The sequence below is a fragment of the Typopeltis vanoorti genome, chromosome 4 (assembly GCF_054136105.1).
Source record: "Typopeltis vanoorti isolate ZY-2024b chromosome 4, IOZ_Tvanoo_1.0, whole genome shotgun sequence".
In the NCBI taxonomy this organism is placed as follows: Eukaryota; Metazoa; Arthropoda; class Arachnida; order Uropygi; family Thelyphonidae; genus Typopeltis; species Typopeltis vanoorti.
The window spans coordinates 112,818,134-112,962,312 of record NC_143552.1 but is presented as its reverse complement, the minus strand read 5'-3'; the positions used below and the strand labels follow the sequence as shown (position 1 = coordinate 112,962,312).

The window sequence follows — 144,179 nt, the reverse complement described above, 5'->3', positions numbered from 1 at the left end:
TTGTTCCTGAGGCCAACCACAGTGAACGGTCAGTATTATTTAGGAACAGTGCAATGTCTGTGCATCCGCATGCAACGTGTCAGGAAAGAACTGTTCCACAACAACAATTAATTTCTGTTGCACGCCAATGTGCCCGCACACTGTTTGTGATGCAGTTTCTGGCCTCGAAGTCGATCTGTGTGACTGAACATCTCCCCCCCCCCCCGCCTTTTTTCTCTTCTCAAAGATGCAGTGTACCTTGAAAGGGGAGTGCTTCAGCGACATTTAGGACATCCAACGCAGTGTGACCCAGACCCTGAAGGAGGTTGCTTTCAGGACTTCTATCCTGCCTTCGAACACCTGTACGACAGATGTAAGTGTTTTGTGGAGTTGTAGGGAAATTATTTTGAATCTGTATAATTGACAAGTCCAAATAAAGTTATTTGTTTTGATATAATAATTGTTGTCTCATTACTTAACGGACATACTGCATATATCCTATTCAGCGGAAAAATGAACATGAATACATCGAATTTCCATCTTCAAAAATAAATAAATTAATTAAATGAATAATTGCTAAATGGAATCACTTACCTACCGCGGAACTAACTCTATCCATGAAAGTCAAAAAGAAAAAAAAAAAAAAAAGAAGAAGTGAAATCCCTCTTGCCATACTTTACTTCGAATTCAGGCATAATTTCAGTGTTCCGAAGACATTTCTTATCGATGGGATACAAACACATCATATTATTCTTGTAAATGTGCAAAACAGATTTTGAAGAATTAGAAAAATACCAAGAACGAGTATTAAATTAAGCATTCAAAAAATATATCAATTAATTCAATTCCCAATCCACGTTATGACAAACGGCTGAAATATTTTCATGTACTTCAGCCATTATTGCCATTCCCAACAGCTTGAACGATTTTCTAGTTGATCACGCATTGCTGCCAGAGATATTCAATTTAGCACAGTTAAAAAAAAAAGAAAAATCAATTGATACGAGGATCAGTAAAAAGAATTTCCTTCGTATTTTTTTTCTCATTATACTAAAAGCAAAAGAAAGTGGACAAAAGCAGAAAGGATTCTTTTAAATAATAAATACGAGGGTGGTCTGAAAAGTTCTCGGCCTAACAATGAAAAAACGAATTTATAATTTCAAAATTATTTTTATTTTTCAACATAATATCCCTTAAGACTAATACATTTATTCCAGCGATGCTCCATTATATCGTCCATTTAGTGGTTTTCAGTTAATTCTGCAAAATACACCTCTATATTATAAACAAAATATCCCAAAACACCGATGCAATGCCCTTTCCTGCTGATGAAACCGACTTTGTCTTCTTTGGCACTGAACAACCGGTGGACGGAAGGCGAAAAACAGTGGACGGAAGACGAAAAACAGTGGACGGAAGGCGAAAAACAGTGGACGGAAGGCGAAAAACAGTGGACGGAAGACGAAAAGAAATCTTTTCACCAAAAGATTTCTTTGAAATCCAAAAGAATTTCAAAAGAAATCCAAAACTTTTCAATTTCATTTGAAATTTGGATTTCAAAAGATTTGCAAATGAAATAGCTTTGCGCAAGATGGGTGCCGCGCAGATCAAAAACGCACCCGCATGAAAATCTGTAAACAGTGTTTTAACAAGAATAAAACTGATTTTGTGCGTTGATTTATTACTATGGATGAGACTTGAATTCATCATTACACACCATAGTAATAAATCGACGCACAAAATCAGTTTTATTCTTGTTAAAACGCTCCAAGCACTGTTCAGATTTTCATGCGAGTGCGTGTTTGATCTGCTGTGAGCAAGCACGGCACCCATCTTGCACAAGCGTTTTCATTTGCAATTCTTCATGCAAAATATATCCTACACGTTCTTTTAAAATGCCTATAGTCTCTGCAATTTTACGCACTTTGACTTGCCGGTCATCCAATACCATATCGTGCACTTGATCAATGATTTCTGGTGTTGTTACACTTTTTGGACGTCCTTCACGTGGATCATCTTCAAGGCTGGTACGGCCACGGTTAAACTCAACAGCCCATTTCTTAATTGTCGAAAACGAAGGAGAAGAGTGCCCACAAACGTTTATGAACTTCGAATAAATTTCTTTTGGCGTTAAACCTTCTTTTACAAAGAATTTTATAACCGCACGATACTCAATTTTATCCATTTCAAGAGATACAGACAACACTTTTGCTTCAGACAGCTGTATAAAACAAACTACTTGATAGAATGACTTGCAATTTCACATGAATGGTTATGACAGATGTACCAACTTCGAAAAAAAAATCGTGCCGATAGTGTTGCCATCTATGGTCGACGCCGAGAACGTTTCTGACCACCCTCGTACAAATGTTATATTCAGACAATAAAAATTGTCAGGTAAAGGAAGAATTAGCTTTACAATTCAACATTAAACATGAGGATAATCTCTTCTTCTTCTTCTTCTTCGTCTTCAGGAGCAGGCCATTTTAAGTAGAATTATGTGGGCAAACCGATTTATCTGTGCCTCCATTCCCACAAGAAGCTCTACTTAAAAAAAAAAAAAAAAGTGGAAGAATTATGTGTGCGAAAGTTTCTGTGGTTCAGTAGTTCGAGAGATAGATTCCGGTATTGAGACCACATATTTATTAAATACGAACACGATACGTGAAAACCGACAAGTTTCGTAAGTCGTATGCCTTACGAAACTTGTCGGTTTCGTAAGTCATACGACTTACGTTCATTCTATCAAGTCATACGACTTACGAAACTTGTCTGTAGAAACATCTAATGGACTATAAATTTAATCTTTGTTAGTTTTTCCCCTGATGATGTCATCAGGGGGAAAAACTAACAAAGGTTAAATTCATAGTCCATTAGATGTTTCTAACTGTAACATTGAAAAAATTGCAACATTCGTTACTGAATATTTGTTGGAACATTGCTATTTGTTGTAACGTTCTGTGCTTCACGTGTGTTATGTCCGAGATCTGAGGAAGTTAGATTTTTTATGAATGCCGACCACACTTGGTGTAATATCAAACCTTGGTTTTTGTTGCACTGTGTAGGAATTCTAAGCATTTTTGCCGCTTCATTGAATTTTCTTGTGAAACAGTTTTTATCAATATATGACATGATCGTTTTTTCCCAAAGTACATTTTGGCCAATGGAATTTGTGTGGAAAGCTAGGCCTGATTTGTGTTCTCTTCTTTTTTCTACGTCTTTTTTATGTTCTGCCATACGGATTTTTTCTGACCTCCCCGCCTGCCCTACGTAATAAATGCCACAAGAACAATAGATTTGATAGCCCCCCCCCTGGTTTATACACCAATATACACCTTTTTATACACCAATGCCCCTGATGACGTAAGTCATACGACTTACGAAACTTGTCGTGTTTTCACGTATCCTGTTCGTATTTAATAAACATGTAGTCTCAATACCGGAATCTATCTCTCGAAGTGGAAGAATTTTTGCAGTAATTAGAGAAAGCATTTGGCATAAAGAAAAAGTCGGTCCTTGTTGGACATCCAAATAGCAGAGTAGGAAATGAATGGAAGACATGAATAAACGTGTTGGGAAGATTTCGAGAAAAACAGCAGATTCATCCAGAAAAAGCACGGGATAAAGTTGAAGCATAGAATGAAAACATTTGACATGGAGAGAAAAAAATGTCGAAATTTCCAAGCCACTAAATCAGTATATGATCTGAGACAGCACAGAGTAAAATTGTACTCTAAAAATCAAGAACGAACATCGAAGATAACTGTCACGAAGGTGGCAAAATGTCTTAGAGGCTATTGAACAGGCTAAGAAATGGAGAAAAAGAGCACTGTTAAAGGAAGCAGAGAAGGTGATATGAAAACTGAAGGTAAAGATATGCAAGATGTCAGTAGTAATTACTTTGAAAAATTACGAAATGAAACAAGAAGCGACAACCGTTTTCGAAAAACATTCAAGAGAAATGGCCACTGAATTAGAAACTTATTTATTTCGTAGAAATCAGTGGTTTCCGTATAAGCATGCGACTGTCAACACCAATCCTCTTCAATTCCCTATGCATAGCTCGGTGAGATATGGATCGGGAAAAAGCCTTCAGGAGGCCTGGAAAGTTCTGATAAACACCTAGATTAAAAATGATATTAAAGCAATTGATATAACCACAAGAAAGAACATACTTAGTAGCAATGTTATGAAGGTAACTTATGCTCATATATATATATCCTCGTACGCTATTTCTTGTGGTTATATCAGTTGCTTTAATATCATGTAGATGTTTATCAGAATTTTCCAGCCGCCCGCCTCCCTCTTAGTTGAGAAATCATGGGAATATAACAAGGATCTGTAGTTAAGCTTTATAGATCTGGAAAAAAAAAAGGCAGCCATCTGACTAGACAACAAGAGAAATATTGTTTAAAAAGGCACTATATGGCGTAAACGGGTCATTATAAACAGCAATACAGATGTGACTTGCAAGTCAGCTCAAGGAAGATGGTATGATGTAAAATCAGATGTAAGAAAACAGTGCACACTGACTTCATTGTTATTCATCATCTATATGAAACACACTATGAAGAAAAATTGCATTAAACCTAATACCAAAATCGAATATATTAATATCAGCTGTTACTTCATGCAGATAATGTTATGGTCTTAAATAAAGTACATGTCAGCAGGATTTCTCAAGTAAATGGAATAACTGCTGTAACAAATGTAGCTTGTAAAGCAGCAAAAAGATTATAATGTTCAGGTTCATGGAAAGCATCAGCTGCATCGTGAAGTGATATCTATAAAGCAAGTAAAATACTTCAGCCATTTAATCAGAATTTTTTTAGTGAAGAAGGCAAATTGAATGTGAAAACAGACAATAGAATTAACAAAGCTAATATGATAAGGAGTCATCTGAATAACTGAATAAATTTATATGGAATACGAGAGAAGATAAATTAGTCAAAACAATAAAGTAACTGTACACAAAACTGTTCACACCAATTTTACCTTATGGATCTGAGGACTGGGTTAGAAGCAAAACTGTTGGTCAAAAATAAAGATTACGGATATCAGAGCTCTGTAAAAAATTAGGAGACTGAACAGAATAAGTGGTAGAATTATATTAAAAATGAAGCTATTAGGAGGAAATTGATATTGATAGCATTCAGAAATGAGTGAACAGAGCTAATCTCAAGTGGTATGGTCACTTAAATAGAATGAGAAAGGAAGGGTTAGTAAAACCGGTGTTTGATGCTCAGATGTCAGAAAAAAGACCCAGAGGACAATCAAGATCTAGGTGGACTGACAGTTAGAAATGACTTAGAACAGTGTTTCTTAAAACTAAGTTCTGCACAATCCTAAGGTTCTGGGAAACTTGTATTTGATGTAGTTTCTCGAAAAAAAAAAGAAAGAAAAAAAGAAACTTTGGTGGATGAGAAAAATGCAAAGTTTTTTAAAGCCTACTTATTTCTAGAAGTTATGTTACTTTATTATTTCATTTCTTTATATTTTTCAAATATAAAGAAATGGAAATTTGTTCTATTGGATTTTTGCGCTATGCTACTGGCTAGGAATTGATAGACTCAACACTAGAATTTCTATAAAGCGGAGCTATTGCTTGTAATTTATCCTTAATGTCTAACTTTAAACTTTCAGACACAGTTCATTCAACATCATTTATGACCATCCCTATTATTTCACAATCGACCATTCTACTCTGCTAGGTGGCACCCATACCAATATCGTAGACTGTTTGCAGAGTGATGCTGTTCAGGTATTTTAAGCGTGAAAGAATATTGGATACAACAACAACAACAGCAAGTACCCTCGTCTCGATGATGCTTGTAGAGAATACGGGTAATCTTGTCCAGTGTAAGCCCATAGAAAATATAAGGGAAAAAAAAATGAATCGGCTGATCATGGAATTTAACCAGGGGGAAAATCCTTGTGTCTCCAAGACCATATTTCATTGTACCCTCCTCTGTGTAGGACTTTGAAGCATTCACCCAGCTTATGCCTAATGACTGTCTACAATTTGCATTGGAGATGCATTATTTCACCATTGATAACTGAAAAAAAAAAAAATCTGGATGAATGTTTCCAGCCATGCCATGTGGACAGTAGATGGAGGGTTGGACAGAAATCTGTGGGAGGATAGACAAAAATCTGGTGGATCACGATTCCTGGCATGGACAAGCAGAATCAAGTACACTTCTTCATGACTATCTTTCCAGATGGCACAGGCATGTTTCCGTAGGAAAATGCACCATGCATGCTTTGCCCATATTAGCTGAGCATGGTTCGCCGAACACAATAGTGATTTCCATCTGCTACCATCTTGCAGATCTATGGGAAGCAATCCCGATGCCATGATGCAGCATACCTGTGCAGATCTTCTAAAGCAGGTGTCAAAAACTAGGGGCCCACGAAGGCTTCGTATCGGGCCCACGACTGTAATGATTTCTTTTCTAAAAATCAATGTTTCTAACATCCTGCAGGGATTAAAACAGAAAAAAATTCAAACTTCTAAATGTTTTATGACAGCTTTAAACAAAAGTAAAACTCATTACTACTATTCTTTGTACCATGTTTCTATCATCAAATGTTGGCAACACTGAATGGAAGTTACTTGTCACGTAGCCATTTTAAGCCACGTGATACAATGTCAATAAGTTACAGGTTACCATTGTAATATGGTAGTGAATAAAAGTTAATAAAAAGTTACCTCAATAACATATATTTTTTGCCCATAACAACGTCTGAATTTAAAGTAAAAATAAAAAAATAAAAATAGACCAAGAAGTCAGAACTTTTCAAAAAAATGGGAGAAGGCATATTTCTTTGTGGAAGTAAAAATATTCCAACATGTTTGTTAATAGACAAAGTGTCGCCGTAGTGAAAGAATATAACCTAAAACGCCATTATGAAACAAACCATAAGGAGTGTGATATATATACAAAAAAGATGCGTGATGACAAACTTAAAGATTTAAAAAATGAACTGAAGTTTCAACAGAGGATATTTTCTAATGTTATCACAACAAGTGATGCTGCTGTTAAATGTAGTTACGTCATAAGTGAGAAAATTACCTCAGGCTTCGAAACCTTTTACTGATGGAGAATTTATTTAAAATTGTATTTTAAGTGCAGTCGAAATCATATGTCCGAAAAAAAAAAGCAAGTATTTCAAAATATAAGCCTATCAGGAAATACAGTTGCGGAGCGTGTTGAAGATATAGCAGAGAACTTCCAAAATATATTACGTGAAAAAAGAAAGAATTTTGTAGCGTTTTCCATTGCAGTTGACGAATGTACAGACATTCCCAGTTAGCAATATTTATTCGTGGCGTTGATGACGATATGAATGTGACTGAAGAACTATTGGATATATAGTGCCTATGTCAGGAACTGACATATTTGTGTACTGAGAAAAGTCTTGAAAATGCTCAAGCGGACTGGTCAAAATTAAAAAGTGTGACTACAGATGGGGCTCCTGCTATGGTTGTGTTAACGTCAGATTTGTTACAAAACTTCAAATGAAAAAGGAAATGTCGTGGTTGTGCAAGGTCAACTTAAATCGTTTCATTGCATAATACACCAGGAGTCACTTACTGCTAAAAAACTAAAGATGGAACACGTCATGAGTGTAGTGATTAAAACAGTAAACTGGATACGCTCTCACACCTTGAATCATCGACAATTCAATGCTTTGTTGGATTCACAATACAGCTGTTTGCTATTTTATACAGAGGCTATGTGGCGTCGTTTTTAAAAGATTTTTTGAAATCTCTTAAAAGAAATTGGCATGTTTATTTCATCCAAAGGAAAGTTGATTCCTCAGTTCACCGATGAATATTAGTGCAAAGACTTGGCATTTTTAGTTGACATAACAAGCCACTTAAACACTTTGAATACTGCTTTGCAAGGACGTGAAAAGTTGATATGTCATATGTATGATTCAATTAAGTCATTTCTGGCAAAACTCTATCTTTGGAAACCCAGTTGGCAAAGAATAATTTAGCTCACTTTCCTACGCTTAAATCGATTTCTCGAAATAATGATACTGAAATGAATTTGAAAAAAGATTTTCTGATTTCAAGCAGGTTTGAAAATGAATTATTATTATTCAGTTCACCTTTTTAAATTAATATTGAAAATGTTGACGAAGAATTGCAAATGGAAGTAATTGAACTCCAGTGCAATACTGAATTAAAAAATAAATATAACGAAGTTGGCATACCACATTTTTATAAATATCTCGGCAGTAAATATCCCAAATATAAAATTTATTGTGCATAAATGTTGTCAAATCTTTGGAGTCACCTATGTATGTGAGCAATTATTTTCAATTATGGAACTTAATAAGTCAAAGTTCCGCTCACAGATAAAAGATTCTAGATTAAATGCAATACTTCATGTGGCAACACGAAACAAAAAAAAAAAAAAAGCAAATATTGACATGTTAGTACAGAGGAAAAGATGCCAGGTTTCAGGATCAAAATCAAATTAAAAAAAGGACTCGTAGATAAACCTCTTTATTTTTGTAAGTCAAAATTATGTATTTAAATAATTTTCTTAAAGTATGAATAAAATGTAATTGAACTTATATTTTCTAAACTTGTTATATATTTAAAATTTAAAAATAAAAATGGTTATAAATTTAAAATTTAAATGGTGCTGTAACTGTTTACGTAAGTCGTCAAGGCCCGGCAACTAAAGGGCCTTTGTTAGAGCCTTTTTTTTTTAGTTTATGTTTTGGTTTACAAAATAATATTGAATACGGCCCGCGTCTGATATACCGTACAGTACATCTAACTGACTGGCCATTTGCTGCGTTTGAGTTTGATACCCCTGTTCTAAAGGATTAGAATTCTTTTGATGTAATAAAACAACTCAGAATAAAAGGAAATCAGTGATAAGGCTAAGACAGACAGAAAAGAGCCCATTGGATAGTACCAACCTTGTGATGGATGTTGAATTAAGGGATATCTTTAAAAAAAAAAAAAAGTTGGTCCAAAATACAAATTAATTCAAGAAAAAAGGTCTCTACCCAAAAGCAGAAAAGATATCTGAGGCGACAGCAATACCCAACTTTTGATTTGTGTCACTTTGAATAACTCATTAAAAATAAATAAATAAGTCATATGTAAGCTGAGTGCAGACACAGGCAGGATTTGATAAATATCGAGAAATACGCTTAAGTTTGTCAAATCCACAAAGAGAGATACTAGATGTTGCATGCTTGAAATGCTAGTTCAGAGAAAAGTTGTTTGGATAAAGATGAAGCAATAATCTATGGGACCAATGTAGTATGTAAATAATTGTATGAGCGTTCTTCTGGTTGGTGTGCTTGTGTTTGCAGGATGAATCACAAAATAGTCACATTTAATGATGTGGGTGGGAATGGAATTATAAAAAAATAAAATAAAGATAACAGTTTACAGAATATTAAAAGCTGTAAATTTTAGGTACAATCAACTTATAAATCACTTAATATTTATATCAACTGATTGCCACATGTTACTTTTCAGTATTACAAAAGTCACATCACTAATTCCTGATATGTACCCTTCGCAGGATGATAGAGATTACTATGGTGGCAATATATAAAAAGCTTACATTATTACTAACTTTCATCTACAATTTTCTCCCAGAGATTAAGCTATTAATCTCTCAATGACTCAATATTGTAATCATAAGATATATCAGTCTTCTAAGGCACTTCTAACTGCAGCAATCCACCTGCACTTTGGTCTTCCTGTTTTTTTCCCTACCAGCGAACCAGTATTTTGCTAACCTTTCCTTTCTCCATTGTTTAAGTGACCATGACACTTAAAGATTAGTTTTGCTTACAAACAATGCTAGGTTTCTTCCTAATATCTTCAATTTTAATATGATTCCGTCATTGACACTATCTGTTCACTCCCATGATTTTTTCTTGGAACTCAATTTGTGGTCTCTAGTCATCAAGTTTTATTTCTCACGTGGCTCACAGATCTCTAACTTAAAATGGAACACTGTCTTACATGCAACTAGTTTGGTGTCCCGACTAATTTCTCTCTCGTTCCGTATAATTTTATTCAGTTGACTCCTTATATTGGTGTTGCTAATTCATTGCCTGTTTCTATATTTAGTTTGCTATCGTCACCAATAAGCTTAAATATTTTACTAGTTTTATAGGTCTCCAATTCATGATGCACTTATTTTCAATATTCCTGAATATTTTCATTGTCTTTTTATTGCTGATTTTCATGCAAATTTGTTACTGCAGTTATTCAATTTAGTTAAGAATCTGCACTGCTGCTTACAAACTTCACAACATGCTTTTCTTAGTGAATCAATGATTGTGAGTCTGCCACTTGTTAATTATTTTCAAACCCTCAGTTTTTCTTATTACACACATTTTTTAAAATATTTTTTTAAAAGTAAAGTCTGCAATGAAGAGTCCACATAAGATTTAAGAGTATAACATCATCAAGCAATGAGCTGAAATAAGCACCTCTAATTTTTGATATCATTTCTTTCATAATGTGATCCAGATTTTTCTTATGTTGCTCCCACACATGAAAGGTTAACTGCAAACCTATAATACATTTTTTACTGTAGTGGACTAAGATTTTTTTTTTTCTATTTTTATCAATTTTACATGTATTTTGTATTTTATTTGTTACACAGTCCAGAAATCCTACTCTAGAGGCCAAACATGGAAATTTTTCAAGCCACCAATAAGCAGAGTTGTGGTCTCACACCATGCAACAAAATTTTTCTCCCACCTATAATGATAAATGATAGTGGAGATAGTGTGCACACTTTCCTCGTCTTCCTGTACCTCAATCAATTCTAACTGCTAACTTATTAGATTATGTATTGCTTGATACATAATATCCCATTTACATCATATAATTGGAATGTTCTGAACAGCATTTTCCATCACCTCATGATGTGCTTTTTCTACTTATATAAAACTTAAGTATTGTTGTTTTATTCCTATGGTTTCTCAATTATTTGTCTTGGAGAAATTTGATTATGAGAGCCCATATTTTGCTCGAACAAGCTTTTTCTTGTACAAGTTGACCTTCCACAATTTTTTAGCCTCATCTCAAACATGCTTGAATAAATCTCATCTTGAACACACTGTAGAAAAATTCCTCTTTAATTCTTACATTATTTTCCTTTTTATAGATGGAATTTGATTTATGCACTGCAGCCACTCTACAGCTTATTCCTTCATATTTGAGCATTTCACAATAGATATTGTGAAGGGACAAAGGGATCACTGCATTTCATGTATACTAATGCCAGGAGTATTAGGAACAAGAAGGAAGAATTTTTGGCCTTGATTGGCTCTTCCTGGCCACAGGTTATTGGCATTAGTGAAACATGGCTGACGAAAGATGATATAGTTAGTGGGATAGAATGTGTAGGTTATAGTGTGTTTAGGAGGGACAGAGAGAATAAAATGGGGGAGGAGTGTTATTGATGATAGCTGATGAACTGCAGCCAAGGAGAATTGAAGTTGTATTCCAGGATAGTGAAAGGAGCTCATTTGAGGCTATTTGGTGTGAGGTTCAGGCTGGCAGAATAAAATATACAGTTGGGTGCTGCTATAGACCAGGTGATGGAATAGATGGTGGAGATAGTATGCATAAAAAATTGATGAAATGAGTAGAAGGAGGGTAATTATTATGGGGGATTTCAACTATGGTAACATTGATTGGAAGGAGGAGAGGACACATGTGAGGAAGGAAATGGATTTTATTCAATTATTAAGGGATAACTATCTGAGACAGCATGTAATTGAAAATACTAGGGGTGTGAGAGTGCTTGACCTGGTAATAGCATCTCACAATTTGACTGTAATGAATATGACCATGTTCCCACCTATTGGTGAGAGTGATCATACGGTCTTGACTTGGGAGGTGGCTAAAGGTGTGGAATTTTTGATTAAGACAGGGTATATGTGGAATTACCGTGCTGGCAAGTATGACAAGCTTAGGAGATTGCTTGGATCAGTGCCATGGCATGTACAACTGCAAGGGCTAGACGTCGATAGAGCATGGGAAGTGGTCAAGGAGCATTTACAGGAGATTATGGCTGATTGTATACCTAGGGTCCAAATAGTAAAACAAGTAGGGGTTAAATGGATGAATAACACCATTAAGCTTGAGCTGCAAAGAAAGAAACAACTGTGGAGGGAATTTAAAGAAAGGGGTGACCTGTAGGCACACGAATGGTATAAAGTGCAGGCCAGAAGGGTAACGAGTGTGGTAAAAACAGCAAAAGCCGATTATGAAAGGAAACTAGCTATGCAAGTAAAAGAGAATCCCAAACATTTCTTTCAATATGCTGCAAGCAAGAAAAAAACTGTACATGGCAAAATGATTTTAAGGAATGACGATGGTAAGGAGGTCACTGAACCAGTCGATATAGTGGAGTTACTGAGCGCGCACTTTGCAAAAGTACATCATTCGGGTGGTGACATTGAAAAAATAAAGGAGCCATTAGTTTATACGGGAATTGTGATGAATGAAGTGGAGGTGAATAGTCTATTACAGAACCTTAATGTGAATACATCTGTGGGATTGGATGGTATGGCACGGGTCTTGCATGAAGCGGCTAAGGAATTATCAGTGCCCTTGACCACGTTGTTTAATCTGAGCCTCGGGTCTGGTTTAGTCCCGAAGGCGTGGAAAAATAGTTTCACTGCATAAAGGAGGATCCAAGACTATGGTTGCAAATTACCGACCGATCAGCAAATCAGGAGTTGTTGTCAAGGTCTTGGAGAAAGTAGTCAAGAGAAAAATACAGGAATGGATTGATGAAAATGAGATACTGTACAGGGGACAGCATGGCTTTGTAAAAGGTAGATCATGCCTGAGTAATTTGCTCAAGTTTTATAACAAGGTGATGGCTGAACTGGATAAGGGAAATGGGTTTACAGTGATACTGCTGGACCTGGCAAAGGCGTTTGACAGGATACCACATGGAATTCTAATCCGTAAACTACAACATATGGGAATGGATATAGGATTGATGAGATGGATATGTGGGTGGTTGATGGAGAGATATCAAAGAGTGGTTTATTAAGGAGTTGAGTCCAAAAGACGGCCTGTGACTAGTGGGGTGCTGCAGGGTTCTGTTCTTGGACCACTGCTGTTTAATCTGTTCATTAACGATATAGGGAAGGATCTAAGTGGAATAATTCATTTGTTCGCTGATGATGCAAAGTTGGGGAGGGCGATAGTGAATGCAGAAGATGTCAAAGTCTTGCAGGATGACTTAGATAGATTGGAGTTCTGGGCTAAGGAGAATGGATGTCAATTTAATGTGACAAAATGTAAGGTAATGCATTTTGGGGTGAAAAGATTAGCAGCAGTATACCACATGAGTGGAACTGTACTCCAAGAGATTGATGAGGCCAGGGACTTGGGAGTGTTGGTGGATAGGGAGATGAAGTTTAGGGGGCACATTGCGAAAGTAGCTAAATCAGCTCATCAACTCACTTGGTTGTTGAAAAATACCTTAACGAGCAGAGACAAGCAAGTTATTGTACCTCTGTACCAAGCCTTGATAAGACCTCACTTGACTACTGTGCCCAGATTTGGTCACCTCGGTTCCTTCTTGATGGGGAGGAGGTGGAGAGGATCCAGAGGCGAGTGACTAAGATGATAGCAGGTATATGGAATGAACCATATGAGAACAGGTTGAAGATTTGTGGGTTGCAGAAACTAGTTGATAGGCGGAAAAGGGGAGATATGATTGAGACATTCAAATTGCTAAAAGGATTCTATAAGATTAATTCAGAGGATATTTTTGAGATCAGGACTGGTGGTGGGAGAACTAGGGGACACCTATGGAAGCTGGGCAAGAGTGTGGTTAGCAGTGGTGTTAGAGCTGGGTTCTTTACTTTTAGAGTGGTAAATGAGTGGAATAAGCTGCCAGAGTCTGTTGTGGGTGCTATGACAGTGAGCGAGTTCAAGGCAAGGTATGATAGATACTGTGAGAATGTCGTATAGTTGTGTGGACATGATTTTAGGGCCTCCCTCGATGAGTCTAAGGACTCCCTGGAGTAGCCCGAAAATAATAATAATAATAATAATAATAATACTATTTACCCCATCTGCTTTTCCACATTTCAGGTTTTTGATGGCTATTGTTACAAGTAGTGATGATATACTCCTAATTGCATTCCTCTTCAATATATTTTACTAATGTTCTGTCACGCCTTAAGTTTTCAATTAAATTACTTCAGGTATCTAGAATGTGTTTTTATGTCACCTTTATCATGTGTTTCCTTCTGTAGTATTCATTCCTCCATTTCTAATCTTTTTCAATAGCTTTCAGAACATTTTGCTACCGTAGGATATTTATCTTTTATATTATATTCTTAACAGTCTTTAAATAAATTTTGTTTACCTATTTTTACACACATTTTTCCATTTTTATCTGTATTCTCTCACAGCCCAAGTTGACTTACTTCAGAGAACTTTCAATAAGCGTTCTTCTTTTCTATGAATTCCTCTAACTTCTTCAGTACACCATGCAGTTGCAACTTTTCTAATCCTTATTGACAACTTTACAACTTGCCTCTCTTGCTGAATCTGCCAATCACTATGTTAAATCTTGTTTTGAAAATCAAATCTTTTCTTATTACATTTTTGTTTGAAAGTGAAGTTTGCAATGAAGAGCCCAGATAATAATCACAATTAAGAAATGTATAGAGGGTGTCTTATTATATTTGCAGCCAGCACAATAGAAATCCATATATGAAATGCACAAATATTTATTGAGTCAGAAGACATTGTGGGAGATCCATTATTCACACAATACGTATCATATCTCTCTTTAAACTCGTTCATTGATGAAGCATCCACAACCACCTCTGACAACTCTAGTCCTAACATCCTTGTTAACCACACTCTTACATAATTTTCACTGGTGACTCTTCTTCTCTCTCTATTCCTACCGTGTATTGAAAAAAAAAATCTTCAGTATCAATCCTATAAAACTCATTTAATAACTTATATGCTTCTATCTTGTCAATTCTTCTCCGCCTATTAGCTAGTTTTCTGATGCCCACCGACCATCAATCTATTCTCATAGGGAGCATTCCATATTCCTGCCACAATCTTTGCCACTTGCTTCTGAATCCACCCCACTTCATTCCCCATGGAGTCTGAGTGACCAAATCTGTGTACGGCAGTTCAAATGTGGACTTATTAAATCCTTATACAGAGGAACAATAACCTCTCTATCCCAGCTTGTTAGCTTTTTTCAACAACTACATAATCTGATGTGGTTTTGGTTACCTTCGCAATATGCCCTCTAAAACTTCAACTCCCTGTCCACAATTACACCTAAAAATCCCTGGTCTCAGTTTCTACAGTTGTTCCATCAATATAGTACACAGCTTGGTATCATTTCTCAACGTGCATCACTTGGCCACATTAAACTGGCAGTCTTTGTCCATGCTGTATAGTCTAAGTCTTCCTGCACGATCTCTGCATTACCTTCATTTACCATACTCTTCGCAGTTTGGCACCGTCAACAAATAAACACCTGAATATTGCCTGTCAAATCATTTTCTATATCACATGTATGTATATATACAGTATATACATATAAATGGTATATATATATATATATAAATATAAATTAAACAAATTATAAAATGATATATATATATATATATATTAGACCAGCATGGCACATCACTGGTTACTTTTCTCTTGGACTCAACTCCATAAATCACTATGATATGTCAGCCTCTAATCCAAACCACCAGATTCATATACATTCCCATTTGCTCCAATTTATTCAACAGAATTCTATGTGGAATCTTATCAAATGCTTGTGCCATGTCTAGCAATATCACTGAGTAGCCATTTCTCATATCCAATTCCACTCTTACTAGGTTATAAAAATTAAGCAAAATACCCCTTCATAAAACCATCTTGTACCTTATAGAGCATCATATTCCTATTTACCCAGTCCTGAATTCTGTCTTTCACCAATTTCTCCAATACTTTAATCCCCACTCCTGAGATACTGATTGGCCTATAATTTGCTCCTATCTTGGAGTCTGCTTTATGCAAAAGGATTATTTTCACTCTTTCCACTCCATTGACACCTTCCCACTACTCAGGCTTAAACAGCTTGGTCAGAGGAGTTGATAACTTTTGAACATTTTTGTAATGTATGGGACAATATGCCATCTAATCCCATGGCTGTGTTCCTATTGAGATTCTGCAAATTTTAAGCACCTCTATTGTTCCCTGCAGAATGCTCGCACAGTAATTCAACGATTTGGTTTAGTTCTGTTACCTTCCCACCATCTGCACTTGTCATTCTTCCTTTTACGTGCCACACAGTAAAAGAACTCTTTAAGGTTTCTTCTAGCCTCATCAGCAAGCTTTCTCTCATAATTTGCTTTACAATTCCTTACCAAGGTTATCCTTCTTGCTTTTGCCTCATATTGCTCATGGGAATGCAGATCAACTTTTTCTGTGTTCTCAGCCTAACAGTGTTTTTCTGTGAAAAGTTCTCGGCCTAACAATGAAAAAACGAATTTATAATTTCGAAATTATTTTTATTTTCAACATAATCTCCCTTAACACTAATACATTTATTCCAGCGATGCTCCAGCGCCATCATATCCCATCCCTATAGTAGTTCTCAGTAATATCTGCAAAATACCCCTCTAGAGCTGCAATCACCTCTTGATTCGAAGAAAAACGATGACCAACGAGAAAGAGTTTTAGTTTTGGGAAGAGATAGAAGTCAGAGGGAGCCAAATCTGGGGAATAGGGTGGATGTTCCAACAATTCATAGTGCAGATCCCTTAATTTTCCCATTGTCAAAACACTGTGGGCGGGTGCATTGCACAGATGAAAGATGATTTTTTTCTTCTGCAAACCGAGTCTTTTCTCACGAATTTTATTCGTCTAGGCTGGTTAAAAGATCGGAATATTATTCTTCGGTTATTGTTTTACCCTTTTCAAGATAATTAACAAACAAAAATGCTTTTAGCATCCCAAAAGGCTGATGCCATGACCTTTCCTGCTGATGGAAGCGACTTTGTGTTCTTTGGCGTTGAACAACCGGCTTCTGTCCAGTTTTGACTGCTGTGTAATGGTGAATCCAAGTCTCATCCATAGTAATAAATCGACGCACAAAATCAGTTTTATTATTCTTAAAACGTTCCGAACACTATTTCAGAGATTTTCATGCAAGTGCATTTTTGATTTGCTGTGAGCAAGCGCGCCGCCCATCTCGCACAAAGCTTTTTCATATGCAAGTCTTCATGCAAAACATATCCTACACGTTCTTTTGAGATGCCTATAGTCTCAGCAATTTCACGCATTTTGACTCGTCGGTCATCCATACCATATCGTTGATCACTTGATCAACGATTTCTGGTGGTCTTACACTTTTTGGACGTCCTTCCCGTGGATCATCTTCAAGGCTGGTACGGCCATGTTTAAACTCGGCAGCCCATTTCTTAATTGCCGAAAACGAAGAAGAGTGCCCATAAACTTCTATGAACTTCGAATGAATTTCTTTTGGCGTTAAACCTTCTTTTACAAAGAATTTTATAACCGCATGATACTTAATTTTATCCATTTCTGCACAGCTGTATAAAACAAACTACTTGATAGAATGACTTGCAATTTCACATGGATGCTTATGACAGATGTCCCAACTTAGAAAAAAAAATCTCTTGCAGATAGTATTGCCATCTATGGTCGAGGCCGAGAACTTTTCAGACCACCCCTTGTACATTCAGATATTACTTTCTTCAAACACTCCCTCCCATACAGCACCAATATCTCTGCCCTCCAAATTTACATCTGATGGCTCTGTTGAAACCTGACTGCTCACCTTGTCATAATGCAACGATAATGATGTGGCAGGCATCAGCTATAAACATGCCGTAGGTTTGATTTTAAAGCCTACTTTAAAATATTGTTTTAATAATGGACAAGACCCATGATGAATAGCAAGAGGCCAGTGAGAACATATTGGCCACTTATCCTAGTAGGATGACTGTGTCTTAGGTATACCAAGAACCATGATAATCAGAAACCACTGCATCAACAGTGGGCATATGGCCAGCATCAGATGACCAGTGCAAGAAAGAGAAGGATAATGCCCAACAATTAGTCATATATACTGTGCAGCACAACAGCACTGCAAGAGAGTGCCTGAATGCATCATTGTCCTGAATTGGATATAACAGATGATTACCAAAGGTACCACTTATCTAACAGAAACTAATTATGGCTGTGTAAAGTGAAGGAACATTAACACTGTACAAATGCACATATTTGGACTAACATAATTTTACTATTTTATTACTGCAAATATTTCAACCAGAAACTAACTGGTCATCAGCATAATCACAAGATGAAACTAAAACAGAGAATGTTAATCATATTTACAGAGCTGAGCCTAAAATAAAATGAGAATGAAGCCCAATTTTAACAAAGCAATTTGTTGTAACCTCTCCAAAACAATATCAACAAATCTGTATCTATACATATATTCAGCACATCTAAATTCCCCCAAGTCCAGGAGTACCAAATTAAATGTACACAATTCTTTGTACATTGGTGAAATATATAACATAACAGTTGACACATATATACTGTGCAGCACAACAGCACTGCAAGAGAGTGCCTGAATGCATCATTGTCCTGAATTGGATATAACAGATGATTACCAAAGGTACCACTTATCTAACAGAAACTAATTATGGCTGTGTAAAGTGAAAGAACATTAACACTGTACCATGCACATTATATATATAAGATTATATTAGTTTAATTCCCCCACAGCAAAACAGGCCTTTCTGACCATGCACTGGAGAACTTCCACAAAACTGACTGGAAAGGCACTCATGCACCACACAAAAATCTGGTATGAAACAAAATTTCAAGAAGCATGTGAAAGTCAAAAACAGCCAAACTTAAAAATGGATGAAAATCTAGAAACTTGATAACAGTGTGCATCTTCAGACTACCTAAAGTACTTCAACACTAATCTCTCAAACAAAAACAAAAATTATCAGATAATGGTGACTCAAAGGAATAGTAACTTAAAAAAAAAAAAGGAGAAAAAAACGAAAAAGGAGAACCCCCCCCCCTTTCTTTAATATACACTAAGAAAGGACCAGGTTAAATACCATAGGTCAAAGCAGTAAATAAATGCATTAATATAAAGTATTAAAAGTAAGAACCAGATGTCACCAATAAAAATATTCAGAGGCTGATGTAATTAATTATTAATCTTAATTTGAATTCAAATTAAAACTCAAAAAAATTCAAGAAAGATTGTTACTGTCATTTTGTTATATATATATTTTTTTACAATAGAACAGGCTAGGCAGGTTACGTACTTTTAAAGTTTATGTAGATTGTTATGCAGTGAGTGTACATATATAGATGTATATATTTCTGAAGATAACCTTAATGTAAAGATTAAAAATATTAAAAGGCTACTTTTCAAACTTAAAAACAAAGGGGTGAGTATAAGACTAATATTCAAATAAAAGCCAATTTTCACAGCATTGTGGGTTGTGGAGCTTTGGTGTTGGGACATTGTTATAGCAATATTTGCCATAATGAATGAGTGTGTTAAGCTAGTTCATCATTAAGTACTACTATGACAGTTGACAATAACTCATATGTAAAATGCACCTTCAAGTCTAGGCAAATTAAATTGCCGTGAAAAATTTATTACGAAAAAAGTATGTATCCAAAAATCATTCTCAGTGTAAACTTACGGAAGTTAGGCAGATTTTTTTTTTTTTTTTTTTTGTGATGATAGCAAATTATTATTCTATTCTTATTTCCATATGTATTTACATATTTCCATTACGGGTGCTTAAGGGTCAAAGCAGTATAGCTGAGAGGACACCTCCACATAGCCTTTAAAGGAATGCGGAGAACCGACCAGGACTTCTGACCTAATGTCCAATCCTCACCTTCTCGTGGTGCACCCTGTTGGGTATCTACTTGGATACTGAATGAACGAGGATGGGTTGGCAATTTGGGATATAGCCAACCAAATTGTATTTTTATGTTAAACCAAAATAAAAAATGACGGTACAACATGACAAAATTTCATGCCCGCTGGGGCGTCGCCCGGTTAAACAAGGCCCCTGTTGTTTTCGCCATGGAACCAGGGCGAAGAAAGAAAAGTTAGCTACTGGAACAAATCTGAAAACACACCCCAACTCAACATCACCAGAGTTAAAGATCGATACTATCAACATAAGAAGCCTGAATGGCAAAGAAATGGAGCTAGCTGAAGAATTAGATAAGTACCAGATTGAAATAATAGGGGTGACTGAAACATAAAAGACAAAAACTGGTGAGATCTTTGTGAGCAATAAATACGAAATGTTATATTGAGGCCATGACAATCAAGGAAAAGGAGTAGCCATAGTATACAACACAAAATACGAGGCTAATCTTCTTGAATGGCAGTCAGTCTCAAGTAGAGTAATGTGGGCAAATATGAGAATGGGGAACTGGACAATGAGACTTAGGTAGAAGTGGAGGAATAAGGCTTTAGAAAAAGCAACTGACACAATGAAAAAGGAAAAGTTGGTCTTTGTTGGGGATCTAAATAGCAGAGTAGGAAATGGTTGTGAGACATACAAAAATATTTTTTTTGAGAAAATTTGGAGAAAAGAGCAAAGCTAATAATAATGGCAAATACCTGTTGGATTTCTGCTCAGGACATGGACTGGTTATTACTAACACCATGTTCCAACATAAAAATGTGCACAAATTCACATGGAGAGAAGAGGCAAGGAATAAGAAAAGTCTCATTGACTATGTTATTGTTGATCGTGATGTTTTCTCCCTGGTGCAGGACACCAGAGTGTACAGAGGATTTGAAATTGCAAGTGATCACTATTTAGTCTTGAGCAGGATAAAATTGAATTTCACATTGAAAAGAATAACACGTAAGAAAGTTTTAAAGCAAATAAAAGTTGAGCAGCTCTCAGATGTGAACTGTAGACTAAAATACACAGATTATTGAAGAAAAAATGAAACAGTCTGAGAACAGGAATCAAACCTTGGAGATTCAGTGGCAAGCATTGAAGAAAGCCCTGATTGATTCAGCTAGAGAGGCATGTGGTGAAGTTGTTTGCAAGGATAGAAAAATTATAACTCCATGGTGGACACTGGAAGTTAAAGTGGCACTGAAGGAAAAGAAGAAAGCATATCAAAAGTTCCTGTCAAATAAGTCAGCTTGTGCTCTTAGAGAATATAGAGACAAATGCAAGAATGCTAAACACCGTGTAAAACTAGCTAAACAAAAGTCATGGGAGGACTTTGGCAAGAATATAGAAAATAAATATCAAGAAGGTGGCAAAATATTCTGGAGGTTGTTGAAGAAGCTTACACATTTCAAGCCTTTGATAGCTTTTTCTACTTCAAGCAGTGATGACAGCACAGTGGTAAAAAAACACTGACCAGGCATACAGTCAGGAATACATATCCATACTTGAAGTAGAAAAAGCCATCAAAGGCTTGAAATGTGGAAAGGCAGCAGGAGTAGATGATATTCGACCAGAAATGCTGAATTATGGTGGTATAAGAGTCTTACAGTGGCTGCACTGCATAGTTCAGAAAGCCGGGACAGAGAGATGAATTCCAGATGATTGCAGTAGAGCTCTCATAGTACCCATATATAAAAAGGGAAATAAAACTGAATGTGAGAATTACAGAGGTATTTCCCTACTGAATGTGCCTGGCAAGATCTATGCAAGTATACTTGAGAAACAGTTGAAAAGAATTGTGGAAGAAAAGCTTGGTGAAGAACAAGCTGAATTCAGGTCAAATAGAGGCTGTCAGGATCAGATCTTCACTTTATGACAAATAGTCGAGAAAGCATGGGAATATAACAAAGATCTGTATTTAAGTTTTGTCGATTTGGAAATGGTGTATGACAAGGTGCCAAGAGAGAAGCTATTCAATACGCTACAGTTATATGGTGTCAATGGGGCATTATATCAAGCAATACTTAGTCTTTATTTGAGTTGTAAGTCAGCAGTTAGAATTGAAGTACAGGAAGATGGTTTAATGTTAAATCTGGTGTGAGACAAGGATGTACATTATCCCCTCTGCTATGCATTATCTATATGGATCACATTATGCAGGAAAGTGGTATTAAACCTGATATCAAAATTGGAGATGTTAATATCAGCTCTTTGCTTTATGCAGATGTTATATTTCTAAATAAATCTGCTACACGTCTGTAAGATTCCCTGACTAAATTGAATAACTGTTGTAATAGATATGGTATGAAGGTCACAAATAATAATGCGACAAAGACAATGAAAATAGGCAGAAGCATTGAAAATGTCAACCGTGTTGTGAATGGAGAACCTGTGGAACAAGTAAAACATTTCAGCTACTTAGGCACGATTTTTACTGAAGATGGTAAATTAAATATAGAAATAGACAATAGAATCAGCAAAGCTGGTATGACGGAAATTCAATTGAATAAATTCATATGGAATAAGAGAGAAATTAATCGGAACACTAAATTAGCTGTATACAAGACAGTGTTCAAACCAGTTTTAACTTATGGATCTGAGAGCTGGGTCAGAAGTAAAACACTTGACCAAAGACTAGAGACCGCAGATATGAGAGTCCTGAGAAAGATTATAGGCATGAACAGATGGCATCAATGGCAATATCATATTAAAAACGAGGATATTAGGAAAGAACTTGACATTGTCAGCATCCAGGAATGCGTTAGTAGAGCTAATCTCAGGTGGTATGGTCACTTAAACAGAATGGGCGAAGAAAGATTAGCAAAACAAGTGTTCTCTGCCAGGTTGGCAGCAAAACAACCCAGAGGAAGACCAAGATATAGGTGGATTGATACAGTAGAAAGTGCCTTAGACGATAGAAATATAAGATCTCATAATATTGGAGTCTTGACAAGTAACAGAATGATTTGGAGGAAAATTGTAGATAGGAAAGTTAGTAATGATGTAATTTTTTTCTTGTGGTACTATCATATCCTGTACACCCCTTGATGGTACATGGCAGGAATTTGATATTTTATTTACAAGGGGGTACCCAAAAATAACTGGAATCTGAACTTGGTGCGCATTTTCTAGTTACGGATGATGCCGCTATGCATCTTGATTGTGCAGTTTTCTGCACCAGTTTGGCAAGTGCCGTCATCCTGTGTGAACTGGTTCATTGTACTGGCTGCTTTTTTTTATTTTTTTTTAGTGCTTATGATGGTGGCTCCATATGTTTCCAGCCTGAGTAACTTTTAGAGGTGATAGAAAGAAAACTGTGTCACTTTTCAACATAATCTCTCTTACTTCAACCCACTTCTTACATCTTTGAATTAACATTTCTGTGCCCTTGAAAAAAATAGTCTGTACTTTTGTCTGCAAAATGGCCTAAAATTGCATCTTTCACCACATTCTTCTGCAGATTTTCTTCCTCGAAGGTCTTTTTTCAGTTTGAAGGAGAGGAAGTAGTCACTAGGTGCTAGATCTGGGTTGTCATCACAGTTTGCGGGTGTGAAGCATAATATTCTGTATTGTGGTATCCAGCAATCCCAAAAGATTGCTGCCATGATCTTCTTGGTGGACTGAGTGACCTTGACTTTTCTTTGCAGTGCTTCACCTGGTTTGTGCTACTCCATGGATTTCCTTTTGGAAAGAGGATCATGGTTTTATCCCTGGTCATAATGGATTCCAGCACTTTTCTCCGATTCCCTTGGCAAAGCTCTAAAAACTTGTAGGAACAAGTTGCATAATGCTCCTTCTGAATTGAAGAGAGAAGTTGGGGGGGGAGTCCCACTTTGCACTGACCTTCGTCATGTGAAGCTTCTCACTAATGATGCAAAAGACTGCCTGCTATTGAGCAATTCTTCACAAGAGAGACATTTTCATGTCATCACTTCCACAGGCTGACCAACACTAAGATCGTCTCCATTGCTCTCTTCCTAGGCAAAACTGTTTAGTTCATTTCTTCACAGTGAATATGAAGCTTCCTCATAAACACCATCCAATTGCTGTTTAATAGCACTTTGAGAAAGCCTTTCTTTGGTGAAAAACTTTAATCACAGCACAGTACTCAATTTTTAACATTACAGCCACTTAGTGTGCCACGTGTTAATCAAACGAGTACCTCTAACTGAATGACGTAGGTAAGAGTTGAAACTGGTACACTAATCTCCCCATAGATGGTGCTATTCGTCATGCACAGTGTTTTATAATTGCACGAATTTTGTATGTCAGACTGGGAAACGTTTGGAACTTATCTTGTACAAGCAAGTTTGGCGATTTTGTGTTGGCTGACCACAAAGAACTGAGAGTGTGTGCGAATTTTCTTTTGGGTAAAACTGCTGTTATGCTTCAGCAAGCCTTGAAGGGCACTTAAGATAAAACGCAAGTCTACAAATGGTTTTCCCCGTTTCAAAAATTGGGATGTGTCAGTTGAAGACCAACCATGATCTGACCGACCTTCGACAAGCAGAAATGATGAAAACATTGAAAACGTTTGCCAGGTAATCAATAAGATTGTAGAAAGACTGAGCAAGTTTCTGAAAAGACGAATTTGTCATGAAGTTGATGCCAGCAAATTTTAACAGATTTGCAAATGAAACTTGTATCCACTAAATTTGTGCCTCGTTTGCTCACAGAGCATAAAAAAAGAAAAAGAAAAAACGTGTGAACGTTTGCCACGATTTTAGGGAGCAAGTTCTTAATGACCACAACTCTCTTTCAAAAGTTGTGACCAGGGATGAGTCTTGGTGCTACGGTTATGATCCAGAAACAAAACAAGCTTCAAGCCAATGGAAATATGCAAATTCACAGATACCCAAGAAACCTAGTATACGTCAAGATAACGGGTTTTTTTATTTGTTTTCTTTTTTATGTGAATGGAATTGTGCAGAACTAACAATAAACCAATTTTTATCTCTGTGTGATAGTGCACAATGAACACGGCCAAGTAGCAGAGACTGGTGACTGCACCACGACAATGTCCCCAGCTCACAGAGGCTTGACGAAAAACATGGCAGTTGTTCCCTACCTGCCTGATCTCTCACTATGAGACTTTTTTTTTTTATTCCCATAAATAAAGAAAATCATGGAAGGTCAGCGATGCATTGATGTGGACGAAGTGAAAGAAAAGTCAGAGGCCATAAACAGTTAGTTCCAGAACTGTTTCCAGCAGTAGAAAAAACGTTAGGATAGGACAAGTGCAATGACTCACATGGAGAGTACCTTATGGAGACTGGTATATGGCATTATAAACTTAAATTTTTTTAAAAATAATTCTGGTTAATTTTGGGTACCTCCTCATATATTTATATGAAAAAAATTATATATCAGTCAAAAGACCAAGCTGGCAAAGATACAAGATTATTTTTAAACCAATTTGGAAAATGAGAATGAAAAGATGACAATGGCAAAACTACATGAAAAAATATGGATATCAGCAAAGAAACTGAGGAACAATATTAGAGAAAGTAAGCAGAGCTAATTTATATCATATCATAATAGATGAAAGACAAGTAACACAAAAGTAAAAACATCAGAGAAGATGCTCCAGAATAGCAATAGATGGGGTAACAAGCTTTAGACTGAAATTTAAGAATAGGTTGAATCTGACAAACAGACCACTCTGTTTTTAACTATATTAGGATCAATTTTATTAACTAAATTAACTATTAGGATCAAATGCATTTACACCAGAAAATTATTTTATCATTTCATAGTTCTCTTCTTTCTGCACCTATCGAATAGATGGTTATTTAACTTTCTGCACTTATTGAATAGACAGTTATTTAAAAGAGTACACATCTACAGAAAAAATTTAACAGCTTAACCATAACTTATTTTTAACAGTATTACAACACCAAATGAACTAGATCATAAAAATGTTTATTAACTGGCTAATATTTCATTTCACTGGATTTCAAACCAAAACCTTCAGAGCAAAATGTGTTGCAATTTACACATGACCGAGTAAGTGAAACAATTCAAATGTAATGGAAAAAAAGATTAGTCTTAATTTGGCACCCACTATTGAAAAAAAAGTATTACAATTGTGTAGGAATTGATTCTAGGATCAGTCTCCCAACTTAAGGTGGAAGAATGCTTCATAGCCATTGCTGATTCTAACAGTTTTTCTGACTTGTAACAGCTTCTATGCAGGCATTCGTTTTCTTCCATCTCATTCTGGATGAAGAGATGTTCTAAAGCATGGTCTATCAATCCAGATTGCCCCAATAATGGTTGCAAATGTATTTATGTTCTCCAAGGTAGATGTTAACAAATCTTCTTGCCTGTCCACAATAGGACAAGTCACAGTTGCAGGGAATTTTATACACTTCAGGATATGCTAGATGGGTGGAGTTCATCCTTAGGAGAGTGGATCAGAGTTGCTGATTTGACATGTGGACTAAATGTGATATGAAGGTTATTTATATGGGTACTCCATGGAGTCAAAAGACAAATCATAGGAGAACTACACTATCCATTAACTCAATTCTCATGAAAAGGCTTAGATGCTGGTTATGCATTTTTTACTAAATAATTTAAGGAAATTACGTCAACTAAGGTATACATTAAAATACATTTTAATATACTTCAACATTTCGGCAACGTAACGTTGCCATTTTCAAGAAACTTAAGAACAAGACACGTGCACACAGGCACAACAAACAGTAAGTGAGGAAGAAGCAGGAAGCTATTATTTCTCCTAAAGTCCTGATGGTGCCCCCTAGCAGGCAATGTTGGTATTCTTGGACGATTGGACTGAAGGTCTTCTAATGTAGGTTTCCCAAATTTGAGGCCGTCTCATGCAGCCAAATTTGTTGAGGTTTGGTTTGTTTCTTAGGACTGAAGCTGATTCCATGAAAAGCCTTTCATATTTGTATTTACTACGGTGTATTATCTTGGCTTTCTTCCACTGTATTCTATGGCAGGTATCCAGTGTATGGTCAGCAAGACCAGAGTGGCTGTATTGGTGAAACCGGATGTAGTCCTTGTGTTCTGAAATTCTGATATTTGCTGTCCTGCCTGCTTGGCCAAAGTAGGACAGCTTACAGCTGCAAGGGACCTAGTATACACCAGGTAGGTCTGGGGGGGGTCTTTAGTAGAGCAGATAAGGGATGCCAATTTTTTCCGAGGTGCCTCAGATATGAGGTATGGTGATAGATTTAGAGTAATCCTTGTTGTGAGGGGGAGGGGTTTGTGGTTTACTGGTTTCAATATTTTTTTGGGAAGGGGGGATAGCCATTGGCTGAGAAAGTGTCGAGAATGTGATTTAGTTCTGTGGTTAGGGCATTGTCATTTGAACAGATAAGTTTAGCCCTGTTGTGTAGCGTCTTAATGACTCCATATTGTTGCAAGGAGGGGGTGATAGGATTGTTGGTGAATGTATCTCCCTGTATGGGTGGGTTTTCTATAGACTGAGAAAACCAAGGTTCCATCAGGCTGGCAGGTGACTAATGTGTCTAAGAAAGGAAGGCAGTTGTTTTTTTCCTCTTCCAGAGTGAATTTGATTCTGGGGTGTTGGTTGTTTAAGTGTGTTAGGAAGGAGAGGAGTGCATCGGAGCCATGTGGCCAAATAGTGAACATCATCAACATAGCGAAGCCAAATGGTTGGTTTTTGTGGGGCAGAGTTTAAGGCTTTCTCTTCAAAAGTCTCCATATAAAAGTTGGCCAAGGGTGGGGAGAGAGAGTGGAGAACCCATGGCTGTCCCCTCTATTTGTTTGTAGAATTTTCCTTGCCAAACAAAATAGCCTGAGATCATTGTGAAACTAAAATAGGGCTGTGATATCGGGAGGAAATTTAGCTTGGATTAGCTCTAAGGATTCTTTGAGTGGGCCATCTGTGAATAAGGAGGAGACATCAAAACTGACCATTATGTCAGTGTGTTTGAGTGTAAGGTTTTCTATGCTGGCTTTGAAGTGTGCCGAGTTTTTTTTTATGTGTGAAGGTGTGTTACCAGTATAGTGTGAGAGCTTTGGCCAAATGTTTAGCTAGTTTGTATGTAGGGGAATCAATACCATCCACTATGGGACGTAATGGCACATTATTCTTATGTATTTTTGGGAGTCCATAAATACGGGGGGGGTATGGAGTTAAATGGTTTTAATTTGTTAGTGATTTCCACAGTCCAAGAAGTGACCTTCTTAAGGAGCCTGTGGAGTTTTCTAATTTGTGAGTTGGTGGGATTGTACTCGATAGGGAGGTAAATTCAAGCACGTTTCTCTTTGCAAAAGGCTCTTCGTATTTATAACCATGCCAGCCAAGCCTTGCTCAGAGAACAAATTGCCATGACTCGCCATTTCCTGAATGATGCTAACTTAGCTATACAGGCACTCGAAGATGACCTTTCAAGCACCTTAATCCATGAAATTTGGTCTATTTTATACGACATCTCGTGCACTGCAGCGGAGAAAGAATTTAAAAGAGTACGAGATCGACACATCAAAAAATTTGAAAATTTAAAAAAGAACTTGATCTTGAAACCACAACTTCCTACCAAAACGGTAGTCAACCTTTCCTCATTTAGTGTAAAACCTGAAGCACTCGACGGCCTCGCATGTGGCCACATCTTCGCCATTGCGCCCAGAAGAATACCTGCTAAGGATATTATGATATGAATTGAACGTGGGATAAGACACCTTACAAATCACATCGCCAACAATATTAGACTGGATGTAGCTTGTGTTCTGACCAAAGCTAAACCACCAAAAGCCAACATGCCCAGTAAGGAAATTAAATCTCTACTAGAATTAAAGAAAAACAAGAAAATAGTAATCACCAAAGCTGATAAAGGGAACGCCACAGTATTGCTTAACCAAAAGGATTACACAGGTAAGCTGAAAGCTCTATTGTTAGATTGGGCTACTTACCTGCCTATCGAGTACAATCCCACCAACTCACAAATTAGAAAACTCCACAGGCTCCTTAAGAAGGTCACTTATTGGCCTGTGGAAATCACTAACAAATTAAAACCATTTAACTCCATACCCCACCATATTTATGGACTCCCAAAAATACATAAGGAAAATGTGTCATTACGTCCCATAGTGGATGGCATTGCTTCCCCCACATACAAACTAGCTAAACATTTGGCCAAAACTCTCTCACACTATACTGGCAACACACCTTCACACATAAAAAAACTCAGCCCACTTCAAAGCCAGCATAGAAAACCTTACACTCAAACAACTGACATAATGGTCAGTTTTGATGTCTCCTCCTTATTCACAAATGTCCCACTGAAAGAATCCTTAGAGCTAATCCAAGCTTAAATTTCCTTCCGATATCACAGCCCTATTTCAGTTTCACAATGAACTCAGGCTATTTTGTTTGGCAAGGAATATTCTACAAACAAATAGAGGGGACAGCCATGGGTTCTCCACTCTCCCCACCCTTTGGCCAACTTTTATATGGAGACTTTTGAAGAGAAAGCCTTAAACTCTGCCCACAAAAACCAACCATTTGGCTTCGCTATGTTGATGATGTGTTCGCTATTCGGCCACATGGCTCCAACGCACCCCTCTCCTTCCTAACACTTAAACAACCAACACCCCAAAATCAAATTCACTCTGGAAGAGGAAAAAAAAAACAACTGCCTTCCTTTCTTAGACACACTAGTCACCCGCCAGCCTGATGGAACCTTGGTTTTCTCAGTCTATAGAAAACCCACCCATACAGGCAGATACATTCACCAACAATCCCACCACCCCCTCCTTACAACAATGGAGTCGTTAAGACACTACACAACAGGGCTAAACTTATCTCTACAGAACTAAACCACATTCTCAACACTTTCTCAGCCAATGGCTATCCGCCCCCAAAAATATTGAAACCAGTAAACCACAACCCCCCCCCTTCCCACCCTCACAACAAGGATTACTCTAAATCCATCACCATACCCTATATCTGAGGCACCTCGGAAAAAATTACAAAAATCCTAAAAAAAACATGACTTAACTTCTTGTTACAGACCATAAAAAATTGGCATCCCTTATCTGCTCTACTAAAGACCCCCTCCCCAGACCTACCTGGTATATACCAGGTCCCTTGCAGCTGTAAGCTGTCCTACTTTGGCCAAACAGGCAGGACAGCAAATATCAGAATTTCAGAACACAAGGACTACATCCGGTTTCACCAATACAGCCGCTCTGGTCTTGCTGATCATGCGCTAGATACCTGCCATAGAATACGGTGGAAGAAAGCAAAGATAATACGCTGTAGTAAATCTGTTTGTTGTGCCTGCGTGCATGTGTCTTGTTCTTAAGTTTCTTGAAAATGTCAACGTTACGTTGCTGAAATATTGAAGTATATTAAAATTTATTTTAATGTATACCTTAGTTGATGTAATTTCCTTAAATTATTTAGTAAAAAATATCCATTAACTCAATACCTATCATACATCTTAATCACTGTTAGGGCACTCACAACACCTATGGCAATTCACTCATTCACTACTCTCCAAGTAAAGAATCTAGTTCACACACCCTTACTAACCACACTCTTAGACAACTTCCATGTTACATCAATTTTTTGTTGGCTGAGTGGTTAGCATATCCGCTCTCAAGCAAAGGGGCTGCAGGTTCAAATTCCACCAAGAGCATGGATGTTTGTGATTGCCTTCTGACCAATTACCATATGTACTACTGTGACTTGTGTCCTGATGCAGTATGACCTTTGATGTCTTTGTGCCATAAAAAAAATAAATCAATCCCTTGTTTTCCTCCTATTCCCCCTAGTACTGAAAAATTTCTTTTATGTTGATCTCATAGAATTACTTTAGTAACTTATAAGTTTCTATCATATACCCTTTCCTCTGCCTGTCAGCTAAACTCTGTAACCCACACACCTTTAATCTATCCTCATAGGGAACATTCCACAGCTGTGTCATGAGCTTAGTCGCTCATCTCTGAATCCTCTCCACCACTTCCCAAGTCCACTAGAAACATGATCAAATTCGTGTACAGTAATCAGCATGTGGCAGAATCATAGCCTTATAAAGAGGGATAATAATCGCCCTGCCATTACTTCTCGAATGTTCAACATCCAAGTAATCCTCTGAGCTATTTTGCTAACTCTTACAATATGTCCTCTGAATTTATCTGAATCTACCCACTATCACCACCAGATCTCTAGCCTCAATTTCCCCATAGTCTAGTATCATCAATATGATATTAAGTATGTAACCCTTTCATCCCAAAGTAAATTACCTTACATTTTAGAACATTAAACTGACAACCACTGTTCTTTGCTCACACTGCCAGTTTAAGTTACCCTGCAAAAGGTATCTATATCACCTTTATACCATTTCCCTCCTCAGTTTGCATCATTGGCAAACAACTGAATAACCCCCCCCCCCACCCCACCAAATCTTTTGCAATATCATTAATGTACATATTAAATAGTGGTCCAAGTACAGAGCCTTGGGACAGCCCACTAGTCACCCTTATGTGCCTTGATTCCACTCCATCATACACCACCCTCTGATGTCTATCAGCTATTCCCATGTCCATGCCACCATCCTCATATTCATTCCCATTTGTCCCAACTTATGTAATAATTTTCCATGCAGTATTCTGTGAAATGCCTTTGGAGCATCCAAAGGCTGCATGTAAAATTATTACATAATTTGGATAAAGGAAATAGCTATAATATTTCATATTATATTATAAAGGCAAGTGACTAATGTATCAAGAAAAGGCAAACAGTCAATAGATTCGATTTTTTTTTAAAGTGAATTTGGAGGTGTTGGCTTTAGATAAGTTACAAAAGAATTCAAAATGTCTTGCCCATGGGATTAATCAGTTTTTCCTTGCAGATACAGTCAACACCACTTATAATAAATTACCAAAACAGTTCCAATCATCATAGCCAACTAATGTGCTATGTGAAATTTATTATAGCACACCATCTGCTATAACAACAGATAATTCCTTTGGTTCATACAAGTTGGCTATTACAGTATATGCATGCAAACACACATGCAAGTTTTTTAATGAGATGACAACACTGTGCTAATGTTTTATTCCAAAGAGTGAGTGTACCAATCTATCCAGTATACATCCACTTTAACCATCCAGCCACCATGATAGATGACAACCATCTTAAGCTTTATATCATGTTACTTCAAATGGTATCGCAATGGTACATTTTACATCTCCATTTTGCATGATAGAAAAACATGTCATGACCAGTAAGGCAATTAAACACTTTAAACGCCATTATTCATATGGAATAATAATAATAAAAAAAAAAAATAATATTCTGGTTCTTAAGGATCATTGAATGAAATGATTATATTTCATGCTTAAATATGAAAGAAACCAATGCATTTTGATACTGCTTTCAAAATAATTTAGAAAATATTCTTACTGCTGAAAAAACATCATTTGATTTTTAAATCTAGAAAAGAAGCAGATTTACCATCATTATTCCTAAATATAAAAAAAACCAAACCATTTTATTAAATTCTTCTGAGATGTGAGAATAATTTTTGTTTAATCACAGTATACTATTTATCAGATATAAATTTTCATATCTGTGTATTTCATAAAAAACTTTCAGCAAGAAGAAATGTGAAATTGGGTAATAGCTGAAAAAAAGCCACAGAAAGAAAGATCCCACTTACCTGAGAGGAGAGTTTTCTAGATCTCTTCAACAAATTGCACATATCTAGTAGATTAATACATTTCCCACAAATCATTTTTGTTATTTAAAAATAAAACAAATCACTAAATGTTTTACTATTTTTATTTCATGTGCTTATATATATATAAAAAAAAAAATTCAAAAACATTTACATTAACTTTTAATTATAACATCTTAATACTTCATGTTTTGCAACATAGCTTTTAAAAATATGAGCACAATTTTTATTTTCAATATAACAAGAAAAGCACTTCAGGCAGCTTTTTCAGGACGATTTGTAAAGACTGTACATCATTTTGATATTTTCATATTATCTGTAGGGATACACAGAAATTCAACAGTCCATGATCAACAGGAAATAAAGTACTTAAGGAATGGAACTAAAATGTGGAGTGGAATGCTAGGAATATCACAGTTCTATTCTGTCTTTGAAGCCTTGTCAGCAGCAAACTTGACAGCTAAAGTATAAAACAGAATTATATCAATACAAATGGGCTGATCAAAATTCCATGTAATTTAAAACTATATATAATACATTTTCCAATTATCAAAATTAATGACTAATTAGGAATCAGTTATCAGAGATAGACTTATCTCCTGTATTAAACTTCATACAGTGCACTGGAAAATCTATCCAGTGCACTATATTATGCTACACAAATATGCTGTAGTGTTTTGAACCATATTTATTTTGGTAAAATATCTTCTACATATATAGTAATTCCCAATTATTTGATCCTTTCCTTGAATGGGTTGGTGTCGAGCAAATTCTGATAGTGATATATAAGTACCTTCCATTAACCAATCCTTCAATTATTCAACCAGCAAACTAAGTTCTCAGTATATAATTGAAGGAATGCTGTATATACATTTTTGTGCACTAAATGTTCTCTATGGTAGAGAGAAGGATGTGAAGTTGCCATATAAAACTAGTCAACTATTAACACTCAAAGTAACTGAACTATTTATTCAAATACAGCAAATACTATGTTTTCCACCAAACAGACAGAAACCTAGATTTATATATATCCCTTAATTTCATAATATCAGTGAATAATTCCTCAAACTTTCAGTTAAGGTTACTTATTACTAAAAAAGTGGAAAAGCTATATTTAAGATAAGTTTTTGTTGCTATGAATGAGATCAGTATATTATGTCAGTTAACTGATTGTGTACTTGTTGGTTTGCAGTTTTACAGGATAAAAATCCTACTAGTTTCAATAATACAGGCTAACTCACCATCATTTGAAGACACCTAAAGATTCTGTGTCCTACAAAGGATTCAAGCATAGCATACGTATTTTCAACCAAAGGGCATTACCAATAAAGCCATGGAGTCTTGAACTTTTAAAGTATCAGTTCATTATTATAAATGAAACTGAGATAAAAGACATAAGAAGCATGCTTTTTAACAGATTCAAGTCAGGGCAAATGTCTCTCACTCACCATCACCCTATCTGGCAGAGCAAGAGAAAACAGTCTACCCCAAGGAAATTTCGTGCTTCAATTTCAGCAGACATACTATGTAACATGATGGTTCTTTGGATTTAACAAAATCTACATGGAGGGGGAAACTCATCATCATCAAATTCCTGCCATGTACCCTCAAGGGGTGTACAGGATATGATAGTACTACATGAAAAATTTACATCATTACTAACTTCCTTTCTACAATTTTCCTCCAAAACAGTCTGTTACTCGTCAAGACTCCAACATTATCAGATCTTATATTTCTATCGTCTAAGGCACTTTGTACAGTATCAATCCACCTATACCTTGGTCTTCCTCTAGGTCATTTTCCTGTCAACCTGGCAGAGAACACTTGTTTTGCTAATCTTTCTTCGCCCATTCTATTTAAGTGACCATACCACCTGAGATTAGCTCTGCTAACACATTCCTGGATACTGACAATGTCAAGTTCTTTCCTAATATCCTCGTTTTTAATATGATATTGCCATTATTGCCATCTGTTCACGCCTCTAGTCTTTGGTCAAATATTTTACTTCTGACCCAGCTCTCAGATCCATAAGCTAAAACTGGTTTGAACACTGTCTTGCATACAGCTAATTTAGTGTTCCGACTACATTTGGTAGCTCAGTAAATAACTACTTCCTCTCTCACTGTCTTCCTCAAAGACTACACCCTTCAAGCTGTTCAAGAAGTTGTATCAACAGATTTTTTTTTAGCCTCTTTGCTCACGCTAAGCAGTGATGTTACAACCTTTTGTGTGCGGATGTTAGTGTTATATGTTCTTGTGTGTGTGTGAAGCTAACTGACTTAAACGAAAAACCTTTTAAGAATCAAGTAAAAAAAAAATACTTCAGTTGAAAAAATTTCATAATTATTTGTAAAATTTTCGCCTGTTTCATAAGCATCTTTTCAGTAGAAAAATGGAAAAGCAATTAAATAGCAACAGAAAATTCTAAAAAACAATCTTAGTAAGCTAGTGTAAGATAAAAAAAACTATTTTAAGTAAAAAAAATCTAATTATATATATAATTAAAGTCCACACTGTTAGCCTAGTGGCTGTGCGCTTCGCAACCATATGCCTGGAGAAGGAGTGTCCTAGGTTCGATTCCTGTCGGTGACGTGAGGAACTGAAGGATCTTCCTTAGCCATAGCTAAGTTAGCTGGTCTTGGGCATGGACAGTAGGGTTTTTCTCCCAGTTTATCATGGGGTTTTTCATCCTGCAAAGCAGGCAAACCGGCCTTGAGAACTTGACATTTTGGACATAGGATACATGGGGGTGTAGGGCTGACCACCTTATCCTGTGAACGGTTTGAGGTCCGATGATTAACTAACCCTCAACACCACAAGGTAAAAGGAAGATGAGATGAGATGAGATATATAATTAAAATACTATTCAAAAAGTCCAGACTGTTCAGGTTCATGTTTGAGATACAAGTTATGATCTTTGCAATGAATAAAAAGCAGATCTTCAGATTTGTCTTGAATATGATAAGCCACAAGAACAAGGAATCTTCTAAACACTTGAGAAAACTGAAGAAGCAGCTTGATTTTAGGAGATGCAAGAAAAGGGGATTTTAAAATCATTTGAACAATTTTGTTGCCTTTTATCCTGTCAGAAATATCTCCGATTTACTTACATCTCAACGACAAGCCAGATTCCATGTTATTGTGACTTATACTGTGGACAAACTGAAAGATTTGCTTTTATTCATTATGAAGAACATAATGTCATTAAATATCATGAACTTGAACATGCCATCTTCAACAAGCATAGAGTTCACTGGAATAGGACAAAATTTCTACATAAAAGCCAGTTTCTTATAGATCATCATCATAAAGAAACTTGTAAGATGTTGCTCCATTGTCATAACCTAAATACCGTATATGTCAGCGTATAAGACGACTCTCAAATACTACAGAAAAACCCTCGAAATCATGGGTTGTCTTATACAGTGAGTATAAAAAGGGAAGCTTAATTTCTTGGAATGAACATTTAGGTGGTTAACAATACATCTTTATATAAGAAAATAGGCAATGTTTATAAACAAATCAGATTAATTTTTTGTTACAGAAATTTATTTAAAATATTACAATAGATGCAAGTCTTAAAAAACAAATAATAATTATTAACCTCAATTTTTTATGTTAATTTTCTTCATCATCTGTTGAAAATAGTTCTTCAGAGTCATTGTTTAAATGATCGTCGCATGGATCCCAGTTCGAATCCGGTGAATTGATTTCGTTTTCATCACCATCAGTGTCCACACGACAGATCATCTTCCGTACCATTCATAAGATTAGAGATACCACCCTTTTTAAATGATTTTATTAATCTCTACTTTTACTTTATTCCATGTTTTGATCACAAAATTGCACAACATATCAAGTGATGCAGTGTGCATAGATCTGCCGTTTGTAAATGATTTTTCACTAGTCAACATCCAATTATTCCACTCTTCTCACATGTGATCTTTAAATGGTTTGTTCAAGCAGACGTCTAGTGGTTGCAGTATAGAAGTTAAACCACCCGGTATAACAGCAATTTTTGTGTTATTTTTTTCTAGAAGACTTAGTATTCTCAGTTAAATGACTACGAAACATATCCCATACTAATAAACGAGTTTCTTCATTATAGAGCCTGGTCGCGTATTCCACTCATTATTTATCCATAATTTCACACCATTTTCGTCCATCCATCCTTTTTTGTGAAAATGTACAAAAACACCTGAAGGAAATTTTATCTTAGGTTTAGTTTTACATTTGAAGATGATCATTGGTTTTAACTCTTGGTTCCATCAGCCAAACATGACAACACAACTGTAAACCTTGTTTTTTCATGACCTGTACTTCGAACTAGCACACTCTTACTCCCTTCAGATTCCACCATTTTATTGCTTATCATATCAAAGCTCACAGGAGTTTCATCCATATTTCCAATATTTGACAATAGAAATTTATGTTCTTGTCTCAACCGAATAATAAATTTATGCAAACTGGTAAGTTTGTAGTCGTGTTATTTACTGATACTGAGAGTAACTGCGAAGGAGAGGATCTGATTCAGAATGAATTGATGCAATAAGGCTTGTGCAGTTTCTTTAAATAAATCTTCATATTTAAAATTACCATGGAATAGGCCTGTATATTTGATCAAAGGATTTTATGTTGTGTGTTGATTCTGTGGTGAGCAAACCAGGACTTATGACATTTCTGGTAGTGGATGTAGTATTGGTATCCTTTTCTTGAAGTCTTATCTGTAGATAAAATATGAAAAATGGACTTTGTAAGGGACTTGGACAGTGAAGGTTTATCTTTGGTAGCCGGCAAGAATATAGACATTAAGGAAAAATAAACATACGACTAAGATTATATTTCTTCAGAGTTCATAGTGAATAGTTTAGATAGTTATATTATTGAACGTAGCTATGAGAGTCATAGAAGATCAGATTATAGGAGTGAATTTTTTGAGTTTAATTTAAACCCATTTAATTGCCAGATTAATTTAATCTCCTCCTTGTTGTAAGGAGAAGAGGAACAGACAAAATGAGCTCTGTTGAATAGGGTTCATCTACTTCTCTTTTGGCTAGATGACTGTTATACTGAATATATCTACATGACAGAATGACAAGAAGATGTCTAGGAAAGGATCGTTGCAAAAATATCTCCATGTAGCAGTCCCAACAAGAATGCAGAGAACAAATGGATGAGGATAGATGAAAGGGGATATTCCATGGCTGTGCTCTTCATCATTGTACATTGTTATTCCACCTGAAACAGTCTGAATACATTACAAAATTTATATAATATCAAGAGGAAAGGCTCAAAAAATCACAATACACTAGGCTGTAAGGGCAAGTTTGATTTTAGCTAAAGTCTGCTGACTGAATTTTTGATCAATGACAGATGTCCCGAGGGAGAAAAGTGCAATGCAACAGATAAGAGAATCAATACAATTCACAACTGGCCTTAGGAAGTATCTTTTTAAGAATTTTAGGTTGGTCACAGAAATTAGGTTTTACAAAAATGCATGCCAATTTTTTTTATGTATAGCTGTCACAGCTAATGATCTCATCCAATAATAAATTCATTTGTTTAAAATGATTTTTTGTAGGATCTACTACAGAAGGAATATTTTTGTGGTAGTCAGGGGCATCCACAACTTTACCTGTCTTCCCATCTGCTTTAGAAAGAAATGTTTATTGCATCTGAAGGATGTTAGAACTCCATGGTGGACACAGGAAGTTAAAGAGGCATTGAAGGAAAAGAAGAAAGCATATCAAAAGTTCCTGGCAAATAAGTCAGCTTGTGCTCTTAGAGAATACAGAGACAAATGTAAGAAAGATAAACACTGTGTAAAACTAGCTAAACAAAAGTCATGGAAGGACTTTGGAAAGAATATTGAAAATAAATATCAAGAAAGTGCAAAATATTCTGGAGGTTGTTGAAGAAGCTTAAGAATGGAGGAAAGAGTGCTGTAAAAGGAGTTAGAGATGATAAAGGTGACATGAAAACGGGAGGAAAAGATATCCTTGAAGTATGGAGTAATTACTTTGAAACACTGCTAAATGAAACAAGCAGTGATGACAGCACAGTGGTAAAAAACACTGACCAGGCATACAGTCAGGAATACATATCCATACTTGAAGTAGAAAAAGCCATCCAAAGGCTTGAAATGTGGAAAGGCAGCAGGAGTAGATGATATTCGACCAGAAATGCTGAAGTATGGTGGTATAAGAGTCTTACAGTAGCTGCACTGCATAGTTCAGAAAGCCAGGACAAAGGGACGAATTCCCAATGATTGGAGCAGAGCTCTAATAGTACCCATATATAAAAAGGGAAATAAAACGAAATGTGAGAATTACAGAGGTATTTACCTACTGAGTGTTGTGTTCCTGGCAAGATCTATGCAAGTATACTTGAGAAACGGTTGAGAAGAATTGTGGAAGAAAAGCTTGGTGAAGAACAAGCTGGATTCAGGCCAAATAGAGGCTGTTAGGATCAGATCTTCACTTTACGACAAATAGTCGAGAAAGCATGGAAATATAACAAAGATCTGTATTTAAGTTTTGTCGATTTGGAAAAGGCATATGACAAGGTGCCAAGAGAGAAGCTATTCAATACGCTACAGTTATATGGTAAACTTAAATTGTACATATTTGGTCTGATGTATTAAAATAAAGAACTTTTATTATTAAAAGACCAGAAGATAAATGATAAAATATACAATAAGCCAACAAGTTTCACTAGCCACTGTCTAGCATTTTCAAGGCTGAACTGGTGTGAAAACAAATGCATTAAGTTACATTTGATCATTAGTGTTTGATGGCATGCATGTGTTCGAATGCTTCAGTCAGAAACCGGTACATGACAACGTGTTGTGTAGTTTTTTGCATATTGTAGTTCTGTTGAACTGAGAGAGATGATGACATTTTTCCATGTCTTTAAGAATAATACCTTGATTTCTATTTAAATTACTGCCTGTGCATAGTACCACAGCTGCTTCTTTTAAAGTTCTGTGTCTGTAGTCATTCTCGATGTAAGGCATAGAACTGTTTTTCCAATCTATAACGTGATTTGATGTTGAGAAATGATGAGCTAAACCAGATGTGTTGATTCTATTATGATTGACATCCCCCACATGTTCCTTCTGTCTTATTTCAAAACTTCTAGAAGTCTGACCAATGTAAGAAAGGCCACACGTGCATGGAATTTCATATACTCCAGGACATTTGAAGAAAGATACCTCATCTTTGGGTGATCTTAAGATTTGTCTGATCATGGTAGTTGGTTTAAAAACCACTCTGATGTTATGAGCTTTTAACATTCTCACCAATTTTGTGGAAACTGAATTAATATATGGAATGACAGCTGTGGACACATATTGCAGCACCGTAACATGTTGTTGGTGGTTGTCTTTAAATACTCATTTGTTTAAAATGTTAGAAAGGTATCCATTAAGAGATAGTGTGTTAGCTATTAGTGACAGTTCTTTCTGTACATCTGCTTCTTTTGAAATAGACCTTAAGGCTCTATTACAGAGCATGTGAATGATGCTGTGTTTTTGTGATCTATGATGGTTGGACGAATAATGTAGATATCTACCTGTATCTGTGGGTTTCTTGTAAATGGACAGTTGGATATTGTTATCTTCTCTCCTCACTAGGATGTCAAGAAAAGGAAGTTCTTTGTTCTGGCACGGAACCCCTTTCGAGTCATCAGAATTCAAGGAGAACCGGCCTACCAGTCCGGAACTCGGGAGGCAGGGGCGGAACACCCTTTAGAGTTTTCAAAATTCGAGTCATCATAATTCAAGGAGAACCGGCCTACCAGTCTGGAACTCGTGGGGGGGGGGGCATAGGCATCAGAGCCCCCCTAGTGTGTGTATATATATACACACACACACACCTTATATAGTTTAAGGTGTATATATTAAAGAGATCTCTAAATCTTTTAACAAAATTGTCAGAAAATTTTAAATATACACTTCTTACAAACCTATAAAAACTATGGGTTTCACTTTCATACACAAGATTAAGTGATATTTGCTCTTACAGTCTTTCATATTTTGGGTAAACGGAACATTCTGCTGAATATAAGACACTTTAAACATAAGGATTTTATATGGTTTTTGCTAGCTCACGAGTGCAATCTTGCTGAGTACAGAACGGACACAAGGATACACAAATTCTACATCATATCAACTGCCACACTGAACTTTCTAAAAAAAAGTAAACATCATTATACCATCCAAACCTCAATAGGAATGATGGGTTATATAATTTGAAAGATATAGAAAGTAAATCATTCTGTTAAACGTTTTTTACATTACTATCATTACCTATTCCTCTTCTAGATACTAATAGAAAAGTCATGTACAGGTCAACAAAGGCTCACATAATAACTTGTTGTGCGAGTTAATAGCCAACAGCCTTCATGCTAAAGATTCACAATGAAACCATATCTAAAAAATTTGTGTAAGCTAGTTAATTAGTATTAAATCATCTTTAATTTATGATTAAAAAAAGTTTGTGCCCTACACTTGGTTTAATCCTTTATCCAAGTGTAAGGCACAAACTTTGTTTGCACTGCATATCGACTTCACATCACTTGCATTATGGGAAAAGTCACTACCCAACCGGTTTTAACCTTTAGTGAGGTATCATCATTGTGAGCCAGACCCAGAAGTGATATCAAGGTTGAAGTAATGCAGAAGTCATATTTCCATATATGAAGAGCCAGAAGGTGTCACACCTTATTACTAAAATACCCTGGATTAGAGATAGATGTTCTGGGTAGTGACCCTTTCCATAATGCATAGCATCATACATGTCTAAGGATACGTGATTTGCATTATGGGATACTAAGGCAAATGACATGGTCATTAGCCTCTATATACAAGTTGTCCAAGTCCTAAGGTTACTTCAGACGCAAACTTTGTTTGCTTACACTTGGATAAAGGATTAAACCAAGAATATAATTTCTTGCCATCTTTAATTTAATATAACCAAACAGAAAAACTTCCAACATCTATCTTTAATCCAGAGTATTTTAATAATAAAGTTCGACATGTTTTGGTTACTCATATATGGAAATATGACTTCTGCATTACTTCAACCTTGTTATCACTTCTGAGTCACTTCCACTGATGAGACCCCAAATAAAGGTCGAAACCAGTCTGGGTAGTGACTCTTCCCATAATGCATAGCATCATACATGTTCGTAAGGATGTGCTTTGCATTATGGGATACCAAGGCATGTGATGTGAAGTCATTAGCCTCTACATGAGTTGCCCAGTCCTGAAGTTACTTCAGGCACAAACTTTGCTTACACTTGGATAAAGGATTAAACCAAGAAAATAATTTCTTGGCAGCTTTAATTTATAGTATAACCAAGTGGAAAAACTTCCAACTTAGTATTAAATCAGTTACTCTTTTCTACTGTAGATATGTAAAGTCATCCAAATTAGTGCAGAATAGTAGTTGATTCTGACCACTGAAGTGGTAGCAACTGAAGAAATTGTTACGCCTTTAATATAGGTGACTCTACTCAGGACTTTTCAGCAGTTGGTTACAATGCCAATGACTAATATTTTTCAGGAAATAGCAATGTATAATAAAATATTAATTATAATAACTTCAATACTTTCCTATAGTTCAGCAATATTACATTGCCATCACCAGGGATCACAAAAACAATGATATGTGCATGAAATGAAACTATGCAGGTACTAACACTGGGAAAATGAGGGTGAAGAAAGACAACCAAAGTCAGACCTTAGAGTCCTAAATGACACCCCCATGAGCTACATTGGGTGGTGTTGGTTGTTAGGCTGAAGATCTGAGAATGAGTGCTTCCCAAATTTGGGGCAGTCTCAGCATCCAAATTTGTTGAAGTTTAGAAATTTTTTCAAGGATGAGACAGATTCGAGGAATAGCCTCTCATATTTGTATTTGCTGTGATATAATAGTGGCTTTCTTTCAGTTTATTTATGTGGTGAGTGTCCGAAATATGGTCAGCAAGTCCTGAGCGGCTGTAATGGTGAAACCAGATGTAGCCCTTATGTTCAGAAATTCTGATATTGACTGTCCTGCCTGTTTGGCCATTTAGTAGGACAGGTTCCAACTGCAAGGGAACAAGTAGGTCAAGGGAATGTGGCTGGCCTTTGGTGGAACATATAAAGGATGTCAATTTTTCCATGTGGTTTGTAAGTGGTTGTATTTCCTCAAGATTTTTGTCAATTTTTCAGATGTGCTCCAGATATATAGAATGGTGATAGATCTTGAGAAATCTCTGTTCTGAAGATGATGGGGGAAGGAAGATTGGAGTTACACGGTTTTAATTTTTTTTTTTTGGGGATTGTAGCCATTGGTTAAGAATTGGCTATTTCTTCAACTTCATTTGCCCAGTGTTCATACCTGCATACATATATCATTGGTTTCATGATCCCTGCAATGTAACGCTGCTGAAATATAGGGGAATATTAATTAGTTATTATAATTAACATTAGTTAATTATAACTAACTGATACAATAATAACTAGTAAATGAGTCGAAAAGAAAGTGATACAAGGGCTAGGACGTACCATTTAAGCAACGCACAGTCACGAGAAGTGGATGAGGGCTACTGCATCAACCGTGGTTGCAGTTAAAGAAGCGAGCCCAGCAAGTGGAGAGAATGTTGCGAGTGGGAACATGACTGGAAGGGGAAGAGAGGTGGAAGACATGATGAGGAAGAGGAAGTTAGACATTTTATGCATGCAGGAGACAAGGTGGAAGGAAGAAAAGGCAAAGGAACTAGGAGATGGGTATAAATTGTTCTACTCTGGAACGAGTAAAGAAAGAAGAAATGGTGTCGGAATTGTGGTGTGTGGCAGAATGAAGGGTCGCAGTACTGGAAGTGGGTAGGAGGAACGACAGGATCATGTGAATGAAACTGGGTCTTGGAGAAGAGCAACTGGTCGTCTTATGTGTATATGCCCCACAAGTTGACTGTATACCAGAAGAGAAAGATGAATTCTGGAATGTGCTAGATGAAGAAATGAGGGAACTGGAAGAAAACGAGATGGTGATTGTCAGAGGAGACTTGAACGGACACATAGGGAGACAGAATAGGGACTGTGAAGGGATGCATGATGGCCATGGAGTGGAAATGATGAACCAGGAAGGAGAGAGGATTTTGGACTTTGCAGTACCGTTTGATCTGGCAATTGTGAACTCCTTCTGTAAGAGGGAAGAGCATTTGATAACATTTAAAAGTGGCTACAATAGTTCACAGACTGACTACATTTTGACTAAAAGAAAATACCTTAAGGCAATAATAAATTATAAAGTAATCCCAACAGATCAAGTGGCGATGCAGCAACCTGTTCATGAAAGTTTGCCAACAGGAAAATATACCCGAGGAATGGAGGAAAAGTGCTCTTGTCCCCATCTACAAGGGTAAAGGGGATGCACAAGACTGCAAGAATTACAGAAGAATAAAGTTGATGTCCCACACAATGAAATCCTAGAGAGGGTTCTTGATGGAAGACTGAGGAAGGAGGTGGAAATTGCAAAGGAGCAATTTGGCTTCATGCCTGGTCGATCGGCCATAGATATCTTTGGGGTACGACAGATGATGGAAAAGTTTCGAGAGAAACAATGGGAGCAACATCTGGTATTTATTGATTTGGAGAAAGCGTATGATAGAGTGGCAAGGCAATAAGTCTGGAGGTGTCTGAGGGAGAAGAAGGTACTGGAGAAATATGTCAGGTTGGTGCAGGAGATGTACAGAAAGTTTTCCAGTGACAGTTGGCTTGCATCAAGGGTCTGCATTAACTCTGCGCCTGTTTAATATTGTGAAGGAGGAAGTGAGAGAAGATGTGCCTTGGACTATGTTGTATGCAGAAGCAAGAGAAGACGTGGCAGCCAAACTGGAAAGTTGGAGGAAAGTACTGGAAGAGAGAGAGGTATGGGACTGAGCAGAAGTAAGACCCGAGTATATGTGTTGCAAAGTGGATGGCAGCCAGGAGACAGATCTGGAGCTGGAAGGAAATGTCATCAGGAAGGTTAGTGACTTTAGATACTTTGGTTCAACAATGAAAGGGGATGGTGAGGCTGAGAAGGAAGTGGGATGCAGGTTACAAGCAGGATGTTGATCAATCTAAAAGGCACCCTCTAAAATTTACATGACGGTAGTGAGACCAACTATGACGTATGCTTTTGAAACTGTGGCCCTGAGGAAAAATAACATCAGCAGGATGGAGATAGAGGAGATGAGAATGCTTAAGTGGACGTGCAGTGTGACCAGAAAGGATCATCTGAGAAATGACCATGTAAGGGGAACAGTGAAAGTTATGAACTTAGGATCAAAGATACAGGAGGCAAGGTTAAGATGGTTTGGTCATGTGATGAGGAGGAAGGAAGAGTATGTGGGAAGAAAGGTCATGCAGATGTATGTGCAGGGGAAGAGGAAGCGCAGACGGCCAAAGAAGAGATAAAGGGAGATGGTGGAGGAGGCCTTGAGGATGAAGAACTTGGATGTGGCTACAGCCCAAGACAGGAAGTTGTGGAGGAGACTCACCACAAACAGCGACCCTACTTAAGTGCGAAATACTGCAGAAGAAGTATACGTTATTTCCTGAAAAATATAGTTATGAGTAACAAACATATAAGTATCTACCAGAGCCAATTACTATGACTTGATTTATCTAGGCACAATCAGCCCGGTGAGACTTTTGGCCTCAAGCACATGTGACGCCACTGGGCATGGTCCTCTGCGACTATCTGCCACGTTTCGGTCTCCAACCCGACAACCTGCAGGACCTCCTCCTTCTGATCCACCCATCTCCTTCTTGGTCTCCCTGATCAGGGAGAAGCCTCCCACACTTGTCTCACAGTCCTTTCGGGGCCCATATGATGCAGGTGCCCCAGCCACTGAAGATGTCAGGCTCGCAGCTCCATCAAGATGTCTGCTGATTTGTACAAAGCATGTATGGCAGCATTAGCCTGCCTCCTTCAGCCATGACCCCTCCATAGATACGTCATAGCATCTTGTTCTTGAATACTCTCAGGTGGTAGAACCGTTGCTGTAGTAATTGGCTATAGCAAGGGTTAACTGTAGTATATGATCTGAAATCTGTCTCTTTTCAAAAACGATTTTTTTTTTTTTTGTACCAGAAGTTTTCTGCAATTTGGACCAAATATTTAAATTTACAAAACAATTAAAAATGTAAAATTTTAATATTTTCATAGTTTATGTATAAAGGAAGTGAAAGTTGCGTTAATACACAGCAACCAATATCAGAATGGTTTGAGATAAAGACTGGTGTGAGATAGGGTTTCATGACATCAGGATTATTGTTTGACAGTCATTGACTGGATTATGAGAAAAGTCAGGAGGAATTAAATAGAAAATCTAGATCATGTAGACAAGAGTTTCTGATATCAAAAGACACTGATACACAAGCAAAATTGAAACCATTATATAAAACAGCTGAAAAAGTTGGTTTTGAAATAAATATGAATAAAACCAAAGTTCTTAAACTGAACAGCAAATGCCAGAAAGAAATCGATTAAATACTTGATAGTTAATGTTGATACTGAAAGTGGAAGTAACAAGAATATAATGCAAAGATGACAAAAGCAAATACTGCTATCAGAAAATTGAATATATAGAAATCCAAACATTATAATGAAATCAAAATAAAGATCTTCAATAGCTATGCTAAGGTCATATTATATGGATCACAGACATGGAAATTGACCAAAAAAAAATGAAGCCACATTAAAATAATTTTTAAACAAAGTGCTTGTATAAAATATTAAAATTATATCAGCCCTAATGCACAGATTATAATAAAGAAACTGAGAAAACAATATCACTTATGAAATAAAAAAAGCACAGATGGAAATGGACTGAACATGCACTAAGAATGGACAAGCAAGAGATTCCAAGAGTAGCTTGGACATGGATACTGGAAGGAAACAGGGAGGGCCTAAACTAACTTGGCAGACAATGAAATGAAAGAAAGAATGGCTAGTTGGGAGAGCTGGAGAACAGCAAAATTAGTGGTGCACTAATTTTGTTGTGACTACTATAATGAAAGTAAACTGAGTAGTAGTCAAAATTGTGCATAATTTGATTGATTGGTAAATCATCTCAAATGATCAAATTATATCTCAAAATATATAGCATCTATATATTTTGACATTTCAATGATACATAACATAAAGCAAGCATTGTTTATCATCAGGAATCTGCTTTGTGTTATGGATCATAACATAAGAACATAAATTCTTATGTTCAACATAATCTATGTGTAGAAGAAAATAAACATACAATACAACAAAATCTTTAAATTTCCACAGAATTTAAATGTTTTCATTCTCTCCTACAGAAAATAAATCTAGCATTTTTAATAAAACCTAATATTTTAAGGAATATAAATATCATACCATAGAATAAAAAATAAATGCATTATATCCAGATATTATTATTATTATTATTATTTCCCAAGACCTCATGGAGGTCCTTTTATCATACACACACATCACATAAACACACTCAAACTCCTTGCAGACACCACACTCTCAGGAAAGGCATTCCAATCATTCACAACTCTGCACGAAAAAAACCTACCTCTCACTCCTTATACTTAGCTGGAGACTATTTCACTGAATATACAATGATGTAAAGAGCCTGTGTAGCTCAGTGGATGTGGCGTTTGCACACTACCGCGCTAGGCCGCACGAAGGAAGTCTTGGTTTCGAGTCTAGTCGGCGACTAGAGGAAATTTTTCTAAGCCTTTTTTCGACCGGTTCCCGAGTTAGTCGATTTCTGGCACGGGCAAGTAGGTTTTTCCTCCCGGAAACTCGGGTTTTTCGTCCTGTAAACTCAAGAAAATCGACCGTAGAACCCACATTATTTCAGACATTAAATATATTGTGTTAGGGTTAGAGACCACGAGATGGCGGCACATTTGAGCCGTCTCTCTTCACTGCGTACCGCTTAATTAGTGATAGCCTTGGGCCATCTGTCTCTGATTGGGTACCAGTGGAGATTGAACTGCCCACTCAGTCTCCAAAAGTTAGATAGGGCTAAATGGCCTCGCCTACTCCCGTATATACGGGAATAAAAAGGCGTTAGCTGATTTTTATTTTTATTATATATATATATATATACACATACACACACACACAGACAATATCTTGATAGCGTTTGGTATTTGGGATCTTTACTAACTTTGTTGAATCACCTCACTTTAGTTTTATCTCATCATTTAGTCCCCAAATTACACAAAACAATATTCAACATGATATAAAATAACATTCTACAAATGAGAACAGGTAAACCGAGTATAATGGGCCACAAATAGCTGCAAGTTGAATAACTGCATTAGATGACATCTCTATATTTTAGTTAAAGCAACAGAAATTCTTTCCTAATTTGCTTACATTCAAGCTAATAATAATTCAAAAATGATTGCAAGTTAACTTACCTTGATCCATTGCAGAAGAAGCGATATTTGAAACTTTGTCTAATGCTTTATCTAATGTTGCATCAATATTACTTCGGTTTCTTAAAAATACAGGACGGATGAATTTTGAATATATATGTTGGGAACCATTATTTGTAATTGGAGCAAAACACCATACTAAAAACATACACTAAAAAAAAATAAAAAATAATAAAGCATTAAAACATAAAGCTAAATGGTAAAGAAATTAATCTTACAAAAAATAAATTTCTATATAAAACAAAGTCATTGAATGACCTTGAAAAATCTGGACGATTCTATATTCTCACTGTAAAAGTATATAACCTAATGTAATGCAAGAATAACTTCATCTTCCTTTGTAAGGTCTATTTGGCTTTCATAATCAAACAGTTGACAGAATGTTAATCTATCAGTCAATGACCAAGTTGGATGGAAGTTTATACACAGATGAAAAATTATAATAGAAAAATTATACACAGATTTCATCTGTGTATAATAGTATATACATATATACTATTATACACAGATGAAAAATTATAATCATTGCTGACTTCAATGTCTAAATAGATAACAAAAATTTAGAAATTGAAAAGGTAATTAAGTAATAGGCAGAATAAGTGAAAAGTGATTTGCAATAAAATGTCTGAATAACGAAATACATAAGAAAACCTAGTTCTTCTCAGGAGAGGTACAAATTTTGATGCATAGTCTTGTTCATAATTGTCCATCAGTAGTTACTGACATGAAAACTATTATAGACTATCATTTCCTATTCAAAGCAAACTATAAATTACTATGAATCAAGAACAAAGAAATATACAAAAAAGTTGAAGAAACAATGCAAAAAAGCAGAATACAGATTTCAAATGAAGCAGCAAATGTGAAAGAGCAAGAAATACAAAAGAAAAAAGTATATCATAGCAGCAATAAGTAAATAATTATTTTACTATTATGCTTATCTCACAAGGATAGATCATATAACAAGATTATTATTAATAACCTAACACGTATAAAACCAACAGTAATAACTTTAATGAATTAAAGGTACAAATATTTCGCACTGAAAGTAACAGTACATCCTTAGTGTAGAACAAACAGTTAAAGGAATGGAATACAAAGTACAGAACAGTCGGTGGATCACCAATTAAAATGTTGGGTTGTCCTCGCCTTGTATGCAGGGGCTGGGTCCTGTTGGAAGGTCCACTGCCTACCATAAAACAAGGTATTGCTCAGGGGCTGTACCACTACTCTTGAACAACACCTTGGTTCCAATAAGATTCCAGCATGGTGTCTTTATACACTTTGGCAGAGGCGTTTTGACCCCTTTCTCCCAGAAATGCAACTTGGATACCCACTGATACATCCACCCCACCAAACCATCACTGATGCAGGGTGATGACACTCATTCCACAAGACAGATTGATTATCCTATTATCAGAATGGATTCTCCTTCTGCCATGTGCAGAAGTGGCGTGCCAGAAGATTAATTAATAAAATATAATGAAATAATTCTTTAAAGATAATTATTTCAGTGATGGTTACATAAGATAAGAATCTCCCAAACTTTTAGGAGATAGAGACAGTCATTTTAATTCAAATTCGGCCAATGCAAAAGGGCTTCACAACTTTCTTTAAAAAGGTGTTCATATTTAAACCTGTATCTGTGGAGCAGACAAGCTTTATCCCACTGGATATTATGATTAGTGTAAATGCTATGTTGTGCTAGACCAGACTTATGAGGTTTCATGTATTCAATATAATACTGATGTTCCTTCATTCTTTTTTTCCACAGAATGGCCTGTTTGTCCAAAGTATGATAAATTACATTCACATGGTATCTGGTACACACCAGCCAATTACAGAGGTGCCAGTTTGTCTTTTGTAGATGGCAACAAGTGAGAAATTTTGTTGACAGGAAAAATATGTGGGAATAAGATGATACTTCTTCAAAATTCTACCAATAGGTTCTGAGATGCACAAAATGTAAGGGATTGGAACTTTGCGGTCTGTTGAAGAATCCTGAGGTGGTGGAATATAGGAATCAATTATCTGCTGGATTTGATTAGGTTTGTAACCATTAGATTCTATTAACTTTTTTATAGTGAAAAGTTCTTGTTGTAAGCTTAATGGAGAGGAGCACACTATGTGCTCTATTAATTGAAGATTTGATAATGCCAATTTTATGAGAGGTGTGATGAGCAGACTTTTGTTGAATGTATCTGCCAGTAATGGTAAGTTTTTGATAGACACTTGTAGAAAAAGTACCAGAGGATGTGTGTGTGTGTGTGTGTGTGTGTGTGTGTGTGTGTGTGTGTGTCCAAGAATGGTAAACTACCAGAAGTTTCTTTTTCCATGGTGAACTGAATAAGTGGGTGAAGGCATGGGCAAGTTCCTCTTCAGCATGTGGCCAAATAGCAAAGACATCGACATAACGAAACCAAAGAGAGGGTTGGAGATGAATGGATGAAAACAAAATGTCTTCCAGATGTTTCAAAAAATAGTTTGCCAAAGGTGGAGGCAGAGGGCTACTCATGGCAGTACCTTCAACTCGTTTGTAGATCTTGTTTCTCCAGCTGAAATATCCTGAATGTATAACAAATTCAAAAATCTCTGCAATATCTGGAGGGTAATCATATAGTAAGTTGACAGTGTCAGCTAATGGAATATTGGTAAAAAGGGAAACAATAGTAAACCTGACTAATAAGTCAGTCTTTGATTTGAACATACTTGATTTTTTCAAGAAAATGCGTCTACTTTTTGATGAATGATCTAGAATGTCCAGTAAGGACAGTTATTATTATTGCATTATTATTTTTAAACAAGAACACTATTCTTTTTAACTGTAGGTCCCATACATCACAGGTTAGTCAACCTGTGTTACATATTAATATCATGAATGGGCAAGAAGGAACTTCTTCACAATCAAAGAGCTGTGGATTTTCCTTGAGAAATGCATAAGATAAAATGGTTCCAGAGAGGTATAATGAATGAAGAGAAATTTGTTCTGTGGATTTCAACCAAAGGTGTGTTTAAATAGATTTAAGAATGAGGGAATTACTGGGGCACCAGTTCAGGTGAAAAGTGGCTGCAGAAGTATCTGTTGCATAGTGGATGATGCATGCAGAAGAAACACCTAGATGAAAGTGAACTGGTGAGAGAGAGAGAGAGGGGTTATCAATCATAATCTAGGTATTTTTAGGGAGCTCAGGTACTAACTCAGATGTGAAATAGTATTCAGTGGTGTTGGTCAGATTTTTGATGATTTCTATGAAGTTCTTTGGAGGTAAAATAATGCCTTGAGTGAAAGAAATACTTTTTTTTTTTGTATGCTGAGTAGGCAATAATTGTACATTTATTCCAGGTTAGAGTATTTTAAGAAGATACAATCTCATCTTGTTTAGAGATGACAGTGTTGTTAGAAGACTAAGAAAAAGTTTTTTTTGTGTGTGTGGGGGGGGGAATAAGGGGAGGATTGTTTTGCTAGCAATGAAATTGACAGGGTTATTCAAACTCCATTGATATTCTGGAGGTTGTGATTTGTGCACTGCAAGGTTTGTCAAATGAGGAATGTGATTTGTTATCTGCAAAATATTGGACTGGTAATCATGTGAAGTAACTTAAAATTTTGACTAAGGAAGAGTGGGCAAGAAAGAACTGTGTGCCTTGCAGAATCCCAGCATTAGCTGCATAAAAAGTAAGGAACTTTCCGATATAACGTGCATCCACTCAGAAAAGTGCAACTAGTAGAAGTCAGGAACATACCAAATGATGAGAACTCATTTCAGACCTTCATGCCAAATTTGGTCAAAAGACTTGGCAACTCAAGAGAAATGGCTTGAGGTTTGCCAAACCTTTGCACATTAGTCAAGAGATAGATGATATAAGCAAGCAGATTTCCTGTTGATTGACAGTAACAAAATATTGAAAGTTTATTTTTCACTTGGTTAGACTATAATAAATTTAGTTTAATCCTTTATCCAAGTGTTAGCAAACAAAGTTTACGCCTGAAAATATCTTCAGGACTGGGGTCAGATAGTACAACACCGGGCAACATCACTCCTATCTCAGTGTCCCATAAACATGGGAGATACTGAGATAGGAGTGATGTTAGCTTGGTCCACCTTTGCTATGAGTTGCCCGGTGTTGTACTACCTGACCCCAGTCCTGAAGATATTTTCAGGCGCAAACTTTGTTTGCTAACACTATAAAGGATTAAACTAAATTTATTATAGTAACAAAATACTGGGTCATTTATTAGTTGAGAGTCTGAATTCAAAGCTCAGTAATAAATGGTCCAGTTTTCTGCAAATTAATGACCTAAGGCTCAAGGCAGCAGAGAAGCTGAGCATTGATGGTTTTATTCAAGCAAACCAAGATGAGAGAAATTGGATAGTAATCTGAAGTAAAGTTATATCACAACTCTTAAGAATGGGTTGTATTGGCTAATTCCGAGGCTGCAGTATAAACACCAGTGAAGGAAGAGTTAAAAAAAAAAGAGGCAACAGAACAAAAGTTAACTCTTGAGCACAAATATTTAGAATCAGAAAAATGCTATCAAGACAACAATTTTCTTACCTCCTAGTGTTTAGAATGGTTGGGAGAGGAACATTTGCCAAGAATCAACTGCAGCATGGAAAGGAGTAAATGCTGAAAGTTATGGCTGACAGCTTTTGCAAGAGACCAGAAGGCATGGTTGTTATTTGGGCAGAATACAAGTTTTTTGCTTTTAGCTCTTTCAAAATCACTTTCCAATGCATTTGATTTTTATTCACGTCAGCAATTCCAGACTTTTGTGAGCAATAAATGAAGATGGAGTTTTACTTGAAAGACAGTTGTGGTATGCTTGATTCTTTTCTTCCAGTTAACTGAAGAATATCCTCTAACAATGTATATCTGGATGATTGCTCTTTTCCCTGATTTCTTCCCTTCTAATGTATGCAGACCCATTGAATTAATTCTATACACGTACCAGGAATTTCATCTTCTAAATAATTTTCTTCTATACTTTGTTCTTCCACTTCATGTAAGTTTTTCTTTCTTGCCAATTTAGTCCTAGTAATACTCTCCAAAAGTACATTTCCAATGCTGCAATTCTTTTCCAGTTGTAATGGCCCAAGTCACATAACCATATATGAATTCACCACAAATGTTTTTATATATATTTTTCATTCTTTACTTATCTTACTTGGAATAAATGAGCTCTTTGATATTTCTTCGGCCATAGCAATTCTTCATATTTGCAATTTACATCTTCCATGTTCAACAGTTTTCAACAATTATTTTACTTGCTCAATGTTCTTACCTCTAATCAATCCTTTTACTTTTAAATCTACCACCATTATTTGAATTTTTGCTGCATTTATATAAAATCCATAAACAAATAATTAAATCCTGTTCATTTCCAGTTATACTATCACTACAAACAGTGATAAGTTAATGAAACAATGATAAACTTAACAGAACTAAAGATAGAAATATTAACATTCTTATACAAATAGTGAACATCTTTACTACTTGTACTTGCAATATAAGACAGAAGAGGAATTCAAGTTATTAGAAAGAAAACAGATGAAGAAAAATTAATTTCTTATTGTCTCCACAGAAGAGTAAGAAAGGAATCTGAAAGCTAAAGAAAAGTTACTGGAAAATTTGTAGAAAAGGAGCCTGCTGGATTTCTATTCAGAACTTTGGTTAGTCATTAGTAACACCGTATTGAAATATACAGCTGTCCACGGATTAAAAACAAAAGTTTTACTACATTACCAATGAACAGCAACATAACAAGAAAGTCAAATTGCTTTTAGATGGGAACTGCAAACTTAAATATGATTGAAAAAATAAATAAATCTTAGATATCCATTAGTATCTAAGATATGGAAGCATGTGATGAAGTAGTCTGCAAGGATAGAAAAATAAATACTTCACAAGTGGACTCAAGTTAAAGAGGTTTCCAGAATAAATTTTTCTTTTTCAGTCCCAGGAAAGAAATTATATCCAAAGTTTCTACTAAGTAAATAGACATGAGTTCTTAGAGAATATAAAGACAAATATAAGAAAGCTAAGTTATGTAAGGTATGTTTCTGTTCAAGATCATGGGCTGCAATGTCTGTTTTCCTGGTATTTTGTTGTTTGTTTTTATTTTGGTTTTTCATATTTCTTATTGCTTAAATGTTCTGGGACTGATATATTGCAATCATGCAAGTGTTCCTGTAGTCTTGCCCATAAAGATCTGATCATGGAACCTGTACAGGTGACATAACAGTTGTGTTGGCAAGGAAATTTGATATACTATGCTGTGGTGTTCTAATATTTCCTTGTATGTGTGAAATTTGGTGCTTAAAAATGTATTTACAGGCTTCGTATGTGTCCTGGTTATATGGCACTTTAATGATTTTTTGTGCTGGGAAGTTTGCTTTGATTATTGGACTGTTTTGATGAATTTTTGCTGTTTGGTTGGTGTAATTTATTAGCTGAGTTAGGTAATTTCAGTTTCTAAATATCTGTGTTAACTTCTTTATTTCTGTATTAAGATAATTATATGTAGTCAAAAACTTGTATGCATTTATAAACTATGCTAAAATGCCAGATTTTTTTAAATAGAAAAAGGATGATATGAGTTAAAAGTGGAGGTAGTTACCGATATGTGTGGGTTTGTGGAATATTTTTGTAGCTATTTTGTTGTTGGTTCTAATTAATGTTAGGTTTAGGAAATTTATGGATTTTTCGTGTTCTGTTTCTATAGTGAACTTTAGTCTATTGCTGAAGCTGTTAAGAGTCACTTGTAAAGAGGTAATAGAAACAATTAGGCTAATTGTCCACTAATATTTTGGCCCATAGGGAGTCCAAAAATTTGGATATAGATATCATTGCTGTTGTAGTCTGTGCAGTTAGCCGGTGGCTATGAGCTTCGCAACCATATGACTGGGAAAGGAGTATCCTGGATTCAATTCCTGTTGCTGACGTGAAGAGCTTAGGATCTTTCTCAAACATAGTCAGTTAGACGGTCTTGGGCATGGACCACAGGGTTTTTCATCCTTCAAGCAGGCAAACTGGCCTTGAGAACTCGACGCTTCTACAGACATAGGATACATGGGAGGCTAACCACATTATCTGTGTATGGTTGTGATTAAATGAATAGAAAACCCTCGACACTACAAGGTAAAAAGGAAGAAGAAGAATATCATTGTTAAATTTAAAAACATTTATTGAAGTTATTTATCAGGGTTATGATACTGCTGGGGATTAATTTTGATCAATGTATGAAGTTTTTGGGATGTCCACGTTGGTGTATGGCGAAGTTGCATCCAATGAAGTGATGTCTTCGCGGAATAGAGTTGGGTTTGTTATTTTTTGAAATAGGTCGTCTGTGTGTTTAATCATAGATTTTGATCTGGTTAGTAAAAGTTTGAGTAGTTTACTAAGAATTCTGATAAAAATAACAAGCCCAACTCTATTCCACGAAGATGTCTGTTCAATACAATACCCTGCATCACATACTCCAAATATGTATGGAGTATGTGGTGCAGGATATTGTATTTTTCATTATTTTATCCATCTTATTTTGATTTTTTAATTTGTGTAGTATATTATTTGTTTTTATTAGGTTGGGGGTGAGGTCATTTAGGAGTTTTTGGTATGTGTTTTAATCATTTAAAATTTCTGTTATTTTATTGTGATAATCTGTTTTCGTTTATGATTTATGAAAAAAAAAAAGATATAATGATCACTAAAGCAGATCTTTGTCTGCTTTAGTGATCATTATATCTTTTTCTTCCCCAGTGATATTAAAGCTTTTTGTAGGTTTTGAGTAATGTTACATTGTATTTTTATTTTTCTATTTAAGATATTTTACGAAATATTATTTCTTTGTTGAGGTCTGTTTCCAGTTTACCTTGGATTTCTATAATATTGGCACACATTTTGGGGTATTACAAAGTTTCGACCTTTATTTAGAATGGTAATTTCATCAATTGTAGGGTTATAATTTGATAAATTTATAACTAAATTATTTGATGTAGATTGAATGGTGGTGTTACCAGAAGGGTTGGAAGCTGCACTTTTGTTCTTATGGGGGAGGGGGGTCTGTTAGGGCATTCCATTTTTTGTATGGTGGGTTTCAATTAATTGTGTGTAATCGTTGATTTGGGATTGGATATTTTCTGAAAAAAAAAAGTGCCTATTCATTTGTACTTAATAATACATTTAGTCTGTTTTTTCTTCTGAAATCTCTCATTTAAAAGCCTGTTTTATAAGTGTTCTGGATGTATGATAGCAAATTCTATTATCTCCAACAATTGATCTGTTGCTGCACACTATTGCAAATTTTGGGGCTATGTTATGATTTAGACAATTCTTAAGAAATCTGATGAGTCATTTTTGAGTGATGTATTTTAGTTGTTTTTTTTATTGTATAATTCTTTCGTAAATTAATGCAAGCGCTGAATGCGTGCCATGAGATCATGACAGACTTGCGCTAGTAAGAGTGTAATGTGATCACTGTTAAATCATGTTATATGAGTGGAAAGAATTGGAGAGTTTTGTACTCCTTAAGAAAACAGGCCAAATAGCCATAAATATATCAATTTAGAGAAAGAGTAACATGGAAAATTTTCCAGAAATAATATTCATAATAACATCCTATACTTATTATTTAGTAAGATCTCAACTGTTTTTTTGTCTTTGTTTCAGTAATGCCAGTTATGTACACGTGATACTTTTCCAGATGAAAACCATATTTTCATCAGGGAAAAGGATAACTGGAAAGTGGCATAGCCAGCATGAAATCTCATGTTGTACCATCATATGTATTTCTAAGCAATACATCATATGTACTGCTCGTTCAATACCCAGTAAATAACCACTAATGGTTATTTACTGGGTATTGAATGGGGGAGCACCACGTGAAGGTGAAGATTGTACATTAGTTCAGAAGCCCAATCGGTTCTTCACATTCCTTAAAGGCAATGTAGAAGTCTGTTTCCAGTTATTTGACTGACCATTAAGCAACCCCCAGTCAAGAAATGATGGAAATATAAGAATCTATATGCTTTGTAGAGCAAAAGGCATAAGGCATAAATAGAAAAGTTTTTCAAAATGCAATTATATGATGTACATGGAACAATAAACAAAGAAATATATAGCTTATACTTAAGTGTGATCTGTACATCTCTTGAAGATACATATCAGGACACTAATGACTTAAGTCGCAAGTTACAAATCAAGGATGTACAGAAAGTTTATGTAAAATCAGGTATAAGGCAGGGTTACAATCTACATGCTATAATTTATGTTCTATATGAATCACATTATGAAGGAAAGTGGCATAAAATCTGATATCAAAATCAGATGTTGAAATGTTCTTTGATTTATGCATATTTTACACTAAATCTGACATTTACACAAATTTTCTTTCAAAACTAATTAAAATGAATAACTGTCAAAAAATTGGGCAGTTGATTCAGATTTATAGCCATAATAGCTAAAGCTATGAGATCAGCATGTTACATCTGTAAATTGTGCAAGTTTTTCTGCCTGTTTTGAGAAAAGAAAAACTGGTTTCCAGGAGGGAAAACCTTGCCACTTCCATGTGATTCTGGCTGCTAATGAAAACTGTATGAAATTCAGCAATAGAGATCAAAATACAAAAATACAGCAACAATGGAAATCTAAACTGCATTCTTTCCTAACCTAAGAAAGAAATGAAACATTTCAGTTTTTTAGAGAAGGTAAGAAATTAATATCAAAATAGATAACAGAAGAAGCAAAAGTAGTGGCAGAGTGCCAGATGAAAAATTTATATGGAATAAGAGAAAACACCAAACTAGCAATATATAAAGGTTCAAACCATTTTAACTTAGGACAGATGGATTACAATAAAAACTGCTAGGAAACCAGAGTTTATATATGACATCAATGATAGAACCATATTAAAAATAAAGATACTAAAACATTCTCCTTTAAGATATCCTTCTCAACTTTATGGAATTGAATGAAATTTGGTATTTTGGAGTGCCATTAAAACAGAGGCATTTCAAATGAACATTTTAATGGAAAAAATCAAGCACAATATTATATCCTCGGTACATGTCAAAACCAGTTGAGAGTTCAACTGCTGATAATGAATGGCATAATATTTGTACACAAATGGTGTTATCTTTATGTCCTTTCCTTTCTAAGAACCAAAAGTTCTCAGTGATTTAAAAAAAAAAAAAAAATAACATTCTATATTGAACTCCTTGCAAAAATTTTAGGCCATCTCCATTTTTGTTTCCTTCTGACCATTTGCAGGTAGTGATAAATATGACAATGCTTTGAAGTTATATAGGGTAGCCCATAAGTCATGGAACATTCTGTAGAAACTACTAGTCTTTGTGAAGCCGAAATGGAAGGCATTTGCAAGTGATTTTTTATAATGAAAAAAAAAAAAAAAAAAACGATGTTAAAAAATAATGTTATGCAGCTGCTGCACAAAGAAGGGCTCTTTCTACAGCATGATCCATGATTTATAGGCCACCCTATAAAAAAAAACTCTGCAATGCTTGATGGATGATTGAATTGAAATCTGATTTTCTGGAATGCTACTATAATAGACCAAATTAGTTGAATTTTCATTTAAACTGGCTCATTTTTATTAGCAACACAATTCAAAATGATAGAAGTACTTCCTCTTGGGATAGATGGAAGTTTTTTTTTAATATGAATCACATTCACAAAAGGCTGTAAATGGTCTATTTAGAACTACAGGCAGGGTAAGGTTTAATCAAGTACCGTATATTATCGCTTATAATGCGAAAAATTTATGGTAAAAAATACTACTTAAAGTTAGGGGTTCGCATTATATGTGAATCCTAAAAAATATAACATGTTATTAGACTTGCACACACAATATATACTACCTAATGCCTATGCAACCAAATCTACTTGACCCACTCGCATTCGGCGACTGAGTGCGCATCGTATCTGCGCATGAAGCTACCAACTTACATTACTGGCTTTATGCACAGATATGATGCACGCTCGGTTGCCAAATGATAGAGCACAGTTAAGTATATCGGTTTAACCACAGTTCATTTTTTTCAGCAGGGTTTTTTCTCCCAGAAACTCGGATTTTTCATCCCACATACAGACAAATCGGCCGTTCAGAACACACGCAATTTACAGACAAAAAAATACTAGCTGTGGTGGTGGTGGGCAATAGATGGCATTGATGTAGGTGATTGGTAGTAGAGGTTCTGTGTAGTAGTGGAGAAGGAGAGTTGTACAGTAGGTGTCCTCCCACGATGAGTCTTCGGACTCCTTGGAGGTGTCACAAATAATAATAATAATCATAATAATAACAGTGTTGCTATGAGAGAATTTGGTGTAAAAAAGACAGTCTTGAAAAAATCCCCAAAACGAAACGTGCCCGTTGTGGAGATGTAGCATGCTTTCCAGAACTCGAAGAAGAGCTAAATGAATGGATTTTGACGCAACGACAAGATGGCATTATAGTAACAAGAAATGCAATTCGATTTCAAGCTCTACAACTCAAGAATGGTAAATTCAAGGACACACCAGGTATTTCATCTTTTCTTGCTTCGCCTGGGTGGTTCAACAGATTTATGGAACGCAAGGCATTAACATTATGACACTGAACAAAAATTGCGCAGAAGTAACCAAAGCAGCTCGAAGAAAAAGTGCAGTCCTTCCATAAATTTATCATAAAATTACGGAAGTGTCACGGATATGAACTTTCCCAAATTGGCAATATGGATGAGACGACCATGTACTTTGATATGCCTGGGAATCGAACAGTAAACTCAGTTGGTGAAAAGGATGTCTTCATAAAAACAACGGGACATGAAAAAATGCATTTTACCGTTGTTGCATGCATGGCAGACGGAACCAAAGTAAAGCCGACAGTGATATTTAAAATGAAGAAAATTCCGAAGCATATGAAATTTCCACCAGGTGTAATTGGTTGCGCCAATCGGAAAGGTTGGATGAATGAAGGTGTACAATTGTGGCTGGATCAAGTATGGAACATATGTCCAGGTAGCTTGTTACGTCAACAAAGCATGCTAGTCTGGGATATGTTCTGGGCGCATTTAACGGAGGCAAGCAAAGAGAAAGCACGTGAGCTACGTACAGACCTAGCAGCCATACCGGGTGGTCTAATTTCCGTTTTGCAGCTGCTTGATGTCAGCTTGAATAAGCCGTTTAAAGATCACTTACGTGAAAAATGGAGAGAATGGATGTCATCTGGTTTGGTGAAGATGACAAAGGATGGGAATTTTCAGAAGCCTGAGATCACCCTAGTCACCAGCTGGGTTAAAGAAGCATGGGATTCGATACCAACTGAAATGATTCAACGCTCATTTCTTAAATGTGGAATAAATAATTCAATGAATGGATCTGAAGATCACGTCATATACGAAAGCAAGGATGATGCACAACAAAATGGAGAGCATGAAGACGATGACGACAACTGCTACACTGATGACACAATCCCTACAGATGAATTTATAAATGAAATGTTTGATGACTCAAAAGATGAAGAATTTAAAGGATTTTTACATTTTGTTTTAAAATAAATATTTCTTTCGTTATATCGTATTGTATTATTTATAATGTTATGGAACAAGATTAACAGATCGCATCATACGTGGACATGGCATTTTAGGGCTAGTTTTCAAACAAAATTTCTAGTTCGCATTATACGCGATAATATACATCACATCATCTACATCCTACTCTGATGTGGCATGAAAAAAAGAAAACATGATTTTTTTCATGCCACATCAGTCATCTGCTAAGCAAGGTAGTCTCACCAGGTGACTGAAATCTACCACCTAGACTTTCAAACATGAATGCCATTGCAGGATTTTAATTTAATACATGTAAGTCAAAGGGCCAAACACTTATCTACACATCCAACTTGGCCATTTAGAATCTCTAAAATTTGTCTATTATTATTTATATAGGTACTCCATGGAGCCAAAATACTCTTCCCAGGAGACCTACTCTATCCATAACACAATCATACTTCTCCTTAAACCTATTCACTGTTGAGGTGCTCACAACTATCTCTGGCAATTCATTCCACTTATTCACCACTCTCCAAGTAAAGAAAGTCTGCACATCCTTACTAACTACATTCTTAGAAAACTTGATCCCTTGTTTTCCCCTTACTCCCCATGTATTGAAATATTTGTTTTGTGTCAGTCTTATAGAGCCCCTTTAGTAACTTAAGTTTCTATCACATCACCCTTCCTCTGCCTGTCAGTATCCTCAATCCATTCCCACAGACCTGTTACCAGCTTGGTCACTCGTCTCTGAATCCTCTCCACTTCCCAATTCCCAAGAAATGCAGGTGACCAAATCTGTGCACAGCAGTCAACATGCGACCAAATCATAGCCTTATAAAGAGGGATAAGACATCACATCATCTACATTACTTTCAACAACTTCCTTCAAACTCTCATCCGTATTTTGTGCACTATCATTCACTACTTCTGCTACATTCTCTACAACACTTCCACAATTTGCATTATATCTACCATCAGTCACTTCATTCTTTCGTTTGTGACATGACTCATTTCTTACACTAGCTTACGAAACATTTCCGACAATTATTCTCTCCATCCCCACTCTCAGCAACAAATACATTAAACACATGCTATCTTCGAAATTAAATCCCACATGTTGATATCAGTTAACATTGATGTCTTGGTTGCCATTTTTCTCATAAGTATAAGTGCCATAAAGTAGAACGTTTTTGAAAGAAAATTGCGTAATAATAGTCAAGAATAAACAAAGCAAAATTACATGCTTATAATACATAAGACAAAAATAACTAGGCTCAATTGTTGTCATGGCCAACCATACAAGAATGTTATTAAAAAACTTAATTTTCTTACATTATTCTCCATCCCACAAAGAAGATGCTGTTTTTATGTTTAAAACTAAAATCACTATTGCATTAAATCTTGAATATCGAATGTTGTAATATTCTACCAACTATTCAGACTTACATGCTGGTTTGAACTCATTATGGTGATTTAATGGAATAAATATAGCACATGTATAAATAATTGAACACTTAATTACTCCTGTATTTCATTTCAGTCATTAAGACATTGTCAGGAAAACAATATTAAAATTGCAAAAATACACAAATTTGCACAAACACTGAGTGAAAAAAAGTACTGAAAGCTTAAAGTCTCATGAGGAGCACCCTCTATGGGTGCTGTTGGCTAACCTTAGTTGTGTTACGCAGGAGGCCCAAGAACTAGTTTCTCTTATCTTGGGTAGTTTAAAATAAACATATTTATTAAGATTAGGTTGCTTTTTTAATTCTGCTGCTGATTCTAAAAAAAAAAAAAAATCTTTCATATTTGTATTTTTTTGTGTACCATAGTAGTTTTTTCATTTGATTCTGTGCAATGTATCCAAAGGCATGGTTAGTAAGCCTTGACTAACCATACTTATGGAGACAGATCTCCCAGTTTGACATAATATAAGTTGCAGGAACAAAGAACTTTGTAAACACCTGGAACTGACAGAGAGAAGATAGATGATCCTTGAGAGAGCAAATGAGGGGGTAGTCAGCTTTTTTTTAGATTAGGTTTGAAAGCCAAAGTTCTGGCTATTTTTCTGAGGAGTTCTGGATATAAAGGAACAATGATAGCATTACTATAGTAAGCATGTTGAAAGGGAATGAGAGGAACAATTAATTTGTTGACCTTATAGCCATTGGACAGGAAAGTCTGGCAAATATAGGAGAGTTCAGCAGTAAGATTGGCCTCAGCAGCAGAACAGAGATTGGAAGGCTCTATTAACAAAGGTTTTGATAACATCATATTGTTGAGAAGGCTGGGGGAGGGGAAGGATGATGGGAAAGTTTGTGTATATACCTACCTATGTGGGAGGGTTTTCTGAGAAAGAAAGTGTGCCATTGGGGAGAAGTGCAATTAGAGTAGAGTATCTAGAAAAGGCAGGCTATTATTTTCCTTTTCTATAGTGAACTAGATTCTGGTGTACTGTCTGTTGAGATGGAGGAGGAAGAAGTCTAATGTGTATGAGCCATGTGGCTAAATAGAGAACGCATCATCGATAGCAAGTTTTTCAAAATGGTCCATATAATAATTAGCTACAGAGGAGAGCCCATGGCTTTATCCTCAACCTGTTTATAAATACCATCTTTTCAAGTTAAAGTAGCCATCATGAATGGTAAAATTAAAAAAATGGTATCTAGGAAATAACATTTTAGTAAATTTAAAGTTTCAGAAAGATGGATATTGGTAAAAACAGAGGTGACAAAGCTGATCCTGATATTGTCTAAAACTTTTACAAAGTTTTCCATCATCCCCTTCCCCTCTCAACATATGGTGTTATCAAAACCTTTGTTAATAGAGCCTCCAATCTCTGTTTTACTGAAGCTAATCTCTCCCTTATTTGCCATTTTCCTGTCTAATGGTATAATGCCAAAAAGGTCATTACTATCTTACCATAGTAATGCTATCATTGTTCCTTATATCCAGAGCTTCTCAGAAAAAATAGCCAGAACTTTAAAAAAAGTAAAATCTTTGCAAGGCTTTCCATAATCTAAAGCTGACTACATGCATTTACTCTCCCAAGGATTCTCTATCAGTTGCAAGTGCTTACACAGTTTTGTTCTTGCAACTTATATTATGGTTCAAACTGGGAGATCTGTTAACATCTGACTAGAAGAAAATAAACAATATATTTGTTGCCATAAGTATGGTCAGTCAGGTCTTACTGGCCATGTCTTGGATACTTTGCACAGAATCAAATGAAAAAAATACTGTGCTTCACCACAAAAAAATACAAATTTATGTATTGATTTTTTTTTTTTTTTTTTTTTTTAAGAATCAACAGAAGAATTAAAAAAGCAACCCAATCTTAATAGGTTGTGAACTTCCTAAGATTTCGGAAACTTAAGCCTCCTTCTTGCCCAACACAGCTAAAGCTAGACAACAGAGGGCATCCCTCAAAGGACTTTAGGCTTTCAGTCTAATATCTTTCCCACTTAATGTTTGCAAATTTATGTGAGCAATTTTAATATTGTTTTCCTGATGATGTCTTATGACAAAGATGAAATATAGAAATGATTAAACGTGTTGTTTATTTATTACACGAAACCCCATAATGAGTTGTAATTTAGTAATGTATTGGGTTATTAATGCATGAAGCTTGTAAGCATGTGCAATTTTCACAGGATAATCCAAATAAAGTCATACCCCGAAGTTACGCAGTGGGTGGGACCAACAAAAAGCACATAAGTCGAATTTGCGTAACTCGGGTATAATTTTGCATACAAATATACAAAATATTAGTTAATTGGGACGAAAGGTTTACAAAAACACCTATATTTTTTAAGAAATATAATCATAATTGTAGTTTTTCGTACATAAAAAAAAGAGTTATTTCGATGTCAATGGTTTCATAAAATCTAATAGATTCGTCTGACGGCATAATGTTTTTTTCTTGTCACGCAAAATTTCTTCATAGCAAGCTAATGATTTTTTTATTCCTTACCTTGTGGCTAAAATTCGTTCCTTGATAGAATTTACAAAATCTGTAACCCTTCTTTTATGATTGTTCTTACTGTGAATTCCTGTAGATCAAACTTCTTTGCTAGCTCACAAATTTTCATTCTGCCTTCAAAATCCTTAATAATGTTGAGTTTTGTTTAAAAAGTCAATGTTTTTCTTTTCTTGCTAGCTGTAAAAGAATCGGACTTGCTTTCTTTGGACAACATTATTAATTTTTATGTGATAAAATTTTTATCAAGAACATAACATTAAACAATCGCAAGGTTTGTAGACTATAAAAATTGTGTATGAATGGAGACCGCGTGAAACACATCAGTGCTTGTTCACAGCATGTGCGACACTGGCGAATGTGGCCGGTGCCAGAAAGATATGACTTGTGGTGAGGCGGGACACGGGATTACGTACATATATGAAACTGCGTAACTCCGGATTCGCGTAAGTCAGGATATTACTATTGATATTTTTTGTGGATCTTATTACCCCCCCCCCCCCACAACACACACGAAAAAAGGCTATATAAACATATTGTATATATTTTTGTGCTGCAAGTGAGATAAGGGTTAAATAATCCATTTCCCTGCTCTAGAGATCTAACATGCAGCTGGCTTTATCAAGCCATTTCAACCTCAAATAAGCAAGTTGGTGGAAACATATTAGACAATAAAAAATTTTAAATTCTGATAGCATCTTCATTTCATATGCAGTTCTGCTAAGGATAACCTTAGCATTGCTTGTACTGCCTTCTAAAATTTTTTAGAATTATTTAAATTTTTTTTTTTACAAGATTTTTCATCTTACAACAAGACCCTTTGAAAGGAGGCATGTTGTTGTAATGTTGGCATTATTGTGTGACAACAGCGCTATGATTTTTACAATGTACATCAAAACTCAGCCTTCAGGATGCAGTATAGTATAAATGTATAATTAGTTCTGTATAACTACAGAACATCACTCATCTTCCGTTAACTTTACAAACCACATTGCTTATATGTCTAGATACTTTTCATTTCTAGAGAGTATTCATGATTTTGTATCCTATAAAGTTACTAATTTGTTTCCATGTTTCTGGAAGCAAACAATTTAATGTGTCAGGAAACCTACAAGTTTTTGATCCTGTGAAGTTAAGTTCATACTTGGTATGATACATTCTTTCTCTAGAGGTTCTTTGTACTACCTTTTGATGTACCCTTTGAGCTCTACATAATGCTGAAAACATAAAAAGTTTTATCACGGTGCATGCTGAAGGTTGATTTTATAGCATACATTGATGAAGTACTTAATCTGTCTTAAAACTGTCATAGATAACAGGTTAAAAACCCTATTCTTATTCATGACTAGTCACTGTGAAAACAGGCTTTGCATGGATGGAATAGAAGGCACTAAAATTAAGAAAAGAAAAATAGAAATTTTAAAGGCTAATCATCATCAAATTCCTGCCATGTACCCACAAGGGGTGTACAGGATATGATAGTACTACATGAAAAAAATTACATCATTACTAACTTCCTATCTACAATTTTCCTCCAAATCAGTCTGTTACTTGTCAAGGCTTCAACATTATCAGATCTTATATTTCTATCATCTAAGGCACTTTGTACCGTATCAATCCACCTATATCTTGGTCTTCCTCTGGGTCGTTTTCCTGACAACCTGGCAGAGAACACTTGTTTTGCTAATCTTTCTTCGTCCATTCTGTTTAAGTGACCATACCACCTGAGATTAGCTCTGCTAACACATTCCTGGATGCTGACAATGTCAAGTTCTTTCCTAATATCCTCGTTTTTAATATGATATTGCCATTGATGCCATCTGTTCACGCCTATAATCTTTCTCAGGACTCTCATATCTGCAGTCTCTAGTCTTTGGTCAAGTGTTTTACTTCTGACCCAGCTCTCAGATCCATAAGTTAAAGGCTAATAAAGACAATAATATGCTGTCCTTAATACAGCTGATATGATATGAACAAAATGCACAAATTACAACCAGATTATACCCTCTACTTAACTAAACAGTTCTTACAAAGTTGCAATAAGACCAACAATAACACAAATGCATAGGCTAAAGCAGAGTTGGTGTTACCATTTAGGCAAACTAGGCAACCGCCTAGGGCACAAAACTTCAAGCTATGCTTTATTCATACTTTACTAAAATATCAAAATTAAATAGTGATATATGATTTAGGTATCAATTCTTTTTCCTTATCCCTCACACATCACACTATTTTACTATTTAACTCTTGGTTCTTTTTTGTTCCTTACCTAAATGATTTGAACTTACTGCTATTAAAAATTCAGTTAAGATAAATATTTTAAAACATCAACATTTTAAAATATTAAATTTCGGTATTTTATAACTTTTTTTGTAAATGAATTATAAGAGAATTTTCAAATTAATTAAAAAAGAAAATAAAAAAAGCCCTATTAATTTAACCTGAAAGATAATTTTATTTTGTTTAATGTCAATTAGAAACATTTTAGTTTATGAAATAAGGGGTGCACTTGTAAACTTTGCCTAAAATAACCTGGTTATTTTAGGCAAAATAAAAATAACTAAAGCACAAAATAACCTGGCACCGACAGTGAGCTAAAGAACTGAAGAGGGAATGATGATTTGAGCACTTTTAATCCTGAGAATGTATACACAAGCACACTCCCATGCTATCAAAATGTAAAGATGTTAAGATGCTACATAGGAAGTATTGATCTTTAAAATTTTCATTTTCCTTAATAAGCACCACAAACACTGTGGGAGAAGTTTTTTTAAAACCAAAATTTTCTTATTGAAGAAGACTTTCCTCAAGACAAAGCTGTTCAAATATATATATATATTTTTTTTTTCCTGCTAATTTTACTAAGTGATAAAAATTACCAACAAATTAATAATGAAATCTCCACTCCTCTTCAATAGGCAATCTTTATATACAGCATTTCAATGAATGCTGTATTTGCTCTAGAAAATGAGTTATCTACAATTCACATGGAAAATTTTCACTTTTCCTTTTCGGCCTAATGTAAGTTGGCAACAGTTACAAGAAATCAATCTGATAACTTCAATTAACAATGTAACTGATAAAAAATTATTTTGCATATTCTCTTCACCTGAATTCATGATTATTTATGTTAAAATATACTGTTAGTTCATATCCTAAGAAAAACTAGCAAGTACTTATACCATTATTACAGTTGACTAACCTACAGCAAGCACCATAATTAAACTTATTCACTTCAACAAATTACTGAAAAGTACTTGCAAAATCCCCAGAGACACAATGCTACACTAAAAGAAGTTCACTACAGGAAACTGTCTAGCATAACAAATTAGTGCTGTGTTCATACATGCTCATTATAACAAGAACTGTATTATACTTTGTCCATGGCCCAAATTTTCTGACATTTTATATATCTAAGATTTGGGGTGCTTAAGAGACAAAGCTGTTTAACTGGGAGGAGACCTCCAGCCTTTTAAGGAATGCAGAGGACTGCCTGGGGCTTCTGACCTAATGCCCAATCCTTACCTTCTCGTGGTGCACCCTGTTAGGTATCCCTTACCAGATATAAACAAACAAGTTTGGGCATTTGGGATTTAGCTGACCAAATTGTATTCTTAATTGGCTTAAACCACAATGTAAAATGATGGTAAAACATGACAGAATTTCATGTCAGTTGGGGGCATACCTGGTTAAACAAGGTCTTCCCATTGTTTTCGCAAGGGAACCAGAGTGAACAGCAAAAAAGTCAGCTACTGGTACAAATCCCAGAACATGTTCCAACTCAACATCAAAATTCAGGATTGGTATTATCAACATAAGAAGCATCAATGGAAAGGAAATTAAACTAGCAGAAGAATTGGATAAGTACCAGATTGACATAATAGGCATGACTGAAACAAAAACAGATTAGATCTTTCTAATCGATAAATACAAAATGTTATATTCAGTCAATGCAAATCAGAAAGTAGGTATAGTATTCAACACTAAATATTAGGATAATCTTGAATAGCAGGAAATATCAAGTAGAGTGATGGGGGCAAATATCAGAATGGGGAACAGGACAATGAGACTTATTTGTGCTTATGATCTCACAGAAGGTTCTACCAAGGAAGAAGTGGAGAAATACTTTGAGGGATTAAAGAGGGCAGCTGGCTTGTTAGAAATCTAAACAGCAGAGTAAAACATGATTACTAGACATATAGAAATGTTTTGAAAAAATTTGGAGAAAAGTGCAAAGCTAATAATAATAGTAAATGTCTGCTGGATTTTTGTTCAGGACATGAATTATTACTAACACCATGTTCCAACATAAGTGTGCACAAATTCATGTGGAGAGAAGATTCAAGAAATCAGAAAAGTCTCACCGAGTATGTTATAGTTGATAGCAATGTTTTCTCACTGGTTCAGAACACAAGAGTATACAGAGGATTTGAGATAGGAAGTGATCATTATTTGGTTTTGAGCAGGTTAAAAATTGAATTTCATATTGTAAAGAGTGTGTAAGAAAATTTATAAAATGAATCAAGGTTGAGCAACTTTTAGAAATGAACTGTAGACTCAAATACACAAACATTATTGAAGAAAAAAATAAAAGAATTTGAAAACAAGAACCAAACCTTGGAGATTTAATGGAAAAAGCTGAAGAAAACATTGATTCAGTCAGAAAGGCATGTGGTGAAGTTATCTGTAAAAAAAAAAACTCCATGGTGGACTCAGATTTAAGAAGCAGTCAAGGAAAAGAAGAATACAAAGAATGTTCCTAGCAAGCAAGTCAGCTTGTGCTCTTAGGGAATACAGAGAAAAATGTAAGGTAGCAAAGCACAGTGTAAAACTAGGTAAACAAAAGTCATGGGAAGATATTGGTAAAAACACAGAAAATAAATATCAAGAAGATAGCAAAATATTCTGGAGGATATTGAAAAAGCTTAAAATGGAGGAAAAAGTACTGTAAACAGAATTGGAGATGATAAAGGTGACATGAAAACTGAAGATGAAGATATTCTAGATGTGTGGAGTAATTACTTTGAAAGACTTAAATGAAACAAGCAGTGTCAGCACAATGACAGAAAACTTCCAAAAGGAATGTAATCAGAAATACATATCCATACTTGAAGTAGAAAAAGTCATCAAAAACCTGAGATGCAGAAAGGCAGCTGGAGTAGATGAATTCAGCCAGAAATGCTCACATATGGAGGTAAAGGTTTTAGTGGTTGCATTGCATAATTCAGAAGGCCTGATCAGGGGTCGAATTACAAAGGATTGGAGCAAAGCTCTCATAGTACCCATCTATAAAAAGGGAAATAAAACTGAATGTGAGAATCATAGAGGTATTTCCCTATTAAGTGTTCCTGGTAAGATTTATGCAAGTATACTTGAGAAACGGCTAAAAAAAATTGTGGAAGGGAAGCTTGGTGAAGAACAAGCTGGATTCAGGTCAAACAGAGGTTGTCAGGATCAGATTTTCACTTTGAAACAGTAGAAAAAATCTTGGAAATATAACAAGGATTTGTATTTAAGTTATATGGTGTAAATGGGACATTATATCAAGCAATACATGGTCTATTTAAGCTGTAAGTCAGCAGTTAGAATTGGAGGTACAGGAAGATGCTTTGAAGTAAAATCAGGTGTGCAACAAGGGAGCACATTATCTCCACTTTATTCATTATCTATATGGATCACATTATGAAGGAAAGTGGTATTAAATCTGATATTAAAATTGGTGATGTTAATTTTAGCTCATTACTTTACTTTATGCAGATCTTATACTTTTGAATAAATCCAGCACAAGTCTGCAAGATTCCTTGACTAAATTGAATAACTGCTGTAATAAATTTGGTATGAAAATCATCAATAAAAAGACAAAGAACATGAAAATGAGCAGAAACATTGAAAACATCAACAGTGTCCTGAACCTATAGAACAAGTAAAACATTTCAGCTATTTAGGCATAATATTTAGTTAAGATGGCAAATTAAATATGGAAATAAACAAATTAGTAAGGCTAGGGGTGCTTAAGGGTCAAAGCTGTATAACTGAGAGGAGACCTCCACATAGCCTTTAACGGAATGCGGAGAACCGACCAGGGTTTCTGACCTAATGTCCAATCCTCACCTTCTCGTGGTGCACCCTGTTGGGTATCTACTTGGATACTGAACGAACGAGGATGGGCTGGCAATTTGGGATTTAGCCGACCAAATTGTATTCTTATTGGTTAAACCAAAATAAAAAATGATGGTACAACATGACAGAATTTCATGCCGGCTGGCGCTTCGCCCGGTTAAACAAGGCCCCCGTTGTTTTCGCCAGGGAACCAGGGCGAACAGCGAAAAGTCAGCTACTGGAACAAATCTGAAAACAAACCACAACTCAACATCACCAGAGTTAAAGATCAGTACTATCAACGTAAGCCTGAATGGCAAAGAAATGGAGCTAGCTGAGGAATTAGATAAGTACCAGATCGACATAATAGGGGTGACTGAAACAAAAAAAGACAAAAACTGGTGAGATCTTTCTGAGCAATAAATACAAAATGTTATATTCAGGCAATGACAATCAAGGAAAAGAAGGAGTAGCCATAGTATTCAACACAAAATACGAGGCTAATCTTCTTGAATGGCAGTCAGTCTCAAGTAGAGTAATGTGGGCAAATATGAGAATGGGGAACTGGACAATGAGACTTATTTGTGCCTATGGTCCCACAGAAGGTTCTACTAAAGTAGAAGTGGAGGAGTTTTTTGAGGCTTTAGAAAAAGCAACTGACACAATGAAAAATGAAAAGTTGGTCCTTGTTAGGGATCTAAACAGCAGAGTAGGAAATGATTGTGAGACATACAAAAATATTTTGGGAAAATTTGGAGAAAAGAGCAAAGCTAATAATAATGGCAAATATCTGTTGAATTTCTGCTCAGGACATGGACTGGTTATTACTAACACCATGTTCCAACATAAAAATGTGCACAAATTCACATGGAGAGAAGAGGCTAGGAATAAGAAAAGTCTCATTGACTATGTTATTGTTGATAGTGATGTTTTCTCCCTGGTGCAGGACACCAGAGTGTACAGAGGATTTGAAATTGGAAGTGATCACTATTTAGTCTTCAGCAGGATAAAATTGAATTTCATATTGAAAAGAATAACATGTAAGAAAGTTTTAAAGCGAATAAAAGTTGAGCAGCTCTTAGATGTGAACTGTAGACTAAAATACACAAAGATTATTGAAGAAAAAATGAAAGGGTTTGAGAATAGGAACCAAACTTTAGAGATTCAGTGGCAAACTCTGAAGAAAACATTGATTGATTCTGCCAGAGAGGCATGTGGTGAGGTTGTCTGTAAGGATGAAAAAATCAGAACTCCGTGGTGGACACAGGAAGTTAAAGAGGCAGTGAAGGAAAAGAAGAAAGCATATCAAAAGTTCCTGTCAAATAAGTCATCTTGAGCTCTTAGAGAATATAGAGACAAATGCAAGAATGCTAAACACTGTGTAAAACTAGCTAAACAAAAGTCATGGGAGGACTTTGGCAAGAATATAGAAAATAAATATCAAGAAGGTGGCAAAATATTCTGGAGGTTGTTGAAGAAGCTTCAGAATGGAGGAAAGAGTGCTGTAAAAGGAATTAGAGATGATAAAGGTGACATGAAAACGGGAGAAAAAGATATCCTTGAAGTATGGAGTAATTACTTTGAAAAACTGCTAAATGAAACAAGCAGTGATGACAGCACAGTGGTAAAAAACACTGACCAGGCATGCAGTCAGGAATACATATCCATACTTGAAGTAGAAAAAGCCATCAAAGGCTTGAAATGTGGAAAGGCAGCAGGAGTAGATATTCGACCAGAAATGCTGAAGTATGGTGGTATAAGAGTCTTACAGTGGCTGCACTGCATAGTTCAGAAAGCCGGAACTGAGGGACGAATTCCCGATGATTGGGGTAGAGCTCTCATAGTACCCATATATAAAAAGGGAAATAAAACTGCATGTGAGAATTACAGAGGTATTTCCCTACTGAGTGTTCCTGGCAAGATCTATGCAAGTATACTTGAGAAACGGTTGAGAAGAATTGTGGAAGAAAAGCTTGGTGAAGAACAAGCTGGATTCAGGCCAAATAGAGGCTGTCAGGATCAGATCTTCACTTTACGACAAATAGTCGAGAAAGCATGGGAATATAACAAAGATCTGTATTTAAGTTTTGTCGATTTGGAAAAGGCTTGACAAGGTGCCAAGAGAAGCTATTCAATACGCTGCAGTTATATGGTGTCAATCAGTGGGGCATTATATCAAGCAATACTTAGTCTTTATTTGAGTTGTAAGTCAGCAGTTAGAATTGAAGGAAGTACAGGAAGATGGTTTAATGTTAAATCTGGTGTGAGACAAGGATGTACATTATCCCCTCTGTTATTCATTATCTATATGGATCACATTATGAAGGAAAGTGGTATTAAACATGATATCAAAATTGGAGATGTTAATGTCAGCTCTTTGCTTTATGCAGACGATGTTATACTTCTAAATAAATCCGCTACAAGTCTGCAAGATTCTCTGACTAAATTGAACAGTTGTTGTAATAGATATGGTATGAAAGTCAGCAATAAAAAGACAGACAATGAAAATAGGCAGAATCATTGAAAATGTGAACTGTGTTGTGAATGGAGAACCTGTGGAACAAGTAAAACATTTCAGCTATTTAGGCACGATTTTTACTGAAGATGGTAAATTAAATATAGAAATAGACAATAGAATCAGCAAAGCTGGTATGGTGGGAAGTCAATTGAATAAATTCATATGGAATAAGAGAGAAATTAGTCGGAACACTAAATTAGCTGTATACAAGACAGTGTTCAAACCAGTTTTAACTTATGGATCTGAGAGCTGGGTCAGAAGTAAAACGCTTGACCAAAGACTAGAGACCGCAGATATGAGAGTCCTGAGAAAGATTAGAGGCGTGAACAGATGGCATCAATGGCAATATCATATTAAAAATGAGGATATGAGGAAAGAACTTGACATTGTCAGTAACAGGAATGTGTTAGCAGAGCTAATCTCAGGTGGTATGGTCACTTAAACAGAATGGGCGAGGAAAGATTAGCAAAACAAGTGTTCTCTGCCAGGTTGGCAGCAAAACGACCCAGAGGAAGACGAAGATATAGGTGGATTGATACAGTGCCTTAGACGATAGAAATATAAGATCTGATAATATTGGAGTCTTGACAAGTAACAGAATGATTTGGAGGAAAATTGTAGATAGGAAATTAATAATGATGTAATTTTTTTCATGTAGTACTATCATATCCTGTGCACCCCTTGAGGGTACATGGCAGGAATTTGATGATGAAAGGCTGGTATGGTAGGAAGTCAGTTGAATACTAAATTACACTAAATACAGCTAATTTAGTGTAAACACTAAATTAGTTTGTATATCACCAATTTTAACTTATGGATCCGAGAGCTGGGTTAGAAATAAAACACTTGATCAAAGACTAGAGATCTCTGACATGAGTTCTGTGAAAGATTAGTGGAGTGAACATGGCCTCAATGGTCACTGTTAGTATTCAGGAATGTATTAGTATAACTAATCTTAGGTAGCATGGTCACTTGAACAGAATGGGAGAGAAAAGATTAACAAAACAAGTGTTCTTTGCCAGGTTGGCCGGATAAAGTAGATCGACTGATAGAGTAAAAAGCACCTTAAAAGACAGAAATAAGATCTGATAATACTGGAGTTTTGATAGATAAGATTAATTTGGAGGAAAATTATTGATCAGAAGTTAATAATGATGTAAATTTTTCATGTAGTATTGTAAAATCTCTTGTGGTGAAAAATTGAAATATTGGGGGCCATTAAAATACTTTTAATTAAGAGTGTATATAACCTAATGTAATATAATAATTTTTGTAATATAAGGTTAAAATACCTGAATGTAGAACCTCAAGCAATTGTAACAAAAAAGCTCAGACAGGATTAGGCTAGTTAACTTAAGGTCAACAAGTCTCAAAGGTCACATGACTGAGTTTTGCTGCCAAAACCTACTTCAAGCGTGGTGATAAGGGCACTACCATTAAATCTGGGAATTTTTTTGGACATGTAATAAAAGGCGGAGATTGAGGGGTGAGGGCATTCTCTTATTTTTTTTTGTTCCTGTGGCAAGCTATTCGAGGGTGGGAAGAATCGCGATCCCGCAAACAGTAGTTTCTGAAGACCACGGGGAGTTCGCTGGCAGTATTACAAGATATCTTTCTGTGAAATTCATCGACGAATGTACCAATCCATATGCGTGCTGATTTGTAGCAGTCGATGAAGTTCCTAACATCGACAAAAAAATGCATTAAAGTTACAAGGAAGAAATCTGCAAGACGACAACCGCAGGATAGTGCCCAATCGCAGCTGTTGTGCAAGAAAAAGAAAATAACCAGTGGAATTCACCTTTAATCCTTTTGAATTCAGGACTGTACATGATATAGAGGCATTGTAAGTAGATCGCTTTATGTTAATAGCCTAGATTGTGTGTAAATACGATAGATGTTAATTCTACTTAATGGCATAATATTAGTGTTGAAGAGGTCAGAAAGCCGAAAATCAGTTTGAATGTGTAATATAGAGTATTGTAATCTTGAATAATTACATAATGTTTAGAATGTGTATAGTATAATTTTGCCTTATATTAGTTGTAATGAGAGTAAGGTTATGTGTGCATAAATTCAATCACGTGTTTAATAAGTTAGGTGTAAATAATTTCTTTGTCTAATGCTTTTAGTGAATTGTTCTAATGAATATGTGGAGAATCAGACACATGATATGTCCTATTTACTTTTGTACATAATTGTCTTAGAATAAACGTTTGGTTTTGTTAATAGCTTGCCTGATCTTTGTTAGCCAATGCACTGTCTCATAAAAACAATTCGAATCTGTGTGACCTAAGTCAAGTAACAACCACGACTGAATAATTCTGAGTTGCTTGAGAAAGAATTGATTTAAAGAGTTATTCTACGTGCATAGCTAAAATATTCGTTTGTAAGGGAAAGATAGAAAATTCTTTTACATGATCCTTAATGGTGCAGTCGTTAACAAAAATAAATTTTTAAGGATTAATACATTTGAATAATAGCAATGTAGATTAAGGATTTAGTCCCAGCTAGAGGCTTTTCCTAAGTCTATGAGACTATACATTACGACCTTGAAAGGGGAGGGGGGGAGTAAGCTAAGTAGATTACGAAAGGACAAAAGTTAAATAATAGTGTTATACATGAGTTAGAGATTAGAGCATATAGGCAATTTGTACAAGCTCAAGCAACCATGAAATTAACAAAGTAAGAGGGGAAACACACATTTAGTTAAAAAGTAAAGTAATAAACAATATATAAAAAATTAAAATATAAATTACAAAATTTAACAGTATCATTATAATTATCCTGTACACCCCCTGAATCAGGAATTTGATGATATCTGGGATTCATCTCCTATGGTGCTTAGGTCTAAAGCAGTGTTTCCCAACGTTTTTTGGATCATACCCCACCTCAACCCTGATAGTTGAGCATATCCGTATATGAGGAGACGAACGCAACATATTTTCTAATTGCCCCCTGTGGGGGCATATGCCCCCCCCCCTCCCACGCCAAGAAACACTGGTCTAAGCAACTACTAGTGTTTTTGTCAGATACCTTCACCAATGACAACTTCCCTACACAGATACAAATTTCACTATAATGCTGACCAATTGACTTCAACATTTTCTGATTTGCTCAAGTGCAATAGCTGTTCTTCAATAATATGAAAACTACACACAATTTGCAAGTATCTCAAGCTTTAAAATAGTTTTTGAATATAGAAACAATATCACAGGAAACAAGAAAATGAAAAATATCAACCTCATTATCGAATTATCATTCTTTCTCCTCTACTTGCTCCTTCCCCCTGATTCTATTAGAATATTCGAGGGCTAGGGGTGAATCTTTCCTATCTTGCTAAGTCATTTCGTCTTCTGCAGCCACCGAAGGAGACAAGCTAGCCTCAATAGGTGCCGGTCACAAGCCCAGAAAAATGGCGAGGGTTGATGTCAGGAAGGGAATCCGGTTGTAAAACTTCACTGCCAGCTCTAGCTATGATATGAGTCAAAGAGAAAATGATATAAGGGCTAGAGCGTACCCCTTAAGCGACGCGCAGCCACATCGCCCTACAGCTGCGAAAAGTGGACAAGGGCGGTTGCGGTTAAAGAAGCGAGCCCAGCAAGTGGAGAGGATGTTGCGAGTGGGAACAATGAATGTTGGAAGCATGACTGGAGGGGGAAGAGAGGTGGCAGACATGATGAGGAAGAAGAAGTTGGACATTTTGTGTGTGCAGGAGACAAGGTGGAAGGGGGAGAAAGGCAAAGGAACTGGGAGATGGATATAAATTGTTCTACTCTGGAGTGAATAACGAGGGAAGAAATGGTGTAGGAATTGTGGTGTGTGGCAAAATGAAGGGCGAAGTACTGGAAGTGGGTAGAAGGAATGACAGGATCATGCGAATGAAATTGGATGTTGGAGAAGAGCGGGTGGTCGTATTATGTGTATATGCCCCGCAAGTTGGCTGTACAGCAGAGGAGAAAGATGAGTTCTGGAACGTGTTAGATGAAGAAATGAGGGAACTAGAAGAAAACAAGATGGTGATTGTCGGAGGAGACTTGAATGGACACATAGGGAGACAATAGAGACTGTGAAAGGGTGCATGGTAACCATGGAGTGGGAATGATGAACCAGGAAGGAGAGAGGGTTGTGGACTTTGCAGTAGCGTTTGATCTGGCAATTGTGAATTCGTTTTTCTATAAGAGAGAAGAACATTTGATAACATTTAGGAGTGGTAACAACAGTTCACAAATTGACTACATTTTGACTAGAAGAAAACATCGTAAGGTTGTGACAAATTGTAAAGTAATTCCAACAGATCAAGTGGCACAGCAACACCGACTGCTGTGCGCAGACTTTAAAAGAAGATCGAAGATAAGAACCTCTGGAAGCCATGGCATGAAGACAATTAAGTGGTTTCGCATAAAAGAAGAGAGTGTGAGGAATCGTTTCAGGGAGAGGGTGTTAGAGAGGATTTCGGATGGACTGGAAAGTGTACAATATTGGTGGAAACGTAATTCAAAAGTAATCCACAGCTGTGCAATCGAGGTGCTTGGTGAGACATCTGGAAAGATTAGAGAGCAGAAGGAGGGTTGGTGGTGGAATAATAATGTACAAGTGGCAGCGACAGCTAAGAGGAAGGCAAAGCAGAAGTGGGATGAGTCAAGAGTGGAAGAGGACAGAGAGGTGTACAGAGAGAGAAAGCAAGAAGCCAAGAGAGTTGTGGCACAGGCGAAGGCCATGGCATATCGACCTTTATGATCAATTAGAAACAAAGAAAGGACAGAGAAAGATTTATCGATTGGCAAAATGTAGAAATAAGGTCTCAAAGGGCATCATACATGTGAGGCAGATCAAAGACACTGAAGGAAGAATATTATGGAGGGATGTGGACATAAGAAACAGATGGAGAATATACTCTGAGGGACTTTTGAATGAGGAAAATGCAAGGACTCACAGAGAAGATGGGTAGCCTTTCTGAGGGGATGGTGCAGAACATCAGTAGAGTGGAAGTGACAGAGGCCATGAAGAGGATGAGGAATGGAAAATTGGTGGGCCCTGACAGGATTCCAGTGGAGGCATGGAAGGCACTGGGGGAAGAGGGAATTGACCTGCTGTGGGACCTGTTCATGAAAGTTTGCCAACAGGAAAATATACCTGAGGAATGGAGGGAGAGTACTCTTGTCCCCATCTACAAGGGTAAAGGGGGATGCACAAGACTAAAAATTACAGAGGAATAAAGTTGATGTCCCACACAATGAAAATCCTAGAAAGGGTTCTTGATGGAAGATTGAGGAAGGAGGTGGAGATTGCAAAGGAACAATTTGGCTCCATGCCTGGTAGATCAACAACAGATGCTATCTTTGGGTTACGGCAGGTGATGGAAAAGTTTCAAGAGAAACAACGGGAGCTACATCCGGCATTTACTGATCTGGAGAAAGCATACGATAGAGTGCCCCAAGGCAAGAAGTCTGGAGGTATCTGAGGGAGAAGAAGGTTCCGGAGAAATATGTCAGGTAGGTGCAGGAGATGTACAGAAATGAGAAGACAAGTGTTCGGACCTGTCTGGGACAGACAGAAGGTTTTCATGTAACAGTTGGCTTGAATCAAGGGTCAGCATTAAGTCTGTTTAATATTGTGATGGAGGTGGTGAGAGAAGATGCGCCTTGGGCAATGTTGTATGCAGATGACATCTTGCTGTGTGCAGAAGAAGTTGGAACTAAACTGGAAAGATGGAGAAAAGTACTGGAAGAGAGGGCTATGAGACTGAGCAGAAGTAAGACAGAGTATATGTGTTGCACAGTGGGCAGCAGCCAGGAGACAGATCTGGAGCTGGAAGGAAATGTCATCAGAAAGGTGAGGGACTTTAGATACTTTAGGTTCAACAGTGGAAGAAGATGGAGGAGCTGAGAAGGAAGTAGGATGCAGGATACAAGCAGATTGGAAGAACTGGATGGAGATGGCTGGAGTGTTATGCGATAAGAGGGTGCCGATCAATCTGAAAGGCAAAATCTATAGGACAGTAGTGAGGCCAGCTATGACGTATGCTATAGAAACTGTGGCCCTGAGGAAAAATAACATCAGCAGGATGGAAGTAGCAGAGATGAGAATGCTTAGGTGGATGTGCAGCGTGACCAGAAAGGATCGTCTGAGAAATGACTATGTGAGGGGAACAGTGAAAGTTACGAACTTAGGAGCGAAGATACAGGAATCAAAGTTGAGATGGTTTGGTGATGTCATGAGGAGGGAGGACGAATATGTGGGAAGAAGGGTCATGCAGATGGATGTGCAAGGAAGGAGGAAGCGTGGGCAGCCAAAGAAGAGATGAAGGGAGCTGATAGAAGAGGACTTGAGGATGAAGAACTTGGATGTGGTGACAGCCCACGACAGGAAGATGTGGAGGAGACTCATCATCAACAGTGACCCCACTTAAGTGGGAGAAGCTGCAGAAGAAGAATTATCGAATCCACAAAAAGGTTCTAAATCTGAAGTACGTTCATAATATGGATAAATTAAAGGTATTTTTTCTATTTTTTTAATTTAATTTAATTTAATTATTATTTTTATTTTACATATTACAGAATCCCTGCTCTAGAGACCTGACATAGAACTCCTGCTTATTCAAGTGAAAATAAATTTTTCCAATAGATAGATATGAGAGAAGTTTAAAGTTTAAAAAGCATGCAGTAATTTTGCTAAATAATAATTTTGAAAATTTGTAGTACGTTATTTTAAAAATATAACCTGAGAACCATTAATTTCCTTGGAAATTTCAAAAATCCCAGATGTTAAGATTCAAATGCATGAAGCAAGCAAATATGAGAGAAGTTTAAAGTTTAAAATTGTTTTTCGTGGGTTTAAAAAAACCCACGAAAAACAATTTTTAATCAACAAAATGTTACTGAGGTGATAAATTTTCTATGTTGTAAGGAACATAGAAAATTGACAAGAGCGTCTGATTCAACATTAAATTATATCTTCCCATTGTGCACTCTGTTGGTAGGCATCCAAAACCAGATATTGAATGAATGAGAATGGGCTAAAAATTTGAGATAGCAATCTTCCTACTTCTTCCTTTCCTCCTCTTTTACCTTGCGGTGTTGAGGATTTTCTATTCATTTAACTGCAGCCGTATCTCAAGGATAAGGTGGTTAAGCCCTATGCCTCCCAGTGTGTCCTATGTCTGTAGATGCATGTGTTCATGGGCCAGTTTACCGTAATGTTCTGGGTGAAAAAACCCCTACCTTCACTTGAGACAAGCTAACTTAACCTTTAACTTTTTTTAACTTTAACCTTTGGATGAAAGACACCAGATGAAGGTTCCTCATGTCACTGACAGGAATCAAACCCAGGTCTTTCTGACCAAAGGACTTTGCTATACTGACTGAGCTACAGAGCCAATATTCTTACTAGCTATTGAAAAGCTTAAAAAATGGAGAGGAAAGAGCACCCCGAGAAGGAATGAGATAAGACAAACTGAAAATAGAGATAATTCTAATGTTCACAGTAATTACATTGAAAAATTAAATGAGAAGCAGTGGCCGAATAGCAGAAGAAAATATGTAGGAGAAACATGATAATGAAACATTTCACTATCAGAATAAGAAAGAAAAGCTATTAAAAACCTGACACCTGTAAGGCAGCTAGAGTAATAATATATAACCAAAAAAGCTCAAATATGGAGGTATAAAAATTGTAGTGATTATATAATTCAGGCCTATTCACCAGCCGATCAGAGTAGTCTCATACCCATCTATAAGAATGACAATAAAACAATACTAAAACTCGAGCAATTTCCCTGTTGAATATTACATATAAGATTCATACAAACATGTTTAAAAAGAGATTAAGGAAACTGAAGACAAACTTGGGAAGAACAAGGAGGGTTCAGGAAAAGATTTTTAAGTTCAGAAATCATGGAATAAAACAAAGATCTGTATTTAAATGGATGAAGATAAGCTATAAAGTACCAAAGGAAAAGCTATTCAAAACTTGAGAATTATGGTGTAAATGGGATATTGTATAGCCTATACTTAAATTGTAGGTCAACAGTTAGAGATATACAGGAAGACAATTTAATGAGTTTAATGGCAAACGGGAAGGGGTAGCGTTTTATGCTGTTATTCATCATTCATATAAATCACACAGATAGGAAGTAGCAATAAACTCAATATCAAAATCAAATATTATAAACTGTCTTTACTTCATATAGATATATTCCAAACAAATTGAATCTTCAGGTAGAAAAAAAAGTTTAGCCAAAATGTGGAATCTAACAATGAAAATTTGCAAAAATATGAAAAACTACATTCTATATGTGAGTTAAATTTGTAAAAAAATAGAATAAGTAAGGCTGGTATGGTGGCAGTCAACTGAATAAATTTTTAATGAATAAGAGAAATTAGCCAAAACACTTGGTAAGATACAATAAAGTATTCTTACCATCATGGATTTTTAGGCCAAGTGGCCTGTTCCAGCTTCATGCCATTGTTTTCTTTGTCTTCCAATTCTTTTTCCATTTATTTTATATCTGTATAGTATTTTTGGCAGTTTGCTATTGTCCATTCAATTTAGATGTTCTAACTTTAAAAAAAAAAAAATATATATATATATATATTTACTTATATATTACTTAATTGGTTTAATATTCAGTGATTGTAAAATTTCTTAATTTGTTTCATGGTGATCAAAAAAGAAAGTGTTCAAATCAATTTTAATTAGAGTGGGAGCTGGGTTAGGAATAAAACAAAGGCTAGAAAAGTGACGACTACATATACAATCAATAGCAGAACCTCTTAAAATGAAGACATTAAAAAGGAACGTAATATTATTAGCAATCTAAGGTGGTTTGATCATTTAGAATGAGAGAAGAAAGTTATGAAAGAGTGTTTGATGCAGAATAGCAGAAGATCCAAAGAAAGACCAAAATGTAAGAACCAAAAATACTAAAAACCTAAAAAACTGTATAACCATATATAATCTGGAAGAAAATGTTGATAGAAAGCTTTTAACAATGAAAATTGTGCAGGACCAGCATAGTATTATCATTTGTGTACGTACATATGGATATCAGAAATGTTACAAGTCTGGTGATTAATATTACACTCAGGTTCTTTAAATTCTTAGAAAATATAAAAAGTAATTCCATACTGACCTTTGCAAGCCAATAAAATGGTAGCCAGTTCAGGATGATATCAGAAAAAAATTCAACAATGCAAAAGAAAGCAAATACTACCCAATAAGTCAACCACTTGGTATCATCGTCTTTACTGCGGCTTTCAATTGCAATTATTCTGCAGAATAAAAAATATTTTTTTAAAAAATTAAAACTTTTGAAAATTTTAAGTGATGCAATATCTAAAAAATACAACTCATACTAATAAGGAAAAATAGTAATCTCTCAATCATTCAGTCACACTAGGAAATTGAGTTTAAACATTTCAAATGGTACTGTCAGTACCATTTAAAATGTTTAAACTCAATTTCTAAGGTGAATGTTATTTTCCAACCTTTGAAAAAGAAAAAGAGAAAGAATACATGTATTTTATCAAATTATTCCATGTTTTTCTTTTTCAAGTACTTCCTGTAGTGCTACTGCATATTATGAAGAAACATTACAGAGTGCAGATTCTAAAGCTTTTTGCTCACCACCAGTATCAGACATAGAATGTGTCAGAATAATTTTGACAATGCCGAGTTTCATACTTTTTTTTTTTATCGTACGGGAGAAATAATTCACCTTAACAGTGCATGCGCGTGCATACACAGACATAAAGTGCAAAGTGGATGTCAAGACATTTATCCCAGTTGGACTGAGTGGTTTTATCTGTTCTTCAAGCTTAAACTCCTACAATTAAATCTTGAACATTTTTTCTTGTTCATATTTTGCAGCAATCCCAACTTTTGAGTTCAATAACTCTTTTTCAAGTACTCTTTTCTAATGCCTCTTAAAGTGCATGATGTCAAAAACATTAGGTAACTACAAAAGATTACATATTATGCATCATTCATAGTATTTGAACAACAGCACACACTTTTTTTTTAATAATGTAAAGAAAGTTATGTCAAGTACATAAAATAAAAGTGGAATATTTCTGTTAAAGAATGCCACTGATAACCTTTTTAAATGAAAAAACTTCAATAAAAATTATGACAAATCAAAGTTATTACATCAAATAGCTTTAAGACATGATTTTCCCCCTCAGAATCCCATCATAACATAAGCATCTTTAACTCGGCATTTTAGACTTCAGAATATGATTTGGTGCATTTATTAAATGAAATTGAGTGTAACATGGTTATTGAATTATCTTAAGATAATTCAATATTCTTCCATAAAAGGAAGTCATTTTGCCTCTTTACAGGGCCTTGATATGACCTCGGACTATTGCATACAGGTCTGATTCCATGGTGATGCTGATACAGTGGAGAGTAAAAGAGTATTAAAGATGACACCAGGTTGTGGAATACAAATTAAGAAGACTGATCTGAGAATTTATGGAATACAGAACTAGTAAATAGGAAAAAGAAGAATGATATGACTGAGACTTAACTTCTGAAAGGGTCATATACAGGATACCAATATATGAAAATTTTCATTTTATGGATGGTGGAGAAAGGACTATCCATGGAAGTAGAGAATAAATTCTGTGAAGGGGATGAGGGTTAATTTTTCTCTGAGTGGTGCATAATTGGAATGGATTGCCTTTGGCAGTTGTGAATGAATCTAAGAAAGGTATGACAGCTGGTGCAGGTGATATGTGAGCTCCGTTGATGAGTCCCAAATTCTTGGAAGTCTCTTTCAAGATCTGCAATCTACCTATTAGCCACTCAAAATTGAATAAAAGATCGCTTTTGTTACCAAGTTAAAGCAACCAAATGATTGAAACCGAAGCATTGATATTTGACAGTGAGTTGCCTGGGAGTATGCCTACCTTTGGTACAAGTATGATATGTTATTGTAGTTTGGTTTGAAATCATGCAAAAAAGTTTTTTTTTTTTTTTTTAATTATGTGGATCTCACCAACAAGGGGTTTAAGTTTATAAAATCTACAGTACACCTTACAAAGTCCCAAAACTGTAAAAACAAATTTCACAATTTATTTTTCCAACAGGAAATTATGTAGGTTATGTTCTACTGTATTTACTTGAATATAACTTGCACTTTTTCCCCAAAAATTAAAGTTAAAAAATGGTGGTGCGAGATGCGAGGATTTTCGGAAACTAAAGAGTTTTTCTGGAGAAAAAAAAAAAAGAAATTGATATTTATAATTAGATAGTTAGTATTCATTATAATTTATAACTGCTTACATTATAAAAAAAGAATGAATGTATTTAAATTTTAATTATCAACGTTATTTATGCAATTGGCCGCTCTCCTTCATCACACAATATATTTGAATCTTTAGCGACAATGCTTCTGTAATTAAATTAAAACAAACAGTTGCATTATTGCTTGTTCTTTTTATCATTTCACAATCATGTGATCTTTGAGTTTAAAACCAGCTCCGTAACTTGAATGTTTCTCCATATTTCAGGCAAAAATTGCCAATAATTTACAAGACTTGAGATATGCTATGAACAATCCTTCACAAATGACTAACGAGAAGTGAAAGCAGAGCACAAAACAGACAGCAATGGTAGGTTGGTAGAGATAGTTCAGCTATGAAGACATACATATGACTGGAGCAGTATTATCAAAATATCACGACTCAACAACAAAGGTAAGTCGACAATTGTTGAGTTGAAAGGCTGATTCTCTTCAACCGAATTCAAAAGTATCTAAAACTGCCATAACAAAATTTACTATGTATTTCTTAAAGTTTTAAACTTTTTCATGTGAAAGTATATGCAAAACTTTTTAATTTCTTTTTTTTTTTGTAAAGTAGAATCAGGGATGCAAGATATATGCAAGGGCGAGTTATATTCGAGTAAATACAGTAGATCACTGTCCTACCCATCTCCAAGACATTCCATTCATTATGAAAATATTATAGCTTTCTACAGTGCTGGTGTAATAGCATATAAAAATCAAACTTAATTACCCAAAATATCAACTTTTACATTAAGATCACCTGAAGTGTGTGTGTTGTATGCAAAAAAGCTAACATCTCACCATGACAAACTGCAGTATTATTGATTTTGGTCAATTAGTCAACCACAAAACGTAACCTAGCCTGTGATGAAAAAAATAACTAATAACTAATCATCGGGAATTCGTACTCTGTCCAGGCTTTCTGAACTATGCAGTGCAGCCACTGTAAGACTCTTATACCATCATACTTCAGCATTTCTGGTCGAATATCATCTACTCCTGCTGCCTTTCCACATTTCAAGCCTTTGATGGCTTTTTCTACTTCAAGTATGGATACGTATTCCTGACTGCATGCCTGGTCAGTGTTTTTTACCACTGTGCTGTCATCACTGCTTGTTTCATTTAGCAGTTTTTCAAAGTAATTACTCCATACTTCAAGGATATCTTTTTCTCCTGTTTTCATGTCACCTTTATCATCTCTAATTCCTTTTACAGCACTTTTTCCTCCATTCTTAAGCTTCTTCAACAACCTCCAGAATATTTTGCCACCTTCTTGATATTTATTTTCTATATTCTTGCCAAAGTCCTCCCATGACTTTTGTTTAGCTAGTTTTACACAGTGTTTAGCATTCTTGCATTTGTCTCTATATTCTCGAAGAGCTCAAGATGACTTATTTGACAGGAACTTTTGATATGCTTTCTTCTTTTCCTTCACTGCCTCTTTAACTTCCTGTGTCCACCAGGGAGTTCTGATTTTTTTATCCTTACAGACAACCTCACCACATGCCTCTCTGGCAGAATCAATCAATGTTTTCTTCAGAGTTTGCCACTGAATCTCTAAAGTTTGGTTCCTATTCTCAAACCCTTTCATTTTTTCTTCAATAATCTTTGTGTATTTTAGTCTACAGTTCACATCTAAGAGCTGCTCAACTTTTATTCGCTTTAAAACTTTCTTACATGTTATTCTTTTCGATATTAAATTCAATTTTATCCTGCAGAAGACTAAATAGTGATCACTTCCAATTTCAAATCCTCTGTACACTCTGGTGTCCTGCACCAGGGAGAAAACATCACTATCAACAATAACATAGTCAAAGAGACTTTTCTTATTCCTAGCCTCTTCTCTCCATGTGAATTTGTGCACATTTTTATGTTGAAACATGGTGTTAGTAATAACCAGTCCATGTCCTGAGCAGAAATTCAACAGATATTTGCCATTATTATTCTTTGCCCTTTTCTCCAAATTTTCCCAAAATATTTTTGTATGTCTCACAATCATTTCCTACTCTGCTATTTAGATCCCCAACAAGGATCAACTTTTAATTTTTCATTGTGTCAGTTGCTTTTTCTAAAGCATCAAAAAATTCCTCCACTTCTACCTTAGTAGAACCTTCTGTGGGACCATAGGCACAAATAAGTCTCATTGTCCAGTTCCCCATTCTCATATTTGCCCACATTACTCTACTTGAGACTGACTGCCATTCAAGAAGATTAGCCTCGTATTTTGTGTTGAATACTATAGCTACTCCTTCTATTCCTTGATTGTCATTGCCTGAATATAACATTTTGTATTTATTGCTCAGAAAGATCTCACCAGTTTTTGTCTTTTTTTGTTTCAGTCACCCCTATTATGTCGATCTGGTACTTATCTAATTCCTCAGCTAGCTCCATTTCTTTGCCATTCAGGCTTCTTACGTTGATAGTACCGATCTTTAACTCTGGTGATGTTCGGTTGGGGTTTGTTTTTAGATTTGTTCCAGTAGCTGACTTTTCGCTGTTCGCCCTGGTTCCCTGGCGAAAACAAAGGGGGCCTTGTTTAACTGGGCGACGCCCCAGCCGGCATGAAATTTTGTCATGTTGTACCATCATTTTTTTTATATTTTGGTTTAACCAATAAGAATACAATTTGGTCGGCTAAATCCCAAATTGCCAGCCCACCCTCGTTCGTTCAGTATCCAAGTAGATACCCAACAGGGTGCACCACGAGAAGGTGAGGAATGGACATCAGGTCAGAAGCCCTGGTCGGTTCTCCGCATTCCTTTAAAGGCTATGTGGAGGTCTCCTCTCAGTTATACAGCTTGGGAGCCAAACATGGTTTAGTTGAAATGATAACTTTATAGAGGATATCTCTATAGTGCATTATTTTTCTAATCATAAATATTAGTTGTGAAGATCTATACAGTTTCTAAAACCATGTTTCAATTAGTTAATTTTTTCAGATATCTTTTATGTATGGAATGACTATGCCATTTGTTTTCCCCTCTAGATGTGTTCTTCAAGATTGACTTTTGCTATCACTACTAAATTTCATTTTTTAAACTCAATCTGAACAAAAACTGTTACTACTCTTTAAATCAGGGTCTTCAACACATGGCCTGCTGGCCATTTTGAAAAAATAACTATTTAACATTAAAATGCGATTAAATAAAAAATAATTTCAATGAAGCCCGCATATACTGCGGGCTTCATTCTAAATACCGCATATACTGCGGTATTTAGAATTGTAAGATGCTTTCCAGAATCACAAGGAACACTTTGCATAAAATCCTATAAAAATAAATATTAAATAGACATGCTTCTTCAGCCATCTACCAGCGCCAAGCTGGTACTTAAGTACTAGTACTAATGTCGCAGGTAGATGGCTGAAGAGGTAGTTTGTTCGAGTGCGCAGTCTAGTGCCTTCCAGATACATCTCGAAGGTTCTTGATACTTCGTTATTTTCATATAAATACAAGAGGATCTCATCCACAGTCAGCCATTTGTGAACAGTGTAATATTCGTGTATAAGTGTACGCAGGTTCGTCGTGTCGGCCATAGCCTATTGTGGTTTTATATTGCCAGACTTTCTTCATTAGTGAGAGACATATTCAGTGGATAATAACCATTACATGGCCATTTTGGATCATTTCATTTTTGGGTTCACCTTCCATCACTATAGCGTCTATGAGTAAAAAGCATACATCAAGTGATTATTGTCGGGTTTATAATGAAAAGTAGACCAATTTGTACTTTTTTGTGCCTATCGACGATAAGCCAGTGTGTTTAATTTGTCATGAGTCATTGTCAGTATCAAAAGAATACAATATAAAATGACACTATGAGACAAACATTCGTCCAATTTCGATCACCTTCAAGGGTGGTTTCGTGTGGACAAAGTGAACCGACTCCAAACTGAAAACGCTCCAGTTTTTCGACCTCAGCTTAACCAACCTCAAGGGGGTGGTAACTGATGGTGCCCCTGCTATGGTGGGAAAGTACGAAGGGTTTGTTGCGCTGCTACAGAAAGAACCAGAACTAGAATGAAAAGATTTCGTCCATTACCACTGTTTAATCCACCAGGAGAATTTGGAATCTGTGCTCAAAAACTATTGGATTTCAGAATGTCATGAAAGTTGTTGTGACTTTATTGTCGACAACATTATTAGGGCAAGAGGATTGAATCATCGTTAATTTCAAGACTTTTTGACCCAATAGTGCAAAGCGGATCACGACGATGTGGTTTATTATAGCGATGTGCATTGGTTGAGCAGAGGGAAGGTTCTTAAAAGAGTCTGACTTAAGGAGCAAAGTACAGCAGTTCATGCAAACCAAGGGGAATCCGATTGCAAAATTTAATGCTTTGTGACCGACATCTCATTGCATATGAATGGCCTAAATACGCAGCTACAATCCAAAGATCAACTGGTGCACACTCTGTTTGATCACATCAAATTTAACTTTCGTGGCCAAGCTCAAACTTTGGGAGGCACAACTCGCAAAAAAAGACTTAACTCATTTTCAGCTTCTCGCTGAGTCCAACTGTTTGTCTCTTGATGAATACGCTACAAAATTTGCTGTGTTGCGAAACGAGTTCGAAGAGAGATTTAGCGATTTTCACAACCAACAGTCTTCTTTAGGTTTATTTTCAATGCCATTCAGTGTCAATACTGCCGAAATGCCAGGCTCAGTACAAATGGAGCTGCTTGAACTCCAAAACAACTCTTCTTTGAGAGAAAAATTATTCAATGTGCCCTTGCTTACATTTTACAAAGACTACATTTCAGAGGACGAATTCCCTAATCTTCGCCAGCATGCTTTGAAGATGTGCGCTTTGTTAGGAAGCACATACTTATGTGAGCAGTTCTTCTCCAGAATGAAGCATGTGAAGTCCAAGACAAGAACCCAGATTACGGACCAACATTTCAAGAATAATCTGCACATAGCGACTTCCAACATTGATGCGAACATCAACGAGCTGGTTAAGGAAAAACACTGTCAAGTTGCTCACTGACATGTAAAAAATGAATGTTTTCTTCATTAAATTATCTTTTTTCAAGTATTGATTGTATTTACTTATCATGAACCCGACTCCTACATACGCTCTTAAAGCTGAGTTTGTTTATTTTTATAGGATTTTATATAAAGTATCAAATGCACAGTGTTTCTTGTGAATCTGGAAAGCATCTTACAATTCTAAATACCATAGTATAGCTTAGTGGCACGCAGGCTTCATTGAAATTTTTAATGGGCCTGCACTGTCTGAAAGGTTGAAGACCCCTGTTTTTTGAAGGTACCAGGTGGTGATATGTAATGGCCTGTACATCTAAACATTTGGTAGAATCAAAGAAGCAGAGGGATGAAAAACATATCAATAAATTAAAGTTTTTCTTTAATGTCACTGGTAAATGTAGGTGAGTACAATGTCAGGCCATGGCTATACAGCAATCCCTTTAAAACAGGTGCATTAATCGAATATATTAACCTATGGGAAAAAGTATGATTCGTTCCTCAAATTTCTTTTTTGAACCTTAATTTTTTAATAAAAGAATTAAGATATGTCTCAGGGCCTAGTTAAAGGAAAACAATGAAGCTGAAATACAATAAAACATATTCAGAATATAAATTTTATTATTCTACTTCTTAACAAAGAATTGAGCTAATGTAGTTTGGCGGGCATTTTGTTTCTTTTTTTCATACAACTGACGGTATGGCCCTATTGCCTCTTCTGCAAATTTTACTGCTTCTCCCTTCATCAGGGGCAGTCTCTAAGCATTTGCTGTTTAAAAACTTCGATTGTACAAAAAATATTTTCGAATTGCTTCTGTGAAATCTCTTTTGGCTGACTATCAGTGGTTAAATTTTCTTCATATTCTTCGGGATCTTCCTGCTGTGCATCTAAATTTAGCAGGTCAGAATCACTCAATTCTTCAGAATGAGATTTAATTAACTCTTGGACATTATCATTGAAGGGGAGAAAGAAATGAAGGACGCACGAATTGGTCGCCAACACACGAAATCACGTGCTTTATAGATAAAATTTCCCAACTGTTATAGAAGCAAAATAGTAACCACTTTAAAAACTACAATGATCATAAAATAAAAGTTAATTTTCCGACGTGTAATAATAAACAACTCATCCCAGAAGACAGATTGATTACCCTATTATCGGAATGGATTCTCTTTTTTGTGAGATGTGCAGAAGGGTCTCGAATCTGTGGGCGTACTATAGCAGACATAAATTTTGCAGGTAAAAATTTGGAACATAGTATACATAGAAGTAGTGTAGCATGCCATTAAAAATAACTTTGTAAAATGTTTTAAATGGGTAACTAAATTATTTCATTCTGGTGAATGATTTTTTAAAATAGTTAGCCATAAAAATTTATAGATAGAAAATTTTTAAAATCTGTAACATTTATTTTTAAGATGTATATAGGCGCACTAATCGAATTTGGGAATTAAAAAAAAAATGACGCACTAATTGAGGGATTACTGTACTTTTTTTTTAAAAAAAAGTTATTTTGCTTTGAAATAATGCAGAATGTAGAAAAGAGGACCACAATCAGCAGGAACGTATCATGTAAAACAAGACTACTGTTTTGGATATTCATGAGAAATGGAATATACATGAAAACTAACATTGTTACTGAGGGAGAAAGATCATTATTTCTCTCTCATTCTCTCTCTCCCATCCTTCACAACTTGAGGATGATACTCAAAGCTGATATTGATATCATAGTTGGCAAGCATAGATGAAATAAGCAGCTCCATAAGTTCCTGTTTATATAATGTATCTTGACATTTGAAGTATCTGTACAGAATGCAAATTCAAATAGTTTTAAAATATTCAGAGGAAAATCTTCCTAATTCTAAAGTATTAGCCAATAGAATATCTGAGAAGACAATAGAAAAACCAACAAGGACAATAACATGAGAAAAGCAAAGATTGGTAATTTTATGAGTGTGTGTGTGAAGCCAAGCAGCTAACATTATTTTGCCAGCTTATATGAATACTATACATAATCTATTACTGGTCTCAGTGGAATTTAGGTATGGATTTTAGACAAATAACACTGAGAATTCTGGCAAAGCTAGTCCTAATCTACTATCTAATTCCTTATCCCAAGGAATTAGATGACTTATTAAGTGGTAGAAACTTAAATGTCTCTATTGAGGCATTTAAGTTTCAAAGTATTCTCTTGTCCTACATAAATAATCTTAACTGTAGGTTATTTCTTTCCAGAGAGAAAAGCACTTCAAATTCTGGTGGCAATAAGTTAGAAAGCAGGGATTAGCATTATATAAAATGAAAGTGGTTTCAAGACATTGATAAGTGTTATGTCACAAGTTACATAGTCCTCTTCTGATGTTATAAAGGTAGTCCATAATTTTATCAATTCTACCCTTGAAAGGTTGTAAACCTAAAGTACATTTCTTTCACATTCTGGATGAGCTAAGAGTTATAAAATCTAGGAACCTCATTATTACAGAGACCAAATATCGTAACAGTTTAAGCCATTTCAAGCCTCCAATAAGTAAGCAATGGTCTCACACTAGAAAATGTATTTGTGGTCCCTTGGCAGGGGCTGTAAAAACCAGGGAAGGAACCAATGGACAAATGATAAAATATGCTACAAACCCAAGCTCCCACATCCAGGGCAGCCAATTCACCACTGCTGGCAGATAATCGTGGCCAAGGCACCAGTGTGAAATATGCAATTGGCTTGAACTTAAATACAAAGCCTAAAATGATCACACCATAGCTGGATATTAAACTAGCTGCCTGGAACGTATGAACAGGCTACCAAGTTGTCCAATTAGAAATAATTGCATGCGAGTTATCATGTGATAAAATCTTGCTTGCAGCACTTTCAGAGCTGAATATGCATTATGACTCCCAGACTCAGGATCCAGAACAATCCAAATACCAGACAGCGATGACAAAATTATACTCCTCTACTCTGGAAAAACACACGCATAAGGAGTGGGATTTGCACTCAACAGTAAAGCATCCTTGCAATGTAGTCACTATCAAGCTGATTAGCTATGCTAATGCTGGCTAGCTGTACAAACACGTTATCACCATTACAACTTTTCATGGATGGAATTTAACATTTACAAAAAAATGGGTTCAACCTAACCAATGTTTGAGAGACTTGTGTCAATAGCAAGATTAGATTACAGGTACATGCAAGGATAATGAAACAATTCAAGTAATTTAATCATTTCATTATCCTTTAAATCACCAATTTCAACCTGAAATTTACAGATCAGTGACAGGAAGGCTAGCAAGTACAAGGTAGAAAATTAACAATGGATTATTTAAAAACAATGAGCTGTATGATGGTATAGAAGGAACAAAATGCAGTTGAGCTATAGTAGTTGGAAAAGGAAAAAAAAATAGTGCCTGATGAGACCTTCCTAGCTTTTTGACAGAAAGGCAGTTATTTTGATTCAGATTAAGATGAAGCAGGGCTTTAGTGCTCTCCTTAAATAAACAGCAGGCCAGATTTCTGGCATCACAGCATGGAATTAATACAAACCACAGATCTTCTGATCTAAAACACACTTACTCCAATTATGACACTTCAAATTCGAACATTTATTTAGGGAAAGCACTGAAAGCCTGTTTCATCATCCTAACCTGAATTAGAGTGACTACTACTCATCAAAATAGTTGAGAAAGTCTCATTCTTATCAGACAAATAATATTTCTTCTTTTCTATCTACTCCAGCTTAACCAAACTGTGTTGCCCTTTTTATACCATCATACAGCTTGTATTGTTTTTAATAATCCATTTGTTAATATTGTACCTTGTCATTAGTAGCCTTCCTGCCAATGACAACCTGTAAATTTCAAGATGAAATATTTTTGGCAATCAAAGTCTATTACTTTAATTGTTTCATTATCCTTGTGTGTACATGTAATCTAGTGAGCTATGATGCTAGGGAGTTGGTTTTCTCCTTCAACTTCTCTTCCCAATCTAGTAACAACAGGAAATGGGTAATTCATAGAGTTCATATCCATTACTACCTTGAATGTACTGATGCCCCTGGTGGAAAATAATTCCATTTACCTCATCAGATGCCAGAGGAAGAAGTTCATTTTTTATCTCACAAGCTATATATTTTCAAATCTTCCCTGCAGCTCTACTACAAAGAGCATTCTGAAGTAATATCTACATATGCAAAGCACTTTTTAAGTTGTCCTGAAATATGTCTAATCATGTTCTTTAATTCCTTTTCTGCAGTTTGGTATACTGTGGTGTATGACTTGATCAGTCTTATTTATTGTGATATTCATGTACATAATGGGCGAGTCTTTTACAACTTCATTGAAGTGTGTAAACCAGCAACACATTTCGACACTTCATATGTCGAATTTTGGACACATGAAGATGTATTATTGAAATTTAATGCCAATTACAAGGTTAGAATAATGAAGTACAGTAGTGTAAAAAAAGGTAAGGCAATGGTGCCAGTGGCAGCATATTTTAGCAATTATCGAAAATGTCACAAAGGTATAGCTAAGAATATGCCAAAGGAACTATAAACTTAGCTACAGTACTGATGAAAATGTCTGGTCTGTGTGTGTATGTGTAGCAGAGATAAGAAAATGGTTCCAAAAAAACTGAAGGATTTTATAATGATAACTTCGAAAACTTATATAGTGAAGAAATGACCTGGAGTATTTCCATATACTTTATATTTCACTGACATCTCTTTTGGGTGAGAATCTATCATAATGAAGGCATCATTATAAAAATGCCCTTCATATAAATTTCTCTTTCTTATAACTTGCACATCATATTTCTTCATCATCATTATGATTATTATTGCATGGGCACCTCCATGGAGTCCTAAGACTCATCATGGGAGACCCAAACTATCAACACAATCTATCAAACCTCTCCTTGAAACCATTAACAGACACTCACAACTGACTTAGGCAACTCATTCCATTAATTCACCACTCTTGAAATGAAAAATCTAGTCCTCAAACCCCTGCTAACTACAATCGTACCCAACTTCCAGGGATGACCTCTTGTTCTGACCCATCCAACGTGCTGAAACATTTTCCCTGCATCAATCCTCTAAAATCCTTTTAAGTAACGTAAATGTTTATATCATATCCCCTACCATTTCTTTTGCCTATAAACCAACTTTTACAACTCACAAACCCCTATATAAAATCATAGGGAGCATTCCACAGCCCACTCACCTCTGGATCCTCTATTTCCTCATCCTCAAGAAACCCAAGTTACCAGACCTGAGCACATTAACCCAGATGTAGTTGTATCAGGGCTATATAAAAAGGAATGATAACTCCCTTATCTCTGCTTGTGTGCTTTTCAGTAACCAAGTAATCCTGTGAGCTACCATGGCAACTTTAACAATATGCCCACTAAACTTCAACTCTACTACTATTACCACCACCCCCAAAATTGTTGGCTTCAATTTCCTGAGTAGCTCTCTCAATGTGGCACAAACAGCTTGTAATCTTTGTATCCCAAAATGCACACCTTGACACTTTTCCACATTAAATCAACTGCCATTATGTTTTGACCATACTGTCAGCCTATTTAAATCATCCTGCAAGCTCTAAACACATCACCTTAATATTACCTTGCCAAACTTTACATCATCAGCAAACAACCAAATATCTCCCTTCAAATGTCTTCCTATATCATTTATGTACAAATTAAATAGCAGTGGTCTAAGACTATCCATCCCCATTTCTTGCAGTTTGTATAAGAGAGTTTCATGTAGTATCCTGTCAAATGCTTTTTTTTGCAAAAACTGGCAGTATCATCATGCAGCTATTCTCTTTATCCAATTCAACTGTCACTATTATAAAAAGTCAGATTACTAAGGCATGATCGATCCTTCAAGCTGTGCTGCTCCTCAGAGTATCATTTTTATTCACCCTGAATTCTTTTTGACCAAATTTTCCAATATTTTTAAAACCACTTCTGATATACTGATTAGTCTATAATTTGTTGCCACAGACTTAGATCCTTATTTATGCAAAGGAATTATTTTGCCTTCCATCCATTCTTTTGGGAGGACTTTGCCAGTTCTCTGCATGGTCCCTTAAAACACAAGCCATCCCATCCAATCCCACAGCTGTATTTTGTATTTGCATTCAGATTCTCAACTCTTGAAGGGAGATATTCAGTTGTTTGCTCATGATGCAAAGTTTGGTAAGGTTAATCAAGGTGATGCGTTTAGAGCTTGCAGGATGATTTAAATAGGCTGACAGTATGGTCAAAACATAACAGGGTGATCAAAATGAAAGTATTCCTGTTTAAGGCATTGTGGAGTGCCATCCAATGATCCAAATGCTGCAAAACTTTTCCAGGAATCCATTGATGCATCATGTGGAAGTGATATCTATGAAAAGATTGTTCCAAAATTCGCCAGGGGTATTGTAAACACCAAATGCATGGAATTTGCATATCGCACAACTCAACAAGTTCCAGGAGGGTTTCAAAAGATAGACGGGATTTTTCCTTTCATTATGGTTGTTAATACTGTCCACATTGATGGCATCAACCTTGGCCCAAAGGTGCTTTGCTCGTGAAGCTACCAAAACAATTGCAATGCTGTTACTGCACTTCACAAATTTCTATCCCTGTATTCCTGTAACTTGGTTACCAAAGTCTCATTAATGTCTATAACTTTTGGCAAAGTTGCACTAACCAGTGCCATAAATTCCCTCTTTTTTTCAATGCTTCTGAGCATTAGTATATAAAAACTGTAGCTTCCCCTTAGACCCCCCCCTCCCCAACCAAATTTACATCCTGAATTGACTATCCCATTCGATATTGTTGCCTGAGAGACTAGTCTACTTTTTTTTTTTCATTCAGACACTTGTCTGTATCTGCCTTAATTTCTTTATTTTTTCTGACTTATGCTTCCAAATTTCAGTGAACAAAGCTCTCTCTCTTGACCTAACTCCGAATCCATTTAAGCGCAGTCCATCAGCGTTGCACTAATCTTTCCATCCATCGAATTCAGGTCACAGGTCCACAAACTTTACATAACATTCTTTCTGCACAACTTGCATATCAATTCATTAGCTATCATCCTCCTTCTCAATTCGCCTTCTCGCTCTTTTTTGCTTCTTCCAATAACTCTTTCACATCCTTCCTCATACAATGCTTCTCACCTCTCAGGTTACTGGTTTCAGTCAAAACAATCAATTCTTTCACCTTCCCTTTCTGCATTTTAACAGCATTACTAATATTATTTTTCCCACTAGGGAAAAAAGATTTTGATAGTGCTTTCCTGAAGTACTCCTTTTATTATAGAATCACAGATAAAAATTATCTACTTACACTTCTTCTAAACTATGAAATTTCAAAACCCACATTCTCTCAAATTAATCTTATTCTTCTGCAGGGTTTCATAATCATGTTTAGTGACCTGTGTCTTCTCACCACAAAAGCCAGGTAAATATCTTGAGTGCAACAACCTATTTGAGGCAGATTGTATCAGTCTTATAAATAAGGAAGAATGACTTGCACATCCTGCAAGAATTTGTTGCAACATCAGTTATGTTGTGATCGCTTAACCACCTTATAAAACATCAAGTCCATTCACTATCATCCCTTGATTTCTACTATCTTCAACTACTTGCTGTGAATTTAGATTATTAAACAAATATCCACGGAATAACTCACTGCATGTTTCACTCAATCAGCAATGTTTATCATGTTGAACTTTAAACACATCCTTTAATATTTCAATGATTCCATTTTCCAGGTAAAAAAAAATCCATACTATTACACAACTTCCAAGGCTCATCTCTCATTCTCTATCTAAAAGTCCCTCCATATTAATACTGTAACCCTTCTCCACCCCACAAATGTACCAATTTTCCACCTATTGAACAAACACTCTTCAATTTACATTCCTTCAACACCCTCCTCATAACCACAATTCTGGAGTCCCATTATTGTTTTAGTCACTTGTCTTTGGACCTTTTCCAGAGCAGTTCCACTCCCCACTACTTGCTATACTTTACATCATGCCTCTCTTCTCGGTTGGATTACTCTCATCCAACCCAACACTCCCATGCACGATCATTCTTCTCTGATTATTCTCAATGTTACATCTGCTTTCCACAACTATTTGTGCTTCTTACTCTCTCTCTCACTGGTCATTATCCACACTCTCTCCCTATGTGCATTCTCATCTAATAGCAGTTACTCAAACCAATTCAAGATGCAGTCCAGTTCTTTAAAGTGTTCCATCCCTTCAAATTAATTCCATATTTTCACACATTAATTGCACATCTTTTACCTCATGCCATTCTCTTTGCAATCCACAACTTTCTATTGTTATACATGAGCAACACTGACCACTTTTCTATTTGTTTTATTCTTTTAATGTATCAATCTCCACACCAGAAGTTGTAAGACCTATAAAAAATATTTCAGCTCTTTAAATTTGAAACAAACTTCTGATCTTCTTTCATTTAATTTCTTTGCAATAGCCTTCACACAATTTCTCCCAACACAACCCCCAATTGTTCAAGAAACATTAACAGGTTCACTGACTATAACTGCTTGCCACACAATTATTTGATGTTATTAACATAATCATGGTATGTTAATAACTGTGGCAAGCAGTTATGGACAATGAACCTGTTAATGTTTCTTGAACAGTTGGAGGTTGTATTGGGAGAAATTGTGTGAAGGCTATTGCGAAGAAATGGAATGAAAGAGGATGAGAAGTTTGTTTCAAATTTAAAGAGCTGAAATATTTTTTTTGTGAATTCCAGACACAGCCTGTTGATTGGAAAGTAGACAATATCCACTCAGCCAACCATGTCAACAATGACCTCAGTTTTTAGCATTTAAGTAGTTACAGCATATGTCTGACCTTCCAATCTCCATTACACACTTCAATATAAATCTTCCTTCAATTTCAAAGTATTTACACCTATTTCCCCTTATCTCAGCATTTTGTATATTCTTTTCACTACACCATGTTTAGTGATGTGCAGCACTTTTATAGTTAAGGATGCACCAGATAAGTGATTAATAAAAAACATGTTTCCCAGGAGTGTGGATTTGTGATATGACCAAAGCTACACGCAAGCTGGAAGAATGAGTTGAAGTTGCTGTATTAAGTTGAACAAATGATTTGAAAAGAGATAAGTATTGTATGTTCTTAATTTAAAAACCTACAATACTAGTAGAAACTGTTCAGTGAAAGAGAATAGGTAGTTAGGGAAATTAGGTATGAAATTAGGGTTAGTTGCTTGGATCATGCACCAACATGAAAAATCAACTTATAGAAAGAGAGAGAGAGAGAGAGAGAGAAAGGATATTATACAAGGGATGAATTCTTCCATATTATGGAAGGAACTGTCAGACAATAAATGCAATAATTGCAGCATGACTTGAATTATATGTGGGATGATATAAAAGATATGCTGAACGATGCAAAAAAAAAGAAAAAAAAAAAAGAACAAAAGTCAAAATTGTAGTTGCCAAGAGAGAGAAAGAGAGATGAATCCTTCTATATTATGGATAGAACTCAACAATAAATGTAATAACTGTAGCAGTGTGTGCTGTTGGGAGGAGAGGTTAGATATTTGGATGATAAATTAACCAAGGCTGCTTATTTGAACTAGTGACATTTTAAGAGTTACTAGCTCAAATAAGCAGCCTTGGTTAATTTATCAAGGTACTAATGGTGAAAGAATACTGGATCTAGTAAGAGCACTGCACCTGAGAATCTGTATATAAATGAGTTGTTTTACCTCCAATTGGAGAGTAATTATGCCATTTTACTTTGGAAGTATCAAATCACGAGAGCTTTGAATAAAAAAGGGATACAGACAGAACCAGTTTTTTTTTTGTTTTTTTTTGTCAAGCAGGTGCCAATATTCCATAGTACTATATACTGTCCCATAAAAAGCATTGGGTAGAACTACATGGCAGGTGATTATGACAATGAGAAAACAGGCAGTGCTTTGGTATGAAAAACTGCATGATAGAGGAATCAACAATGCTTGGGAAGTGGCCAAAGAAGCTATATCTGCCTGCATCTCTAAACCAGAAGAATAAATCCCACAAGTTAAAAAGGTATGAAAGAATGCAGAAAGAACTTCATAAAAAGAAAATCTGATCCAATATCAAGAAAAAGGTAATGATCAGGGTCCCAGATCAATATAAAAAGCAGGCTACAAGGTACAGGCATGTTGAGAAAAGCAGTTAGCATTCCAAGGAAAGGGAAATCCAAGAGAATTACTTTCATTATGTGGTAAGAAAAAATGACATGGATAATTTCAATGAATATAAAAGGTAGGAAAGTATCAGATGCTTTATAAAGAGTTGTTAAGCAATCACTTTAGTATACAATCCTATACAGATCAATTAGCTATCAAGATGCTACAGTAGAACTAGATGAAAAAATGGAAATGGATAAGTTGGTGGCATTGAAGCTATTCTAAGAGCTGGGTTTGAACAGCAGCAGGAATGGATGGGATATTCACAAGGATGCTAAAGAATGCAAGAGGATTAGCAAATGCCTCTGATTTAGTAGTTTAACTTGCATTTCAATACAAGCACAGTTCATAAAGAAACCAAAATATTCCATCATACAAGGGTAGAGTTAGGACAGAAGCAACTAATTATAGACCAATTAATATCTTTAGAGCAGTCATTGACTCCAGAGGTTAGTTTGCATCTTGATCTTCTACACAGGTCAGCATGGCCTTGTTAAAAGGTAAGCCTTACTTTAGCAATTACCTGTTTTAAATAATAATGGCAATAATTGAATAGAGAGAATGGATATACTGCAATACTTTAAGATCTTGCAAAGCCATTTGACAGGATTCCACATAAGTTATACAAACTCAAAGGGATCTATATGCAAAATAGACTTGAGATATGGATAGGGAAGTGACTGACTGGCAGATATCAGTGTAACATATGGAAGTGCCAATCCTAAAAGAAGATAACCAGTGAATTCTGTAAAGTTAATGATTGGGATAGTAACATGCAATCATTTGCTGATATTGCAAAATTAGGGTGATAGAGGATATTTCTGATAAAGAATCCTGGCAGGCTGATCCAACCAAACCAGTTCTATGAGCAAATAACCATCAATGTTGCTAAGTGCAAGTCATGCATTTGGGATTGAGAACATTGCAGGCAGAATATTTTATTAGTGATAATTTGCTGCAAGCAGTCAATGAAGCTAGAGTCCTAAGAGTGATGGTAGAATACATTTAGAGACCATATTTCTAAGGTAATAGAGTCAAGACATCAGATAACTGCAATGTTGAGGATGCCTTACAGGAGTAAAAAGAGATTCTTCCACTGTACAAACCTTTGACAAGACCACATCTTAACTGACATGTTCAGATATGGTCACCTGGGTTCAGAGGAAATCAGACAAAAGACTCCAAAGTGGGTAAAAGATGATATTATGCATGTGAGAAAAAGACAGTCTTTAGTCTGAGTAATAGAAGAAAGAGAGGAGACAATAGAAACATAAGTTGGTGAGGGGATTTTATAGCACATGACATATAAGGAGTGGGGGGGAGGATGGAATTGGAGTCATTCCTGGAAACTGAGAGAGGAAGTGCAGTTAGGATGCATGTGTGATTGAGTTTTTTTCTCATGACACATGAAGTACACAAAATGGACCACTGGATGTTGAGTATAGCTTCAGTGAATACTTTTAAAGAGATATGATTATTTATGCAATGGATTAAGAAGAGGGCCTCTCTTATTAGCCTATGCTCCCTGGAGGAGCTAAAATGATAATACACATTTTCAGATTCATGCCAAATTTCTGAGCAGCTGCATGACTCTCATGTAAGTCTTTGTTCACTCATGACTAAGATCACTGTACCAAACATTAGGTAGCACAAAATTTTCAAAACGTTAATAAGAGAAATTTTTTTTAAAGACATTTAAAATGGCTCCTATATAAAATACCATCAAAAGCATCTGAAACATAATCAAGTTTGCAAAAATAAGTTTCTATCCTTTCTTAGGATTAAATTATGAAAGAAGTAATCATTACAGCTTGAAGGTACAGTCCTTAATTGCTGAAAAGATTGCAGTATTTCTGATTTTCAGCACTTTGCTGTTGATGCTTCAAGAATTAAAAAATATCCACACTCTTTTTTTTTTTTTTTTTTTTTTGTGATGAAGTATGTGCAATAAGATCCATCACAAAAAAAATTAACGTGTGTGTTATTTTCTCTTTGCCTCTGCAAAATATCTCCACTACAAATCTCATATTTTCAAAACCCAATATGAAATTATATAAAGATTCAAATGTACAAATTGTTATTTAATAGAAACAACAAAATTTTCATTGCAGGAAACTAAAATGGGGTAAACTTTCATATACTTACGAAGCATATGCTGGATACACAAATCCAATACTATTGCATATCAATTCAGCACCATGGCCAAGAATCATATACAAGGCAAACACTGCAAAAAAACCTGAAAAGGAAAAAATTGTAAGAACATTATGTAATTCCAATTTAAAATGCTTTATAATAATGTTCATTTCACTTCTCTTAATACTCATCTATTCTATGTATCTATGACACTTAACAGGATATCATCAGTAAATATTAGAATGTAGAAATCCTACAATTACTTCAATTTTTTTTTTTTAATATAAGAAAATAAAGCTCACCTATGAAGTGTAATTATGAATTTTTTTTTTCATTTATTTTTTAACTTTTTTTGAGTGAACAGACTGAATTCAATTTATGTGCTGCATAAATTGAATAAATTGAAATGTTTCAATTTATTCAATCTTTAATTTATGATAAATTTAAAAATAGTACAAATTGTAAAAAAAAAAAAAATAGGGATTGCAAAAACATTTAACAAAGTTATTCAAATGTAAGTCTACTTCCTTTGTAAAACACCCAGAATATCATAAGATCAAAAGCATGTTTGCATCTTGCTACATTAATACTGTACCATTAGAAAACTAATCAATTAATTCTAGGTTTTGTAACAGCTACAGAAGGTTATAAATAGTAGCCTGATTAATTATTATTATTATTATTCAGGCCTCCATGGAGTCAAAAAAACTCATCATGGGAGGTCCTTCCAAAGAAACACAAAGTCTATCAAGACTCATCGAGGGGAGGTCCCCCCAAGAAACACAAAGTCTATCATACCACTCCTTAAACTCATTGACCGTTCTCGCTCTCACCACTCCATCAGGCAATGCATTCCATGGTTCAACCACCCTCCATGCAAAGAAACCACTCCTCACTGTGAGCAAGAAATCACTTGCTCACAGTTTCCTTTCATAACTTCCAGAGTTGGCCTCTTGTCATCACTCCTTCCTGCTGTTCAACCAAGTGAAAGAACTCCCCAGTTAAATAAGATAAAATGTCTAATCTGAGAACCGTTTGCTTCCCATGAATAATTTCCATGTTTGTTAAATATTGCACATCTACATATGCTAGAAATGAAATAAATGCATGAATGTGTTTATTGTGGTAACAACAATTGCAGTTGTGCTGCATAAAAACAAGGATTACTATTGGTTCTAAGTCTCATGTATCTCATAAGATGTTTTGAGTATATGAAACCTGCAGTTGTTTTGTATCTTTAAGAGTTGTATTACATAAGTTTTGCAATTCTTTAAATCACTCTGTTTCAAAAGACTATAGTGAGAAAAAGTATGTATAACTATCAATATTTTGTTATAATGGGTTTTTAATGAACTATACTGCATGCACCACTAGCATTTTAAAACTTTTTTTTTTTTTAATCTCCATGTTTACATTAGAGTTGCTTCAACAAGGAAATACATAGTCATACAAAAGGGGTAATCTTCATATTGTACAAGTACTGATAAACTACACAGAAACCAGTTTCTAAGAAACATAACACAGCATCTTGCTCTATAAATACAGAATTGAATGGCTTAAATACTGTTCCCAAGGATATTGCTGGATGTCAGATGATATTTGTACTTATCTTTCAATATTATTCAATAGTACTTCCTCCATTCTATTGGCAACTTTCAGAATGTGTACAGAATTTCATTTTACTGATTTATGCTTTTGTTACTACCTGTTCCTTTTATTTATTTTAAATAAAGTAACATTTTCAATAACTTAAAACTGTTTCTATTTGAATCAAGTATACATCATGAACATTACTTATCTATAAATGTTGCTCCCATCCTCCTAAGTGATATAGTTGCCATATACTTAAAACTTGTGATTCCGGAGCAAATTTTATTTACCAGAGATTAATTAACACCATACATCAATGCATAGTATACTCAACACTCTGGTCAGTTTTTTACTTATACTTACTAACCATAAAAGGAGGATAAAATGACCAATTCATTTTTACCATTTAGAATGACTTTTCAGAATAAATGGCAATCTAGGTATATTGAATAAATACACGGTAATAAAAAATAATTATTATTATTATTACTACGGGCTATTCCAGGAGTCCTTAGACTAATCGAGGGAGGCCCTAAACATCATGTTCACACAACTGTTCAACATTCTCACAGTATCTATCATACCTTGCCTTGAACTCGCTCACTGTCATAGCACTCACAACAGACTCTGGCAGCTTATTCCACTCATTTACCACTCTAAAAGTAAAGAACCCAGCTCTAACACCCCTGCTAACCACGCTCTTGCCCAGCTTCCATGGGTGTCCCCTAGTTCTCCCACCACCAGTCCTGATCTCAAAAATATCATCTGAATTAATCCTATAGAATCCTTTTAGCAATTTGAATGTCTCAATCATATCTCCCCTTTTCCGCCTATCAACTAGTTTCTGCAACCCACAAATCTTCAACCTGTTCTCATATGGTTCATTCCATAGACCTGCTATCATCTTAGTCACTCGCCTCTGGATCCTCTCCACCTACTCCCCATCAAGAAGGAACCGAGGTGACCAAATCTGGGCACAGTAGTCGAGATGAGGTCTTATCAGGGCTCGGTACAGAGGTACAATAACTTGCTTTTCTCTGCTCGTCAAGGTATTTTTGAACAACCAAGTGAGTTGATGAGCTGATTTAGCTACTTTCGCAATGTGCCCCCCTAAACTTCATCTCCCTATCCACCAACACTCCCAAGTCCCTGGCCTCATCAATCTCTTGGAGTACAGTTCCACCAATGTGGTATACTGCTGCTAATCTTTTCACCCCAAAATGCATAACCTTATATTTTGTCACATTAAATTGACATCCATTCTCCTTAGCCCAGAACTCCAATCTATCTAAGTCATCCTGCAAGACTTTGACATCTTCTGCATTCACTATCGCCCTCCCCAACTTTGCATCATCAGCGAACAAATGAACTGTTCCACTTAGATCCTTCCCTATATCGTTAATGAACAGATTAAACAGCAGTGGTCCAAGAACAGAACCCTGCAGCACCCCACTAGTCACAGGCCGTCTTTTGGACTCCACTCCTTAATAAACCACTCTTTGATATCTCTCCATCAACCACCCACCTATCCATCTCACCAATCCTATATCCATTCCCATATGTTGTAGTTTACGGATTAGAATTCCATGTGGTATCCTGTCAAACGCCTTTGCCAGGTCCAGCAGTATCACTGTAAACCCATTTCCCTTATCCAGTTCAGCCGTCACCTTGTTATAAAACTTGAGCAAGTTACTCAGGCATGATCTACCTTTTACAAAGCCATGCTGTCCCCTGTACAGTATCTCATTTTCATCAATCCATTCCTATATTTTTCTCTTGACTACTTTCTCCAAGACCTTGACAACAACTCCTGATATGCTGATCGGTCGGTAATTTGCAACCATAGTCTTGGATCCTCCTTCATGCAGTGAAACTATTTTTCCCCTCTTTCCACGCCTTCGGGACTAAACCAGACCCGAGACTCAGATTAAACAACGTGGTCAAGGGCACTGATATTTTTGCCATGTATAGTTTTTTTCTTGCTTGCAGCATAATTGAAAGAACTTTTTGGGATTCTCTTTTGCTTGCATAGCTAGTTTCCTTTCATAATCGGCTTTTGCTGTTTTTACCGCACTCGTTACACTTCTGGCCTGTACTTTATACCGTTCGTGTGCCTGCAGGTCACCCCTTTCTTTAAATTCCCTCCATAGTTATTTCTTTTTTTTGCAGCTCAAGCTTAATGGTGTTATTCATCCATTTAACCCCTCCTTGTTTCACTATTCGGACCTTAGGTATACAATCAGCCATAACCTCCTGTAAATGCTCTTTGACCACTTCCCATGCTCTATCGACGTCCAGCCCTTGCAGTTGTACATGCCATGGCACTCATCCAAGCAATCTCCTAAGCTTGTCATACTTGCCAGCACGGTAATTCCACATATACCCTGTCTTAATCACAAATTGCACACCTTTAGCCACCTCCCAGGTCAAGACCTTATGATCACTCTCACCAATAGGTGGCAACATGGTCATATTCATTACAGTCAAATTCTCAGATACTATTACCAGGTCAAGCACTCTCACACCCCTAGTATTTTCAATTACATGCTGTTTCAGATAGTTATCCCTTAATAATTGAATAAAATCCATTTCCTTCCTCACATGTGTCCTCTCCTCCTTCCAATCAATGTTACCATAGTTGAAATCCCCCATACTAATTACCCTCCTTCCACTCATTTCATCAATTTGTTTATGCATACCATCTTCACCATCTATTCCATCACCTGGTCTATAGCAGCACCCAACTGTATATTTTATTCTGCCAGTGTCAATCTCACACCAAATAGCCTCAAATGAGCTCCTTTCACTATCCTGCAATACTTCAATTCTCCTTGGCTGCAGTTCATCAGCTATCATCAATAACACCCCTCCCCCAATTTTATTCTCTCTGTCCCTCCTAAACATACTATAACCTACACATTCTATCCCACTAACTATATCATCTTCCGTCAGCCATGTTTCACTAATGCCAATAACCTGTGGCAAGGAAGAGCCAATCAAGGCCAAAAATTCTTCCTTCTTGTTCCTAATACTCCTGGCATTAGTATACATGAATTGCAGTGATCTCTTTGTCTCACCCCTATCTTGATGCGTTATTCTAAATATCCCATTCCCATTTTTTGTCCTTATTGCTGGCTCAGGTACATTATATACATTTTTACACTCAACTGTCTCACTGATGTCTGGATATCCACTCCCCCCCCCTTCTTGGTAGTTCTAGTTTCCCTGGTTCTGCACATCCATTTTCACTTCATTCAGCAACACTTTTTCCAGTCTCCACACACCAAGTCCATTCAAATGCAGGCCATCCATCTTGTATAAGTCCTTTCGCCCATCAAACTCATTCCACACGTCCACGAATTCCACACCACACCGTCCGCATAACCTGCGCATAATGTCATTTGCGATTATGGCCCTCCTTCTAAACTCCTCTCTGTCATACCGCGGTAACAGACTCACCATTCTAACTCTGTCACTCTTTTCTTTTGCTACCTTTAACAATACTTTCAAGTCCTCTCTCAATATATAATCTATAGCCTATCATAAACTAGTGGTAATTTAAATGCAATATTATTATTACAAATAAGGCTACTCACTTCCCAGGATTTTACTGGACAGCAGGCAAATGAAATCTGTATTTATCTTTCAATATTATTATTATTATCTCGGGCAACTCCAAGGAGTCGACAGACTCATCGAGGGAGGCCCTAACATCATGTCAAGAGCAACTATTTGACATTCACACAGTATCTATCATACCTCGCCTTGAACTCATTCATGGTCATAGCACCCACAACAGACTCTGGCAGCTTATTCCACTCATTCACCACTCTCCAAGTAAAAAACCTAGTTCTAATACCCCTGCTAACCACACTCTTGCCCAGCTTCCATGTATGGCCCCTAGTCCTCCCACCACCAATCCTATTCTCAAAAACATCTTGTGGATTAATCCTATAGAAACCCTTCAGTAATTTGAATGTCTCAATCATATCACCCCTTTTCTGCCTATCAACCAATTTCTGCAACCCACAAATCTTGAACCTGTTCTCATAAGGTTCATTCCACAGACCTGCTATCATCTTGGTCACTCGTCTCTGGATCCTCTCCACCTCCTCCCCATCAAGAAGGAACCCTGGTGCCCATATCTGGGCACAGTTGTCTAGATGGGGTCTTATCAAGGCTCGATATAGAGGAACAATAACTTGTTTGCCTCTGCTTCTTAAAGTATTTTTCAGCAACCAAGTGATTTGATGAGCTGTTTTGGCCACTTTTGCAATGTGCCCCCTAAACTTCAACTCCCTATCCACCAACACTCCCAAATCCCTGGCCTCATCAATCTCCTGGAGTACGGTTCCACCAATGCAATATACTACTGCTATTCTTTTCACCCCAAAGTGCATAACTTTACACTTTGCCACATTAAATTGACATCCATTTTTCCTAGCCCAGTCCTCCAAACTATCCAAATCATCCTGTAACATTTTGACATCCTGTGCACTCACAATTGCTCTACCCAACTTTGCATCGTCAGCAAACAAGTGAACACTCACTCTCAGATCCTTTCCTATATCATTAATTAACAAATTGAAAAGTAGTGGTCCAAGAACAGAACCCTGAGGCACACCACTAGTCACAAGCCGTCATTTTGGACTCCACTCCTGAATAAGGAGTGGAGTCCAAACTCTCTGGTATCTCTCCATCAACCACACTCCTATCCATCTCATCAACCCTATATCCATCCCCATCTGCTCCAGTTTACTGATTAGAGTAACATGTGGTATCCTGTCAAAGGCCTTGGCAAGGTCCAGTAGAATCACTGTAAACCCATTACCCATAACAGCCGTCGCTGTGTTATAAAACGTGAGCAAGTTACTGAGGCATGATCTACCCTTCACAAAACCATGTTGTCCCCCCATACTGTATCCCATTTTCATCTATTCAGTCCTGTATTCTTCTCTTGACTAATTTCTCCAAGACCTTGACAACGATTCCTGATATGCTAATCAGTCGGTAATTTACAACAGCAGTCTTGGAACTTCCTTTATGCAGTGGAACTATTTTCCCCTCTTTCCACCCCCTCGAGACTAACCCAGACCTGAGACTCAAATTAAACAAAATGGTCAAGGGCACTGACAATTCTTTAGCCACTTCACGTATGACACGAGCTGGTATACCATCCAATCCCACAGATGTATTGACGTTGAGGTTTTGCAATAGACCATTCACTCCCACTTCATTCACCACAATTCCTATATAATCTATTGGTTCATTCATTTCTGCAATGTCACCACCTGGAAGATATATTCTTGCAAAATGCTCGCTCAGTAATTCAACTATATCCGCTGATTCGGTTACCTCCCTACCATTGGCATTCTTTGAAATCATTCTGCCATATACATTTTTTCTTTTACTTGCAACATACTGAAAAAACTGTTTAGGATTCTCTTTAGCCTGCATGGCCAATGTTCTTTTATAATCCTTTTTTGCTTTTCTTACCAGACTCATTACCCTTCTGGCCTGCGCTTTATACCATTCATGTGCCTGAAGGTCACCTTTCTCCTTAAATTCCCTCCATAGTTGTTTCTTTTTTTTTTTTTTGCAGCTCAAGCTTAATGGTGTTATTCATCCATTTAACCCCTACTTGATTTATTATTCTGACTCTAGGTATACAGTCAGCCACTGCTTCATGCAAACACTTCTTTACTGCCTCCCATGCACTATCAACTTCTAGCCCTTGCAGTTGTACATGCCATGGCACTGAACCAATCAATCTCCTAAGCTTGTCATACTTACCAGCCCGATAATTCCACATGTACCCCATCTTAATTGTAAAATCCATGCCTTTAGCCACCTCCCAAGTCAAGACCCTATGATCACCCTCACCAATTGGTGGCAATATGGTCATATTCGTTACAGTCAAATTCTCAGATGCAATTACCAGGTCAAGCACTCTCTGACCCTTAGTATTTTCCATTACATGCTGTCACAGATAGTTATCCCTTAATATTACAAGAAAGATAAAGATAGGAACAAATCAAGCACATGAAGCTGTAAACTTATAATATCATGTATAGGCTAAGGATTATGACAATTAAGGTACTCTGGTCTACAGCCTAAACTATTTAAGTCCCTTTCAGTCTAAATAAATATACTCATTGATATCTCATCCCACAATATTCATGAAGTTCGGCATTAGATTTAGCACGCACACACACAAAAAAAAAATTTCTTCACATGTAATCTCAAGGAGTGTACAGGATATTATGATAGTAAAGCAAACATTTCCATGTGGTACTAACTTTCTATCAACAACTTTCCTCCAAATTTGTCTTATCTCACAGGATTCCAATATTGTTATATCTTATATTTTAATCCTTTAGAACACTTCTAACTGCATCACTCCACCTAGATCTTGGTCTACCTCTGGGTCATTTTTCTTGGCATCAAATGCCTGTTTTGCAAATATTTCCTCTCCCATTCTGATAAGTGACTATACCATTTGAAACTGGCTCTGCTCAGATTTCTGAATGCTAATAATGTCAAGTTCCATCTTCATATCGATTTTTAATAATTCTGCCATTGATGACATCTATTCAACTCCCTAATTTTTCTTAAGACTTGAATCTATCATCTCTAGTCTTTGATCATTGCTCAAAGCTCTCAGATGCATAAATTTGAAATTGGTTGGAACACTATCTGATATATAGCTAGTTTAGTGTTTTGACTAATTTCTCTCTTATTCCATATAAATTTATTTAGATGACTCACCATACCAGCTTCCTTATTCTGTTGTGTATTTCCAAATTTAATTTGCCATCTTCACTTAGACCTGTACACAGGCAAAATGTTTAATTTTTCTCCTAGGTTTTCAAATCAAGATGCAGATATGTTTCAGTGTTCCTTCCTATTTTCATAGGTAGTATTTTATTTATTGATTTTCATGCAAAATTTGTTACAGCACTTAAGCAATTTAGTTAAGGAATCCTCATACTTGTACTGGATTTAATTATATATCATCATCTGCATAAAGTATTATGCAGATGATGTTATACAATATTTTGTATATAACACTGTATACAATAAAATAAATGTGTGAATTTAAACACATTTATCTTAACTGACATAATGACTAGTCTATTTTGAGCAGGATACTCTTTCTCCAAATTTTTCCAATACATTTCTATATATCATCATCATCATCATACGTATCAAGGATTTAGGCCTAGTATGGCCTGTTCCGGCCTTAGAAGTCATCGTTGAATCGTTTAAGAGGACGTCCTGGTTTTCTTTTTCCTAATGGCTTGTACTTTAAGGCTTGTTTTGGTAATCTTTCTGTTTTCATTCTTTCAACGTGTTCCATCCATCTATGTTTATATTTTTTAATTTTTTCAATTACTGGTTCTTGGTTTAGTTCTTTCATAATATCTTTGTTTCTTTTGTGATCAAATAGGGTATACTTTGCAGTTTTTCTCATAAACTTCATTTCTGCTGTTGTTAATCTTTGTTTGTCTTTTTGTTTTATTGTCCAGATTTCGCTTCCATACATTAAGACCAGTAGGGCTAATGTATTGTATACTTTTAGCCTGGTTTGTTTTTGAACTAGGTTTGGTTTAAATATAGAGTTAATTACTCCTGTTATTTTTAAATATTTTGCAATTTTTATGTTTATATCTTTTTCATTTTCATAAGTGATCATACATCCTAGGTAGTTAAATGAATTCACCTGTTCTAAGATCTTGTTATCTAATACTATTTTAGTTCTTGCTGGATCTTGTCCTTTAAAGGCTATAGTTTTTGATTTTTCCGTTGATATTATCATACCATAATCTTTGGATATCTCGTTTAGATTTAAAATAGCTTTCTGTAAGTTATCTTCAGAATTTGTAATTATTATTTGGTCATCTGCAAAGAGGAGAGTGTTTAAGTTAACTGTAGGTGAAAGTTTAATTCCTTGATGTAAATTTTTACTCCATTTTATTATTATTTCATTTAAGTAGATATTAAAAAGAGTTGCTGAGAGGGGACATCCCTGTCAGATCCCTTGGTTTATCTCTCTTGTATATGATAGCTCATGATTTAATCTTATTTGTATTTGATTATTTTCATATATACTTGTGACAGCTTTTAGGATATTATTTGGTATTTGTCTTTCTTTTAATATGTTAAATAATATGTTTCTTTTAACTTTGTCAAATGCTTTTTCAAAGTCAATAAATGCAATATGTGTTTCTAAATTATATTCTCTTCTTTTCTCTATTATTAATTTTAGGCAGAAGGCTGGGTCTATACATGATCGTCCTTTTCTAAATCCATTTTGTACCTCTAGAATAAAGTTTTCGGAATATTTCATTAGTTTGTTATTTAAGATTCTGCTGTGTATTTTGTAACATGAATTTAGTATACTGATACCTCTATAGTTTTTAGGGTCATCTCTATTACCTTTCTTAAAGATAGGAATCACAATTGCTTTTTTCCATTCTATTGGGGGGGATACCAGTTGAGTAAATTTTATTTAAAAATAATAAGAGTCTTCCTTTGAATCTTGTTCCTGCGTATTTATATAGTTCTGAACCTAGCTTATCTTCTCCAGGTGATTTTCCGTTTCTTGTTTCTTTCAGGCTGATTTCTAATTCTTCTTCAGTTATTTCCTTTTCATTAATTGTTTGCCAGTTGTCTTTTTTAAAATATTTGTCTGTCCACAGTATTTCTATATATATGGGAAGTATTTCCTACTATGCTGTTTGTCTCAAACATGCAAGATTTTTCTTTGTCAGCAAAGAAAAATCTTGCACATTGGAGACTTAAACAGCATAGCAGGAAATACCTCCCTTATATATAGAAATTGTCTGAAATTTCCTCTTTCTTAGTGACACCATTAATAGAACCAAAGGAAAATAAGTCTTGCTGTTTCTCATTTTGAAATTGCACTATTTGAAACTCCTCAAGAAATTTATCTTCATGTTTAGTGTTGAATGCTATAGCTACTCTTTCACCTGGATCTCTAATGCATGAATAAATCATATTTAGGTATACATAGACAACCCTGCAGCAGTTCCAGGATATAAGAATTTGGAGAGAATGTATAGGAGAGATGTTGATACTGTAAGGAAGAAAGTCAATGGGTGTTTGACGGAAGCAGTATCAGACTACTTTCAGACCAGTATCAGCATACCCAAGCCAATACAAGGCACATACAAGAAGAAAGATAACCTGCATGGTAAGGAAGTTAAAAGCTGATTATGAAAGAAAGCTAGCTGATGAAGCCAAAAGAAATCTAGTTATTTTGCATGGCAAGTAAAAGGAAGAATGACCTTGAAGGGCGTTGATGGTAGGGAAGTAACAGAAGCAAATGAAATAGTTGAGATACTTGAGCAATCATTCTGCAAATGTATACCATCCAGGTGATGATAATGCAGTGCCAGATGTAACTGAACGATGGGAGAATACATGTTGATGAACTGTACGTGCTTAGGGTATTGCAGAACCCCTAATGCAAACAACACTACCATGGGATTAAATAGTATATATCAGGCCATGTGTTATGAGAATATGAATGGGAATTATAGCACTTCCACTGATCAAGTTGTTTAATTTAAACTTCAGTTCTGGAAAGATGCCAATAGAATGGAAGGGAGGAGGGGGATAGTTCCACTGTATAAAAAGGCTACAAGACAGAAACAGCATATTATAGAGAGCTAAGTATCTCAGGCATGGTAGTTAAGGTATTGAAGAAGTTGACAGAAACCTGAATTCAAGACTAGGCAGAGAGGAATTTGATACTTTATAGAGGACAATATGGTTTTGTGAAAGGTAGGTCTTGTCTTAGTAATCTGCTTTTTTTTTTTTTTTTTTTTTTTAATAATATTATAATAGTGACAACTGAGTTGGATATAGGTAATGGCTACTCGATGATACTGCTGGACTTTGCAAATGCATTTGACAGAACATAGTACTCTGTTGCACAATTTGGAGCAAATGGAGATGGAAATGAAGCCAGAAGAGGTCACAAGCAATGTACTATATGGATGAAATTGAGTTGCAGGAAATTGATGAGGCCAGGGATTTGGTGTTGTGATGGTGGACAAGGAGTTGAAATTTAGAGAGAATATTGCAAAGTAGCCAAAACACCTCATCAGATTACATGGTTGTTGAATATACTGACTAGTAGGGAATAGGAAAATTAAGTTATCCTTTATAAGGCTTTAGGCTACTGCACACAGATGTGGTCAATTAGATTCATATGAAGTGGTGGAAGGGATCTAGAAGTGAGTGACGAAGATTGTGACAAGTCTATGGAATGTTGCAGTTTAGTATCTCTATGAAAATAGATTGAAGACTCAAAAACTAGCTGACAAGCAAAAAAAAGGGAACATAATAAAAGCCTACAAGTTATTAAAGGGGTTTTATAGGATTGACACTGAAGGGGAAGGGAAAGAACAAGAAACCACTATTGGAAACTCATTGAAGAGTGTGGTTAGTAAGAGTTAGAACTAGGATTTCTTTGCTAAGAAGGTTGTGAATGGATGAAATGACTTGCCAGAGGAGGTTGTGAATGCTTTTTCAGGGACTGAATTCTAGGAGAGGTAATGTATGAATAATAGTTAATGTATGAATAATGGGTCTCCCATGATGAGTCTTCTGACACCATGGAGGCACCATATAACTATAACTTATTTATTGCATAACATCTGAATTTTTTTTTTCAGAATTTCAGAAAACTGAAATTCTGAAAAAAAGCTTCTAAAAATATAGAAAATGTCCCTATTGACCTCATTATATAACCCCTGAAATAATGAAATTATAGATCAAAAGACTATACCATACAAACATACAAAACTTTCATAGGTAATATTACTATACAGTAAAAATAGTTCATGATTAATATCAAGGATTTCAAAAAAGAATCACTGATTCAGACCATAAGCTAGTTTGAGAAAAATGAAAATATAACAGCCAGGCAAGGCAAGCATTGCATGATAGAGATGACAAGTAAAACAAAATCTGTTGGAAATCCACTAGAATGAAGCTTAATATAAGAACTAATATTAAAAGACGATTCATGTGAGGCTTTCACTGGAAAAATTCCTTTCTGTTATACATATCCTTTGTAATATGCACCACCTACCATCAATGTTAAGTTATTAGCTGATTGTTCTCAGTTCCTACATGTCTAAATTAATTATTTCACTGAAGTTGGAATGAGTTATCAATTTCCTGATATGTTCTCTCAAGGGGTGTAATGAGAGAACTACATGAATAAGTTTACATTCCTATTAATCCTTAATTTTCTTCCAAATTAGTTTATTACTTGTTAGAATTTCAACAATGATATCTAATATTTCAGTCTTCTAGGCCATTTCTGACTTAATCACCACCTAGATCTTGATCTTCCTCTGCATTTTTTCCCTGCCATCTTGTTAACCTTTCCCATTCTATTTACGTGACTGTACCACCTTAGATTAGCTCTGCTCAAACATTCTTCAATGCTAACAATGTCAAGTTCCTTCCTAATATCTTCATTTGTAATATGATTCTGCCATTGATACCATCTGTTTATTTCCCTAATTTTTCTCAGAGCTCTAATATCTGTGGTTTAGTCTTCACTTTGATCGAGCACTTTATTTCTACCCAACTTTCAGATTCAAACCTTAAAACTGGTTTGAACACCATTTTGTATACTGCTAGGTCAGTCTTTTGGCTCATTACATGCTTTCTCTTTTACCATATAAATTTATTCAACTGCTTCCCCACCACAGAGTTTTCTTATGCTCTTGTCTACTTCTATATTTAATTTACAATCTTCACTAAAAACTGTCTAAAAAGCTGAAATATTTTACTTGTCCTATAGGTTCTCCATTGAGAAACAGCTGAAATTTTCTATGCTCTTGCCTATTTCCATAGTTGTAAAGAAACTCATCTAATTCTACTATGCAGGTTTATTCTGTTCTTTACTGATGGAAATTATAAGGGCTCTACTCCAATTATCTGGAATTTGAACTTCTGACTAGGCCCTCTGAATTATGCAGTGCAGCCATAGTAAAGCTTTTATACCATCTTATCTGAGTATTTCTGGTCAAATATCACTGACTCTAGCAGCTTTTCCACATTTCAGGCTTTTGAGAGTTTACCACCTCAAGTATTGATATGTACTCTTGTTTGCATTCTTGTACATTTTCTACTACTTTCTAGCACTCCTTATGCTGTCACAATCTCCAAATTACTCCAAACATCTAGAATAACCTTATCTTCAGTTTTCATTTCACCTTTGATTCATTTTATGGTACTTTCTCCTTCCTTTTGCAATAGCTTCCAGTCATTTTGCCACCTTTCTGATACTTATACTAGTCTTCCCATGACTTGTTTAGGTACCACTATATATAGCTCATATTTCTCTACAGAGAAATATGAGCTTATTTGCTAGAAACTCTTTATTTTTTTTTTATTTGCTGTCAACTTATTTGCTAGAAACGTTTAGTACAGTTCCTTCTTTTCAAGGACTGCTTCTTTTCTTATCTCTACAGACAACTTCATTACATGCTTTCCTAGCTGAAGGAATGTTTTCTTAAGAGTTTGCCACTGAGATTCCAAGGTTTAGTTTTTTATTTGTTTCATTTTTTCCTGAATAATGTTTATATAGTTCAGTCTATAGTTTACCTGTAAAAGCTGCTCGACTCATTCTTTTTAAAACTTTCTAACATACTATTCTTTTCAATGTGATATTCATTATTACCTTACTAAAAACTAAATATGACTACTTCCAATTTAAATCCTGTGTATACTCTTGTATTCTGAACTGGCATGAAGTTATCACTATCAACATAGTCAACGATGCTTTCCTTATTTCTTGTGCCTTCTTTCCATGTGAACTCTGTGCTTGGAACAAGGTGTTAAAAGATTTCTGCTCAGGATATGAACATGTCATTACTAACAATGATATATCCATATCCTGAGCAGAAATACAGCAGGTACTTACCGTTACTGCTGTTTCCTTCAAATTTTTCAAAAAGTTTTATATATGCTTGGTGGGATTCATTTCCTACTATGCTGTTTATATCTCCAAGTTTCTATGTAGGGCCATAAGCACAAATAACACTTCTCCATTTTGAACTCTGCTCACATAATTGAAACTACCTTCTAATCAAGAAGTTCATATTTGGTGTTAATGAATGTTACTGCTACTCCTTTCTTTCCTTGATTGTTACTGCCTGAATACAACATCCCATACTTATTTAGTAAGAGCTCCCATTTTTGCCTCGTCTTTGTAATGCCAATTATCCAAGTAGTACTTTTCCAGTTATTCTGCAAGATTTCCTTTCCGTTATGTTGGCAGTTCTTTTGACATTGGGTTTGTTCTTCTAGATGTAGAGTTGGAGTTTGTTTCAGTAGCTGACTTTTCACTGTTTGCACTTGTTCTCTGAAAAAAACATTGAGGGGCTTGTTTAACAGAGCAATGTCCCAAACAGAATGAAATCTCTTGTACCATCATGTGTATTTGTGATTTAAGTCAACAGTGTACAATTTGTTCAGTTTAGTCTCCCATTACTTTTCCATTCATTCATTCAGTACCCAATGGATACCTCTACTAACTGGGCACATTACATAAAAGTGAGGATAGGCTCTCTTAGGTCAGAAGCCTCCAGTCAGTTCTCTGCATTCCTTGAAGGCAATTCTGGAGATATCCTAGTTATCTGGCTTTGACCCTTAAGCAAACCCAATAAAAATATCAAAACTATGAAAAGAGGCAGAAACATTGAAAACACAAACAGCATCTTAGATGGAGAACATGCAGAAAAAGAAACATTTCAGCTATTTAGGCACAATTTTTAACAAAAATAGCAAATTAAATATAAAAAGACAATGCTGGTGAGGAGTCGAATGAATAAGTTTATCAGAGATTTTTGTAAAATATATACAAGAATTATCTACAAGTTTCACCAGCTGTTCTGTCTGGCTTCTTCAGGACATGTATAACAGTACACGGAACTAATGTTTGCCAGTAATAAAAGAAGAATGGAGTAACACAGTCAAATAAATTAAACCGACGTGTTAACATCATCAGCATGGAACGTGGTGTATCAGTCATTGTTTATTGAGAGCGTTACATAGTTTTTAGCGAAATGAAATTCTGGTAAGCTGAGCGAACTTATTAGGCTTTTCCAGATGTCTTTCAGGATCATTCCTTGATTTCTGTTTAGATTCTCTCCAGAGCAGAGTACAACTGCAGCTTCTTTGAAATTTCTACATCGAAAATCCTCTTCTATATAGGACATGGAGCTTTTATCCCAATCGATGGTGTGGTTAGAGATCGAGAAGTGATGGGCTAATCCTGAAGTATCTATTCTGTTGTTGTTCATCCACTACATGTTCTTTTTTTTTCTTTCGTATTTACAGGTTTCTTGATGTTTGCCCTATGTAATTTAATCCACAGGAACATGGAATGTTGTATACACCGGCATATTTGAAGAAGGCATTAATGTCCTTTGGTGATCTTAAAATATCGCATATTGTCTCGACAGGTTTGAGAGCAAAAGAACATGTAGGAGACGTGAACAACAACAGAACAGATACTTCAGGATTAGCCCATCAATTCTCGATTTCTAACCACACCATCGATTGGGATAAAAGCTCCATGTCCTATATAGAAGAGGATTTTCGATGTAGAAATTTCAAAGAAGCCGCAGTTGTACTCCGCTCTGGAGAGAATCTAAACAGAAATCAAGGAATGATTCTGAAAGACATCTGGAAATGCCTAATAAGTTCGCTCAGCTTACCAGAATTTCATTTTGCTAAAAACTATATAACATGCTCAGTAACCAATGACTGATACACCATGTTCCATACTTATGTTACGCGTTGGTTTAATTTATTTGACCAACATGCAATAATTTATAATATAGTGGAATGTTACTCCATTCTTTTTTCCTAGCAAAAGTTAGTTCCTTGTACCATCACACGTCCTGAAGAAGCCAGACAGAACAGCTGGTGAAACTTGTAGACAATTCTTTTATATATTTTACAAAAATCTCTGGTCAACTAATAAAGCCAAAAAAAAATTCCAGTTTTAATGAATAAGTTTATATGTGAAGAAGAGAGAAATTAAAATTCAGCAGTATATAAAATAGTTCAATCCAGTTTTAATTTAGAAATTTAAGAGATTAGAAGTAAAACAGTATTGATTAACTGAAAATCATTTATATGAAAGTTCTGAGAAAAATTATAGGAGAGAACAGGTGGCTTCAGTGGTAGAACCACATTAAAAATGAAGTATTAGCAAGGATCTAGACATTAGCATTGAGAAATGTGAGTGGCCTAATCTATTATATGGTCGCTTAAAGAATGAGAAGGAAAGGTTACCAAAACAAGCAAAATTTTTGTCAGAACAGCAAGAAAAGACCCAGTGGAAGATCAAGATGTTAGTGGATTGATGCAATTTAAAAAGTGTCTTAGAAATCCAAATTACAAGAGATGACAATATTGGAGTCCTGAGAGATAACAATAATTGTGAAAATTTGTCAATAGGAAATTAATAATGTAAACTTTTCATATAATATCATAGAATTCTGTATATGACCCCCCCCCATGAGGGAACATGTCAGGAATTTCATGGTGATTTCCAACTTCATGTAATCTGCACCTCTGCATATAAGAATGATTGCATGGTTAGTTCTTCCTATCCAACTTAATTATTTCAAAACTACTTCCATCCCCCCCCCTTTCTGGTTTCCTGCCTGGCAAATTTTAACAACACACACACACTTGTAACTACACTATTTACACTGTAATGTTTCTAGTATAACTGGAAGGAATTCAGAATACTTTTGATTGATTTCTGAGCATCTTTGACAAAGCTACTGTTATTATGGATCAAATTGTATTAATCTGTTTAGTTCTGTACTGCAGCATTTTGCTTTATGCATTTATTTTAATGTTAATGACATCCTGAAAATTGGAAACCTATAGTATAATAGTATCATGGGTGAGATAACCTGGAAATTCAGGCAAATACATAAAGGGGATAGTGCCACAATGAGAAATGAATATCATGTACCACCAAGAGACTTATAAACATATCTCTCAGAAGGATTTCAACTCACAACTAAGCAAAGAATATTCCCTTTGACCATAAGGTTGATATTTTGTATTTCAGCAAAGTTATGTTTTATAATTAACCATGAACATATTCAAATGCTTGTGATATGACTGGGAACAACATGTTTCTGAAAGTTTTTCTATCATTTTAGCAAACAATCAGAATGAATGCTGTATAATGTAGTTCTATAAACTACACACTGAGGAAGAAGAATAAACCATCTAAAGTTTGCTGATATTATTTATTCATATGGAGTTTCCTCCCTTTTCTCTCCCGTCATTGATCTATTGGAAAGCAAATCAGACCTTCATGAAATCACCACAAAATTAGCTTATACTCTTAACCATAAATATTCAAAAACAATGACAAATATCTATGCTTCTGACCAAGAAAGAAGTGCTATAGCAGATGAAAAAAAAAATCTACTTGAGGATACACCCATAGAAGTTGATCAGTTTAAATACCTAGGCAATATCTTAAAAAACAAAGATGGCAGATCAAGACAGGATATTAGAAGAAAAATTGCAAAGCAATAACAGCACTCCAAAAACTAAAACCACTATGAACAGATAAGCTTACAATTACCAACAGGTTATGCTTTAGTGATGTACTAGTTAATTCAGTACTTCTATACAGAAGTGAAACTTGGACCTTCCTAAAAGAAGATGAAAAGAGGTTTTTGGCATTTGAAATGAGGTGCCATAGATGACTCCTAAAAAATACCATACATGGCTCACATCACAAATTTTGAAGTAAGACAGTCCAAGAGATAACATCATAACTAAAATTTGAAGGAAACAACTTATGTAGCTTGATCATATCAGCAGATGAAATGGTCTACCAATGCTAGTTCTTGAATTTATTCCAGGAACTTGAAAAAGAGATAGACCTAGAATAAATTGGATAGACAATATAAAAAGTTGGACCAGTACTTCACTTACAGAGCTTAAAGCAAAGTGTCAATCAAAGACTGAGTGGACGATTTCTGTAAGGAACATTTCCTAATATTCTACTCTATGGTCTTTTGTGGACAACAGGATGAAAAAAGAAGAAATGCATAATGTTTATGAAAAAAAATGAGGTCAAACTAAAATGTACTAGAATCACAGGATAATGCGACCAAGTGTACGGTGATGCATCTTGGGAAGAAGAGATCACATGATGTCTACTATATTGATGGAAATGAATTGCAAGATTTGATGAGGTCAGGGATTTGGGAGTGTTTGTTGACAGAGCGTTGAAGTTTAGAGAGCATATTGCAAAAGTAGCCAAAACAGCTCATTAAATTACATAATTGTTGAACACTAACAGGGATAAGGAGATTATTGTTTCCCTTTATAAAGGCATTAATAACATTGCATGCGGACTATTATGCACAGATCTGGTCATCTGCATTCATAGGTGATTAAGAAGATCCAGAAGCAAGTGACAAAGATTGTCAGGTCTATGGAATGCTCTCTATGAAAATGGATTGAAGGTCTGTGGGCTCCAAAAAAATTGCTAATAGATGTGAGAGAGAATATATGACAGAAGTCATATATTCTCTCTCTCTCATTATTAGATCTCTTATATTAGAGATTTAACAAAATAGACACTGATGACTTTTTTTTTCAGTATGTTGCAGGAGAGAAGAGAACAATGGTGAATTGGAAGAATGGGTTACCAAAAGGTGGTTGTGAGTGCTTTGTCAGTGAATGAATTTAAGGAGAGGTATGATAGGTATTGTATGAATAATGACTAGTGTGAATAAGGAGTCTCTGGCAATGAGTTTTCTACTCTGTGTAGATACCCATATTATAATAATTAGTTTGTGTAAATGGCTCTCATTCATAATTTATAAATGCTAAGTGGGTCTTGTAAATTAAATTCCTGTCTTTTTTTCTAAAATTTATTTTAATATAAATACAACTGACATTTCTTCAGTCCAACTATTCTTCTATTAACTCAACAATAACAGTAAGTTGTTTATTTAAAATCTTACAGCATGATTTATAAGCTGTATTTTAATAAGGTAATGCCCCCTGTAATTTTCACAAACTTCTATCTCCCTTCTTAAAAATTGATATTTTAAACTTTCACTTCATGTATCCAACACATTTACCAGTTACAGTAATCTTTCTTTAAGAGGAATAACACTATACAGCAATCCCTCGATTAATGCACCCCCCGATTAGTGCGTCATTTTTTTTTCTATACCCAAATTCAATTAATGCGCCTACATACATTTTAAAAATAAATGTTATAGATTTTAAAAATTTTCTATCTATAAATTTTTATGGCTAACTATTTTAATAAATCACTCACCAGGATGAAATAATTTAGTTACCGATTTAAAACATTTTACAAAGTTATTTTTTAATGGCATACAGTACTACACTATTTTCATGTACACTATGTTCCAAATTTACTGCCAAAATTTATGTCTTCTGCTAATTAAATAGCATTTTGTTGATCATATCTCGTGCTTCGTTTGCAATTGTTTTCCTTACTTTTTTTTATTTTGCAGTATTTTCCCAACCTTTCATCATGAGTAAAAGAATTAGTGAGCAAAAAAGTGGAAGTGTGAAAATGATTCGAAAAGTAATCTCATTGAAAGAAAAACAACTTGAAATAATAAAGAAAAATCAACAAGGCGAATCCAGAGCAAAGATAGAACAAAAACACAAAAATGGGTGAATCAACTATAACAGCAATTTTAAGCAAAGTTGCTGAATACAAAGGGAAAGGTAAGGATGCATTGAGTTCATCATGCATGCACTTGAAATCTAAGTATTATAATGCTTGAATTAGAGAGACTTCTTTCTACATAGATCGAAGATTGTAACCAAAAACGGATCCCGCTAAGCACTGACCTTGTTAAATGAAAAGCATTAAGTCTCTTTGCAACCTTCAAATAAAAGGGCTATCAATGATGGAAAACCAGAAGAATTCCATGCTAGTGCTGAGTGGTTTGAGCATTTCAAAAAGAGAAATAGCCTAAATAATGTTCTAACCACAGGCCAAGCTGCAAGTGCAGATAAGGAGGTGGCTGCAAATTATCCAGAGATTTTGAAGAGAATTGTGTAAGAAGGGGGGGGGGGCTATTTTAACCAACAAATATTTAATGTCAATGAAACCAGCTATTTTTAGGAAGCAAATGGCTTCCAAGACTTTTCTGGCCAAATCAAAGAAATCTCAGAGCCTGGTTATAAAGTCGCAGAGTCGAATTAAATTACTGCAAATGATTTTAGAGGCTTTTCAAATTAATCCAAGTTAATTAAATCTCATTCTGAGGAATTGGGTGATTCCGACCTGCTAAATTTAGATGCACAGCATGAAGATCCCGAAGAATATGAAGAAAATTTAATCACTGACAAGCCCAAAGAGATTTCACAGAAACAATTTGAAAATATTTTTCGTGCAATCGAAGTTTTTAAGCAGCAATGCTTAGAGGCTGACCTTGATGAAGAGAAAAAGCAGTAAAACTGCATTAGTAGAAGAGGCATAGGGCCATACCGTCAGTTGTATGAAAAAAAAAGAAGAAAAAAAAGAAACAGAATGACCGCCAATCTACGTTAGCTCAATTCTTTGTTAAGAAGTAGAATAATAAATTTATATTCTGAATGTTTTATTGTCTTTCAGCTTTATAGTTTTCCTTTAACTAGGCCCTGAGACATACTCTAATTCTTGTATAAAAAAATAGGGTCAAAAAAGAAATTTGAGGAACGAATTATATTTTCCTTTAATAAATTTAGTTTAATCCTTTATCCAAGTGTAAGCAAACAAAGTTTGCACCTGAAAATATCTTTAGGACTGAGGTAAGATAGTGCAACACCAGGCAACTCCAAGCAAAGGTGGACCAAGCTCTCATCACTTCTTGTCTCAGTATCTCCCATAATACAAAGCACATTTCCTTGCAGACATGCATACTGCTTTGCATTAAGGGAAGGGCCAATACCCACACTGGTTTCAACCTTTATTGAGGTCTCGTCAAGTTTATTCAGAATACTCTGAAGAGCAAAACAGGACTCTTACAACTATTAGGCTTAAGAAAATGACAATGAACAATCTTTGCATAATTTCATCTGATCTTATGGCTGGTACTAATATCATGGTTGACATGACCTAACATGTCTACTTTGAGAATTTCCTGACTCAAGTAATGTAATGCAACTTCTCGTGATTTATATGATTAATGGTCAACTAGAGCAGTGTTCCTCAAAGTGTGGTATGCAGCCTACTAGTAGGCCACGTGATTTTCCTGGCAAGCATGAAAATTTTATTAGAAAATTTTTTTCAGATAGTTTAGAACACAATATTAAAAATCCTATTAATTAACATTTTTACATAATTTGCCAACTTCAGTATACTGCTATATATCATTATTAAAACACTTAAGGAATAGAACAACGTAGTTAAGGATAGAAGATGGCAATGTGACATTGCCGAAATATCGGAAAATATTTATTAAAGTTTAATTTAATTTATATCCTTAACTACGTTGTTCTATTCCTTAAGTGTTTTAATAATGCATAACCAACGTATAAGCCTGTCTACGAGAACTGCTATATATCAACATGCAAGTGTATGGTGGTGTGCCTAAAAAAGCACCACAGCACGCTAAGAATTGCTTCAAGAAAACAAATCCAATCCTAGTTTTCCAACTTAATTTTCTACTGAAAAATATGAAAGTTATTATGCCAACTACTCCACAATGACTTATTGATAAAAGGTAAGGCAAGAAGACTAATGGACCTAAATAATATGCATTGTCCAAGTGGGCTACAGCCAGAAAACTTGAGAAACATTGAACTAGAGTACAAAAGGCCTCAAAGACAAAAATTTTAAATAATGTGAATGAATAGGTAGAAATTCAGTTTTCATTCATTGGCATGGCCATCGCTTTTGCTCTCCCTCTTGCAACAAGCTTCAGTAGGCTGTTATTTTTTTATTTTTTACAGGGGGGGGGGTTTCCCCACTGCACATTCATTGCATCAGGTAAGCATTTGTGCGATCCAGCAGCGTAGGCCTTCATGGCATGGTAGTTATGTTGCTCATTTAATGACTTAAATTTACAACATTGTGGGTAAACCACAAACTGTAATTAATGATATACGAAAACTTAGGTCTTCAGCCATATAAAATCTAGTCAAAGACTAGATATCATGAGGCATACATTGCCTATCCCTACTCTCACTACCAAACAATAACACAAAATTTGAAAATATGAGTCAGCACTTTAACAAAAAACCATGTTAACTTAGTTTTTTGTTACATAGTTTTCCATGTTGGAAAACTATGTAACAAGGCATACAGAGAAATAACTGATCAACATAATATAAATTGCTCATTTTTCTACCTTAAGCATATATATTTAAGATTAATGTATTATTGATGCCTTTTAATTTGACCAGTCTTCATGCTTAACCTTGGGTGTGTGTGTGGGGGGGGGGGGGTTTGCTGTATCTATATCAAGAACATACCAAATACCTCATCTACAATTTGTTGGGCAGCTTAATGTTGCCACTATATAATTTCATATTCTGCATGTGTTTCTTATATAAGTATTCTGCTTGGTTTTTATATGTATATTTAACAAATTAACAATAACAAAGACATTCAATTTTTAATAGAGCAGTATCTAAATTTGATGTTCGAATAAACAAATCTTATGAGAATTTTATAAAATTGCAGACATGTTCAGGGTAAGTAGGGAATACAGCTCTGATTAGTTTGATACCACAAAAAACTTTATGTGCAATACCGCTCTGCGAATTTGTAGCAATACCTAATATATCACTAGACGTTTTGCGCCAAGATATATCATCAAATATTTTAAATTGAATGAGCATAAAAAATTATGCGTGGTGTTAAAAAAAGTACCGCTAATAAAAAAAAAGTTGATTATATATCAACATTTTATTACAAAATTACCGTCGCTGTAAAAATGTTTATTTTTTTTTTAAAGCGACAAGTCGTTTTGAAAATGAATTACTTTCCTAGACAAGCATAACAAGTTCAAGATAAAGTGCATTTTTAAGTGAATAATTCACATATACAATTTTAATATAACTTATTAATCGCCTTACCAGATACTAGATATATCCTCTTAATACCGGTCGTTTTTTCTGCCTTTTCAAGCAGATCTGTGTATTTATTCTTTTCATGCAACATTTTGTCTACTTTCTGCACCAAGCTATAGTTTTCTAATGAAGGCATCTTGTGTAGTAGATCTTTTCTAGGCTTGATACTAAGTTTAGAGATTTAATTATTTCTACCGTGACTCTAAAAAAAAGTCAGCCCTCCAGATCCTCTATTGCTAACCTCAAGACAGGAAAGAGTACAACACCTCAATTCTTGGATAGCCACAATACGTCACTACCCAGGCGGCTAATAAGAGTCACGAGCTTAATTGTGCTACCGATTCCAGAGAACATGATATAATCAAGAACTATTTCACAAGAGGTCGCTTGCAAGCATGTTCTACTACACGTACAGATACCCTGAACGCTGAATGCTATTGTACAGCAATTAAAAATAAAGTAAACTGAAACTGAAAAGTAAAGAAAATTATTGTTTAACTTTCATTACTAGCCATTGAAATTGCTCGAATAAAACATGATGAAACATGAAAATAATGGAAATCCTCATTCTACTATTTGACAAATGAAGTAATTTTAAGTACTACTGTAAACAAGAAACATAATCTTGTTATGGTTACATAAGAGTAAACATAAATGAAAATAATTCAAGCTGCTTGAAAAGTAGAATAGAATCAAGAATGAATAAACATTTCAAGCATAACTGAGCAAAATGTTCTGCAGCAAAATCTTATCTTATAACAAGAAAACTTTCAAGGTTGTATTGTTTAACAACACGGTACTTAATGTTTATTATTATTATTATCATAAAATTGAAAATTAGCCAGCTAATGCCTTTTATTCCTCGTTTTATCCCTATCCAACTATTGGAGACTGAGGGGGGGGTAGTCAATCTCCAACTTTAACCAATCTGAGATAGCTGGCCCAAGATTATTAATGACTTAAATGGCATCCAGGGAAGGGAGTAAGTCAGACAACTGCCGCCATCTCGTAGTCCATAACCATAACGCAATATTTTATTGTCTGAAATAGTGTGAGTTCTACAGTCAATGCTCTTGGTTAAATACCTCAGTTTCCAGGTGAAGAGATCCTACCTTGCCAGAGATCGACTAAGTTTGGAAGAGGTTGGAGAAATGTTTAGAAAAATTTCCTCTAGTCGGCGACTAGAATCGAACTTTGAGCACATTTCAAAATTCTATTCTAAAAGTCAGTGTAGCCCTGTGGAAATGGCGTTTACAAGCACATTTCCACATGGATACACAAGCCTTTATTATTATTTATTCATTTCAGATATTAACACTGCACTCAAAGCACAACATGGCCTAAACAAAATAACCGCCTTCTACCACAATTCAATTATAGTAAACAACACTAAAATGCAAATGCTAATCATAAAGAACCCAAGAATCATGCACCCTGCACCAATAACAATATATAATCACAAATACCATTGCATTAACCTTGGAAGCTGCCATTATTCCGAAATCACATTCGTAACACACGATAGATACCTCGGTTTATACTATATGTTCGTTCCATTTAAGGTGGAACGAATATATAGAATACCTTCATGACAAACTTCGCACTATTGCTGCAAAACTCTTTCAAGAAAAAGATATATGCCAAGCAACATAAAAAAACGCATATATCACGGAATTTTTGAAATAATACTAAAGTATGGTATAACTGTCTACGCAAACACAGCAGCACTCATCAAATTCAGAAAAAACTTCGCCCAGAATCGTTTCAACGTAACTTTGGAGACAAAATGCACACCAGTAAATAACAGAACCTTTAGCGGCAAAACACAAAAGCCTGAGTATAAAGAATCTAAGATACTATTTCAACAAAGCTTATCTTAATAACAGAGAAACGTATCGCATAACAAGACCAAACACAACCTTCTACACATCTAGACTAACAATTTGTATGGAGCCGCTGTGAGGGAGAATCTTATACCCACATTACTAAAGAACTTACTATACAATATAAAACATCTGATCAGTTACAGAACATTAAAAGCCGAATTATGGAAATTGTATCGGCACACTTAGAACTGCAACAGTTGCCATACGTTTCAGCTAAAAAATAGTAACCAGTGCAATAAACGCTTAAAAAAAAAAAGCTTTAGTTAACCGTTAATTCCACTGGCTTCAAAAAAGCTAATACGAGCTTCTTCGAAATTAGTGGATTACTCCGCCTCATCATCCTTTTACTGCGAAAATTGGCACCTAGTTCATTTTCACACACACAAACACAAACACACATATAAATTTTCAATTAATTATTATTATTATTATTATTCCTGATACCTCCAAGGAGTCCGAAGACTCATCGCGGGAGGACACCTACAACTGTCTCTACACCTAACCTCTACTACGAATCATCTCCATCAACGCCATCTACCGCCCACCTCCAACACCACCACAACTAGTAATTTTTGTCTGTAAATTGCGTGTGTTCTGAAGGGCCGATTTGTATGTATGCGGGATGAAAAAACCGAGTTTCCGGGAGAAAAAACCCTGCTACCTCCGTATGAGATCGGCTAACTTACCTTCGATTGAAATCGACCAGATAAAGATTCCTCCCGTCGCGACGGGAATCGAACGTAGGCCTATTCCAATCGAAGGGCGCAATGTACCGTCGTTCTTCCAATTGCGCTACGGAGGCGCTTATTATTATTATTATTATTATTATTATTATTATTATTATTATTATTATTATTATTATTATTATTATTATTATTATTATTATTATTATTATTATTATTATTATTATTATTATTATTATTATTGAGGCGCTTATTATTATTATTATTATTATTATTATTATTATTATTAAATTATTATTATTATTATTATCAAACCTCCATGGAATCAAAAGACTCATCAGATTATTTATCAAAAATAAATTTATCATCCTTTTACTGCGAAAATTGACACCTAGTTCATTTTCACACACACAAACACACATATAAATTATTATCAAACCTCCATGGAATCAAAAGACTAGTATATATATAAGCGCTCTGTATGATAATAAAAATTTATTATTCAAAAAATATCCTTAACTTATGTAATATGCATATTTATGTAGGAATGTATATTATGTTTGTACAAAAAAAGAAAATATAACATGTGTGAAGTGTATGAATAGTCTTTATAACACTTTTTAAACTTAAAAAATGCACTATGCAATCATTTATCTGTCTTGTATAGCTGTAAACTATAACTGCAAACCATTCCTGTGATTGTTATTATTCTGTTATATGAATTGTACATTGCGCAAGTTATATTATAAGAATCAATCTCATGTAAGAACTTATAGTATTGATGCTTATAATTTATATAATATGCATGTAATTTATTTGAGAAGTAATAAAGCGTTTATTATTATTAATAATAATAATAATAATAATAATAATAATAATAATATTATTATTATTATTATTATTATTATTATTATTATTATTATTATTATTATTATTATTATTATTATTATTATTATTATTATTATTATTATTATTATATACAAATAAAAAGCTCAGAAGATATAGACAGGTTGCCAGAGTGAAAAAAAAGACTCCAACTTAGTTCAATAAGAAGATCTCAACACAACAAAAATGAATGTGAACCATCAGATAGATGTAATTACACCAGAATACATCAGTAATTTCGAATCACTTGATGCATGGAAACAACACACAGTACAAGCGAGAGGTCTCTCAATCTTGCATATTAACATCAGAAGCAGCCGAAAACATTGGTTATTGTTACAGGCTTATCTGAGGAATTACACTGATATTATTGATATATTGATCCTAACAGAAGTGTCCATAACTAATGACGAAGCGACTGCTTTCCAAATTCCAGGCTTCCAACAAGATAGATCATGCCGCCAAACAAAAAGAGGGGGTGGAATATTAATATTTATCAAACAAAAATTAATAGCAAAAGAAACGGCCTATCAGTTTGAGCATGCTGAAACCCTTTGACTCGAAATTACTAATACCACCAATAGACAGCATCCCATAATACTAAATGCTATTTACAGGCCACCAAACATAAACATGATAAAAATTCTTGCACGAACTCAATTGCTGGCTTTCAGGCCAAGAAATATGCTCAACCGAATACCTCATGATAATTGGCGACATAAACATAAATATTGCAAACGAAAACCAGAACAACACTATACAATACCTAGACATGCTATCCATGTATAATCTAATACCAACAATAACATCATGTACTAGAGAAGAAATATTCGGAAATACTATCACTGCCTCCTGTCTAGATCATATAAACGTCCGAGCACCACCAAACAGTTACACTGCATGAGTCATAAAGTGCAAAGTAGCAGACAATTACTTCACCGCTCAAAACCTGCACACCAAGACAATATCCATGCAATGTCCCACAGAAGAAAAGCGACAAAAAACAATAATAGACGAAGAAATAGTCAACCACGAAATAAGAAAAACAGACTGGGAACACCTGGCATCAGACTCAGCAGATATCTGATACAACAACATTAAACTCACTGGAGGAAATATATAAGAAAGCTACAAAGAAAGTCAGAATTCGTTCAAAAACAACACAAAATCCTTGGATAACACAAAACTTAATCCTAGAAATACACAGAAAGGACGCTTTATGGAAAGAATTAAAGCGATATCCAAATAACACAGCTTTAAAAACTGAATATAAGATAACAAGGAATCGCCTTACAACACAAATCAGAAATGCAAAAAGAAGCTACCACAGAGACAAACTAACCTCTGCACAAAACAACATGAAACAAACTTGGCATCTGATCAATGAGATGCTAGATTGTGTTCCAAACACCACCGCCTCCGAAACCATACAACACAGCTTCATGAAAGACGCAAAACCTATCAAACAACTAGCAAATGACTTTAACCAATACTTTGCAGACTCCATCCAAGAGCTGCACAGAAATATTCCCCCAATCACAAAACGAGACCATCTACTTGGCCCACAATAAAAACAGACATTATGGTTCCCAACCATAAAAGAAGCAGAACTTCTTTCTGCAATACATCAAATCAAACCAAACGAAGGCACAGGAATTGATGGTATCAGACCTAAAGATATAAAGCAACATGCAACTAGTTTAAGTCCTATCCTACTAAAATTAATATATAAAATATTTAAAACAGGACAGATACCAAGTATGCTAAAGATCTCCATAATCACACCCATATACAAACATGGAAAAAGAAATTTAATCAGCAATTACAGACCCATAGCAACATTACCAATTATCAATCAAATTATGGAGCGGATCATACTGAAAATACTCACAGCATACACTGAGATGTTTCATATTATCCCCAAAATACAATATGGTTTTCAGAAAAATAAGGGAACAACATCTCTTGGAAGACTTTACAGACGTAATTAATACTGCCTTAGACAAAAACAAAATTGCCATGGTAGTCTTTATGGATCTAACTAAAGTATTCGATACACTTACAAATCAAACCTTGTTAGAAAAGCTGAAGCATGTTGGAATAGACGGGCCTTTTCACAGGTGGTTTACAAACTACCTTCAAAATAGAAAGCATATCACACGTATCGGGTCAAACCGAAGCAGAGAGAGCTACCAGTAACGTGTGGAGTACCACAGGGAGCCGTACTCTCCCCCAACTCTATTCAACATTTATACGCACAACATTAATCAGATACCACTCAAAGGTAAGATATTCCAATACGCAGGCGATACAGGAATAATATCCATCCATAATAACGCAAGCATAGCCCAAACAAATATGCAACATGACATAAATCTGATCATAGACTGGCTCACGAAAAACTCCATACACCTAAACTCAGAAAAGACAAAATTAATGATATTCTGAAATCCACTGACTCGATCAGTTGATAACAAATATATAACCATCCAACATCCACTTTTCAACATAAAAAACACACAGAACAGCAAAACCACTACAATCACCCAGGTTGAAACAATACGATATCTTGGAATTTACTTCTATGCAGATATGAACTGGAATAGCCACATAAACCATCTACACAACAAACTCCGAACAATAAGTGGCAAACTCTACAGGTTAAAAGACATAGTTCCCATACGCCTAAAAATACTAATATACAAAGCACTATGTCATACGCTATAACAACGTATGCTTTCTGTGCACCCTACAAATTAAATAGATTAATGTCGCTACAGTACAAAATGATAAAACTGATCTTTTGGGAACAAAGAGAAAATAACGACCAATACATTGCAATGTCAGAACACAAAATACTGACAGCAAAACATTTAAGTCACTATGCAGCTTTGCTAAAACATTATTTCGATGCCAACTACAGGACAGTCAGAAATACATACCGTATAACAAGATCTCAGACTGCTAATTATATCGCATATAAATACAATAATCACTACGGAAAGGCCACGCGAAACTTCTACATCCCAGACATGATAAACAAATTACCCTTTGAATACAGAAACCTTACAAACTACAATAGCCTGAAAAGAGCTCTAAGGACATACTATGAACAAGAAACACGCACCCAAAATACCATACAAATTTAATGAAACACAATATATTCGTTCAGGCTTCCAGTTCAGCAACGCATCAATACATTCCAAGTTATTGTGTGTGTGTGTGTGTGTGTGTGTGTGTGTGTGTGTGTGTGTGTGTGTGTGTGTGTGTGTGTGTGTGTGTGTGTGTGTGTGTGTGTGTGTGTGTGTGTGTGTGTGTGTGTGTGTGTGTGTGTGTGTGTGTGTGTGTGTGTGTGTGTGTGTGTGTGTGTGTGTGTGTGTGTGTGTGTGTGTGTGTGTGTGTGTGTGTGTGTGTGTGTGTGTGTGTGTGTGCGTGCGTGCGCGTGCGCGCGCCCGCGAATTTGAATTTCTCAATCATAGATTTCATAGCTTCCCAACACAGCAAAAAAAAAAAAAAACTAATAAATAATAACCAACTGGTGTCATCCTCAGATAAGCTTACATATAAGCTTCGAGGATGAAAGCAGAGAAATTAGTTCTCATCCAAGATGTATCACATGTAACCAAGTGCATGTAAAGTACGTATCACATGTAAACCAAAGTATGTAATGTATGTATTATATGTAAACAAATGTATGCAATGTAAGTATCATATGTAAACAAATGTAAGTACTGTATCATATGTAAACAAATGTAAGTAATGTATCATATGTAATCAAATGTATGTAATAACTGTAACAAAAGTATGCAATATAGAGTGATTATATCCATTGATATTGTATATATAGAGTGTAAAATTGTAAAGAAACATCTGTAATAATCATCATTATGAATATTATAATAATATATGTTGTAAACAGTTATTGTTAGTATTATTATTTAAAAAAAAACTTTATGTACGAGAAAGTATTTGTTATGCCTAATTGTTTTCATATAATGTATGTAATTTATCTGAGAAATAATTTAAAAAAAAATTTATTATTATTATTATTATTCGAAACACTTTACAAAGCAAATAAGAAAAATGTCTAAACCAACGTATTGCAGCTCGATGTTTTTCTTATTTTATATACGAGTATAATATAAACATGCTATATATAAATTTTTTTGTTTGAAGAAGTGCGGTTGCCTCTCTTTATGTAAGTGTCGCACTGTTTTCTCTAATGTGCAGGTATTAACAGTCGTAAATTGATGTTTCACTATGATAAAGAGATAGTTACTGATCGAATGGCCTCTTGCATGTGTGTTGATGAGCTTAAGGTAATCTTCTTCCTCTGAGTAAAGACTGGAGCATGTGAGAGCTGAGGTTTCCAGATATGAACGGATTACTCAGTTATTAATAGATGTGCCGATCCTTTCCAATTCATTCGCAGAAAAGCTAACTTCGGTATTTCATACATTTGAATGAAATTTGTATAATACTGAAGGAAGTGTAGATCAGGGGTCGGCAAACTTTTCAGATTCAACTTTTATTTTAATAAATGGGTCTCAAACATTTAATTAAGAGAAAATAGTGAGTGAAAAAAATACGTTATCAATCTTAAAAAAAAAAAAAAAAAAAAAAAAGAAATATTTAAAGTACGAAATATGAAACAGGCATCAAAATGAAACGCAATGAAAAATTATTATCACATAACAACAAAATAATATAGTTTATGCATCACAATATATCTGTGTTTCCCTGCTTAATGTGAATTTTGCGATTGTTTTCCCTTAGCCAAATTATCTAGATCCATTTTATAACCTGAGGTGCAATTCGAATCGAAGCATGCAAATGTTCATCAGTCAGTCGAGAAGATATATTTTTTTTAAAAAAAAACTAAAGACAGAAAATGCTTGTTCGCAAATATATGTGCTTCCAAATGCGACTATCATCTTCTTTGCGAAACTGGTTAATCCTTCAAATTTTTTGGTAAGCATCGATAAAATTTTTCGATATTTTCTGACGAAAATGCGTTCTTTAATCTTTCATTACATTTCAATTCCAAAACTTCCATCTGTAGTTGGTTTGGTACGTCATCAATGTCGACATTAAAAGGGTTCAAATATAATTGCATTCGATGCTGTTTTTATGAAGATCCACAAATCTTGATAATACCAGCAAAAGGAAACTTTTGTTGGTATTATTATTTAATTACAGCTAATAAACTTCGTTTAATAAATGAATCTGTGTGAGGTCTACCTTCTTTTGCAACCAGTTCCGCGCTACGACATAACTAGCACGAACAACCGATTCATTATGAATACTTTGCGTCTTAAATATGTTTTGCTGAGCTGTCAAATAAGCTTGTAATTTATTAATTTGATTTTTACTAAGTTCACAGTTCAAATTCTTGTACTGGTTTTTGTTCATTCTCGTAATGACGTCTGATATTATATTCTTTCATAACTGCGACAATTTTATGACGAATAAGACAAACGGGCTTACCCCTATTTTCAATAAAGAAATACTTGCTGTTCCATTCATCATTAAGCCTTCTTCCTTCATCTGCAATTTTACGTTTTCTTGAACCCATTTTTGAAATTATTTTAACAAATATATATCCTCTGAAAATAATAGTTGATGTTATTGAATTATATTAAAAGACAGAGCAGGAAACGCAACTGCTAACGTGCGCCAAAATCTCGGTTGTCATCGGATGGAGTCGCCTTTATTATCCCCAATCATGATGACTCACACGATTGACTCGCGCCAAGTTGCACGGCGATATCACGATGTATAGGTATAAAATTATTTTTAATTTATTATTCATATTATAAAATGTATTATTTAAATAATTAAACATACGGGCCACGTGCTATGTAAGTATGGCTAACCTTTTATGGGCCGCTAAAAATGCACTTTGGGGCCGCCGGTTGCCTACCCCTAGTATAGATAATTGTGCCATTTTCTCTGTTGTACTTCAGCCTCATATTTGATAGTAATATGCTTGTAAGGCAGATCCATAAAAGGATGTTTAATGGGATAATAGACAGGTAGATAGATAGATAAAGAGAGAGAGAGAGAGAGAGAGAGAGAGGGAGATGAATCTCTTATTTTACGAAGAGATACAATCTTTTATCTCCATAACCTTTTGTTAAACTCGCTAAACTGTTATTCTGATAAAATCAAATACCATTGTTTTAACAAAAGCTTTATGGAATCTATATCAACTTTGTTGGCCATATTAGATACAAAAGTTCACCTATAAAAGATTAAGTTCAGATTTGAGAGAAGGTGGATCAAAGTTTTTATAGTTGCACTTAAATGCATATTTATTTATTGGACCTTATAAACAAGTAACGAAATTCTATAAATTATTTTGTTTCTTATAAATAACTCAATTTGATCATTTTTATTTTTTGATTTTTTGAAAAGCACTATCTTATATTTTGAAATATTTATTTTTTCCATACCTATTCATCATCACTTAACTGATATTTAATCTATATCTAATAAAATTAGCCTCATAAATTGGATCAGTAATACATTTTCTGTCATCAGTTCTACTAATATCCTCCTTGACAATATAATTCCATGTCTGAAGAAATCCCGTACCTCCAGGCTAGTATTTCCATGCTTCTGTGACCACTCCGTATGATTTCCGCTGAAAGATATGGTCCGATAGTTTTCTTGTGTTGTCTTTTCATCTGTCACTTTAAGCTATGACCGTGCTATTAAATGAAGTTCACGAAGATGGGACGGTGTTCAGTTTTCGTTGTTTAGAATTAGTTCGTGAAGCTTATTTGTATAATCCAATGTAAAAATTGATAAGCAGTGCAATGAAGATTTTGACCATTGCTTGAAAAGATTTAGGGCCGAATGCTGTTTAAGAGGCGAGTAAGATTTATAAGAGCTCTTCAAGTGAAAGACAATTACTTGTCTCATATGGAGGTGGCAGAATACTTTCTTCCGAAAATCAACCCAAGGCTAACTAACATATGCATTGATGGACAGAGAAATTATTACAAAGATAGCATTAGTACCCACCCTATTATCACCAGAATGAAGCAAACATAAAAGTCATGTTATTTAGAGTTATTAGTCCTAAGAAAAAGATGGGATGGGATGGGGTAGGATATAAATGTTTATTTATAATAATAATTTTCAACTTCAAAACATGTTTTAATTACATCAGCTTAAAACGTAACAAAACTATTTCATAGCTGTGGGAGAGGGTCTGGCAATTAGCCTTTCTACAGATGGCTGCCTATGAATCTGAATCAATTAGACCAATAAGGAACGAGATAGCATTAAAATAGAAAAACCGTTGAAACCGTGAAACGGAAAAAGTCAAGCAAGGAGTAAACTATTGACTCAAACAAAGGAGAAAAATAATCTCTTCCATATATTCTACATGTCAAGCCAATAACTATGGGAAGATTGCTTTAGTCTTACCGCACTCAGAAAAGGTCAAGCATTACTGCTTAGCTCGTAAATCTATGAAGCCAGTATATTATGACTGCTAACTGTGTATTCTGCAGGAAAAAAACTTTAGTCTCCAGAATAAAAACACTGTAGCCTTTATAGAAAACTTTAGGTTCATCATCCCTACGTTTTTTTTTTCTTTTCTTTCCCTAGATTAGAAAGGATCGAAAGGTTTATCATCCCCCACCCCTCGAGCTTTTCATTTCTGCATAATGAAAACTTAAGTTTCCCGAACGGAAAATTCTATCATGTCGCCTATAGCTGAAAAGCCTTCATTATAAAAGCACAAGGCAACTGTCGCGACTGTGTTAAAGGCGCATATTGAGAGGAGAAGATAGTGAGTGAGATGAGTTATAATTGACTGCATGATTGTTGGAATTTTCCAATTTATATCTCAAAGATCCTGCAGGACTCCTGGCGTCGATCAACATCTGTAAAATTTTATAAATAGGAATTTACAAAGGGCCGGTTAAGGATCATAGATAACTGGGAGGAGACTTGACATCAGTGGCGGCCCGTACATAAGCACTGCAACACTGCAGCACCCCCAAGGAAAAAATGAAAAAATTAAATTTTGTTTGTGTTTATAAATAATAACAATGCTTACAACATTATATAAAAGCAGTACAATATGTTAAAGGTTACAGCTTATGTTTTGACATTGATTGAATAGTTAATAATTGGAATTTTTCAATTAATGCTTTAGATTACAAAACAAATGCACTGCGATCTAACGCCGATATTCGTTTGCTCTTGTCATTGCACGTCACGTCATTCCCAACTGTAACTGCTCAAACGGCAGCGTAATTTTAGTATGCTTATGTGACTTATTTCTGTGCATGGTGAACTATTTTTTGTAAATCTTATTTTAGTTTGTTAAAATAACATATAATTATTTATTTATTATAGATACAAGGCTGAATGATGACGAGTGTCACTGTTGAAAATATGAAAAGAATAATTTTTTTCAATTATCGTTACACGAAACAAATACACTGCGATCTAACGCCGATATTCGTTTGCTGTCGTTACACGTTACGTCATGAGATACACTGCCGCTTAGGCAGTGTATCTTATGCCTGCGCTCGTTATTTCTGTGAGATACGAAACGTTTATTGTTGGCGCGTGTTCGTGATGAACTATTTTTTTGTAAATCTTGCCGATATTCGTTTGCACTTGCCATTGCTATTGATACAAAACTTTTATTATTGGTGTTTGTTCGTGGTGAGGATGAAATATTTTTAATAAAGCAATTTTTAATATGTAAATTTATTTATTAATGAATTCATTATTACTGATTAGGAAAAAAATAGTTTTTTTTTTTTTTTTTTTTTTTTTTTTTGTATATGCAGCACTCTCACTTAAAATTTTCACCGGCCGCCACTGCTTGATATACACTTTAAAATATGCGGCGAATCCTTCGGGACTTCTGATTTACAGTTTTCAAATTTACATGGTAAGTCCCATTAGTAGTCATCCACCTGGATACCGAGCGAAGGAAGCTGGCAATTGGACTTAGCCAACTAAACTATATGCTGTTATTGTCTTAAAGCAAATGAAAATGATGGCGAAAGGTGATGAAATTTCATGCTAGCTGGGATGTCGATCATTTAAAGAATGTTTCTGCTGTTTTCATCAAGGGAACAGGAAGCAGTGATTGGGTAAAGGAAGGAGTACTTGTGGAATTCAATACTAAACACACGATTTCAAGTAGAGTGATATGATCAATTTCAAAACGAGGAATTGGGAAATGAAACCCCTTTTGTACCCATGGTCCCACATAAGGTTTTGCTAAGGAAGAATGGCGGAATTTTTCCAGTCATTAGAGAGAACCACTGACATAAACAGAAAAGAAATGCTGGTATTTAAACAGCGTAAGAGATTAATGTCGATAGTATAGAAATATTTTGGGAAATTTTGGAGAAAGAGCAATACTAATAATAATGGTTAGCACCTGCTAGAATTTTCTGACATGAAGATGTGTCCACAAATTCACAGAAGACACAAAAATAATAAAATAGTATTTAGTATGTTACTGTTGACAGTGATATATTTGCACCGGTTCAGTACAAAAACGTATACAGGGGATTTGAAATAGGAAGGGTTGCGATCTGAATAAAACTGAATCTGATTGAAATGAAAAATATGTAAGAAAGTTTTGAAAAGAATCAAAATCGAGCAGCTTCTCTGAAAGAAGTAGAGACAAAAAAAAAAACATGTAAGAAAGTGAAACATTGTGCAAAAGTAGCTAAACAAAAATCTTGGGAAGGCTTTGGTAAGAATATAGAAGATAAATATCAGGAAGGTAAAATGGTCTGAAGACTGATGAAAATAACTTACAAATGGGGAACAGACCATACTGTAAAAGGAAGTACAGATGATAAAGGTGACATGAAAATTGAACATAAAGATATTCACTATGTCTGGAGGAATGAGTTTGGAAGGCTGTTAAATGTAACAAACAATCGGAGAAAATATTCAAGTGGAACGCACTCAAGAGTACATATCATTGTATTTAAGATAGAAAATTCCATCAGACATCTGAATTATGAAAATACTGAAGTAGATGATATTCGACAAAAAATGCTTAAATAGAGATGTTGAGATAGAGAAATGCGCAATTTACAGTGGCTGCATGTAATTCAGAAAACATTATCATAGCCCAGTTAGAATTAAAAATGACACGAGAAGATGGTTTGATATACAGTTAGGAGTAAGGCAAGGATTCCCACTATTATTTATCGCATAAATGGATTGTATTATGAAAGAAAGTTGCTTAGAACCTGATCTGAAATTTAGAGATATGTTCTTATCTCTTATTTAGGCACATGATATATTCTTAAATATCCTGCATGTCTTCAGGGTTCCTTAAACTATCTTAAATAACTACTGTAACAAACTTGATTAAAAATCAGCAGTAAAAAAGACAAAAACTGTGATAACAAGAAGAAGGTTGGTCCTTACTCATCAAAGAAGTAAAATATTTCAGCTATTTATGGACAACTTTTAGTGAAGATGGACCTTGACAACAGACTTAGCATTGGTAGTATGGTGAAGATCCATCTGAATGAATTTAAATAGAATATGAGAGAAATTAGACAAAACAATATACAAGCCAGTTCATACCAGTTTTAACTTATGGATCTGAGAGTTAGGATAAAATAAAAAAAAGTTGATCACAGGACTATAGACAATAGATGAAATTTTTGTGAAAAATTATTGGAGTAAAGAGGTGACATCAATGGTAGCAAAATATTAAAAATAAAGTGAGGAACTTGACATTCTTAGCATTCAAGACTGTGTCAGAAGAGACTAATCTAAGGTGGACTCGTTACTTGTACAGAATAGGTGATGAATGGTGTTTGATAGGTGATGAACAAGTGTTTGATGTAAATTTTGAAGGCAGCCAAACTCCACCCATAGCCAAACACTGATAGCTTCCTCAACACTAATAATGATTTCAGTTAGCATCTGGAGAGGAGAGGAGAGTATGGCAGACGTCTAGCTTTCCACATCTCGTGATGCCCAACCCTAAATAACGTATATTATTGTCTGAAATAATGTGACTTTTGTGGTCGATTTTCTTGTGTTATGGCTTAAAAACCCTCATTTCTTTGAGCAAAAATGCTACTTGTTCTTGCCAGAGATCAACTTACTTGGAAACCCCTGGAAAAAAAAAAGCTTAAAAAAATTTCTCTCTACTTAACGACTAGAATTCAACTTATAGTGGTTTTTCTTTGGGTGGCTCAGCGCTCTGGATGTAAACCCCATTTCGACAATCTTACACCAACCTGTTTATTATTACTTGGCACTTCCATGGAGTCCAGGTACTCATCGTGGGAGAACACCTATAAACTACATAATCCACCATCTGCCATATCATGTTATCAACTGTCTACATAATCATATATGTATAATCATATTATCGCCATTATGCCACTATTGAATAATGCTATTTCTAGCTGTTGGTTGAGTATGTTCACTAGCCCATTTGCTGTTATACGGTATGAAAAATCCACATTTCCTAGAAAATAAACATTGCTCTCCCCCCCCCTCCTCCGCATGCGATCAGCTAACTCACATTCAGTTAAAAAAATCCATAAAGGTGTTTTATCTGGGTATCGTGCAGTAATTTTTATTTGGATGTTCAAGTATTTTCTTATCCTTAAATAAGTGAATAATTAGTTTTTCAAAATTATATTAGGTAAGAAAATTCGATATACAAACTTCCTCAAATTGCCTGTGAGCACTGCTGTGCAGTTGACATTCATACTGATCTAAAATTGAACACTCAAGACATTAGCAAATGCCTTGCTAGTGTTTTGACTAGACATTAAACATTCAGCATTATTAATTCTACCACAAAATTACTCAGGCTATTTGTATAGATTTATTTCTAGTAACTGATCAGGAAAATCCTTTATAAATTTTCTTTGTAAATTAAAAAAAATAATAAAAATTTTGATCATCTACCAGAAAAGCTACCTTTATAAGTTTTTATTTTTATTTATTTTTAATTTATTATTATTTTTCATTTGAAGGTGAATTAGCCTCTCTTGTTAGGTCGCAGAGAATTTTTTTCTTTTTGGAATTCGTATTTTTCATCCAGAAAAATAAACAAAACGACAGGAAGAATACACGCACTTTATAGACACAACACATAGTCTTGATAGTTTTAGCTGCTTTGGCAATAATTCTCCATACAACCACGGCGAAGGAAGCTTTTTCTTGTCTTCTTCTTCCCCTCCTCCCGCCGATCTCAGATTTGGTTGAACTTTGGAGCAGGCTGATATGTTTTCTTTTTTTTCATCTTTTTTTACTGCAGAAATAAACTGGAGTTTGCAATCCCGCAACTCAGTAAAATCGACTACAGAACACACGTACACAAATTAACATAAGTTAAGATAAGGAAAATTTCCTGTTATCGAGAACGATGTGGAAATACTTTCATCCTCGTGATGAGAAGTGAAGACCTGCTGACTATCGATTTCCAGAAAAAAGTTAGGGCTAAAAGAGTGCTGTCTATTCTCTCTGTAAAATTAAAAGACTTAGAGATTATCATTATTATTATTATTATTATTATTATTATTATTATTATTATTATTATTATTATTATTATTATTATTACCACGTTTCAATTGTTCAACTGTAAATATTTTACGTTATAGGAAAATGCAAGTGAACATTCTAGGCAAAATACTCGACCTGCTTCAAACTGACTGTTTAGTCTGGAAAAGCTTTTTAGTAATCGCAGGTTATCTACTTCATTGTTGAATGATTGCGTATTTTAATCTGCTGTCAGGATGAGGCTGGGGAAAACCGTCAGCTCACCTTGTCCTAGTTTCTCCCGTTGATTGCAAGTGTGTAATGTAAAGTTAGCCTTAAAATGTTTGCATTAACGTACGGAGAATTTTTTCTTGAGGAACAAAAAAAAAACTCATTCTGCAATTCAAATTCTGTTAGGGTGACTTATATGGAATTTACACAGAGGCAATTAGGCAAAAATGCGTTCATACATTCGTTTTAAATGTTTTGAATTTTAAATCTTAATTTCTTAAGTTGTGCTTATAAGTCTTTGATCCGCTGAGAATGGGGATTGTGCTTACGATGTTGTTACACACTGTTTTTAAAATCTTCTGGAGCTCATATCACCTATGTTCATAATCTAATGTCAACTATTCGAAACATAAAATGTTAATATTCCAGAATATGTTTGGTTCAGCAGTCCATTTTTTTCCTTCAAATTCATTCAAAAACATTCCCGAACTTCATCATTTACACAGCTTATTTATTAAGCTAATTATATATCTTCTGAGGAAAACGAAATTTATATCAAATATGCTGTGAATCAGTGCCAAGAAATAAGGAAATAGATAAACTAAAGCTGTTTTGCCTACACATACACTGTCAATCGAGGAAAATAAAGCAGGAAAAATTACTGTGCAAAACATATTTGAAACAAAAAACAAAGATGAAAATAAAATACGTATTTGAAATGACACAAAGAAACAAATAAAAAAGTACATCAAGAGAACTTGAGAAAAATCGTACAAACATTATTATATCACACCTCTAGGGAGTCCAAAGACTTATCGAGGGAGGGCATCAACTCTACAATCTCAATACTCCACCAACCTTCATCATCTAACACCAACGCCATCTACCGCCGATTGCTATCACTGACAATCACAAGCATACATGCCCAGGGAGTGATTTGAACCCGCGGCCTTTTAGCTGGAATGCAGATACGCTAATCACTCGGCCAACCAGCCCGGCAGGAATTATTGCAGCTGGATTCGTACTGTATTTAAAAAAATAAATTGTGAATATTTTAAACTGAGTATTTTATAATTCTGATGAAAGAAACTCAAAGGGTGTGAGTTTTTAATTCGTAACTAAATACAGAAGTATATTTACTAGAACCGAAAAAAAAAATAGAAACATGAATTTCTATCCATATAAAACATAAGTAATTTACTTAAATATAAAGAGCCAATAGGCTTCATTTCGGAGATATAAACGTTGTTAAAATTATTTAAATTAAGGGGATATTAAATCCCATATTGTTTTAAAACCGAATAAGAAACTCAAAGATTGGAATCGGAGAGTTTCATGCCGAATATAGTATAATAAACTATAAAAGTATCGGCGATTACTAGCGTGAATATCGGCGATTACTTTACCACATTTCCTAGGAAATGTATGCTGTTATTACATTATGGTGGGAGGTCACTACCCAGACCGGTTTCAGCCTTTATTAAGGCTTCATCAGTGAGTAGCTAGACCAAATTAATACCAAAGGGTATAGCGAAAATAACTTATATACTCTGCTATACGAGTTGTCAAAAGTTGCACCCATTAAGTTACTTAAATATAAAGAGCCAATAGGCTTCATTTCGGCGATATAAACATTATTAAAATTATTTTAATAACAGCATAATGTAATAATGTAATAACAGCATACATTTCCTAGGAAATGTGTTTTTATATTATGGAAAATACCAAGAATAGCGATCAGAACTTTACCACCTTTTGCTGCGAGTTGCCCGAGATTGTACTACGTACTAGAACTACTTGCATTAGCTCACGCTAGTAATCGCCGATACTTTTATAGTTTATTATACTATATTCGGCACGAAACTCTCTGATTCGAATCTTTGAGTTTCTTATTCGGTTTTAAAACAATGTGGGATTTAATATCCCCTTAATTTAAATAACTTTAATAATGTTTATATCGCCGAAATGAAGCCTATTGGCTCTTTATATTTAAGTAATTTAATGGGTGCACCTTTTTGATAACTCGTATAGCAGAGTATATAAGTTCTTTTCGCTATATCCTTTGGTATTAATTTTGGTCTAGCTACTCACTTTTCCGGCACGGCCCGGTGAAGGGCTTTGTAGGTGAATGCTTATCTTTGGAATATGAGCGGTTCTGCTCGGTGGGTGGAAGGCCATCACTGAGTGGAGCCAACACTGAGATGGACGGTCTTTCGCCCACTATTGAGTGGTCTAGGGATCGTCTGAATTTTTAGAGCCGGCTTTACTTACACATAAGGCTGAAACCGGTCTGGGTAGTGACCTCCCACCATAATGT

At 35.4% G+C, this 144,179-nt stretch overlaps 1 protein-coding gene across 1 annotated transcript; it reads right to left on the bottom strand.

The window, feature by feature from the left end:
- Positions 1–32,746: 32,746 nt before the first annotated feature.
- LOC150107614 (receptor expression-enhancing protein 5-like) lies at positions 32,747–125,960 on the bottom strand. The gene is made up of 5 exons (XM_090391421.1): positions 125,671–125,960; positions 101,932–102,025; positions 82,404–82,542; positions 48,109–48,277; positions 32,747–33,120 (listed from the first exon to the last, which is right to left on the bottom strand). Exons 1-5 carry the CDS (start codon positions 125,798–125,800, stop codon positions 33,080–33,082), a joined length of 573 nt encoding a protein of 190 aa, XP_090247547.1. The 5' UTR covers positions 125,801–125,960; the 3' UTR covers positions 32,747–33,079.
- Between the last annotated feature and the right edge of the window lie 18,219 nt (positions 125,961–144,179).

Coding starts and splice junctions, on each gene's coding strand:
- LOC150107614 (XM_090391421.1), bottom strand. CDS start 125,800: ATGCCTTCATTAGAAAACTATAGCTTGGTGCAGAAAGTAGACAAAATG. Junction 102,026..125,670: donor GAGGATATATCTAGTATCTG/GTAAGGCGATTA, acceptor TTTCCTTTTCAG/GTTTTTTTGCAGTGTTTGCC. Junction 33,121..48,108: donor TTCTTCTGCAATGGATCAAG/GTAAGTTAACTT, acceptor TTTATACTTTAG/CTGTCAAGTTTGCTGCTGAC.